Source organism: Budorcas taxicolor, chromosome 19 (genome assembly GCF_023091745.1).
Source record: "Budorcas taxicolor isolate Tak-1 chromosome 19, Takin1.1, whole genome shotgun sequence".
NCBI classification, from domain to species: Eukaryota; Metazoa; Chordata; class Mammalia; order Artiodactyla; family Bovidae; genus Budorcas; species Budorcas taxicolor.
In genome coordinates this window covers 54,233,121-54,375,546 of record NC_068928.1, presented here as the reverse complement: position 1 = coordinate 54,375,546, position 142,426 = coordinate 54,233,121, and the positions used below count along the sequence as shown (strand labels likewise).

Genomic DNA, 142,426 nt, shown 5'->3' with positions numbered 1-142,426 from the left:
TGGTAAAAATGACTTGGCAAGGCTCAGCTCTGACTGGAGGGGCCAACCCCACTGAGCTGGCCTAACTGGGAAGGGAACTGGGGGAGGGTGAGCAGGAATAATGCTATTGTCTTCCCTTTCCTGAACAAAGACATATTTTAAAGCACCTTAGAATCCCAGGAATTTACAGGGCCCTCAGTCCCATTCCATTCATTTATAGGGAGCCCTAGAATGACTGGGCTTCCCTGGTGGCTCAGATGGTAAAGAATTCACCTGTAATGCAGGAGATCCATGGTTGATCCCTGGGTGGGAAGATCCCCTAGAGAAGGGATTGGCTACCCACTCCAGTATTCTTGCCTGGAGAATTCCATGGACAGAGGAGACTAGCAGGCTACAATCTACAGGGCTGCAAAGAGTTGGACGTGACCGAGAGACTAACACTTTCACTAGAATGACGACTTTAAAAAATTGTTTATTTGGCTGCACCGGGTCTTAGTTGCGACATGTAGGATCTAGTTCCCTGACCAGGGATCAAACCCACGCTCCCTGCCTTGGAAATGTGGAGTCTTAACCCCTGGGCTGCCAGGGAAGTCCCTACTTCTGCTTCTTTATCTTTTCCTCCTTCTACCATGGTCTATTGCCTTGCTCCCCCTGGCTCTTTTGGGCATGTGGTGTGGTAAATAGTACATGGATTTGGGACAGGACAGACCCTTTGTGATTCTGGCCTCATGACTTGCCAGTGGTCAGACTTCAGTTGTCCCTTCTATAAAGTGGGGACAATATTGCCTACTTTGTGAAACTGTATGAAAATTCAATTATTTACACAAAAAGCCTGGCAGAATTACAGACATGTGAAGTATTAGGCTCCCCCTCCCTTTCCCTACCCCCTAAAACAAAACAAAACAAAACCCCCAACTTAGCTTCTAATATTGAATGCTGATTGTTCATTTGGGCTTATTGTGAAGCAGCATTTCTTTCTTCTTTTTTCCCCTAATTTTTTATGCACCGTGTAGCATATGGGTTCCTAGTTCTCCGACCAGGAATCAAACTTGTGCCCCCTGCAGTGAAAGCATGGTGTCTTAACCACTAGACTGACAGGGAAGTCCCTGAAGGGGCATTTCTTTTGTGTGGAAAGTGAGGGACATGGGAAGGTTACGTGTGTGTGTGTGTGTGTGTGTGTGTGTGTATGTGTGTGTTGGTGAGGCTGGGAGCGTGGCCCTTGAGAAGGAAAGGACAGAGCGCTGCTCTGATTGCATTTCATTCCGGGAATGTCTCCCTGCAAGTGACATGCTAGGGATACAGGACATTGATGAAATCCCCTCCCTGGAAAAGCCCCAAGCAGCTTCCCTGGTCCCTCGTGGGGGCACAGTGCCAAAGGAGCTATAGAGAGTGTTATGGACTGAGAGTTCCTGTCTCCACACTCACAAGCTGAAGCCTCAGAGCCCATGTGATGATAATGGGAGATGGGATCTTTGGGAGGTAATTAGGGTTAGACAAGGTCACGTGGATGGAGTCCCCATGATGTGATCAGTGTTCTTACAAGCAGAGACATCAGAGTTTGCTCCCTGTCTGCACCATGTGAAGACACAGCAAGGAGGAGGCTCTCTATAAGCCAGGAAGGGAGCCCTCACCAGACCCCAAACATGCTGGCACCCTGACCTCGGACTTTCATCCATTAGGTCTGTGAGAAAATAGATTTCTGTTGTTTAAGCCCCCAAGTCTAGGTGTTTTGTTATGGCAACTGAGCAGAGAGCCTTCCAAACGGCCCCTCTGGGAGCTTCTGCCTTGCCCAGTGGCAGCTGCTGTTCAGTACTCTTACACGGTGTCATTTTCTGCTGGAGGCTGGGACCCTTGGATTGACGAGGATGCATCCTTCTTAGGGAGAGGTTGTTGTCCAGCAGAGGTAGGAAGCGAGGAGACACTATTGGGTCATAGTCCCTGACATTTGGTTTGGTTTAGCCACTAAGTCATGTCTGACTCTTGCAATCCCATGGGCTGTGTAGGCCACCAGGTTCCTCTGTCCACGGGATTCTCCAGGCAAGAATACTGGAATGGGTTGCCATTTCCTTCTCCAGGGGATCTTCCCAGACCAGGGATCGAACTCAGGTCCTCGGCATTGCAGGCGATTCTTTACTGACCGAGCCACCAAGTCCTTTGGCGGCCTCCCAGGATTGGGAGACCCACTCCAGTGTTCTTGCCTGGAGAATCCCAGGGACGGGGGAGCCTGGTGGGCTGCTGTCTATGGGGTCGCGCAGAGTCGGACATGACTGAAGCGACTTAGCAGCAGCAGCAGCAGCAGGATTGGGAGAAAGGCACAAAAGTTGATTAAGAGCCAGGGTGAGGTCAGATACAGGATTCTTTGGGCATCGATTGGATTATGTTCTTTCAGTGGCCACCTGCAAGTTTTGTCCCTGTAGCGTCCTAAGGGCCTCTTGGGGGCTCAGTTACAGAGGATGGCCACTCATCTCAAGAAGTCGTCCCAGCCTGGAGGGGCTGCCCTCATTGCTGATCCCTGTAGCTTCAGCAAGGACCCCCAGAGAGTGGTCTCTCTGTCCAGGCTCCAGCCCTGCACCCCAGAGCACTGCCCAGCCCCTGTTATCCTAAGGCCTCCGAGGACCCAGGGGCCAGGGAGCCCCCCAGCCTGCTGAGCCCTGGGGGACGTCAATCCCCACCCTCACACAGACACATCAGCACTGCACCTCCCCCAGAGATGGTCCTTTTGTTGCTAAACTTATTTTTGCCTTGTCTCTGTCCAATTATGCTTATTTTCTTCCACCACTTGCCTCTGTGCAGGGGCGGAGAAGGGAACAAAAAAGGGAAACTGATTTGCTCTCATTGTGTCCACAGAATGCACATTTTCTTTGTGAGACTGAAACGTCTGGGAGTCTGAGCTTTGAAAGCTCATCTTAAACGGTCTAATTGTCTGATCTCAGTCCTGCTTTGGCGTCTTGCGTTTGGCATTTTGTGGATTTGAGTTGGGAGAGACAGAGGAGAGGGTGCTGGGGGATTGCCTAACCGGTGGATATTTTTAGCAAATCGAAGTTTGTTTTTCTGGGTCAATTCTTTCCTCTCTCATCACCACCTCCCAACCTGTGGCATCCGGTCTTGTCACTTCCCATTGCGTCTAGGACCTGGGGGGAGGCCACCCGGTGCTGCTCAGTTAGTTAGAGGATGGATGGCACAAGCCTGACAGTGTCCCTGGAGAACCCAAACCAGGGGCTCCGCCCAGCCCTGTGCCCAGGGAAGAGGATGCATGTTTATTGAGTCCCTGTTTGTGCCAGAGACTAGGGGCCAGGGCCTTCATGTAAGTCAGCAATTCTCTAAGTGGGGTCCTCATGAAGCCTGTGAGTTTGTCTTTTTCCTTCTTTTATGTTGATTTGTTTATTTATTTTTATTTTTGTCTTCCCCGGGTGTTCGTTGCTGCGTGCGGACTTTCTCGAGTTGCGGCGAGCAGGGGCTATTCTTTGCTGACTCGTGCGGGCTTCTCATTGCAGCGGCTTCTCTTGTTGCAGAGCGCAGGCTCCAGGCACTTGGGCTTCAGTAGTTGCAGCGTGTGGGCTCTGGACTTGTGGTTCCCGGGCTCTAGGGGACAGGCTCGACAGTTGTGGTGCACGGGCTTAGTTGCCCTGTAGCATGTGGGATCTTATTCCCCAAACCAGGGATTGAACCTGCAACCCCTCCATTGGCAGGCAGATTCTTCACCACTGGACCACCAGGGAAGTCCTGGAGCTGGAATTCTTGAGCAGGAGAATTTGGCCTGTCACACTGAAGTCAGGAATTGCTGCTCTTGCTTTGGCCTCAGTGAGCAGGTGGGCCCTCTCTGCTCCCTTATTGACGGGGCCCCACCCCGCCGGGAGCATCCTTGGGAATACTTCCTGTTGGACCCAGATGAGTGCCTGGATGGGTCCTTTGGTACCTTTGGGTTTCAAACCAATGCAAATGAAGGAAGCAAATGAAATTGCTCCTGGGGAGAGGGGCTGAGAGCCCTCATGGGTAGGAGCTGGCAGCCAGCTGGCCCCTGTTAAGAGGGTGGCGGGGAGATTTGGGGTGAGCTCCGACCAGGGTGCAGCGGGGCCTTCAGGATGGTCTCACCTTGATTCTTGTCCAGTGACTCAGTGGTAAAGAATCCATCCGCAATGCAAAGACTCAGCATACACGGGTTCTATCCCTGGGTCGGGAAGATCCCTTGGAGGAGGGCATGGCAACCCACTCCAATATCCTTGCCTGGAAAATCCTGTGGACAGAGGAACCTGGTGGGCTACAAGTCCATGAGGTCGCAAAGAGTCGGACCTGACTGAAGCGACTGAACATGCACTCACACCTTGACTCGGGTCTGTCCTGAGCTAAATGTGGGGACCTGGGCTGCTGTCGGCCCACTTCGCTGCCCCCTCCCCTTATCACAGAGCAGCAGCAGCAGCAGCAAACCCACCTCCCTGGGAGCCTCAGCACAGAACCACCCTAATTACGAGGTGAGAGAGCCTCAGCCCTGCCTCTAATATCTCTAATTATAGCTGAGGCTCCAAGGAGCACTCGCGCTAATCTGCTCAATGTATACACACTCCCCACCCCTCCCCCACCTCAGTGTCTAACTTTAACCCCTTTGCTTCTGGAGGGGGGTGCAGTTTTCTGAGGGGGCACCTGTTGGGGACTGAGTTGTGCCCCCCTCCCTGGGTTTACATGTTGAACCGTAGCCTCCAGCACCTCAGGATGGGGGTACTGGGAGACTGATCTTTACAGTGATTATATTAAATATTATATTAGATATTATATTAAAATGAAGCCCTGGGGACCCTGATGAGCCAGCGGTTAGGGCTCCTGTAGTCCACTCCAGAGGGCATGGTTTCCATCCCTGGCCGGGGAACTAAGGTTCTGCATGCTGTGTGGTGCAGCCAAAAAAGTAAATAAAAATTTAAAAATAATAAAATAAGATGAGGTCATTAGGGTGGGCCCTAACCCACTATGACTGGCATCCTTTATAAGAAGAGGAACTGAGAACATAGGTGGACACAGAGGGAAGACCCCGCGAGGGTCCTGCTAGCCAAGGAGAGAGGCCTCAGAAGAAATCAGCTCTGCCCACACCTTGATTTCAAACTTCTAGCCTCCTGAATTGTGAAAAAATAAATGTTGGTTAACACCCCACCCCTGGCTTCCCAGGTGGCTCTGTGGGTACAGAATCTGCCTGCGGTGCGGGAGACACAGGAGATGCAGGTTCGATGCCTGGATTGGGACGATCCCCTGGAGGAGGGCACGGCAACCTACTCCTGTATTCTTGCCTGGAGAATCTCGTGGACAGAGGAGCCTGGTGGGCTGTGGCTGTCCATAGAGTCGTGAAGAGTTGGACATGCCCGAAGCGACTGAGCACGCATAGCACCCCACACCACCCCTGCGGCCTTTTGTTTTATAGCAGCCCTGGGAGCCTGATCAAGCCCCTTGGAGGGGAGACAACCTTGCTGCCAGAGAAGCAGGAAGGGCGTTCCTTCTGTCTGAGGAGGCTCCCCAGGGAGGTCAGGCTCCAGGTCCCGCCTGTGGTCAGCTGGTCACATAGAGCTGGGCCTTCTCCTCTGGCCTGGCCTCCCAGTGTAGGCGCATCCAGTGACATCAGAGGGAGGGGCTCAGTTATGTATCTCGGTCGGTCTACGCTTGCAGGTGTAACGTGCACATGAGGACGCGTTCCATATACCTGTTCCTCCCTGGTGGCTCAGAGGGTAAAGCGTCTGCCTGCAATGGGTTCGATCCCTGGGTCAGGAAGATCCCCTGGAGAAGGAAATGGCAACCCACTCCAGTACTCTTGCCTGGAAAATCCCATGGACAGAGAAACCTGGTAGACTACAGTCCGGGATTGCAAGAAGTCGGACACGACTGAGCGAATTCACTTTCACTTTCTACGTATCTGGTGTTGGGTGTGTACAGATAGGAAAGATGGATCAAGTGTCAAGACTGAGTGTCAAGACTGAATCCCCCTCGTTCCCATGAAGCATGCAATGTACCCTTGCTTTCTTCTTCTTTTTTTAAAATCAACTTTATTGAAGTATCACTCGCAGAATTCAAATGCATGTTTTAAGTATATCAACAACATACTAACCTTGTCATCAACACTATAATCAAGATACAGAGACTTTCCCCCCAGCCTTATAGAGGTGTAATTGTTGAATAAAATTTTGATACTTTTAAAGTGTGTGCATGCTAAGTTGCTTTAGTTGTGTCCAACTCTGTGCAACCCTATGGACTGTAGGCCGCCAGGCTCCTCTGTCCATGGGATTCTCCAGGTAAGAATACTGGAGTGGGGAGCCATGCCCTCCTGCATGGGATCTTCCAGATCCTGGGACTCTTGTTGTGTCTCCTGCACTGGCAATAGTTCTTTACCACTAGCACCACCTGGGAAGCCCTTTTATATGGTACTCCATGGTGATTTGATGTACGTATGTGGCTCAGCTGGTAAAGAATCTGCCTTCAATGAGGGAGACCTGGGTTTGATCCCTGGGTTGGGAAGATCCCCTGGAGAAGGGAAAGGCTACCCACTCCAGTATTCTGGCTGGAGAATTCCATGGACTATACAGTCCATGGAATTGCGAAGAGTCAGACACGACTGAGTGACTTTCACTTCACTTCACATTGTGGAAGGCTTCCCACCATCAAATTAATTAGTGCATCCATCCCCTTACATATTTATTGTTGTGTGGGTGTGAGAACACTTGAGTTCTACTTTCTTAGCAGATTTTAACTATACAACACAGTATTATCAGTTATTGTTGCTGTTTACATGCTAAGTGTGTCCAGCTCTTTTGGGACCCCATGGACTGTAGCCTGCCAGACGCCTCTGTCCGTGGGATTTTCCAGGCAAGAATACTGGAGTGGGTTGCCATTTCCTTCTCCAGGGGATCTTCCCAATCCAGGGATCAAATCCATGCCTCCTGCATTGGCAGGCGGATTCTTTACTCCTGATTATCAGCTATAATCACAGTGTATTGTGAGATGCTCAGAATTACTGGCCTTATTCATCTTGTAACTGGAAGTCTGTAGTGTTTTTGCCACCCTCTTCCTGTTTTCCCCACCTGTCAGCCCCAGCAGCCACTCTTCCACTCTATTTTTATGAGTTCCTTTTTTAAAGGTTCTACATATGAGTGATACTAGGCAGTATTTGTTGTTTTCTTTCTTTCTTTCTTTTTTAAAGAAATATTTAATTATTTGGCTGGACTGCCTTGGTTGTGGCACCTGAACTCTTAGTTGTGGCATATGGGATCTAGTTCCCCAACCAGGGATCAAACTCCAGCCCCCTGTTTTGGGAGCACAGAGTTTTAGCCACTGGACCACCAGGGAAGTCCCTTTGTGGTTTTCTGTCTGATGTCTTTCACTTAGCACAATGCCCTCCAGGTTCATCCATGTTGTTACAAATGGCAGGATTGTTTTTTGGCCATACCGAGTGGCATGTGGGATCTTAATTCACCGACAAGGGATAGAACCCAAGTCCTCGACGGTGAAAGCATAGAGTCCTAACCTATGGACCATCAGGAATTCCCAGGATTTCTTTCTTTTTAAAGGCTGAATGATATTCCATTACATATGTATTATTTTCTTTATCCTTCATCTGTCAGTGGACACTGAGATTGTCTTCCTGCCCTTGGTTATTATAGCAAATAAGGCTGCAATGGACATGGCAGTACAGATAATTCCTCCAGATAGTGATTTCATTTCCTTCATGTATATCTCCAGAAGCAGAATTGCTGGATCCCATGGAAATTTTTAATTTTTCAAGGAACCTCCGTGCTGTTTCCCATGTGACTGCACCAGTTTACTTGCCCACCAACAGTGCACAGAAGCTCTTTCTCCACATCCTCACCAGCACTTAGCTCTTGCCTTTTCTTTATTGCTTTCTTTATTTTTTTTTTTTGGCTGCACTGGGTCCTCATTGCTGTGTGTGGGCTTTCTCTAGTTGCAGTGAGCGGGGGCTACTCTTCACTGTGGTGCGTGGGCATCTCGTCACGGTGGCCTCTCTTGTTGCAGAGCATGGGCTCTAGGGCACGTGGGCTTCAGAGGTTGTGGCTCATGGGCTTAGTTCCTCCGAGGCATGTAGAATCTTCCCAGACCAGGGATCGAGCCTGGGTATCCAGCTTTGGCAAGTGGGTTCTTAGCCACCGTACCCCAGGGAAGTCTGGCTCTTTATTTTTGATGTTAGCCATTCTAACAGGTTTCAGGTGATATCTCACAGTGGTTTTGCTTGGCATTTCCCTGATGGTTAGTGATGTTGAGCTTCTTTTTGTGTACCTGTTATCCATTGGTATGTCTTCTTTGGGAAATTGTCTATTTAGGTCCTTTGCCCATTGTTATTTTATTTCTTATTTTTATTTTTGGCTGAGCCATGGGGCACGTGGGATCTTAGTTCCCTGACCAGGGATGGAACCCATGCCTTTTGCAGTGGAAGCGTGGAGTTTAACTGCCGGACTGCGGGGAAGTCCCCCTTTGCCCATTTTAAAATTGGATTATTAGATCTTAATTATGTTGAATTGGCTCATAGTGTATTTCAGGTCTGCTATAGCCTTCTAATTCTCTGTATTTTCGTTCTATTAATTTTTGAGAGCTTGATACTGAAATTCCAACTGAAAAATCTTAATTTATCTACTTGAAAAAATTGTAATATATGGTGGAACTATATGTAACCTTGTTCTGTATTTTCCAAGTCTCCTGTAAATGTGTTATCATATTTTCACAATTTAAAAAATAAAAGAAAAAAATATATATATTTTTGCTATTGAGTTGTATGAGTTCCTTGTTGTTTTTTTGGTTTTTAACTCCTTAGTGGATACATGGTTTGCAAATATATTCTCCTATCTCAGAGGGTGCCTTTTCATGTTGTTGCTGATTTCCTTGGCTGTCTAGAAGCTGTTCTTTTTTTGTAGAAGCTTTTCAGATTGACATTGCCCCACTTGTTTATTTTCTCTTCTGTCCCTTTTGCTTTTGCAGCATACTGCTTCTAGGAGGATGTCAGAATATCAATCCGTGTCGGGTCAGGCAGGGCAGGAGCCGCCGTGCTTGGCTCGTGTTTCCTTGAGCTTGGCTGTCCCGGGTCATCTGTTCTGTGATGTCAGAGACGGGGGCAGAATGGTGTGGAGCCGCTGGACGGCTTCCAGCACCCACTGGTCTCTAGGCCTCTGAGTCATGCTGTTGCCACCCTTCCCCATGTCCCAGTCATGCCCGCCGGCCACGCTCATCATTAGAGACCTTCCGAAGGTCACTGCCAAGTCGTGATGCCCTAGGTACATTGTAGGTCAAGATGAGAAGCAAGGTGAGCCTTCCCCTTGGGTGGGGCACAGCCCAGGGAAGCCACCCTCAGGAGGAGCCATGGGCGCTGGCCTGTATCATCGGGAGGAGAGATGGGGGCTGGATGTGGGCTTGTGCTGTGCTGTGCTTAAATGCTCAGCTATGTCTGACTCTTTGTGACCCCAGGGACTGTAACCTACCAGGCTCCTCTGTCCATGGGCTTCTCCAATACTGGAATGGGTTGCCATACCCTCCTCCAGGGGGTCTTCCCCATCCGGGGACTGAACCCAAATCGCAGACAGAGTCTTTACCATTGAGCCACCAGAGAAGCTGGGATGTGGAGATAAGTCACCAGAAAGACCTCCTTTGGGACAGATTGGAATATGCAGGCCTGGAAAAGGGAAGGCCTGGAGACAGTGGCTGTGGTCAGGCCCCCAGGGCCTGGCGTGCCCACTTTACTATGGGTGGGGAGCAGGATTTCTGCTCTGGGCTGCCCCCATCGTAACCATCCTGGGTAGATTATGCAGACTATTTAGTCCATGCCTGACTCCTGGGATGCTGGACAGTTCTCTGAGGGTTTGGCTGCCTACAATGCCTCTCTGGGCATTGACCCATCTGGCCACTGCAACCTTCACCCAAGCCAGCCCCATGACCATTTTGCCAGAGGGGTTCTAAGTTTTTAGACAATTTGTTGCCAAGGGAACCCACCAATATTGCATAAACTGATTTCTGTTTTGGATGGAGACAGTTTTTATTGGATTTCCACTTAATCCCCATCTTCTTGGTTCCCCTGTGTCCGAGGTTCCAGAGATTGCCCCCACATTTAGTGATTCACTAGAAGGACTCACAGGTCTTAACACAGAGTTGTACCCATGACTAAGGCTTACTACAGCAAAAGGACACACAATTGAATCAGCCAGGAGAAAAGACGCAGGAGGAGTCTGGAGAAATCTATGCATGGGCATGAAAGTGATTCAGTTACACACACATATATAGCATACATAGAGTTATGAAAGTGAAAAGTGGAAGAGTTAGTCACTCAGTCCGACTCTTTGTGACCCCATGGACTGCCTGCCAGGCTCCTCCATCCATGGGATTTCCCAGGCAAGAATACTGGAGTGGGTTGCCATTTCCTTCTCCAGAGGATCTTCCCAACCCAGGGAATGAACCTGAGTCTCCTTCTTATCAGGCAGATTCGTTACCCTTGAGCCTCCTGGGAAGCCCCCGTCCCTGACGTAAGGATAAGGCTAAGACTAAACAGGTCACACCTGTGGGACAGGTGCCGACAGGTGGGGCTAAGTGCAGCTCAGGAGCAGGGCGGGATTCTCTGTGATGGCTCAACGTGTTCCTGGAAAGTCTCACAAAATGTCTCTGACTTCCATGATGTGAGGGAGAGGGACCAGGAGGGGGCGCATTTCCATGCCCACCCACCCCAGGGCAGCTGCAAGAAGGAACGAGCCGAGGGGATGGGGCCCCAAGGACAGGTGGGGGACCGGGCCTCACAGGGGGTGGGGGCACATGTGTGCCCTCCAGGGTCCTGTGAGAGACTTCATGCAGAGGTGACAAGCCCCTCTTTCCTCAGTGTCAGCTCACTGGGCCACCGCTTTCTCGAGTATTCCGAACAAGACCCAATTCATTATCATCTTAAACATTGATTTGTACATATTAAAAAAAAGGGCCCTCAGCTCAGAGAATTGCTGGGCTCTGGGATGACTGATGGCTTTATTAGCTTGCTTCAATTTTATATTTATCAAATTAAACCAGCAGCCAAGGGGCACTGGATTAAGATTCTCAGCAGTTGGAGAAGAGAAGATGGGGGAAGAGACAAGGCTTGTGACCCATATTCTAAGAGGAAAGTTTTAAGTACCTACAATAACAGGCTAGAGGCCCTCACGGGGGCTTGGTGGGTCACAGGTCTGGGTCAAGGGCTGTCTTCACGCTGGGAATCCTGGGGCTCGGTCCCCATCCCCCACTTCTTCAGTGTTTGCCAATCAGAGCAGCATTTGTTTGGTGTCTGGTCCACAGCTCGCTCTGTGCTGTGTCTACAAACATAAAGAGCCCAGAGGAATCAGGCGCCCAGGCTCAGAGATGAAATCTGGGTTCAAATCTTACTAGCTGTGTAGTTGGGAGCAAGCCGTTTATTTCATTTTTTAAAAATCGAGGTATAATTTATGTCAAAATCACCCCTTTTGAGTATACAATCCAGAGGGTTTCAGTATATCCGTTAAGACTGCACAACTATGACCACTATCGGGTCTTAGATATTTTTATCACCCTGCAAAGAAACCTCCTGCTCATCAGCAGCCACTCCCATTCTCCTTCCGACAAGCCAACAGTAAGCACTAATCTGTGGCATGTGGGATCTTAGTTCCCTGACCAGAAATCAAACCCGAGCTCCCTGCACGGGAAGCCTGAAGTCTTAGCCACTGGATCTCCAGGGAGGTCCTTAATCTACTTTCTGTCTCTAGATTTCTCTTATGTGACTGGTTTATTTTAACTTAGCATCATGTCCTCAAGGTCCAACTCCACTGTAGTGTGTGCCAGAACTTCCCTTTTAAGGCCAAATAATATTCCATGGTATGTATAGACCACATTTTGTTTATCCATTCATCCTTGATGGATATTTGGGCTGCTTCTATCTTTTAGCAATTGTGAATAACACTAGTCTTTGAGATTCTACTTTCAATTCCTTGGGGTATATACCCAGAGATGGAATTTCTGGATCCTATGGTGATTCTCTTTTAATCTTTTGAGGATCATTCCTTCTTAAGGCTGAATAATTAGCATTCCATCATATGGATATCCCACAGTGTATCCATTCATCCATCAATAAGCAAGCTTGGGCTGACTCCCCTCCTTGGCTATTCTGAATTGCATTGCTATGAATGTTTGCGTACTGGCTTGTGTGTGTGGCTGTGTGCTCTTGTTGCTCTTGGGAATAGCCCTAGGAATGAAATTACTTCATCCTTTGAGTCTCAGTTGGTTTGTTCCTGAAATCGTAGTTGTGACTTTGCAGGCTTCATATAAATGGATGAGATATATACCTGGTGCAAGGTGGGTGCCCAAGAAATGGAAAATATTCATAAGACAGACAAGAGATCAGCACTTCCTGTGTATCAGGGCCCGTGAGAAGTTCTCAGGTGTAACCTTCACTTTATTTGTTGAACCATTTTAAAAATTGAAGTGTAGTTAACTTACAATGGTGTGATAGTTCCAAGTGTAAAACAAAGTGACTTAGTTATATAGACATACGCATGTATGTATATACCAGTGAACCAGTGAAGTTGCTCAGTCATGTCTGACTCTTTGCATCCCCATGGACTGTAGCCTACCAGGCTCCTCCATTCATGGAATTTTCCAGGCAAGAGTACTGGAGTGGGTTGCCATTTCCTTCTCCAGGGGATCTTCCCGACTCAGGGATTGAACCCAGGTCTCCAGCATTATAGGCGGATGCTTCACCGTCTGAGCCACCAGGGAAGCCTGTATATATACATATACATATATATATATTCTTTTTCAGATTCTTTTTCATTATAGATTATTATAAGATATTGAATACAGTTCCTTGTATTATATAGTATGTGCAATTTTTTTTTTAACTTTTAACTTTTGGGCTGTGCTGGGTCTTCATTGCTGGGAGGGCTTTTTCTCTAGTTGCAGGGTGGGGGCTGCTATTCGTTGTGATGCTCAGGCTTCTCTTGTTGCAGAGAACAGACTCCAGAGGGCAGGCTTCAGTAGGTGCAGCTCTAGAGCACGGGCTCAATAGTTGTGGTGCACAGGCAACTGCTCCTTGGCTTGTGGGACCCTCCCGGACCAGGGATCAAACCCATGTCTCCTGCATTGGCAGGCAGATTCTTTACCACTGAACCACCAGGGAAGCCCAATAGGTGCAATTCTTACTGTAGAGATGAGGAAACTGAAGCTGAGAGTATCTTGCCCAGGATCACAGTTGGGCTGTGGATACAGACTTGGAGCACAGGCCCCTCTGACTCCAGACTCACACTGTGAACGAGGCGGCAACTCGCGGGATCTTAGTTCCACGACCAGGGACTGAACCTGGACTATGGCAGTGAAAGCGCCAAGTCCTCACGACTGGATAGGACCGCCAAGGAATTCCCAGAATGAGGCAGCTGCGATCTGGGGCTGAGAAGACCACCGCCCCGATCCTGCACACACTGCCGCCCTTCAGGTGCTCAGGTGAGCAGACTCACTGCTTCCCGGAGCTGCCTGTCCCCTTGCAGGCCGGAGCTGGGCCAGGCCCCTGCTACGCGCCTCAGCTCAGGTCAGTCCAGTCACTCAGTCGTGTCCGACTCTTTGCGACTCCATGAATCGCAGCACGCCAGGCCTCCCTGTCCATCACCAACTCCCAGAGTTCACTCAGACTCAAGTCCATTGAGTCAGTAATGCCATCCAGCTATCTCTTCCTCTGTCATCCCCTTCTCCTCCTGCCCCCAGTCCCTCCCAGCATCAGGGTCTTTTCCAATGAGTCAACTCTTCACATGAGGTGGCCATACTGGAGTTTCAGCCTCAGCATCAATCCTTCTGATGAACACTCAGGACTGGTCTCCTTTAGGATGGACTGGTTGGATCTCCTTGCGGTCCAAGGGACCCTCAAGAGTCTTCTCCAACACCACAGTTCAAAAGCATCAGTTCTTTGGCACTCACTTTCTTCACAGTCCAACTCTCACATCCATAGATGACCACAGGAAAAACCATAGCCTTGACTAGATGGACCTTTGTTGGCAAAGCAATCTCTCTGCTTTTTAATATGCTATCTAGGTTGGTCATAACTTTCCTTTCAAGGAGTAAGCATCTTTTAATTTCATGGCTGCAATCACCATCTGCAGTGATTTTGGAGCCCCGCAAAATAAAGTCTGATACTGTTTCCACTGTTTCCCCATCTATTTCCCATGAAGTGGTGGGACCGGATGCCATGATCTTCGTTTTCTGAATGTTGAGCTTTAAGCCAACTTTTTCACTCTCCTCTTTCACTTTCATCAAGAAGCTTTTTAGTTCCTTTTCACTTTCTGCCATAAGGGTGGTGTCATCTGCATATCTGAGGTTATTGATATTTCTCCTGGCAATCTTGATTCCAGATTGTGCTTCTTCCAGCCCAGCGTTTCTCGTGATGCACTCTGCATATAAGTGTGCATAACACCCCTCAAAAGCCAGGAAGAGCACAAGGAGAGGGCTGCTCTGGTGAAGAATTTGCTTACAGTGCAGGAAACGCAGGGGTGGAGGGTTCGATCCCTGGGTCGGGAAGATCCCCTGGAGGAGGGCATGGCTACCCACTCCAGTATTCTTGCCAGGAAAATCCCATGGACAGAGGAGCCTGGTGGGCTAGAGTCCATGCGGTCTCAGAGGGTCGGACACAAGTACGCATGCCACTGAGTGTGCACGCAGCACAGGGAGGCTGACCTTGAGAGAGATACTCAGAGTGAGAGGGGGCTTGCACAGGGAGACCAGATTTGGTGACAGTGGAAGCTAGCTAGATTTGGGGCAGGAACTCTTCGGATGGCATGGGAGTGATTGTTTCATGAAGGGAAGGGGGCCTGTAAAGGAAAAGTGAGGTGCAGAAGGCAAAATGAGAGATGGCTCCAGCTGACCGCATGTCAGGGTGGGCTTAGAAACTGCCCTGTCCCTGTACATATTCACTCATTCAAAATTTCTCTTCTGGATGTAGGGACTTTCTTGGCAGGCCAGTGAGTGGTTATGACTCTGCATTTCCAACACGGGGGACTTTGGTTAGATCTCTGGTCAGCGAACTAAGATCCCACTTGCTCCACTTGGCCAAAATAAAAAACCCTTCTCTACCGGATGTAACTTGTATTAGATACTGTCCAGGACATTTGGGGCACATTGGTGAAACAAAGAGATAAAAAATCCTTCTGCTGGTTGGGAGGAGTGCATCGTTACCCTCCCGCATCTGTGCCCTCAAACCTCTCACGGATCTAGAAAGGGTCACCGCTCTCCCACCACAAGCTGCAGCGTGGAGGCAGAAGCAGAGAGGACTGATGAAGTAGGGAGGGAGTCACAGAGGGGGTGTGTACCCCCTCGCTGCACTCCCAGGTGTTGAGAGGTCATTGACTCTCAAGGGGATGATCTCACATGGGGTTGGATGCTAGGAGATCTTGCTAAACGGGGACAGATTCCAAGCTGGTCTGAGACAGAACTTGAAATCCTCTGAGATATGAAATCCTGGATCAGCCTTGCCTGAGCAGAAACCAGAGAGAGGAGCCTTTGGGCAGCTGTTCTTTTGAGATGATCCAGGGGTGTTTGGGGAGCAGAAGGGGAAAACTGAGGCAACTGGGTGGTTTTCTGTGTCAACAAGCAGCTCTCAGAGGTGGGGAGCTTTATTCCTGGGGGCTACATTCTCTGAAGGATGCCTGCTCAAGTTAGGCTCCCAGGACCCCTGGACCAGGGTTTTGAAAGCAATGAGTGACCTGGGCTCTGAGGTCTGCCAGGCTTGAATTTGGAAGCTGAATCTGCAGTGAACCCTCGAGCAAGATACTTCATGTCTCTGAACTTCGGTTTCCCCATCAGTGAAGTGGAGACATGAGCTTATGCATGGCGAGCGTCAAGCTTTGCAGCATCTGGCAGTGGTGGCCCTTTTTAGACAGTATGTGGTTATAACAAATAGCCACACATGTAGTGACTGAAAGCTACGCAGATGTATCATTTTGCTCTTCTGGAGACTGAGCGTCCAAAATGCATCTCATGGGGCTAAAGTCCAGGTGACAGCAGGGCTGTCTTCTTTCTGGAGGCTCCGGGGAGAATCCATTTCTTTGCCCTTTTCAGCTTCCGCAGGCCACCTGCATTCTGTGGCTTGTGGCCTCTTTCTCCATCTTCAGAGTCAGCAGTGTCTGGTCGAGTCTTTTTCATGCTGCCTCCTTCTAACATATTTAAGGACCCTTGTGATGACATTAGGCCTACCAGCTAATCCAGGATGATCTCCTTATTTTAAGGACCCCTGATTTACAACCTTAATTCCACTTGCAACCTTGATCTCTTTTTGCCATGTAGCATAACACATTCACAGGTTCCTGGGATCTGGACATGGTCATCCTCAGAGACCATGATTCTACTCACCCCAGATAACTGCTCCCATATTCCTACAGTGACCTGTGATACATCTGGGGAACCCATCCAGAAAGCAAAGGGGTCTTTTTTTTTTTTGGCTATGTCCCGTGGCATGCAGGATCTTAGTTCTCTGACCAGGGATTGAACTTGTGCCCCCTGCAGTGGAATCTGAGAGTCTTAACCACTAAATTGCCGAAGAAATCCCTTTAAAAATTTTTTTAAAGGGGCCTTTTTAAAAAAATTGCCCTACTAAAGGAGATTTAAATAAAATAGCCATGTAGCCATGGTAACAGGCTTCCCTGGTGACTCAGATGGTAAAGAATCTGTCTGCAATGCAGGAGCCCTGGGTTCGATCCCTGGGTCAGGAGAAGGAAATGGCAGCCCACTTCAGTATTCTTGCCTGGAGAATCCCATGGACAAAGGAGCCTGGTGGGCTAGAGTCCATGGGGTTGCAAGGTGTTGGAAATGAATGACTAACATTTTCAATTTAACTTTCAGCTGTGGTAACAAGATTTAGAATCCCTGAATCATTTCTAGGCACATAGTAGGTGCTCAATAAATGGAATCTCACAATCAAGTTAAATGACGAGCTCGCCTTTGTCTCCATTGCTGGGATGGGGTCCATTTGGGAGGGTCCCCTGTTTAGTCCATCCCAGGCTTCCTTGCCTGTCCATGCACACACACACACACACGCACACGCATGCACAGACATAGACATAGCCGTGAACTTCCCTGCGGAATAAGAAAATAAAATAGCTATGCTCCCGGCTCCCACAAGCTGTGTGGCAGAATGGCCTTCCGGCATAAATAAAAATAAACCCCAGACGCTGCTTTTCAATTGGAGGATTAGCCTAAATGTTGTGAAACAGAAAGCATGAAATATGCATTGGAGCAACAGCTCTCCCCGCGCTTCGGCCGCCCTGGCCGGCTCGCGGCTGCTTGTTCCCACCCGGCGAGGCAGCTGATGATTTGTGCAGAGTGTCGGTAAACGTGTTATGAAATTATTAATGCTCTGCTCCCCGGCAAAGGACAATGGCCTATTGCCTCTTAATGTGCTATCTGCAGCGCCAGTTGGAGCACATTAAATGGGGATTTCAGACACTACAAACCTTGCATTTCTTTCTCTCCTCTTTCCGCCCCAGGCCTCTGTGAGCTCCCAGAAGCCACCTGGAAGCCTTGAGCAGGTGGGTATGTGGTCAAAGCTGTGATGACCCTGGAGGTTCCAGGGGAGTCCATGATGGGCCAGGGAAGCCCCCAGGGAGCCCCTAGAGCCACTAAGACTTTTGTCCTTCCTTGGGCAGAACTGTGTCTTTGCTGGGGCTAAGGGGGCCTGACCTCAGGGAAGCTGGACTTGAGGGGTGGGCAGGGCTGGCAGGCTCCCTGCTCTGCCCTCAGGTGACATCTGCAGGGGGATGCTGACACCAGACCTCCAATGGATCCTATCATTTTTGCACAATGTTCTAAAAAGGTTGGGCTTCCCTTGTGGCTCAGCTAGTAAAGAATCTGCCTGCAATGCGGGAGACCTGGGTTTGATCCCTGGGATGGGACAATCCCCTGGAGAAGGGCAAGGCTACCCACTCCAGTATTCTGGCCTGGAGAATTCCACAGACTGAATAGTCCTTTGGGCTCGCAAAGAGTTGGACATGACTGAGCGACTTTCACTTTCATTTTCACCTAAAATATTGAGGAACTTCTCTGGTGGTCCAACGGTTGACTTAGCACTTCCAAGACGGAGGCTGGGGTTTGACCCCTGGTTGGGGAACTAAGATCCTGCATACCTCTTAGTGTGGCCAAAAAACCAAAACAAAACCAAAACCTAAAAATATTGATCTACATTTGTAAGTGATGTGACTACACCAAAGAAGCCCAGGTTTCTGACATCCTTGAAATATCTGGGCCCACAGTCACACAAAGTGATGGTGGCATGTCCCCTTTAGGGACATCTGTTTTTCCAATCACTCCAGCCCCTTTCTACTAGGTCCCTAAAGTAGGCTGAACAGTACCCCCATACCCAGCCCCTATTCATGTTCATCTGGAACCTGAGAAAATAGCCTTATTTGGAAATAAATTCTTTTCAGATGTAATTAGTTAAGATGGGATCATTCGGGATTACTGTGAACCTGAATCCAATGACTGGGGACCTTCTGATAAGAGGAGAGGACAGAGACACAGAGACAAGGCCAGGCAGTTGCTATTGTCCGACTCGTTGTGACCCCATGGACTGCAGCACACCAGGCTTCCCTGTCCATCACCATCTCCCAGAGTTTGCTCAAATTCACGTCCACTGAGTCAGTGATGCCATCCAACCATCTCATCCTCTGTCATCCCCTTCAATCTTTCCCAGCATCAGAGTCTTTTCCAATGAGTCAGCTCTTTGCCTCAGGTGGCCAAATATTGGAGCTTCAGCTTCAGCATCAGTCCTTCCCATGAATATTCAGGACTGATCTCCTTTAGAATTGACTGGTTTGATCTCCTTGCTAGCCAAGGGACTCTCAAGAGTCTTCCCCAGCTTCACAGTTCAAAAGCATCAATTCTTCAGCTCTCAGTCTTCTTTAAGGTCCAACTTATATCCGTATATGACTCCTGGAAAAACCGTAGCTTTGACTAGATGGACCTTTGCCAGCAAAGTGATGTCTCTGCTCTTTAATGTGCTGTCTAGGTTTGTCAGAGATTTTCTTTCAAGGAGACAGACAAAGGCAGAGGCTGGAGAGATGCAGTTATAGGCCAAGGATGCCAAGGACTCCTGGGTCCTGCCAGAAGCCAGCAGAGGGGCACGTGACAGTCTCTCTCAGGGCTTCTAGAAGGAACTGACTCTGCCAACACCTGATTTAGGACTTCTGGCTTCCAGAACTGTAAAAGAATACATTTCTTTCTTTCTTTGGCCATACTGAACACCATTCAGGATCTTAGTTCCCTGACCAGGAATTGAACTTGGGCCTCTTGCAATGGAAGTGCCAAGTCCTAAACCAGGGGACCACAGGGGATTCCTGAGAATAAATATACATGCTCTGAAGCCCCTCAGTCTGTGGTAGCCTGTTACAGTATCCCTAGGGGACTATGCAGCTTCCTTCCCTTCTTTGCACGGCCCTTGTTGCTGTTCAGTCGCTAAGTCGTGTCTGACTTTTTGTGACCCCATGGACTGCAGCACACCAGGCTTCCCTGTCCTTCACTATCTCCTAGAGTTTGCTCAAACTCATGTCTATTGAGTTGGTGATGCTATGCCTCCTTCTCCTTTTGCCTTCTGTCTTTCCCAGCATCAGGGTCTTTTCCAAAGAGCTGACTTTTTGCATCAGGTGGCCAGTGTATTGGAGCTTCAGCTTCAGCGTCAGTCTTTCCAATGAATATCCAGGGTTGATTTCCTTTAGGATGGACTGGTTGGATCTCCTTGCTGTCCAAGGGACTCTCAAGAGTCTTCTCCAGCACCACAGTGCATGGCCCACCATCTAGGTACTTTGAGTTCAACCCTCTTTAACAGTGGTACATCACCCATATTCCCCAAATCCCTTACCTGGAGTCCTGCTCCCCCTTTTGGACAGAGGTCCTCTGCCCCGCCACTGCCTGGCCAGGGCCTCCTGCTGGCTCTGGGCTTCTCCTGACCCTTCTAAACAAACCATCAGGTCATGGGGGAAGGCAGTTGGGGAGAAGCCAGAAGGTGTCACGTTCAGAGCTCTCAGGCCAATACAGGATCTACACCCAACCCCCTACACCGGGCTCACTTGTGATTCTGTTTATAGCCTCCAAAGAGAAAAACTGTAGAAAGGAGAGGGCTTGGGAGTCTGATGTGACCTGGCCTCCTGAGTCCGTAGATGTGCCCCCCAGCTGGAGTGTCCCCTCTCCTCCTCTTGTTTGTTTAGGGGCCCTCTGCTTCTTTCTCTGAAGGTGGTGGGTATTTTTCCAGAACATGAGTACTTCTCCGATGGTTCTCCACCTGGCCAGCCCTGTGGGCATAACCTGCAGCATTAAAAACAGATGTGTCCAGGGCTCAGCTCCATGCTCGTGTGCTCAGTCCTGTCCGGCTCTTTGCAACCGCATGGACTATAGCCCGCCAGGCTCCTCTGTCCATGAATTTTCCAGGCAACAATGCTGGGGTGGGTTGCCATTTCCTCCTCCAGTGGATCTTCCTGACCCAGGGACTGAACTCGAGTCTCTTGCGTCTCCTGCATTGGCAGGAGCATTCTTTACCACTGAACCACTTGGGAAGTGCTTTATTCACCTTAGGAACTGAGTCAAAATAATGACTCTCTGTTTTGTTATGTTCTTGCAGATGCTTCTGCTGTGGGTCAGGGTTGAAACCCACTGGCCTACAGGACAGGGTCTTGGTTTGGGTTCCCCAGAAGTAGATTCTTCTTCTTCTTCTTCTTCTTTTTTTTTTTTTTAACTTTTTGGTCACACCACGTGGCTTGTGGGATCATAGTTCCCTGATCAGGGAACCTGTGCTCCCTGCAGTGGAAGCGTGGTGTCTTAACCACTGGACTGCCAGAGAAGGAGTCACACATTTATTTAGGAAGTGACCCCAGGAACAAGGAGTGGGGGATGAGGCAGGGGAGGAAGGAAGCCACCAGGGGATGCATGAGAGAGCGGGTTACCACTGCGGGCAGCTGGAACTCAGGGAACCAACGTGGATCTTACCTGAGAGGGGGGAGGTGGGCATCTATTCCTTGAAGGCTGCTTCTGCGGCAGGAATTCCCTGACACTTCCACCTGGCCCATGTTCAGGCATATTCCCACAGCCAGGAAGAAAGCCTCAGGCAGCGCTGCATGTATTCTCAGTGATGTGCCTGCCAGCATGTAGAGGTGAACGCCCAGGGAACAGGCCGAGGTACCAGCAATGGCGGCTTCAGGTGGACAATAACAAGAAAAGTCATAGCCAACCGGCTGGGATGGCTCCGAGGTGCCGGGTGACCCCTGAGTGAGGACTCACAAGTTTTCTCCAAAGGTCTGCAGCACGGTGGACAGTAAGCTGAGCCACGTACACTGAGCTACGCTGCAGAGGCTGACAAAGGGCACACAGACTCCGAAAGGAAGAGGCAGCCGGGTGGTCTGGCTCAGTGTCCTTCACTGTCTGCCCCAAGCCTCCCTGCCTGGCTTGAGCCTGTAAAGGCAGCGGGTGCTCTCTCCCAGCCCATCTCGAAGTCATGTCCAAGAGGGCAAGACCCAGGGTGGGAGGGTACCCTCTGTCACCTTCAGAAATCTGGCTTCTGGTTGAGAGAAGGCCACTTCCTCCCATGAGCCACACCAGGCATGACTGTGCCTTTGGGGAGACCCCCATCTTCTCCTCTCCCCTGTGGCCTAAAATGCCAACCAAGTGCCAGTGTGACCCCTGGAGCTTGCGCACAATCTGCAGGACATTTCACGCCTGAGTGTGGCTGTGGCTTCTGCCCTGACATTCAAGGTTTTGGTTATTGCCTGAGCGTACAGCAGACGTAAGGGTCCAGGAACAAAATGATTTAGATCCCTGCCCTCAGAGATCTCCTTGGCCAGCCTGCCGTGATGCCCAAATTTCCTGCCACCATTTGTCACTCTTCCGCACCAAGGCCCGGACAGCATGTCCTTGTTCAATGCAAATTTGTCACCTAGCTGGAGTTAACACATTAATCCGCCAACACCAATTCATCAACGACTTTCACTTTAGTGGTGAGCAAGGCGATGAGGTAATGGAACACTGGACAGGTGAATTTTGATGAGGAAGGAGCAGGAAGGGCAGACTGTGAGTCACAGCTGGTGAGAAATGGCCCTGATCGGGGCTGGGGGGTGGGCTAGGTGAGCAGCAAAGGGGTGGGGGTGGAAGCGGGGAGGCTGGGGCCTGGTTGGACCAGACAAGGACTGGATGAACCAATATAGAGGTTTCCTCTTCTGGAAAGGCCCTCGGGGTCATCCATGTCCTTCTTCACATGGCCTGAGGCCTTGGGCTCTTCCCAGCCTGGGCCTTCCCTGGCTATGGCTGGCCAAGCTGGTCTGGCAAGTGCCCTTCCTGCTTGAGCAGCATCCTCAGATCCAGGGTTGGTTCTTGCTCGGGGTGCTCACAGGGGCCACTGACCTCTCTCTGCAAAGGCAAACACCTCTCCAGGGTCAAGAAGTGGAAGCAGGGTAGGTGGGGGTGAAGGGAGGCCACGCATGCTTTCTGGAGTTGGAAGGAGCCTTAGTGAACCTCACGTGTGCCTGCCAAGTCGCTTCAGTCGTGTCAGACTCTTTGCGACCCTATGGATTGTAGCCTGGCTAGGCTCCTCTGACCATGGGATTCTCCAGGCAAAAATACTGGAGTGGGTTGCCATTTCCTCCTCCAGGGGAATCTTCCTGACCCAGGGATCGAACCCGTGTCTCCTGCGGCTCCTGCATTGCTGGTAGATTCTTTACCGCTGAGCCATGGGGTGGGGTGGGGCAGGGTGAGGGAAACCGAGGAGTCCCCTTGACTTTCAGGTATCACCCGCTGGTTAACGGAAGGTCTGAGACTAGAACCCAACCCACCTGCCCCTGTTTCTGGGCTCAGAGGAAAAGCCTCAGTGTCACAGGCCGTGTTCAAACAAAGGAAGCAAAGGAGAGCTGCTGCAGTCTGTCCAGAGAGGGCCAAAGGATGGGTGAAGGTTGCAAAGCGAAATCGTGGGTGTGAAGGGGCCGATGCAGAAGCCCTGTGGCTGCAGAGGCAGGAGCAGCGACCCGAGGGAGGGCCCTGGCACCGGGCATAAGGGGGCAACCTCCTCCTAGCGCTGACCTCCTCTGTGCTCTGCAGGAGCCCGAAGCAGCCCTCGGCCCTCAGAGCTGGTGGCACCCGGCATGCTTCCGAAAGCGGGGCCTGGGGAAGTTGCAGGGCTGGAAGGAGGCTCGGGGACGCCCGCTCGCCCGCCCGCCTTCCCACCCCGGCGCCCCGCCTCGGGCCAGGAGAGCGCGCCGCTGGGCCGCGGCCACGAGGTGGCGCCGGCGCGCCGAGGAAGCGTGGCGGCCGCTCCCGGGCCGCCCCAGCCGCTACTCGGCCGCCTCCTCCGAGGAAACAATGCGGCGCCTCCGGGCGTAACGCAGCGCGGGGCTGGACACCCGACACCCGAGCGCGGGCAGCGGAGAGAGCGGGCGGCAGCGCGGGCGCCGGGCGCCCTCGCCGGGGGCCATGGGCGCGGCGCGGTACGCGGCCGGGAAGCGGCGCGGCGCGGAGGCGCGGGGGGCCGGGGCGCGGGGCCGGGGCCGCCGCTAGCCGGCACCGAGGGCGCGGGCCCGGGCGGGGATGAGGGCGCCCGCGGCGGGGAGCCCGTCTGCGCGTCGCGGCGCCGTCCCGCCCTGCGAGAGAGCCCGAGCAGGCAGACGCGCGGCCGGCGGTCTGGGGGCGCGCCGCCTCCCGGCCTCCAGAATGTGAAGCGGGAGGGCGGAGACGCAGAGACGGCCCGGCCAGGCGCCCTCGCCGGCCTCCGGCAGCCGCGCCGCTCCCCGGCCCCTGCCCGCCGAGCCCCCGCCGACCCCGCGGGCCGCGAAGCCGCCGGGCCCCCGCGCCCCCTCCTCGCCTCGCTCGGGCCCGGCTTCGGCCCGCAGAGGGTTCGCTGCCAGGAGGTGGCCAGAGCCGAGCTCGGGACCGTCCGGCCGGCCTCGCCCTCGGCTTCTCGCCCGGACAAGTTTGAACAATGATCACAGTCAACCCCGATGGGAAGATAATGGTCAGAAGATGCCTGGTCACCCTGAGACCCTTTCGGTAAAGTTCTTTCCCGTTGGCGCGGGGAGGGCTTTTTCTCCAAGGGGGCGCGGGGTAGGTGGGCGAGGTCAGTCTCTGCGAGGGTGCCTGTCCCTAGGGTGTCCCAGTAGCAGAGCGGGGCGGTTTGTGCTTCCACCCTTGATGGTGGCCAGCGGGGCTGGGAAAGGCATGGAGCTGGGGTCCCGGTTCGGGTGGGGAGGGTGTGTGATTCTGGGCCGTGTGGACCGAGTTTGGTCTAGATTCGGAGAGGACTGGGGTGCGAAGGTGGGAAAGGGGGCAGAAATCACCCATGTTGTGGTCCTGGGCCGGGGAAGTTGCCCCAGCCAGGGCGCCCCTTCCCTGCCTCTCCGGTCCTTCCCCACCTCGAGATCGGCCCCATCCCCGCGGCAAAGTTAGCGCTCGGAGCGGGGTGGCATCCCCACCCGGCCTGGCCCGCCCACCCCCTCCGCCCGAGCCACCCTCTTTGACCCCGCCTCCTTCTTGCACTCCTTTTCTCTCGGCGGGGTGCGGGCTTCTGTCCCACGAGAGGGCCCCGAGATTGTGGCAAAGACCCCCCACCCTCTTCTACTGGGAATTAGATCCCGGATCGCGGGCCTTGGAGAGATTGGGGAAGGGGCGGCACTGTGGGGAGGAGGGGTGGCCAGAGCGTGGAGGCAGGATGGAAGACAAGACCGACCTCCTACTCCCACCTGGGCAGTCCAGGTCAGGCAGGGCTATGGACTCTGGGGCGCTGGCTGGGCTCTGCGGGTCCCACCCCAGGGACCCCCAGAGCCTGGCGGTTCCGGGGCAGCTACGGCTCCTCCCAGGTGCTGTCGGAGCCGGGCCTGCAGCCAGGGTTGGGGGGCTAAGCGATGAGCGCCTAGCAGAATTAGGGTGTCATCTCATCCAGAGGCTGGACGGCGGAGGTCTCGACGGAGAGAGCTGCGGGACCCGGGGCGGAGAAGGGGGTGGCCTGACTCCAGATGTGGTCACAAGTGGGATTTGAGTGCAGGAGGGAGCCTGTGAGGGTGGGAACTGTACAGGCAGATATGCCTGAAGTTTAGGGTGCAGGAGGGGCCGGATTGGAGCCCCTCCACTCTAGACCTGAGGCGGAGATGGGGGACCCCTCCTATGCTCCCCACTCCAGATGGGGAGACCGTGGTTCCCACCTCCGGGGTTGCCTCCACCCCTTGCTCCCACCCCCCAACCCTGGCCTATTGTGCAGAGTTGAGGAGACAACCTTTAGGGCAACAAGGATCAAGCTGGATCATGCAAAAAGACTACAGAACCGGGGTCCCCAGGGTAGAGCCTTGGGCAGGTGATTGGGCATGTCAAAAGCCCCCACTCCCCTAAAGTTCCCCTGCAAAGCAGGGTGGGAAGCTCTCATCTCTGGAAAGGACTTTGTTCCTTCAGGGAAATCCTCAAATCCCTAGCCAGCTGGACAGTCCTCAGCCCTGTCTCTCCCACCCAGTGCTGGCCTATCCCTCCAGGCCTTGGGAAGCCCAGCCGCTGACTCCAGCTTGGCTGGACATTTCGCAGCACGGTTGAAGGTGGTGGCTGACCACAGCACCATGGACAGCACCAGCTCGCTTAAGCTCCTTCCCTCTGGAGTCCTGCCTCTGTGGCTCTTTCCTAGAAACAGGATTCAGAGGTGGGATTGCCTAGGTTCCCCTTCCCTCCCCCTCGGGTTATGTAATTTCACCTCAGGGTAATCCTAGGCTGCCCAGAGGCCCACAGCCACCAGTGAAGTCTTCAAATCCGTTTCACATGGTTGAGGGTGGTGGTGTTGCGTTTACAGCTTCCAACCATATCACCTCTGTTTGTTCATCCTGCAGGGCAGACTGCTCCTGTTGGTTTTCCCAGAGTCTCTGGCAGGGTCCTTACTCCCTAGTTGCTTCTGGAATGTTGCTTGAATAGATACAAAGGTGGACAAAATCATCTTAATTTGAATCTACTGTAAATGGCCCCAGGATTGGGGTCTGGCAGAGAGAGATGCAGCTGAGGTATTGGGGCTTGAGGTTCTGTGCTAAAGGCCTAGGTACCTTCTCATAGCAGGATTTTGGACCCTGGCAGTCCAGTTCTAAATATGAATACCCCATAGCTGGGGAAGGGGAGGGGGGAGTGGGGAACAAGAAACTTGGAGAGACCCATCTTTGTCCTCAGGCTGTGGGGACAAACTGCTTTTCTCCAGGATCTTCTTGAATGTCTGACCACCCTCCCCCTACAAGGTCCCTCTGACTGCTAGCCTGAGACCAGCCTGGCTTCATCTTGGGGATCCAAGGGCCAGAGCGCCACCCCCACGCTTGGTGGAATTCAGTGAGGGGTCTCTGGGAGGTGAGGGAGCTGGGGGAAGCTCCCTTTTCCATTTCTGCTTTGGGGTTTGTTCTGCTCCCCTCTCTGATTTAATCTCTAACGGCTTCCTTTAAATATGGGTTGGGAATTTTGTTGTGCTTTTATTTTCTTCCACAATTATGTGTTTTCTTTAATGGACCAAATTTTAATTAAATACTGCTCTGCCAGTTTCAGATAATGAAGATTAAAATGCATAAAGCAAGTCTTGCACAGAGATACAAACAAATGTGGGGTTGAGGATGGGGGTGGAGGTGGGGGATGGAGGTCTCTGGCGTGACTTGTGGGGTTCCCCATGGTGAGGCTGGCTCCACCAGAAGTGGGGTTCTTCACCCTGACCTGGAGGGAGGCTGCTCCCCTTTCAGCTCTGCCAGCTCGGCAAGTCCTCAAATAGAGTCAAGGTGCCAGAACAGCTTCCACCTCTGCTGCCCTAAGGCCGGATTGGCCCAGAATGTAGCATAGGAGCAGCAGGAGCCTGGGGCCAGATGTGACAGTGGTTTCCCTGCTGGGTGTCCCCCGGAGATTCCCTAGTGCCACTTGGCATATAATCAAGTGCTACGTGTTGAAGTATAAACAGTTGTGTTTTGATCAACTCCCCGGAACACTGTGACAGCACACACTTGTGTGACACTCTTTACACAGGGGTTGACTTACTCTGACCAGTCCGTGGTGCAAGCTCCCATGTGCCTGCCTGGTGAAGCTGTGGGTTAGGGAGAGTCTGGACACAGAGGGCGGCCACATGACGCTGCCCTTCTAGACGTTACCATCTGGTAGTAACGGGCGCCTCCCCTCCACCCCTACCCCCACCCTGAACATGACAAGGCAGTGTTCAAGCGAGCTCATGACTGGTTGCAGCAGCAAGGCCTGTGTGCACAGGAGCTGACCGTGTTCCAGGTGACTGATGGGATCCAGGTGGGTTTTGTCTGGACCAATTACTTGCCCTCTAACTGGCACTGGGTTCTGCTGTCTTCAGCTATAGCAGTGGTCCTCAAACTTGAGTGTGTATCTGGATGATCAGGAGAACCTGTTCATCACCCGGTCACACCCCGTGCCACGTGAGCTCATCCAATCTGACCCCTGAAAAGAGTCACGCCTCTCCTTCTGTTTATCCCCCTCCCAAAGTGTGTGATTCCCTAAGCTGGGGACTGGGGCCCAAGAATGAGCATTTCTAATGAGTCCAAGCTGATGCTGATGCTGCTGGCCTGGGGACCACACTGTGAGGCCCTCTGCTGTCAAGGGCCCAGCTTCTGTCTGCAGGCCAGGAGCTGCCCGACCTCACACCTTGTGTGCCTCAGTGTCCTTCGTGGTTTTTTGTGTGTGGCTCATGGTCACTTCTCTTAGTCCAGCTCTCTTTATCCTGTGTGATGGGAGACCTACTGGCCCGGGAGCTCAGCCCCCTGATCTTTTACTCCTCCGTTTATCCATCCCTTCCTCACTCATTCATTCGTAGGAAGCCCTTACGGCATCAGAGTGCGTGTGCTGACCCGCCCTATTGCTCTCCGCAGGCTTTTTGTCCTGGGCATCGGCTTCTTCTCTCTCTGCTTCCTGATGACGTCTCTGGGAGGCCAGTTCTCTGCCCGGCGCCCGGGGGACTCCCCCTTCACCATCCGCACAGAAGGTATCTTGGTGGGAAAAGAGGTGTAGGGGTTTGGGGTCCTTTGAGCCTCACCCTGCAGGAGTCTTTCTGGGGCTCTCTCTTGGGGGTTTGGCCACCTTGGTGGATGTGTGAGTGGTCGGGACTTTAGCTCTTGACCTGGCTATACTCATCAGCCTCCTTCTGGCCCAGGTTCTCAGGTCAGGAAGGGCCTTTGAGCCAGGAGCTCCCCAGCATCACAAGGGGCTGCCTGTGTTGCTCCACTAGTGGGGCAGTTTGGGGTCTCTGGATATGACCCTGGTCTCTCTGAGACACATGCCGTCTGCCCCTTTGGCCCAGGCTGCGGCCACAGCACAGGCAAGACTGGCCGTGGGCTCATGTGTCTTATCTCCAAGCTCTGTGGTTCTTCGTCCCTGCCCACGTGATACTTGTGAGGCAGGGGAATGGAGGTTCAGAGCGTGGGCTCTGGGGACCAGATGGGCTTGGTTTGTACCTGGTTCATCACCTACCAGCTTTGTGCCGTTGGCCAGGTCACTTAACTCACTTGCGGAGAAGGAGAGGCGTGACTGTTTTCAGGGGTCAGATTGGATGAGCTCACATGGCACGGCGTGTGACCGGGTGATGGTCTGGGAGACCTCCTCCTGAAGGTGGGTCCTGCCCCTCTCCATCCTGCTCAAGGAAGAATGGAGAGCGGTTCAGAAAGTCCTGCTTGGTGTGTCATGGGGGCTCTCCCAATAACTGTGGGAAGGAGGGACATATTGGGGAAACTGAGGCAAGGGGGGGGTTTCTGGAGCTGTTCAGGGGGCTGCTCTGTGGACTCTCCCCTTCCCCCCACTCCCCGGGAAGTCTTTGTTTGACATCCACCTTCTCAAATCCCCAGGCCTCATCTTTCTGACTCCCCTCTTCCCAGTGATGGATAAACCCTCCAGCAGGAGGGGTTGTTGTCTGGGGTGGGTGCTCTAAGGGGCACTTACTCTGCCATCTGGTGTCTCCTGTTTAGATTCATCCCTTCAGTTTAACATGCACTTCTCTAAACTTGCAAAAATCTCCCAGCAGGAATTTCACATTTATTAGTCATTCAAACCTGAATGTAAATGAATCTGCCCCTTCTCTGATTCATGGAGGTCCCTCGGTCTCTTTGAGCCTCCATCTTCTCCTCTGGTAAATGGGGCTAACAATGCCCACCTCCCCATGATTGCATGAGGGGGCATGAAGATAACATAGATGAAGGGTCTTGAGCAGCTTCTGGCAGAGAGTGTGAGCTCCGCAAACATTTACGGGATGTACTGAGTCTGAGACGCAGGAGAGGATGTTTAGGGAAGAGGACTAAGGAGGTGCTAGGACTTGGAAGCTCTGCGTGGGAGACTCCTGAGGATTGAGATTTGAGGAGGGGGTGAGGCAGTTGTGCAGGTGCCCATGAGGAGTAGCTTGGGGACGGGTAGGGGGAGGTTGAGAGTCGGGGGTGGGGTATAAGGAGCGATGTTCAGGCTACCTGGGGGCCACCCCAGGCAAGGGGGTGTGTCTGTTTGGGTGGGCTGCCACCGGGCCTTGGGCAAACTGACCTCTGAAAGGTCAGGGATCCAGGAGGTGGGAATCAGGGGCTGGAGGAGGGGCGTATGGGTGTGCTCATTGCCCTGATGGTGGCCCCATCCTGGCAGCGCTCAGAGGACCAGGGCTTGGGGGGTCTTGCTCTGCTCTGTACTATGCACTTTTGCCCGGCATGGGGAGAAGGGGCCCAGCTCCAACCTAGATCTTGTGTCTAAGGGGAGAGCAGAGCTACCAAGGGGAGAGGACTTGCCCAGGGTCCCTCAGTTAGACTAGAGGCGTGTGCATGTGTGTGTGTGTGTGTGTGTGTGTGTGTTGCACATGTTTAAACTTTCCATCAGAGTATGTGCTGAGTGTGTGCTTAGTCGCTTCAGTCGTGTCTGACTCTCTGCGGCCCATGGACTGTAGCCTGCCAGGCTCCTCTGTCCATGGGGAGTCTCCAGGCAAGGATACGGAGTGGGTTGCCATGCCCTCCTCCTGGGAATCTTCCAGACCCAGGAATCGAACCTAGATTTCCCACACTGCAGGTGGATTTTTTACCATCTGAGCCACCAGGGAAGCCCTTTTCTATCAGAGTATAGTATTCAGAAACTGAACCTGTCTAGGCACTCAGCAACCTAGATCCAGAGACAGAGCATCATCTGTCCCCAGAAGCACCCTCAGGCTTCCTTCCACTTTCCACTTCCCCGCGGACGCCGGGACCTGACATCTAATAACACAGAGGAGCGTCGCCTTCGGACTTTATGAGGATGGCACCCTCTGGCAGGTGTTCGGTTGCCTGCGCCTTTTTTCTCTCCATATTGCATTTGTAAGATTCTCCCCTCTCCTGGCGAGTGGTTGCCGACACTGCGCAGCATCCATTGTGTGACTATGACACAATGTATTTATCCATTCTGCCCCGGGGCGGACCCTGGGCTGTTTCCAGCTTGGGACGTTCCTGAATTGCGCTGCTATGAGCGTTCCAGCACGTGTCTGTGGTGGATACACATGGGCATTTCTGTCGGGTCCACTGGGGCTGGAGCTGCAGGCCTTCTCTGTGTTGTGACACCAGTTCTCAGACCCAAGTGTATCCAAGTCTTTTCACACCTCCCAGGCCCCCTGGGCTGGGAAATTCCTGCCTGGAATGTGGAAGGAAAGGCTGGGAGGGGAGCTGGACCAGGACGGGGGCCTCTGGGAACCCCAGGGAGGTGATCCTGACCCAGTTCACATCCCAGGTCCCATTGTCCCCTCAGTGTCTTTCACGCCCTTGGTTTGAGCTGATTTGCCTGGGGAGACCCATAGCAGGGACTCAGAAGAGTCCCAAGTTTGCGTTGGGGGTTTAGAATCCTGATTCTGTAAAACATGTCGCCTCAAAGGAGACCCTGGGCTTAGAGAGGCCCCGCAGACAACCTAAGAGGTGCCAGCCAGTCTATCCAGGAGCTGCCCGGGGAAGGATGGGTTGGAAATAGGGGACGGTTGGAAGGGGTCTGGGGAGCGAAGTCATGGTGGGGGCTGGGGGTTAGATAGTGTTTTTTCTGAGGATCTGTGCAGGCCCAAGGCAGAACTAGAAGAAGGAAGCCCACTCGGGGTTAGAAAAAAAAATAGAAAAAATAACTTAGAAAAGCCCTCCTCTGGTCAATAACACCATCTGAGCACAAATAGGGAGGTGACCTGTCTTCTCGCCTGTCAAGCCTGTGAGGGGAGTGCGTCCCCACGAGGACATGACTGGGGGAGGGGCAGGGTGCAGGGTTTTCCCTAAAGGCAAGGGAGCCTTCCACTGCCTCTCCCTGGGGAGGCTCTGGGTTCCCCTGGGGGCCAGTTCCTATTCTGTGACGAAGTTCTCCAGTTTGGGGAGAGAAGTGTGAAGGACATCTCATTCTCTATTCTGCACACTCATCCTCACATGCAGGGAAGCAGGAGGCTGAGCAGAAGAGACTTGGACCCAGGAGGAGGGCTAACCTAATTCCCTCTTGCTGTGGTTGGGCCCCACTTGGTGGGAGGATTTTTTTTTTTTTTTTCAATGCTCCCTCTCTAGTCCTCAGGGTGTCCCTGGTGGCTCAGCTGGTAAAGAATCTGCCTGCAGTGCAGGAGACCTGGATTTGATCCCTGGGTTGGGAAGACCCCTTGGAGAAGGGAAGGGCTACCCACTCCAGTATTCTGGCCTGGAGAATTCCATAGACTGTATAGTCCATGGCGTCGCAAAGAGTCGGACACAACTGAGCGGCTTTCACTTCTCCAGTCCTCACTTCACACCCCAATTCCTCTTTGTCGCCTCCTTTTGTCTTAAGAGGAACTTGCTTCCCTTCTCATGACAGAGGACTTGAACTTGTGTCTGAGGCCTCTCGCCCAAGGTCTCTGCAGATTCCCTCGGGGTCCATGTGGCTGTTCCTGGCTCGCCATCTCATCTGGAAGTAGAGGTCAGAGGCCATCTCCGGGGACAGGGCTGCAGGCTGGAAGTGCTTGATTCAGCTGCTTGTGTGTGCCCGGAGATCTCCCAGTGGACTGGCCCCAGCCAGGATTTGAACCTGGGGAATATCAGAGGCTTCCCTGGTGGCTCAGACGGTAAAGTGTCTGCCTGCCTGCAATGCAGGAGACCAGGGTTCGATCCCTGAGTCAGGAAGATCCTCTGGAGAAGGAGATGGCAACTCACTCCAGTATTCTTGCCTGGAAAATCTTATGGATGGAGCCTGGTAGGCTATAGTCCATGGGGTCGCAGAGTTGGACACGACTGAGCGACTTCACTTCAATATCAGAGTCATAGTGCCTTGCTCTGTAGCTGTCTCTGGCCCAGGGTCTCGGTGCTAACGGAGCTTCTCTTCTCAGAGGCTGGCGATGGGTGGGTGTGCCAGGGCCTGCCCTTGTCCCTCACACTGCCTGGAGCTCCCGTGGCCCCAGCTGGTTTCCTCGGTGGCTGTGTGCAGAGAGATAAATGTGTGCCCTTCTCCAGCTGCACAAGCACCAAGTCACGGCTCCCATGTCAAGTGCTTGGGAGGTCTCTTCCATCTAGCGAGGTGGGGGCTCCTTCAGTTTTCAGGAACCAGTGGCAAAGGGTGGGGGTGGGGAGGAGAAAGGGGACAAGGGCGGACAGGAAGGAGAAAGATAGAGCACACATCGGGGAGGGATGGGGCCTCGGTGGGTAATGAAGCACACTCGTCGGTAAATGTGAGGCCCCTTTGCATCTCTCAGCATCTCGGCTTTCCTTATTGATGTGGAAATATGGAGGGAACACGTGTGACTTCTGAGATGTGTCGCCAGGGACCTCACATTAAATACATTTCAATTTGACGGATGCTGAGAGGAGGCAGGTGACCCGGGGCAAGGCGCGTCGGGAGCCTGCTCTGCCTGCAGTCCCGGCTGGCGGCATCCAGGGAGCATGTCGCATGGCAGGGCCTGCCGGCCTGACTGACTGTTTGCTTGGCCTGTTTCCCTCCTGGGACCTGCCCCTGCCTCCTGCAGGGCAGAAGACGTGCTTAGTGCCCTGGAGCTCCTCGGAAGCGATGGGTGGGGATCTAGATGCTCAGAGTAGGTGCTCGAGCCCCAGGTGCTGGGAGGGTATCTTGTGGTCTTCATCCAGTCTGCTGGAGGTGGCCTTCAGACTCATCCGAGAGGGGACTCTGTCTCCTTAGAGCCAGTTTAAAAGCCCTCTGGTCTTCTGGAGTCACTCTGTTGACATTTTTTTTGTTTTTGTGGCCATGCCGCGTGGCATGCTGAATCTTAGTTGCCCGACCAGGGATCAAACCCGTGTCCCCTGCAGTGGAAGCACAGAGTCCTAACCACTGGATCACCAAGGAGGTCCCTCTGTTGACAATTTTAAAGAAGGATGTCTTCGTCCTTCATATGAAGGGCAATCCAGAACCCTCAGGTATCTCCAAGGACTCTAGGGGGCTTATGTCTGTCTCCTTGGACACCTCTTGCTCTGATCTGCTTCTACTGAATTATCCTCCTGGGTGTCTCCCACACTGACCTATTGGGAAGGACACCCCTTACCCCTAAACTCTCACACACGGGTTGGGGGGATTTTGGGGTGGGGCTCGGACCACTGCTCAACACAGTGAGCAGATGACAATTCTCTCTTGGACCCCTGCCTTTTACAGCCCCCTGAAACCCTTCTCCATGGGTCATCCCTTTGGCAATGGAGCATCCCCGTCCTGTCCAGCCCCTCTGAGCCATTGTCCTGCCTTCTGCCCATGTCCCCAGGCCTTGTCCTCTCTCCTGGTCTCCCAGGCTGGGCTGGGAAACTCCAGTCTTCCTAGTTCAATATGCAGAGTCATTTCTCTTTCTCTCTGTCTCATTGCTCTGGGCATCAAGATGATGCTCTGGCCCACCCAGGGATTTAGCAAAACAAAGCAGAGCTCTCTCCCTAAGGAGATTCTGCAGGCTTTTATAGGAACCGTCTTTTCTTTCCCATTACCTCCATTTCTCTGGAGGCAGCTAGGGGAAGAGATGGAATAGGAGTCTTAGCCTCTAGACTCAGACCCTCTCATTTTACTAGAGGGGACACTGAGGCCCGGAGAAGGCAAGTGACCTGTCCCCTCCCCCCACCATCTGGGGGGACAAGCAGGTCTGGATGACTCCAGGCCTTTCCTGGGACCTGGTGCTGCCCCCCAGGCTTGGTCCAGCTCCGTCTGACTCTTTCAACCCTTGCAGTTATTGGCTCCATCAGCTGTTTCGCAGCTTTTGTAATGGGGTGGGGGCGGGGTAGGCATTGTCAGTGAGCTGTTGGGAGGGGTGCAGACAGTGAGCTCCGAGGGGAAAAGGACACTTGGGATGAGCCTGGAGAGAGGGCAGCAGTGTGACAGGGCAGGTGGCAGGCCCGAGGCGTTCCAGGGAACGCCACACGGCCCCAGGAGCTGTGACGTGGCTCAGTATTGCTGGAGTGCTGTGTCTGCAGGTTCCAGCTGCCGCCCAAGCTCTGTGGTCCAGATGGGCCGGAGTGCACGGCCTCAGATAACAGGCTCTAGCTTGAGAGTGTTCCCAGCCGTGGTCTCACTTTCCAGTTTTCATCTGACTCTTTTGGGGAAGGGGCCACTCAGCCCCTGCTCTGAGCAGTCAGGGCAGCCCAGGAAGGCCAGCCAGGTTGTGCACTGCGCAAGTCCAGGACATCCGTCGGGTAACCCTGAACATGGGTGGCTCCCATGGGCCTGTGCAAAGCAGCTCCAGGTTCAGTCATCTGATGGGTGACTAGCTGAAATGATGGAAACTCCCCTCTTGTTTTACTCTGTGCTCCAAGCACTGGTTGAAAGTGAGGTATTGCATTTGGATGACAGGCTTGGGTGGGAGGTCTCTGGATGAGAGTACTTTCAAAGAGTCAAATGTCCCCAACTCTGTGGAGTTGAAAGAGAGAAGGAGCTATTTATATCTTGCTCGCTGAGGGACTAACTGATTGAGGCCATGAGTAAGCGGGGAGGGGCTGAGTGGTGGGAGAGACCTCACTTTGCTTCATCAAACATTACAGTGAAATTTCCTGATCCCAGTGGAAAAATCCACCCAGTTTTCTGAGAGGGGAAGGTGGGGAGACCATCAGCTCTTTCAGCTACTTAGGTGGGGAGGAGTGGAGACTGTCTTCTTCCTTCTTTCTGATGCTGTTTTTCCAGCACCCAACCCCTCTTCATGTCTCTCCTCTGCTCCCCAGTCCTTCCCCCATCATTCATGCTCGCTCTTTATTTGGAGCCAGGGACTGAGGCTCTCTGAGTAACCTGCAGGCCCCAGCCCCCAAAGGCCTCCCTCTAGGCTCATGCTGGCTCAGCAAGCAGGGGCACCCAGCCAGAAGGTGACTTGGTATGAGAAGGTGGCCGCAGCCACTGGAATGGGCCTGGCACCAGGGGATACAGGGACAGGCACAGTGGAAATGTCACAAGTAGCCTGGGTGACAGCTAGCCTCTCTAGGTCCCCCTTTGGCTCAGTCCCAAGCATGGAGCAGAGGAGACTGGCCCCTTCCTGACCCCCTCCCCACTCGACTTCTTGTCTCTGCCTCTGGTTCCCTGTGGCTGGCTGTGATCCCTCTTGCCTGCATCCTGGCACCTTGAACTTGGGTTGCAGATGAAACCTAACGTTTATTGCCTTGAACTGGGGACACTGAGGCTGAGAATATTACGATGATGCCCTTGGCTGCATAGCCCCAGGTTGCTGTCAGAGGCAGGTGAGAGCCCAGGTGTCCACTCCAGCCCCTCTGAGTCCACCGGGCCCTGACCCTGGCTTTCTTGAGAAGCGGATGCTAATGGTGCTCAGCCCTCAGAGAATCCCGTCACATTCTGGAGCCGACACTACCACCCCATGGAAAGTACCAGATCATGGCTGTCTTGGGGAGCAGCCCTCAAGCAGTGACTGGCGGGAGGTGGTGTATACATGCTTGGCCCCCTTGCCCCCGCAGGGAGAGAACTGTGAGGCTGCTTCTGCACCACCTGGTTTCCCCAGGGTAATGACATGCCCTCTCTGGTCTGTCTCCCCTTCCCTGGCTCACTTCTCCATAATGCCCTGCCCTCAAACCTTTATCTGGGGGGTCTGATTCTGGGGATCCCCACCCAAGGTGCCCCCTGACAACCTGCCCTCCACCAACAGCCTAGGGAATCCCCGGGAGCATCTGGGTCTCTATGGACCCAGGTCAGTTGGTAACAGAGATTCAGAGCCTGGCCGCTAAGGTTTGCAGGCAGCCTTGATGGGGGCTGTCATGCCTGGAACCGAGTACCGATAGATGGTTTGGAGGGGCCATTTAAAACCTTCACAAAATTTAATTAAAATGGAAGGTGAGGGCTGCTGTCCCATGCTGACAGGTGTGGTGCTAATGATCAGGAATGATTAGATGGGAAATTGTGGAAAGTCTCAGGCTGGTTAACGAGATCTTGGTTGAAGCACTTCATTTTCATTTAATTTTATTCTTCACGAGGTCTCCTGGCCCCTCAACCCTGGAGTTGATCTCTGGGAACCCAAGGGCTGGCTTGAGAGGACACGTTCATGCTGGTTTTCTAGAGTAGGGTCTGGGGGAGTGGATGGGGAAAAGAGGTGGCCAGGGCCCCCACCTCTTTGAACACAGGCTCGCAGCCTCTCTTGTGCATCTGAATCACGTGAGGAGTAAGCAGAATCAGAGTCTGGGGCCCCAGCCCCTACAGATCTGGATCAGCAGATCTACACGAGGGCCCAGGAGTCTAGACTTCACCTGGCCAGGAGGTTCAGCTGTGGCTGGGTGGTTGACCGTACTTTTAGAAACCCTGATCCTCGAGTTCTGTTTGGAACTTGTTGTTGAGGGTCTTTGGGGTTCCTGTCCCACTACTGGGCCTTCCCTGTCATCTCACAGGCCTGAGAGTATGTCTAAAGTTCGATTTTGTAGAAGATGAAAACCGAGGCTCAGAGAGGTTAAAAGATTACCCCAGTGTCACACAGCTGGTAGGGAGCAGGGTGGGCCCAGGGCTCTCTGGATCCCTATCCTGCAGGGGTGGGGGTGGGGCAGGCTCACTCTCCTGGCTCCTTCTCTTTCCTTTTTTTAAAAAAAATTATTTATTTATTTTAATTGGAGGATAATTACTTTACAATATTGTGATGGTTTTTGCCATACATCCCTCCTCTTTCTGAAAAGAAGGAAGTGGGGCTGGGGTCTGAGCCACCCCCGACCAGACACCATGTGGTCTCAGGTAGCCTCGGGGCTGCCTGGGCCATGCCTGACTGTGCACCCCCTCTGCCTGCAGTGATGGGTGGGCCGGAGTCCCGTGGTGTCCTCCGCAAGATGAGTGACCTGCTGGAGCTGATGGTGAAGCGCATGGACACGCTGGCCAGGCTGGAGAACAGCAGTGAGCTACATCGGGCTGCCGCTGAGGGGCGTTTTGCCCTGGACAGGTGAGGGGGACCCAGAAGTTGGAGGGGCTCCTGGAGTGAGGGAGGGGCACCTGGAATCGGGGAGGAGTGGTACCCACTATACCAGGGATGGGGCCGGGGATACCACCTCAGAATGCATTTTATACACACACACACACACACACACACAGAGTAAATGCAAAGTGTGTGGTTTTTGCAAATCTTCCCTAAATGGCTTCCTGTTGTACGTTATCTGTGACAATTTTGAGCTCTGTCCATGTTGACCAGCATGTGTGACTGACGTGGGATGCAATGGCCTCAGTGGTCATCTGTCTTCCTCCCATGGACCTGAGCCATCTTTGCAAGAAGAATTGCCTGGTTTATGCATTCTAAATATTCCTCTGCTGAGGCCACAATATGCAGAGTTCCCTTAGGGTTTGTGCGGCAGCCCCATGTGCTCTGCCTGTCCCTGGGAACCGAGGTGGTGGTCTGAGGTGTGAGGTTCTCCTGATCCCCTGAGAATGAGGGGGCATGAAGCCAGGGCTGGCCCAGCTGGGAGTCCTGGCCCCCAGACTCAGATGTGGAGGAGACGAGGCTGCGACCCCACCAATCCCAGGGGACAAGCTGCACTTGACCTTTTATTAATAGATACTGGGCTCTTGATGAGCTGGAGCTGCTCATTGTGTTCTGAAAGTGAAACTGTTAGTCACTAAGTCGTGTCCGACCCTTGTGACCCCCTGGACTGTAGCCCACCAGGCTTCTCTGTCCATGGGATTCTCCAGGCAAGAATATTGGAGTGGGTTGCCGTTCCCATCTCTACCGGACCTTCCCAACCCAGGGGTTGAACCCAGGTCTCCTGCATTGCAGGCAGATTCTTCAGCATCTAAGCCACCAGGGAAGCCCCAATATGTTCTAACTGCTAAAAAATTAGTTTGAAACCCACACTTTTACACAATTTGGGAGAAGCTATACCTCAGCCAATGTGATTTGCTAAAAGTGTTCTGCTGCTGAAAAATGTGTTTGAAATCCACACTTATGGACAATTTGTGGGAAAAGCTATACCTCAGCCAATGTGTGGTATGTGAAAGCCGAAGCCATTTCTGAAGTTTGGGATTGGGTAAGATCAGAGGTGAGTGCTAGTCCCTGAGGGGTCCCAGCCTGGGGAGCCTGAAGCACAGCCCACTCCTTCGGTCTGGTGGGGGATCCTCGGCCCCATAGGCTGCCTGGGCTGGACAGCTGGCCCTGGGTCCCTACTTCAGCAGACTTCTGTGACTGCATGTTCTGGGTGACCAGTCAGGCCGGCCAGTATCATCATCCCTGTCCTCATGAAGGTTTCCCTGGTGACTCAGATGGTAAAGAATCCGCCTGCAATGTGGGAAACTTGGGTTTGGTCCCTGGGTTGGGAAGATCCCCTGGAGGAGGGCATGGCAACAAGCCCCATGGACAGAGGGGCCTGGCAGGCTACAGTCCATGGAGTTGCGAAGAGCTGGACACGACTGACTGACTAAGCACAGCCCAGTCCTCTTAATGCGTGACATTTACTCACAGCTCACCGTATCGTGTTGCTGCCGAGAGCTCGTCAATCCCACAGTGCCTTACGGGGGCTTTAATCCTGTAGAGGAGGAAACGGAGGCACAGCGGTGTTTAGGAGCTTGCTCACAGTGGCACAACTGCTGGGGAGCTGGGCCTGGCTCCGGGCTCAGGTCCGCTGGCCCCACCGGAAGCCCATCTCTAAATACCGAGCTCTTGGTGGCCGTTCATTAAATATGCATTTTCTGGGGGGTCTGTGTTTATCCCTTTGCAAGAATTTTCATATCAATTAGTAATAATTCGCGGTTCAGGAGACACAAATCCTTCGTGAGAACTTTGCTCTGATTTTTTTGTTTTGGGAAATGTAGGCGCTAAAATTACATTACTGGATGTAGAGAACAGAGAGGGGCACCGGGGGTCGGGGGGCGGGTGGGTAGGGAGGGGGATGAATTGGGAGACTGGGATCGACATATATACACTATTGATTCTGTGTATAAAATAGATAACTAATGAGAACCTACTGTAAAGTGCTGGGAGCTCTAGTCAATGTCCTAAGTGATCTAAACGGGAAGGAAATCCAAAGAAGAGAAGGTATAACTGGTTGACCTTGTTGTACAGCAGAAACTGACACAACACTGTAAAGCAACTATGCTCTAATAAAAATTAATTAATTAATAAATAAAATTACAGTTCTAGAGCCTGGGATTAAACGCAGTGGTGGGTATGAGGAGCTCGGCAGAATGCCCGGCTCCTGGTGGGAGCTCTTCCCCCTTGGGAAGTCGGGGTCCCTGGTTACGTGCTGTGGCTCTCCAGAGACTGAGCTTCTGATAGAAGAAACTAGAGATCTCTCTGCTCCTGAAATACGTCTTGGCACCATTGAAGCGCCAGGCACTGCTCCCGATGCTGGGGACACAGCAATGAGCCTTGTCCCCATTCCTGTGGGGAAGACAGACAGTAACTGAGAAAAAGAACGAAATGAGATGATGTAGCAATCCTAAGCCAAGCTCTAAGCATGAGAAAGCAGATGACTGGGAAAGAGGCTATTCAAACAGGGTGGTCTGTTAAGGCCCATGGGAGTGGGTGATATGTGAGCTCAATTCTGAATGAGCGGGAAGAGCCAACTATGTGAGGAGCTGGGGGTAGAGAATTTGAGGCAGAGAGAACAGCAAGTGCAAAGGGCCTGGGGAAGGAGCAGGTTTGGTATCTTTTAAAAAATATTTATTTGTTTGGCCACTCCAGGTCTTAGTTGCCGCATTTGGGACCTTTAGTTGCAGCATATGGGATCCAGTTCCCTGACCAGGGGTTGAACCCCAGGCCCCTGCATTGGGAGTGTGGAGTCTTAGTCACTGGACCATCAGGGAAGTCCCAAGCTTGATGTCTTGAAGGAAAGAAACCAGTGTGAAGGTCCACCTGGCCGAGTGGTGGGGGCTGGGAGAGGGCAGTGGGCAGGTGGCCTAGAGCTTTGTCAGTGATGGCAGGTGGCGTTGGGACCCTATTCTTAGAGCTGAGGGGTGTCTCTGGATGAGGGGGGTGTGAGAGGGGAAGAGAGGGGCTGGGGCAGAGACAGGTGGTGATGGTTTAGTCACTAAGTCATTTCCGACTCTTTGCGACCCCATGGACTGTAGCCTGCCAGGCTCCTCTGTCCATGGATTCTCCAGGCAAGAATACTAGAGTGGGTTGGCATGCCCTCCTCCAGGGGGCAGAGACGGGAGATGGAGGCAAAGGTGCTGGGCACCCCTGGACTCCCCCTGGGGTCTGAGGCTGCTTCTTCTCTGTGTGCACAGGGTGACCCTCTCTGCTGCTGCTGTGTCCGCTCTGATTTAGCCCCTCGCCCCACCTCTCATCCTTTCCACTTTCCCAGCTGTGCTCCCCCCTGCCCAGGCTGCAGATCCAGCAGCCTCTGTCCACACTGGTCTGTTCACCAGGGTGAGAGCAGAGGGCCAAGTGCTCCTGGGCTGCTGGGCCTGCCTCCTGGGCTGGGAGCGCTACCGCCAGCACACTCAGTGTCTCTCCCATTTCTTCCCGTCCCAGCCCGCCCTCCCTCCCCTGCTCTGCCCTTCATCTCCACCCGCTCCAGCTTCATCCCAGGAAATAGCAACAATCCATCATGACCAGCAGAGCCCATCAAACCCCACAGGCAGAGCCATAAATTTCAGGGACACTGTTGCTTCTGGCTTCAGGGAGCGAAGCGGTGGGTGTGTCTAGGGCACGCGGAGGCTGCCTGCTCACCCTTCCCATGGGCATGAACACTGCAGTCCTCTCCCCACCCTGACCCCACTCTGGATTGTCCAGCATGGAGCTGGCAGGTGAGAACCCTGTTGCCGCTGTGTTTCCAGCAAACTCTCAGTTATCTGCACTTGGATTTCTCATTTTGCAATTATCTGTGGCTTCAAAAAGAACAACCTCCACTGCCCCTCTTCTGCCCTTTGGAAGCTTCTCGGCTGTGCCTCCCACTCATGGCTGGTATATCCTTAGGAAAAGCAAATTCACTTTATTCAGCCTAGGAAAACACAATTCAGGTTTATTTGCCGATTTATTGCAAATGGCATCGTATTATGTATCCTAAAACCAAATAGTGATCTCTGAATTTTCTACAAGGCCTCTCTGCAGTGGCAAAGACAGCTGAGATTTCAGGCTCTCTGCGTTCGAGCCAGTCTGTATTTGTCGAGTGCCTACCGGGTGCAGGCTCTGGGCTGGGGTGTCGGGAATGGATGGAGGAAACCCAGAAGGCGGAAGTCAGCGTTCTTGTCCTCAAAGAGTGTCAGAACTCCTTAGGAGGAGGGAGCCAGCAACCCCTCCCTGTGGAGAAGGGACAGCAGGAAGGAAGATCCATCAGAATTATCATCTGTGAGTAAGGAGTTGAAGTTTTATTTTTTTCCCCCCAATTTTTTTAAAGCTTTATTTAACAACTCAAAAATGCTCCTGAGGGCTTCCCTGGCCATCCAGGGGCTAAGCCTCTGGGTTCCTGAAGCAGGGAGCCCAGGTTCCATCCCTGGTCAGAGAGCTAGATCCCACACGCCACTAAAGGTCCCGCACACCTCGGTGAAGACCAAGATCAAAGATCCCGTACGCCACCACCAAGGCCCGGTGCAGCCAAATAAAGAAGTAAATTAATGATAAGAATACGAAGCCTCTAGACATTCTCGGCCATCGCTGTGCTGGAGGGGCCAAGTGCCAGGAGTGTAGCTTCTGTGTGTGGGGGCGGGGTGTAGGACAGGGGACACGCGACCAGTTAAGATGACTTGGGGCGCAGTTTTAAAGGACATGCCCCACTTCTCATAGGCCCTGTGCTGGGTCCAGCCTCTGGATTAGCCCCTTCCTAACACGACAGATCTGGGAGTGTGGCCTCTGGGCTGGGGGAAGCTGGACTGATATGGGGGTGGGGGGAGATGTTGGTGACTGGTTGAGAGAGTCACTCCAGGGCAGACATCTGTCAAATGTGACATAAATGTGAAGGGTTAAACATCCCTAACAGGGACAAAGGTTCTCAGCATCCCACTGTATGCCATTTGTAAGACAGGCCTCCAAACCAGTGACTCAGAAATTAAAAATAAAAGGAAATGTATCCAGGACACACAAACGGAAAGAAAGTGAACACGGCAATATTTATACCAAACAAAGCAGAATTTGAGGCAAAAGAACATGTAACAGAACAAATAATTCTCCTTCATTATTGATAACAATCCCACGCTTAAGGAACTATTTAACTTATCAAACTGGGAAATATGTTTTAATTATAAGATTTTTATCACTAAGGATGCAGCCAAATAGACACATGTACTTTTAAGATTCTTCAGAGTCCTACTATTGGGATTTCCCTGGTGGTTCAGTGGTTAAGAGTCCGAGAGCTCCCAATGCAGGGGAGCCGGGGTTTGATCCCTGGTCGGGGAAACTAGACCCTACAGGCTGCAGCTAAAGATCCTGCCTGCTGCAATTAAGACCTGGCCCAGCCAAATTAATATAAGAAATAAAAGTAAATATTAAAAAAGAAATCAGTGGGGAAAAGGTCAATACGGTATGGACACACATGATGGAATAAAATGTAACCACTAAAATTACATTTAAAATATTTAATGGCTGGCAATGTTTTTACTCATCACACAGTCTAAGTAAAAGAGACAAGAAGCAAGGCATGTATAGTGGGATATCAGTGTGTCTGAAATAAACACGAGTGTGTATTGAGTCGCTTCAGTCCTGTCTGACTCTTGCGACCCCGTGGACTGTAGCCCGCCAGGCTCCTCTGTCCATGGGATTCTCCAGGCAAGAATTCTGAAGTAGGTTGCCATGCCCTCCTCTAAGGGGTCTTCCCAATCCAGGGATCGAACCTGTGTCTCACATCTCCTGCACTGGCAGGCGGGTTCTTTACCACTAGTGCCAGCTTGGGAAGCCCTAAGTAAGACATGTGAGATGTTAGAAAAGAAAATCCTCCAGGGGAACACTGGGCTCTGGGGTGGGGATAGGGGCTGTGTTCCCACAGTCTGGCTTTGCCCCACCAATGGGGTACCAGTCCCTTCCCCAAGTGATGAAACAACAGCCCAACTCCAGCTCTGTCCCTATCAACATTGGGAAGACTCTCTATCTGTCTATCTATCATCTAGCTATCCTGTCTTTCTGATACATACATGTGCATGTATGTGTGTATGTATTTCTCAGGGCAGGAGAGAAGGCGTCCTCTCTGCCGTTAACCAGGGAGGGGCAGGCGGGTCCTTGATCACGTGCTGGGAGCACTCTGATGGCATCAGACCTCTGATGGGAGTGAAGAGGGGTGAGCAGAGGAGGAGAGCAGTAAAAAAATGCAGGGAAGACTGGACATCAGGGCTGGGGGTTTCCTGCGTTCCGTGTGGTGTGTGTGAGAGGTAGACAGAGAGACAGGCCTGGAGAGAACCCGTCTCCTGTTCGTGGCGCTCGCGTTTCTGCTGCAGCGTTTGTATTTTGGTACATGTGTCTTCAGGCACCTGTGAACGCGGGTCTCTCTGTTTTAAAAGGAAAGCAATCAGTTTTATAATAAAATAACAACTCCCAGCAAGCACGCTGGCCAGCTGCTCAGAAATCAATATCTCATTAATTGAATGCAACCCTCATAAATCATGGGTGGAACTCAAGATTAAACCTCCTTCCTGCGGCTTCCTGGAGCGCTTGTGCTGAGGCCAGGGGACTGAGAACTGGAATCAGTAATGGCCTCATGAGGCTGGGAGGAGGGGCTGAGACTCAAGGGGGCCTTCTGGGGACCTGGCCTGATGGGAGGTGATGCCTGGAGCCGGTGTCCTGGGGGGAAGTGGCTGCCGGCTGGAGCCAGAGTTCCCTGCTCCGTTCTGGCCTCTGGCTCCTGGCTCTGAGTGGTGGAGGGGCAGAGGGTCCTGAGATCGGTAGGTGGCCTGTGGTGTTGGTTGCTTCTTCAGGGGACCCTGGGCCAGTGCTCAGAGGTTGGCAGCACCAGGGTCAGCCTTGGAGGGCGGCTGGCTCCAGGAAGCCACTTATGCCTGAGCATATTTAACCAATAGCAAAATTATATTTTATGACTGCATTGGCATAAATATGCTTATAGTAACATTACATATTAAAATCTTTTCCTGACCTACAATTTTTTCCTGATGTTTAGGGGAATGGAAACATTTTTGTGGACCCCTAAAAGCACTGTGGGCCCTGACAGTGCACCACCCTGGCCTGATGGAGAAGCCAGCCCTGCCACCACCCCAATCCCACGGTGACAACACTGTCAGCGGTGGGCAGCTGTACACCTTGTCCCCAATCCACCCCCCCCCTTTTCTTTTCCACAGAAGCATTTCCCAGGTCACAGATGTGCTGTGGTTTGAAGTCTCACAACATCTACTTTTGTTGTCATTAAAAAAAAAAACTTCCCAGGGAAAGAAGCCTAATCCTATATTATTTGAAAATAGAAAGTGCTGTGCAAATGCTAAGTCCAGTATAATAATAGCGACGCCAAGTAATTCTGTTTTGAACAAGTTGAACTTGTTAAATCAGACAGATGCCATCTGCGCTGTTTTAAAGCCCAGGCTGGTGATATGTTTTATGCAAAAAAAAAAAAATGCTTATCGTATGAAAATTGCTGAATCTCCCCAAAAGTGAAGTCCTTTGCTCTGTAGTTAAACTTATGAGACTTCCTCTCAAGGATGGGGTGACTCCTGGAGGTAGGGAGTGGGAGCGTCTCAAGCATTTATTGAGCACTTACTGTATACTGAGCCCTTGACAGTCAACTTCATGTCTAATCCTTGCAGTTCATCACTCTGTGAGGGAGCTAAAATTATTCAGACTTTATATGAGCTAACCCTGGGGCTCAGAGAGGTTAGGTTACTTGCCCAAAGTCACACAGCTCTCCAGTGGAACCAGGATTTGAATCCAGGACCTCTGACTCTGAGATCCTTTCTCAGTCCGATGCCTGCATGCTAAGTCACTTCAGTTGTGTTTGATTCTTTGTGACCCCATGAACTGTAGCTTGCCAGGCTCCTCTGTCCATGGGATTCTCCAGGCAAAGAATACTGGACTGGGTTGCCATGCCCTCCTCCAGAGGATCTTCCTGATCCAGGGATTGAACCCATGTCTCTTATGTCTCCTGCATTGGCAGGAGGGTTCTTTACCACTGATGCCACCTGGGAAGCCCTCCAATAAGTCTCCAAATAATGTGGACCCAGAAGCACGAGGAGTCAAAGGCTCCCCACTCCCCCATCTGCTCTTCATCTTCCATGAAAGAAGCAGCAGGATAAAGGCTGGGCCTGTGGATATGGTACCTATGAATATGATCTTGTTCAGAAATAGGGTTTTGGTAGATGCAGTCAAATTAAGATGAGGTCATACTGGATCAGGGTGGGCCCTAATCCAGTGCCTGGTGTTCCTTTAAGAAGAGGAACTCTGGACGCACACAGAAGGAGGCAGAGGACAGACAGAGACAGACCACCGCTGGCACCCCAGAAGCTAGGGCAGGTGTTCCCCCAGAGCCTCCAGGGGGAAGCAAACCTGCTGACACCTTGACTGCAGACTTCTGGTGCCCGGGGTGTGAGAGAAGACGTCTGTACTGCGCTAAGCCCCCAGTCTGTGCTCATTCGTTACAGCAGCCACCGGAAGTGAATGAAAGGCTATGCCATTTTCCAGGAGGGTTTGGAGAGCGTGGACTGGGCTGCCTGTGTACATATGTGCACACGGTGTACATGTGTGTGCACAGGTGTGTGTGGAGGGCTTGTCTCCCCCGCTTCCTGCCGCCTCTGCCTTTTGTCCCCACGCCCTTCCTCTCCTTAAAGTGGAGCAGGGAGGACTTCCCTGGTGACCCGGTGGTTAAGAATCCACCTTCTAGGGCTTCCCTGGTGATCCAGTGGTTAAGAATCCGCCTCCCAGGGCTTCCCTGGTGATCCACTGCTTAAGAATCCGCCTGCCAATACAGGAGGCACAGGTTGTATCCCTGGTCCGGGAAGATCCCACGAGCCGCAGAGCAACTAAGCCCGAGCACCACGACTACTGAGCCTGTGCTCTGGAGCCCAGGAACCACACCTGCTGAACCCCGCACGCCCTTGAGCCCGTGCCCCGCAAGAAGAGAAGCCGCCGTAGTGAGAAGTCCAAGCGCACGAACTAGAGAATAGCCCCACTTGCGGCAACTAGAGAAAAGCCATGTAGCAGTGAAGACCCCAACACAGCCTCCCCCCCAGAAAAAGAGTCCACTTTCCAGTGCAGGGGACATGGGTTTGACCCCTGGCTGGGGAACTAAGATTCCACATGTCAAGGGGCAACTAAGCACACACACCACAACCGAAGAAGCCTGAGCACCGCAACTCCTGAGCCTGCGCTTCGCAGTGAGGACCCAGCACAGCCAACGTTTTAGAAAAGGAACACGGTGGGGGGAGGGTGGCCTAAGGGGGCGGGTAGGAGGGGCAGCACTGTGCCTTTTCCGGTGGAAGGTGGGGTTTGAAGATCCCAGAGGAGCCCAGCTTGGGAAAATCCTCCTTCCTGTAGTTCTTATTATGTGCGGCAAGGAAGACCCAGTCCTTGTAAAGGGATAAACGGAGCTTAAACTTGGCCTGCAAAGCCAGAGGAAGTGGTGAAAATCAAAGGGAATGGAATTACTGTCTTCAGAAAAAAGGAAGCGGCCTTCTGGAGGGGGGCCCCCAGAGCCCTCCTTGCTGTGAGCCCCACGTGCCAGCCGAGTGGAATCTGTCTCAATAGAAGTTTTTGCTGTGAAATAAATACTGCATCTGATATCTAATAAACTCCTCTAGAGAGGAGTGGTGATCAACACCAGGGAATAAATTCTCCAAAAATTAAGGCAGTGCCAGTGTTGATGGTGAGTCGGAGGCCTGTGATGTTGTGGCAGTGAACTCGTTTAGGGTCCTGGGAGAATTCATTCTTGGGAATCCAGCAATAATTTTACTAGAGGTTTTAATAGTTGGTAAGTCCCCAGGCTACTTTGTGTGGAATTTATTTTGGCAAGATACAGCCCTCCCCCTGGGAGAAAAATAGAGAAAAAGACTCAAGGCGGCCGGCTGAGCCCAGGAAAAGGGCCTCCATCACCTGGGGGTCCCCAAACACATCCTGTCCAGGCTCTTGAAGGAAATTCCTCTCCCCATGTCAGCCCGAGCGCTGACCTTGGCCTGGCACCTGCAGGTGTGGGTTTTCCCAGAGGTGTGCCAGGTGGGCATGTTGATGGTTAGTTAGCGAGCTCTATCGACCCAGGCTGAGACAGCAGCGGCCCCATTTCCTGGCCTGACTATCGGTTGCTGCATTTCCGTTCAGCGCAGGTTGGCGTTTGGGTGCTGGGGGCCCTGCAGTCCTTTGTAGGAAGGCTGGGCCCTCCTCCCCCTGCCCCCTGGGATGGCATCTCCACAGGCTCACCCTGGCTTCTCCCTCTTAGGCTCCCTGCCGGGACTGGCCTCATGGAGCGGATCCAGGCCATCGCTCAGAACGTCTCGGACATTGCTGTGAAGGTGGACCAGATCCTGCGCCACAGCCTGCTCCTGCACAGCAAGGGTGGGGGCCGGGGGCGCCTTGAGACCTCCAGGACAGAGTACAGGGTGGTGGGAGTCTGGGGTGGGGTCTGATTTCTCCCTGCAGCAGCTCCTCTGACTCCTGGGGGTCCTGCCTTGGGCTCTCAGTGGGGTGACCCCACCATCCCTGGGTGGCCCCTCCATTCCTCTGATGTGGGGGCTTCGTCAGGCTGGGAAGCCCCTCTCAAGAAGTCGGGAGTACATTCAGATGTGTACCTGAGGTCTGCCCCTCCAGAGAACTGGTCTTTAAGCATTCAGGCCAGCTCCTCATTAGCCTGAATGCCTAAGGAGGGTGGGCACGGTGGCAGAGGGGGCAATTCAGGCCCAGGCCACCCCTGGCAGGTGGCCTTTCAGGGAAGAAAACTCAGGTCAAGGGCAGTGTGTGTGCCCACGCTTCCCCTTCCCACCCGCCTTGTGGTTTCTCTGCCGGGCTCCTTTCCGGACCCAGGTCCTCAGCAAGCTGGCCTTCTCTCCCTGCAGTGTCTGAAGGCCGGCGGGACCAGTGTGAGGCGCCCAGTGACCCCAAGTTCCCTGACTGCTCAGGGAAGGTGGAGGTGAGGCCTGGGGCTGAGGGTTGGGGTGGGGTGACCAGGAGAAGCAGGCCCCTCCGCGGGGGCTATGGCCAAGATTAGCTCTGGGGCTCTGCTAGCAGCAATATCCACCACCGAGGGGCTCTCTGCCCAGGCTCCGGACCCTCACACTGCCACTAGCTAGCAGAGGCCAGCCACAGAGGAACTGCTTCTCTGCCTGGCGCACCAACTGAATTTCCCAGAACGGGTCATGTTTTGGGGTTTTCGGTACTGTCTTACAGCAGACAAGCTATTAAATATACATATGCCACCCCCAGCAGTCCGATTCCCAACAATTTCACACAAGGAGTGGACCTCATTCTCTCTCCCCATCCTTTCTAGCCCAGCTGGACTGAGAGAATCCATCCCCCCTGCCCAGAGCAACACCCCCCTCCGGCACCACCCCCGGTTGCATGGAGTCTGTCTGGGGAGCCAGTTCACAGGCATAAAAGCCAGCCCCTCACTGGTGCTGAAATCCCTGAGTGGGGCGCAGTGGCACTGCAGACCCCTTCTTGGGGACCACGTGGGGGCCACTGTGGATGAGTCCTGGCCTGGCCGCAGCCCTGCCCCCTGACCTTGGCATCAGCCGAACCTGACTCTTGGTTGTGGATGGAGAACAAATGATGGGGGCCCGCCAGGCCTGCAGCTGCTGCACCTCCACTGTTTGACCGCATGTGTCCTGACCTGGCCTCATTCCTGCTGGGTCCTTCTCTTTCTGGGCCTGGGGGGTGGTGGTCCAGTCTGGCCTTCCCTGAGTTTCTCAGCGGCCGAGACACAGGGCTAGGTCCTAGGACCCTGGTCCATCCAGTCTCTCTTTGCTTCTGGCCTTGCTGCACCTTTAGGATGGGCTCCAGGGACCCTCTCCTGGGGGACCTCGGGGTCCCCAAGGACATGCACACAAGGGGGTCCCGAGGGCACACGAGGGACTGTGCTGGCCCCCTGGTGCAGGCTGGCCCTCTCCACAGTGGATGCGCGCCCGCTGGACCTCTGACCCTTGCTACGCCTTCTTCGGGGTGGATGGGACCGAGTGCTCCTTCCTCATCTACCTCAGTGAGGTCGAGTGGTTCTGCCCCCCGCTGCCCTGGAGGAACCAGACGGCCACCCGGAGGGCTCCCAAGCCCCTCCCCAAGGTCCAGGTAGGCGTGGGAGGTGGCTGGGTTATGCTTGGGGGACAGCAGGGGACACTTTGCCCCTGGGTAAGATAAGGCCAGCTGGCCCTGCCTGGTGGGTGGGCTGGTCCCGGCCTGCCAGCCTGCGGGTGCCCGTCCCAACTCCTGCGGAATGCTGCAAAGCTGAAACTACTTGAGGGGCAGGCTGGGGCCCTGGAGGCACCTCCCTTAATGGACTGGAATAATAGTAATAATAGCTGTCACTCATTGAAGGCTTCCTGTGTGCCAGACACTTTATTTGTACTTAAATCTCGCAGCAGTCCTTACACAGTCTTATTTAACAGATGACAGATCTGAGGTCTGGAGAGCTGAGTTAACTTCGTTAAGGCATACAGATACTCTGGCTCCGCTGAAAGGCAGCCTGGCTTCTCTGCCCTTGGAGCCCCGGCTCTGACCTCGACCTCACTGCCTCCTTGTCAGAGCTGGGATCCTGGGAACAGGTCACAGCTGACCCCCTCCTGAAGGGCCCAGGACCGGTGGCTGACTGGAGCTGGGCTGAGACAGACTGACGCAGCTGGGGAGTGAATGTTGGGGGGATGAGAGCGGGGCTCATGACTCTTAGAAAAGTGGGAGGAGCTAGAACAGACCCAACCTCACAGGGAAGATGCCCTGGGTGGCGGGTGATGGTGGTGGTGTAGCTGCTGGCCGGAAGTTAGAGAACTGAGGTCTGGACCGCCCCCTCCAGGCAGTTTTCCGGAGCAATCTGTCCCACCTCCTGGAGCTGATGGGCAGCGGGAAGGAATCGCTAATCTTCATGAAGAAACGCACCAAGCGGTTCACGGCCCAGTGGGTACTGGCCGCCCAGCGCCTGGCGCAGAAACTGGGGGGTGTCCGGAGGGACCAGAAGCAGGTACCTCATCCTCCCAGTGCATTCAAGGAGCTGAGCTTAGTGAGCTGAGGCCTCAGGCTGCCAAGGGGACCCTGGGTCTACCCTTAAAAGACTTGTATTGTGTTTATTTGAATTTGAGCTGGGGTGGTGCAGCGGCAGAGTCAGGATAGATGCGTGTGTTGGCCGACCCTTTTCAAGTTTGGGGCAGAGTGACACCCTCTCCCCTTTAGGAGTCCTACATTCTGTGGGCATCTTGTCCTTGTCAGGCAGAAAAGTCATGTCATTTGCCTGGAATGTTGGGGATAATGTTGCCTGTTTGGGGGAGTTCCTCAGCTCGTTTCTTCCTCCATCTGTCTGTCCATCCATCCATCCATGCAATAAATACTTACCTGACTTTCTCATTCACCCTATTTATTTCTTTCAGAGCCCTTGTCATTTCATGAATTATCTCTTTTCTGTGTTTACTGTTGTCTGCCTCTTTCATCTGGAACATAAGCGCCTTGAGGGCAGGATGTGACCGTCCTGTTTACCTATGTCTCCAGCGAGGTCACCCTGCCGCTTGGTCCCTCCACTGTGCCCTGGCGCCAGAAAGCACAGCCGGGAGGGAGCCCATGTCTTCCGCTGGCTGGGTCTCCCTGGGGGTGGCCGGGCCAGGGGCTGCTGCTCCTCCAAGCTGACCCTCTGTGTCCCCCCACCCCCGACCCCACCAGATCCTCGTCCACATCGGCTTCCTGACGGAGGAGTCTGGGGACGTGTTCAGCCCGCGGGTGCTGAAGGGCGGGCCTCTGGGGGAGATGGTGCAGTGGGCAGACATCCTGGCTGCTCTCTATGTCCTGGGCCACGGCCTCCGGATCACAGTGTCCCTGAAGGAGCTGCAGAGGTGAGTGCGGGAGAAGTGACGAAGGGGAGCCTGTCCCCAAGAGCCCAGCTACTGCCAGATGGCGACATTCCCCATAGCTTTCTCCGCCTGCTCAGTCTGCCTCCCGCCTTCACGTCTCAGCGCTGACCCCCCGTCATTCTGGGGGACACACCAGAGAGCGTATTTGCTCAGTGCTGTTCAAACAGGGTCCTATTCTCCATCTCAGACCTAAGGGGAGCCCTGTGATATGTGCTTAGGGGCTGACAGATACTGGTTTGTGGAACCGAGCCACGTCATCAGATAGGGTCCCCGCTGCTCCCATCCTGGGTGACTTTTTGCAGCCTCAGGGGTCCTCTTCTGGGGCTGGGCTTCTTCATGGGGGCCAGGAAGACCTGGGGACCGGGGGAGGTGGGCCAGTGATGCCTAGCCCTTCCAGTGCTTGCCTTTCCAGGGCCCCTCTGATGCTGCTTGAGGTGGGAGATTGATGGTTAGAGGGGATAGGATTGTGTGTGTGTGTGTGTGTGTGTGATTAGGCTCAGTTTTAACCACTGTATTTGTGGGGTATAGAAATATGTAAGATATTTCTTATTTTATCTACCAATATCTATTATATGCTATTTGATACGTGCAAAAATATACGTACCATATGTCACAAAGCATAAGAATGAAGTGATCTATGCTTCTGCCACCCAGCTGCAGAATGAGAACATTACCAGGACTCTTGTGTTCACCTGGGGGTTTCTCTCACCCATCCCTCTCCCCTCAACCCTACCCAGCCCTGGAGGAAACCTGGAACTTGGATTTTGTGTTTATCATTCTTTTGCTTTAAGAAATAAATGTGTTCCTTTGTTGTTGTTGTTGTTTTACAAATTCATGTATCAATAAACAATATATGATTTAGGTTTTATTTTGGTTTAATTTGAGGTTTGTAAAAATTCTCCCTACTGATTGTAGCCTCCAAGGTTTGTTTTCTTCTCTCATCATTAGATTTCCAAGATTCCTCCATGTTGCTGCCTGTAGCTCTATGCCATTTGTGTTTGCTGCTGTATAATATTCCATTGTGTGAATATACCACAATTATTTATCAATTTTTCCCATCTGTAGACATTTCACCATGTTTTTACAAGTTATTTTGAATGATACTATCTGTGGTGGACATTTTTGTACATGTCACCTGGTATCCCTGGGTCAGAGTTTCTCTTGGGTATAGACTGAGTTTTTTCTTTGGTATAGACTTAGGTGCACAATTGCTGGGACTTAGGGTGTCTAAAAATTCAGTCTGACAAGAAAATGCCAGTTGTTTTCCTACGTGACTGCACCAGTCAAGTCCTTCCATGTGTAGGTTTCCAGGGGGCTGCATTCTTCCTCACACTTGGTGTTATTGGGCTTTCTCACTGGGGGTGTGGAGTGGTATTGTGGGATCTTGTTACGGTCTTAACTTTCATTCCTTGACAACTGACAAGGCTGAGCAATTAGTCATATGCTTGGCTGTCCTTATTTCCTCTTGATGAGACACCCATTCATGTCATTGGTCACTTTTCTGCTTTCCTGTTTATCTTTTCCTTATTGAGTTGTAGGAGTTCTTTATATATTATAGGTATAAATCCTGTGTAAGTTATATGTGTTTTAAAATCTCCCAATCTAATTTGTGGCTTGTCTTTGTTAATTTCTTTATGTCTTTTTTTTAAGGAACGAAAGGTCTCAATTTTAATATATTCAAAGTTATCAAAACATTTTCTCTATGGCTTGAGATTTTGTGCTTGGTGAATTTCTATTCCTTTCACTGGCATTGAAATGAGACTGTCCTAATTTGTCCCAGAGTCTAACTAAGGAGACTTCTCAGGTGGCTCACTGGTTAAGAATCTACCTGGCAATGCAGGAGACACAAGAGATGCGGGTTCAATCCCTGGGTTGGGAAGATCCCCTGGAGGAGGAAATGGCAACCTGCTCCAGTATTCTTGCCTGAAAAATCCCATGGACAGAGGAACCTGAAGGGCTGCTGTCCATGGGGTCACAAAGAGTTGGACACAGCTGAATGACTAAGCACATAACTAAGGAAGGCCCCCAAACTGTTTGCCTGCAAACTGAATTTTCTTCATCAGCCCATGAACTTACTCACAGGTGGTTTAAAAATGTAATTCCTGTCTAGAGCCTGACCACCACCTGGATGGTCTGTTAGTTCTGGATGTCTCTCTCTCTTTTCTTTTTTTAATGGGCATTTTTGTCCTGGCCACAAATGCTGATGCTTTGTAGCAGAGAAGCGGTGGAGAGAGGAGGATGCTGGCGGGGACCAAGCCATCGACAATACTTGGTTGACAGGGCCCAGGGAGCACTGGCCTTGGGTGACTCAGAGTCTGCCAGTGACTCAGGTTGTCAGAGAGGGTCAGGGGAGAAGGAGGCTGAGACTGGGGTGTGCTGTGAGGCTACCAAATGACCTAGTAGTTTGAAGGTTTTCATCACCATGGCTTGAAATTCATCCCTCTAGTGGCTTGAAATTCATCCCTCTAGAATCATCCTTTTTTAAGTTGATGTGCTTGTCTCCAGTAGGCTTAGGAAAGATGGAAAGTGTCTTCAGAGAGGAACAGCATGTGTAAGTGTGGATGTGGAAGATGGTCTGCTCTGTAGGGGGAGAAGGTGACAGGGCCTGACAAAGGGGCTGCATGGTTGTGGCAGCATTTGGAAACACATCCCAGGTCAGGAGCAGCGAGTTCTGGGGGAGGAGGTGCTACTTGGAAACAGCAGCTCCGCCCCGCCTGGTTGAATCACCTGAGTGGGAATGAGCTAGGTTGGGAGCTGTCCCGGAGGCTGGTGCTGAACTGTCAAGCGGGAACCAGCCGCACGTCCCCCATGCTGGCTCTCACCCTGTGGCATCTTGTTGTCAGACAAGCTGTTCCCATTGTGCGGGCCACTTCAGAGCTGGGTGTGCCCTCTTGCTGCCCGCCAGCACACACTGCTGCTCACCGTGCTGTGCCCGCCCCTGTTCCCTCTGAACAGAGAGCTGGGGAGACACGTCTACGCTGTGGAGCAGAACACTGCAGAAGCAGCTGACATTTGCAAGTAGTGAAAAGAGGCATCTCTTCCTGGCCTCAAAGCTTCCTACGGGAAACTCAGATGGGACGAGGGAAGAGGAAGAGGAAAGAGAAAAGGGACCCAAGGTGCAGGAAGTCAGAGAAATCTCAGACAACTTAGGATGGCACAGCCAGTGCTGTGGGAAGCCAGACCTGCCTCAGGCAGAGCAGTAAACAAGGGTTTGGGGACCCTTGTCCCCAGGTCACCAGAAACCCCAAGATGCAGTGGGAAGAATCCTGGGGTTGGGGACTGTCCAGAGCCTGCATCTCAGGCTCTGCCACACACAAGTCCCCTGCAAGTGTGGAGCATCCTTCTATCAACACCACCAGCACCTGGCTCCACCTCTAGGTTAGATGAATTCATGTTTATCAGCATTAGCTGGACTCCTCCCTTCTGACTGTGCATCTTCTGGGGCCAGGGAAGTGAGAACTTCCTTTCCTAACTGCTCCCTCGGGGAATGGGAAGGCTCCCTGCATGGTGACAGCCCAACATCACACTTAGAGAGCCATCTTTGCGTGAGAGAGCAGCTGTTTGACAAGTCTCCCTAAGAAGCAGAAATTTAAAAAACATTTTATTCATTTGTTTTATTATTTAGTTTTGGCTGTGCTGGGTCTTCGTTGCTGCATGTGGGCTTTCTCTAGTTGCAGCGAGCAGGGGCTACTCTCTCGTATTTAGTTTGGCTGTGCTGGGTCTTCGTTGCTGCACGTGGGCTTTCTCTAGTTGCAGCGAGCAGGGGCTACTCTCTCATTGCAATGCATGGGCTTATCGTGGTAGTTTTTCTTGTTGCAGAGCATGGGCTCTAGGGTGCCCAGGCTTCAATCACTGTGGCATGTGGGCTCAGTGGTTGTGACACACAGGCTCTAGAGCACAGGCTCAATAGTCCTGGCTCATGGGCTTAGTTGCTCTGTGGTATGTGGGTTCTTCCCAGGCCAGGGATTGAGCACATGTCTCCTGCACTGGCATGCGGCTTCTTTACCACTGAGCCACCAGGGAAGCCCAAGAGGCAGGGCTTTTAACCCGGTTGTTCTGTTCAGCCCCTGCTGGGATGTCTCCTCTTCCAGCCTCGACCCTGAGTCCTTACCTTCCCAGAGTACTTCCTCTTCCTCTGGCCACTCACTGGGGCCCGCTAAGCCTGTGATCAGTGAGGTTGCTGATGTCCATCACAGGGCCAGAGCAGTGAAGATGGGGGTCACTGCACTTGGGCAGTCCCAAAAGTGAGGCTCTTGTGAAATACACCTGAAGTAGACCCCTGCTGCCATTTCTTTCACTGCACATGTGCATCTTCACGCATGCACGCATGCCCCTGTGCACAACCACATAGGTACACCCTTGTATGTATGCGCACCCCTGTGTGAAGATGCATGCCTCCACACACTTGCAAACACACACCCTTGCACATGGACATACACATACCCCTACGTATGATATTCAGCCCATGGCACACTTGTGCATATCCATGCACACAAGTACACCCCCATGCACACAACCCCCACAGAGGATCCATATTTTCCACATCCACCAGTGTGACACCCATGCAGATCTGAAACTCCCTGGAGCAGGAGCTCTAGAGAGAGGTCACCCCATCTCCACTTTGCAGTTTGTTAAGCTGGCAGGCCCAAGGCAATGCCCAGACACCTCTGCCCTGGGCACCCTGTGGGGTGTACCTGCCACAAAGGCTCTTGCTCAGATGGGGCAGAATTGTGTAAACAGCTTGGCCACCCGAGGGAACAGTCTCAGGAAGGTTTTTTCTAAATCTGATACCAGGTACAATTTAAGATAACTGAAAGAATAAAAATTAAAAAAAATTAAGAAAAATTAAGAAAACCTCCTTCCCCAGGAGACATAGTACAGTTATGTCTATAAAATTAACAGCCTCTGCTGTGTTGAAATTCATTTCAGGTAGGAATTCTTAACCCTGGCTGTAGTGGAACTGCCTTGGAAACTTACCGGCCTTCGGGTGTTTTGGTGTCTCTGATTTAATTGGTCTGGGTGGAGCCGAGTATCAGGGTTTCAAAGCTTCCTCGGGTGATCTATGATCTAATGAGCAGTGATGGTTGGGAATTAGAAAAGTTGAGGTTGTGGTTTTTGACATCGCATCCCCCACCTCCCAGTCTGTTTAGCAGGATAGCTATGCGGTTAAGATACTGCAGTGTGTGAATGGTTACTGAGGAACAGGCCTGGGGTAGGGGCTCAGTGCCTTAGAGGATTTGTGAAAAGATGTGTGAATTCCTCCTGAGCCTGCCTTTGCATACTTGAAAGCACCCATGTTATCCCTTGGCTGCAGGGCAGGGGCCGAGTGGAGGAGGCAGCCCAAGGAGGTAACCCCCAGAGGTGGCCCAGGTAGTAGCGCCTCTTGTACCCTTCGTGGGACATTGTGCAAACCTGCTGACTTGGAATGTATTGGGTTGGCCAAACAGTTCCTTGGTGGTTTTCCGTAACATTGTATGAAAAATCCTGAATCAACTTTTTGGCCAGCCCAGTACTTCATGCCACACCCTCTCTTGGATGTTCTTTTTCATGGTGACAGTTGCTGGTTGGGCCTAGCCTATGAGCTCCCCAAACTCATTCTCTGCCGGAACCACCCGAATGCTGCATACATGCAGGCCTTTCCTTGGGTGGACGTTAACATACAGAGGTGATTTAGTTTGCTAGAGTTGCTGTAATGAACTACCCACAGGTTGGGAGGTTTAAACAACTGAAGCGGGTGTTCTCCCGCTTCCGGATGCTGGCAGTCCGAGATCATGGTGTTGGTAGGGTTGGTTGGTTCGGAGGCTTTGAGCTTCTGTTGGTTGTCGGTGACCTTTGGTGTTCGCTGGCTTGTGGAAACATCAGCTGCATCGTTGCCTTCTTCTGCATGTGGCATGCTCTCTGTGCATGTGTCTGGGTTCAGTGTCCAGATTCGTATAAGGACACCAGTCATGTGCGATCAGGACCTATACTAATGACCTCATTTCAACTTGGTCACCTTTGTAAGAATCCTACCTCCAACTAAGGTCCCATTCTGAGGTTCTGGGGTTAGGACTCCAACATATGTTTGGTGAGGGGACAACAAGGCAACCTGTAGCAAGATGGTGACCGTTTGAGCCTAGAAAGGGGTCACAGGCGGAGAGGTCACTGAATGCAGGCATGGTGCTGCCGTGGGTTCTGCAGGAGGTGGGATCATCCGGGGGTCTCATCTCCCAGCCTGGCAGAGCCATCCTACACAAGAGGCACCAGGGTCTTGTGAAAATAGGTCAGCAGGATGTGCAGATAATCCGAATTCTGAGAGTCACGGCTCGGCTCCTGCCGTAGAAACGTCTCCCTGGGCCAGCGAAATGCCCCGCGTGGGGAAGGCAGCAGGATGAGGACGCTGCCCATACATTTGTTGTAGTTTATTCACAGATGTTCGCAGCAGATGTCTTGGTCACTGACTCGACAACGAGGCTGGACAGACGAGCCCGTTTTCTCTGCTCCTTGTGTTTTGGTGTTTTAATTAACTGACGCGCTGGCGTGATGTTTGGGGCAGTGCACGGCATCCACATCTGGTTTCGCTTCCGCAAGATGTTTCCAGGGTGATAGTGGTGGCGGCGGCACTGCGTGGGGACAGTGGGCTCTGATCAGACTGCAGCTCGGAGATGTCAGGCAGTCCTGCCCGTGCCTTGCACATGTGGCAGCAGGAGACACGAAGCCAGAGCCCCTGTTGGCTGCATCTGAGACATCCCCAGGGATGTCTGGGTCCATGGTGGGCATTTTAAAATGAAGCCTTTCCCCTTCCCGCCTGCCCAGGATCAGCTGTGCTCATCCATTTTATTTGCATAATTTCAAGCATCATTAATAGTACATGGCATGAGGAAAAATGACTGAGCTCTTCCTCCCTCCATGAGTGAAATTGGGTTTAGTAGAAAATTAGTTGACTTAACTGGCAAATGATGAAAGCTTGAGAGGAGAATGTTTAAATAAGGAGGGTGAGGAGGGGAGACTCTTAGCTGTCAAGAACCGGCCCTGGTGGAAATTGATCTCTTGGCCTTTCTGTTTGCTCAATGTTTGTTCAAGGGAAATACTGGGGAGGGTCCCTGGAGAATGACGAAGGCAGGGACCACATCCTGTCCTTTGTACTCAGCCCAGCTTGACCAAGCTGAAGCCAGTAAACCCTCTAAGCTGCCAGTCCCGGCAGGCCTCAGGGTTGTTTTTTGATTTTTGTTTTTTAATATTTACTTATTTGGCTGCACTGGATCTTGGTTGCGGCATGCTAACTTGGTTGTAGCGTGTGGGATCTAGTTCCCCGACCAGGAATTGAACCCAGGCACCCTGCATTGGGAGCTCAGAGTCTTAGCCACTGGACCACCAGGGAAGTCCCTGTCAGTTCAGTTCAGTTGCTCAGTCGTGTCGTGACTCCATGGACTGCAGCACGCCAGGCTTCCCTGTCCATCACCAACTCCCAGAGCTTACTCACACTCATGTCCATCGAGTCAGTGATGCCATCCAACCATCTCATCTTCTGTCGTCCCCTTCTCCTGCCTTCAATCTTTCCTAGCATCAGGGTCTTTTCCAAGGAGTCAGTTCTTTGCATCAGGTGGCCAAAGTATTGGCATTTCAGCTTCAACATCAGTCCTTCCAGTGAATATTCAGGCCTGATTTGCTTTAGGAAGCCCCTGTGAGCATGTTTAAATGCTGGTGTGAAGGAGCCAGAAAAGGGAGTGGTTGAAGCTCCAGGAGGAAAGATATTATCATGAACCGTGGCCCAGAGGGTGGCCCCCAGGAGGAAGGGGAAGAGGGCAGGATGTAGTGGGGCTGCCAATGGGGTTACAGGGATGGGGCCTTCCCACTGATGCTTTTTATTTTATCTTTTAGAACATTCTCTTGTTCCGGATGCTCTGGGTCTTCGTGGCTGCGTGTGGGCTTTCCATAGTTGCAACCAGCGGGGGCTGCTCTCTAGTTGCGGAGCCTGGGCTTCTCATTTCAGTGGCTTCTCTTGATGCACAGCGTGGGTTCTAGTATGCGCGGGCTTCCGTAGTTGCAGCCTGTGGGCTCAGTAGCTGCAGGGCGCAGGCTTCAGTAGTTGTGGCTCACTGGCCTAGTTAGTCCGCAGGCTACTGGAATCTTCCCAGACTAGGGATTGAACCCATGTCCCCTGCACAGGCAAATGGATTCTTACCTCTGTGTCACAAGCAACTCCTTATATTATCTTTGATATAGGAGGAATGAGCATCTTCTGGGAGTGAGGTGGAGGGGGCAGGAGGTGTAAGGAGAGTAAATGAGACTGGAACACCCTGAAGGCTGCCCTGGACTTCTAATGTGTTAACCCTTCCCCAAAACCCTTGAGCCAAATATGGCAGAAATCTGATGACTTGACGAGGCTGGGAAGTGTCAGTGCAGATATTCATCATGTCATCGTACTTTGTTCTATAACTTTCTGGATGCTTGAAATATTTGATTGTTCAATTAGAACAGGGGAGGAAGAGCCATGTCCGGCTTCTGCTTGGCACTTAGCAGACCCTGTACACAGTGGTTCTTCCTCCCCCACCTCTTCCTAGAGGAGGCATGAGAGGCAAATGGCTAATTTACAATAAAATACTCCTTCCCCTCTCCCTTCTGTTTGTTTTTGGCCACACCACGTGGCTTGTGGGATCTTAGCTCCCAGACCAGGGATCAAACTGTGCCTCCTGCACTGGAAGTTAGGAGTCCTAACCACTGGATCCCCAGAGAATTCCTGCTTCTTCCTTCTTTTGCTTTCCTTCTCCTTGTCCAAGGAGGCCTTTTAATCTGTGTAGTGGGATCATGTTCAGCACAGCTGGATACCACAGAAGGTGGGAGACCTCTGCTGCTGGGGGCCCAGAGCTTCCCTGGTCCCCAGCCTTCATCCTTCCTGGGGATCCAGGAGAGATGATTCCCTGCTCCTCCCACTCCATGCTGCTCCAAGCCTCAAAGACTGGGAGTTTGTTTCTTGCTAATCAAAGCCCCGAAGTCTTGACCTCAAGGATGTAGTGGCCAAGGCACCTTTTCCAGCTTTGGTCTGGTCCACACTGGGGCTGGGAGGTTGCAAGGGAAGAGTGATTTAAAAGAAATCACAGGCTCTTAGGAAAGGTTCATGCAACCCAGTGGGTTGGGGAGAACTTGGGGGGAGTCAGAGAAGAAAGGAAGAGGAGGGCTGGCTTCTGCAGGCTTTTGAAGGAAGAGTAAGGAGGTGGGGTTTGTTCTGGGGGAGGGGAGGAACGCATCAGTACACCTTCAAACCTCAGGAGCCATGGGCTCTCATAAAGGAAAGGGGGTAGCCTGAGCAGAAGGTCTTGTCCCATGGCAGCAGGAGAGGAGGGAGGCAGATGGTGGGATGAACTTCCTGGAGACTGACATGCCCCCCACGGGAGGGATAAAACCCTGCTGCTCCCAGCTCAGGTCTGGGTCAGGGTTGGCCTGGGGCTTTTCTATTCCTGGTGAAGCTCGCAGAAGACAGAATGGTATGAATAACCTCTAGCGCTCCTTCTAACCTCCCCAAAATCGTCAAAGGGCTCTGGTAAAGAGACGACTTTTCTTGGAACCAGACTGTTGTTTCCTGGGCTGTTCTGGAATGGACTCAGATCCCCGCACAGTGGCTGGCACCCCAGGGCTGTGTCTTTAACCCACACCCCCCACAAGGCTTGTTCCAATGTGGCTGAGAGCAGGGTCTCACCTTATCTTTGTTTCCGCTATGGGTTGTTTCTCCACAAAGGTCTGTGGGCTCCCCAGGTAGCACTGATGGTAAAGAACCTCCCTGCCAAGACAGGAGATGCAGGTTCAATCCCTGGGTCGGGAACATCCCCTGGAGGAGGGCATGGCAACCCACTCCAGTATTCTTGCCTGGAGAATCCCGTGGACAGAGGAGCCTGGTTGGCTACAGTCCATAGAGTTGCAAAGAGTCGGACACAACTGAGGCGACTTAGCCACGCAGCACACATAGAACAGAAAAAGCACCTAGGATGTGAGAATCCCCAGAAAAACTGAAAATCAACATCCCAATGGCAGGCCCCACCCGAGAGCAAAGAGGAGGCCCCTCTGGGACCAGCCTGGCCATCAGGAGCCAGAATAGACCTCCGTGATCCAAACCTGCACCTGGGCCCAAGCCTGGCTTGGCGAGAGGAGCCTGGATTCCTGATCAGCACTCACGCGCATGGTTACATAAATGGGAAGGAGGCAGGGGACAGCCAGAGGGATGCGTTCCTGGCACCGGAGCACCGGGAGCTGGAGGAATGAGTCTGTGGTTTCAGCCACCTCTCCTGGGAGTGGCAGCCCTATTCTTGGCCCTGAGTTTGCTTACTAGGAAGGAACGCTGGGAAAGAAAGTGTTGGCTTTGGACCATAGGCCCGATGCAGGCCACCCAGTTCCCTTTCAGCATCCTCCCGCCTGTACTTCCTTTGGGCTTTGGCTAAAGCGTGGCTGGAGTCAGCTCTGATCTGCTTTTCCTTTCCTGCTTCCTCTGAGCCCTGACTCCACTGGGGACCTGGCCATTCTCTTTAGCTGTGATCCCTGACCCTCCGAGGGCACTGTCTTGTCAGCAGACAGAAGCTGTGGGTGGACCCATCATGAGGGCATCATAAGGCTGCTTTTGTCGGGCTCAGGAAGGTCAGCCCATGCCGGGCAAGAGAGGAAAACCTGCCAGGAGAATGTAATTCCTTCCTCGTTAGTGATGCTAACCTGCCTTCCACAGCAGCTCCTTAGATGCCCAGTTGACTTTCTGCGTTTGCTTCTTTGTATTCTTTCTGTTCTGGGGAAGGGGCGACAGGCGCTTTAACAATGGACCTTGGGAGAGCGACAAGGTCGATGCCGTAGTGCTCGGGGGATGGGCACCGGATGGCATCAGAGGGCTAGTGGACCCTGGAGGAGACAGAGGCCCAGGGTTGCCCAGCCAGGTGCTCCCAGTAATGAGATGGATCCAGGGAAGCTGAAGTTACCCTGTTCTCTTAGCTCTTGAAGGCAGAGATCTTTGAGCACTTTGTAAGGATGCTTTTTAATTAGGTCCTTCCCACACAAAGACAGACAGGGAGAGAGAATAGTCTGTTCCAGAATTTGAGCGCTACCTGGAGAGCTCATTTCCAGCCACAGACCAAGTACAGGGAGACATAAACCCGAAGAATTTTTAGCCTTGGAGGGACCGTGGAGATTTGTCCGTGTATCACAGAATGGGAGTGGAGGTGCACACCGGAGCACCTCTGTGTCTCTGCAAGGCAACCCAGCAAATTCGTGCTGGAGCTCATGCCCAGGGATCCTCGTCACTGTTAGAACTTGGCACTTTTTTCTTTTTTTGGTACATGGGAAGAAACAACATAAATTCAAAACTTACAGATAAGGGTTAGCGCTATCACTCATCTCTTTTAAAAATTTATGCATAGAACTCGGCCTTTTGATTCCTAACTGGGAGTTATTACTTTTTTTCTTCTTTTGGGCATGGGTTGTATTTTTTCTTCTCTACCTTGTTGCATCCTACCTTTTGATCTTTTTTCTTTTTAAAAATATGTATTTATTTGACTGCACGGGGTCTTAGTTTTGACAGTTGGACTGTCTGATCTTCGTTGCGGCATGTGGGTTCCAGTCCCCTGACCAGGGACTAAGCCCTGTCCCCTGCATTGGGAGCGTGAAGTCTTAACCGCTGGACCACCAGGGAAGTCCCACCATCTTTTGATCTTTTGGCCAAGAGTGGCTAATACATCCTGCTCCGCCTGTTTGCTGACCCTCTCCGTTGTTGGGGGAGCTTTCCAGGTGGCTCAGTTGGTAAAGAATCTACCTGCAATGCAGGAGACACGAGTTGGATTCCTGGCTCAGGAAGATCCCCTGGAAAAGGAAATGACAACCCACTCCAGTATTCTTGCCTGGGAAATCCCATGGACAGAGGAGCCTGGCGGGCTATAGTCCATGCGGATGCCAAGAGTCGAAAACAACTAAGCGACTAACACTTCCTTCCATCTTGGGCGGCCCCGTAGAAGATGGGGCAGGCGTGCCCCTGGGAGAGAGAGTGCTGGGCGTGTGTTTGTGGGGCTGTACATGGACACTGTGAGTGTGGATAATCTCGTTTTGGGTTTTTAGAAAACTTTTAGTAAAATACATATAAAGTTTACCCATCTTAACCACGTGCAGTTCAGTGACATTAGATACAGCCACACAGTTGTACAACCATCACCACCATCCACCTCCAGAGCTCTTTCATCTTCCCAGACTGAAACTGTCCTCACGAAACCCTGACTCCCCATCACCCCTCCCCCCGAGGCTGGCTTTCATGGATGGATTAGTCTGGGTTGGGAACATGGACCAGATGACCGGGTGACCGGTACAAGGACCATGTCCCTAGATCACCTCTCCCCCATCCCCTTCGACTGCATTGAGACTCCCACTCAGGTGGCCTGGGAACATTTGGAAATTCATTGCAACTGCCGGGTTTGGCAATTCCACGGAAACTTCCCAAGCGCTGGGGGTGGCCGTGAGCAGGCGGATGGGGGCTGCTAGGTGGGTGTGTCTGAAGTCCCTTCATGCTGAGATGCTGCTTGATCCCGTCTCAGCAGTGCCGTGGGGGTGGGGAGGCTTCCCGAGCCCCTCCCGATGCAGCTCTGGGTAAGAGTTGGAAGAGAAATGAACTTGACATTGGAATCATGGGACTGTCTGGACAGGGGCCTTTTGGGGAGTCAGTGCATAAGATGGAATTGTACAACTGAGCTTCCCTGGGCACCTTTGGCGAAGGTTGTCAGGAGAGTGTTTTACAATTCATGTTGCTGCTCCAACCAACCATTTAGCTTAAAATTGCCCATAAAAGTGAACTTAAATTACAAGTAATAGAACCATAGCCCCCTCTCCCCTTGACTGACCCTCTCAGCTCTTCTCTGGACGAGCTCAGATTCCTCCTGACGAGAGTAATGAGGAAACTGCAGAGGCACCTCCAGTGCAGTCGCTGTAAATTGAAAATCTTTGTTTTCTGTGGCTGCGGGGATGGTGGGGCTCCTCGTTAACTCCCCCTGGGAAGGGGGCCTGCTGTCTCTGGGCTGATTTGTCTCTCCTCCTCTTCTTCCTGCCATGATGTCCTTTGGGGACCCATGGGGCCACTTGTGTCCAGTACAGACCAGGAGGTCTTGATAAACCTCAGAGATGCCCACATGAGCCCTGGGCTCCTCTCGCTCACCCATCCCTTCTCTCCTAACATGCTTTTCTTGATATTTTCAACCTTTAAAACAGTTCTTTCTGGGGGAGGGGGGCATTCACCGGGTTCGTTGCTTTGTTAATTCATTCATGAACCTGATACTTATTGGGTCAGATCCTGTCCCAGCTCTGTGCTTTCAAAGGTAATCTAGCCCTACACTGGGTGGGGGGGCCCAAGTTGTGAGGAGGTGACTCAGGGCAGTGCAGAGGGATGGTAGAGAGGGCAGTGGGATGCTGGGGCAGGGGTATCAAAGGAGGAGGGCTTCCCACTCTGTCCAGAGGTCCAAGGAAGGCTTCCTGGAGGAGGAAAGTGAAAGTCACTCAGTCCTGTCCGACTCTTTGTAACCCCATGGACTATACAGTCCATGGAATTCTCCAGGCCAGAGTACTGGAGTGGCCAGCCTTTCCCTTCTCCAGGGGATCTTCCCAACCCAGGAATCAAACCAGGGTCTCCTGCACTGCAGGCAGATTCTTTACCAGCTGAGCTACCAGGGAAGCCCTCCTGGAGGAGGAGGCAAGCTTTGAGTCAAGGAGCAGGAGGCGAGAAGGCTGTGAAAAGGCTCAGCTGCAACCAGGGGTGACTGACCATGCTGGTACTGTGGAAAGATCTCTGCGTCAAAGAGTCAGGCAAGGCTAGAGGGAGGCAGAAGAGAAATGAAATGATTTCAAGATTCTAGCTGAAACACGACTGGGGCCTTAGATGAGGGGTGTGTGTGTGTGTTGGGGTGGGAGTCAGGAGTTTCCAGACTTGGCAGTTCAGAAGGTGAAACTGATGACTGAGGTCATAATAATCAGTGGAACTTTCACTCTCCTTGCCTCCCTCGATCTTATCAGGAACCGGGTGAGGTAGGCATTTTTTTGTCTTTTGCTGATGAAAAAAATGAAATTCCTAGAGACTATGATTCCTCCAAGGTTAGCAACAAAACTGGGACTGGGGCCAATCTCTGCCGGTAGCCTGCGGCTCCAATTTCAGGATGTCACTGTGGACTGACGACACACCGCTGTGCTGTCTGATGCCCAGTGAGCCTGGGGAGAAAGGAGAGCGCGGCTGGTGGGAGTGTGGGTGCTGGCACCTACTGCCTGGGTTCCAACCCCAGCTCTCCTCCTCCCTGGCTCTGTGCTCCTGGGTAAATTACTAAACCTGTTTCTTAATCTGTAAAGAGGGGAGCAGGTTAGAAATGGGTCTGATCTCATAGGGTAGTTGTCCAGATGAAAGGGATTGATGAGTTGATGAGTTGATGAGTTGAAAGCATATAGAATGGTGCCTATGTTCAGAATGGTAGCCACAAAGGTGAGGGGGATGAGGACAGAGGCTCTGGAACATCAGTGTGGCATCATCTTCCCAGGAGAGGACCCTGACTTGTCCATCGGGCCTCCCAGTGGCCCTGGTGTCTGGGGCTGGGGCCAGGGTTGAGACAACCAAAGGGAGCCCCCCGTGACTTTGTGGTACCATTCATGGCTACAGAGGGACATGTTGCCTGGTAACCAGCCAGAAAGGCAGCGTGGGGAAATCATGTGACTGGTGCAGGTAGCAGCAACTAGACCCACCTACGGTTTATATTTTCAGAATCGTCTTCATTTTTCCCAGACCCAGATTCCATGAGGGAGAAGCAGCCACCCCCTTCCTCAGTTCTGCAAAAGGCGTCATCACTGTCTTTCTATTTGAGGTTCTCAATTGAGTGAAGGCAGTGGGGAGGGGGACCAGGGTCTGTCCTCAACCCAGAGCTTCTATAACCCAGGACAACAATGATGCTCCATCTGACTGGAGGAGTTTGGGGGTGTGTGTGTGTGAGAGACAGCCATCCTTGAGAGAAAACAGGATCCCACAGAGTAGAATATAAAACCTGCCTGACACTTTAAAAATACCGCCAGATATTTCATAAAGTCTCCAGGTTATGGGAGCTGCTTCCTGTGATAGCGCCAGACCTCTGAGGTCTAGACTTTCTGAGTACTTCAACAAAAAAGCTGAAGAGGCAGGCCCTGCCTTAGAAGTCCTGGCTTTGAGAATCCTGCCTATGGCCGTCTGGTTGGATAGAGGGATCACTGGAGATTGGATGGGTGGGGAGTAGGGGAGCTTGGCCAGTTTTAAGTTTAAAGATAAGGAACTGCTTTGAAAAATAGTTGAGCATTATCTATTAAATTTAACAATTACTCCTGGATAAATACCTGAGAGCTTCAGAATTTTTATTTCTGATTCTATACCCCCCAAAATTCTTGCGCCTTTACATCAAGAGGTGTATGTATAAGGATATTTATATTGACAGTGGGCAACAGGAGCAAAAATCAGGAAACAATCCATCTGCCTTTCCACTGAATGAATAAACTATGGCATAGTCACACACACACAAGAGAAATGAGGAGAAAACGGTTATAAAATTTTTGCACTCCCCTCTCCCCACTTAGCAGCAAAAGTTCTCACAGTTGGGGCACTAGTGTGGGGAGGCTGAGTGAGGTTGGGGTGTACTGGCTGGTGGGGAGCAGTACAGAGACACCCCCCTTCTGTCTTGCTACCCTTCTCTGCTGGCACAGGCCAACCCCTGATGCCTTGATCCTCGTCTCCCAAAGCTTCCCTTGACATCATTCCATCATGGCTTGTCATCAGATTGTCATAAGCATCGCTGAAAAGGCTGCGTTAGGGCAGTTTGCTCTGGGGGGCGGTGCATCCAGAGCCTCTGTTGGTGTGTTGCTGAGTGTGAGCAGGAGAGTGCAGAGGCATCCAGGTGCTGCTTTTCCGCCTGCTTGAATTGTCTCAAGGAGCCCAAGACATGACCCAGGGAACAGATGATAATCGTGGCCCCTGTGCTGGGTGGATCCCTGCAGGGACTCACTGGGAGGGAGGTCTCACGGATGCCTTCCAGCATCTGGACCACGAATCCAAGGGAGGCAGGAATCAGGGGGAGGTGAGAGGTTGCTGGGGGCCCCCCCCAAAAGGAGGGCTTCCCTGGGGGCTGACACTACTCCCTGCCAGGCTCAGCCACTCAGTACAGACTTACTGAGTCACTGATCTAAAAACCCCATCATCCTTGGAGGGGGTGTGTAGGCAGGTTTAGCAGGGGCTCCTGGAAGGTGGGCAGGGGTGAGAAGGACAAAGTTCATGCTGGCACTGTGGGGGCCAGGCAGAGGCCACTAAGCCTGACTCCAGGGAGGTGAACCTGGGAGAAGGGGGGCCATGTCCTCCAGGCTCCAGTGTGATGACCCAGAGACTCCGAACTGGATCACCAGAGGCAGCCCTGTCTCAGAGGAAAACGTGCTAGTAAGTGGCCCAGCAGGCAGGTTCCCCTGTGGGCCAGGGCTGGGCTTCTCTGTGGCCAGGAGCCAGTCAGCAGAGCAGGATTATATCTTCTTGGACTTGGGGTTGGGGCCCTTTAGCTCCAAATAAATGCTGAAGCTGTGCTGAGGACCTTTACTGGTGTACATGGCACTTTGTGAATGTCCACATCCTCTCTGGGTGGACACAGCTCTGTGGGGATCAGGTTTGTGCAAATTAACAGAAGGTTCTCTTCCTTCTGGCAGGTAGCCTAGGCCAGGTGCAGGCTTGGCAAGGTAGCCTAGGCCGGATTTCAGTCCCATTTGCCCCTCGTTGGAGGCTCTTGTGCAGTGAGAAACCTATGCAACTGTACATGGAGGCCCAGCTGGCTTCCTCTTCAAGAGTCTGCCAGGATTCATGCACTGACCTCACTTTCCTATACAGTGTCCCCGCCTCCCCATTTTATTCTGGGCTGTAGGAACCAAGGCGAGGTCCAGATCCCCCAAACACAAGGCTGGATGAGAAAGTGGGTCTGTGGGTCCTTCTTAGGCTCAGACTCTGAAGGGTTCTTCTCTCAGTAACTTAGGGGTGCCGCCAGGCCGGGGGAACTGCCCGCTCACCATGCCCCTGCCGTTCGACCTCATCTACACCGACTACCACGGCCTGCAGCAGATGCGGCAGCACATGGGACTCTCCTTCGGGAAGCACCGGTGAGAGGGCAGCGGGAGGGTGGCGCCTGCCCACTGGTCCCCAAGGCGGGGGTTGCACTGCCCGGGTTCCAGGGTGGAGCGAAGGCTCACCTCCCACCCACCCCCTACACCCGCCACCTTCCTTCCCAAACAGCTCTGCCTCCTGGCTTCGGCTGACTCGGATGACAATTAATAAACCACAGCCAGGCGCTCCAGGGCCTCTCTGCTGCTGGGCAGGCTGGGGGTGCGGAGGGGATGAGGTCAGAGCTGACCCCGTTGGAGAGGGCGGAGGAACAGCAGGGAGTGGTGGGGGAACATGGCACAGGGCCGGGCATGAGCCCTGTGTGTGCGGACCCAGCAGCCCCCTCCCCACCCCCTCCTCCGTCCGGCCCCTTCTTGGGTGGGAGGAAGGCCAATGCCATCGCTCCGTCTCTCTGCAGCCAGCAGGATATGGGGTTTAATTTAGCACAGAGAGCCCTGCTATTTATTACGTGTGCTCCAGTCTCATTGACTATCCCACATGATTTTATTAGGAAAAAAAGTGACAGGCAGCGTTATTGCTTTTATTATTAATGCGTGTTCTCCGTGCACTCGGGGCCTCCTCCTCCCAACCCCGCCCCTTCTCTGGGGTGGGGAGGAGTGCTGACCTCAGCAGTCCGGACACTTCTGGGTCGCCTGGAAGGACTCTGGGTGGGGGAGTGCCTTGGAGGGGCGTCTGAGACTCAGCAGTTTTCTTTAGGTGCCCATTCCCAGGGTGGCCGAGATGCAGGGAGAGGTTCTGGGCTCTGGCCTCAGGGTGGGACAGGGCCCCCACCAGCTGGAAGGCCCACCAGCAGTGGCCATTCTTGCAGAGGAGACTTTGAGGCACGCGGTAGCTGGTTCCCGGGGCCCTTCTCTTCGGCATCTCAGTCCAGAGAGGCCAGACACTTCCTGGGGGCGGCAGGCTCCTGGGCAGGGGGCCTGTGGACTCCCTGCTCACGGAAGTGCAGTTGTGCAGGTGAATCCTGGGCAATGGGGAGGGGCCGCATTCCAGGAAGGGCCTCCCTTTCTAGGCTCCCTTGGGGCAGCTGTAGTTAGTGGTCCATGGTTCATGTAAGACTCTGAGATGGTTCGGCGGTTGTTATCCCCCTTTGCTCGATGGGAAAGCTGACCCAGAGAGGTTAAGGCACTTGCCTGTGGTCATGCAGCCAGCTAGTGTCTGAGCCCAAGCCCTGACCACACATCACACTACCATGACCAGCCACCTTAGGGTTCCAGAGCCCACGGCTGGGGCCACCCCAGCCCAGGGAGACACCGGGAGATTGGTGACCCGGGTTCCTGGGGTGCGGGGTGGGGGCAGGTGCCGCATCCGGGTCATCGACACCTTTGGGACCGAACCTGCGTACAACCACGAAGAATACGCCACGCTGCATGGCTACCGGACCAACTGGGGCTACTGGAACCTCAACCCCAAGCAGTTCATGACCATGTTCCGTGAGTGTCCAGCCACCCCATGGAGTGGGGCGGGATGGGTGGGGCCTCTCCCAGGGGTGGGGAGGAGGCAGGCCCGTTCTGTCCTCTCCTTTCTTCCTTTTGGGGTCTGTGTGAGGATAGAGATGCATCCAACCATCGGCCTTGGCTAAGAAAGCCTCGATCCCCTCTCAGCAAAGGTGTGAACCACAAAGGAAGCCTCTGGTGGTGTGGGGGGGGAGGGGCGGCCTGGGGTGGGGGTGGGGCGGCGTGGTGGTCTTTTCAACACGTGGAGGATGCAGCCTTTGTCCTCCTGGAGCACGGTTGCTCTCAGAGAGCAGCTGAGCACAGGGTTTCCAGACCAAACAAGATTCTCTGGCCTTCCAGAGACATTCCAAAGTGATGGAGACCTAATGAGTGGTGAGGGGCAGCGCAGCGAGGCTTTCTAAGCAGAGGAAGCAGATGTAGTGAAGATGGACATGGAAAGGACGGAAGGTTCTGGAAATGCAAGTGTTCCAGGAGGCTCCAAAACTGAGGATGATGAGAAGTCAGGCTGTGGGTGGGAGCTGGAGCCGCTTCAGGCAAGGGAGGCCATTTGAGCTGAGCTTTCGAGATTTTTTAATGAGACTTTAAAACGTGTACGCACTGACCTCCCCTCTTCCATGCAGCATGCTGAAAATAATTTAACCTTTTCTTGACAACTCAGGGTCAACGCTCTATCTCTCTGGCGTGAAGCCTGCCCTGTGGGGCTGGCAGAGGCGTGCAGAGCCGTGTCCCCTGCCAAGTGGCCCCTTGTCCTGTTGCTGTGTGATGTGGCGCTTTTTCTCCTAGTTGGGAGGCTGTCAGCTGTCACTTTTAATCATTGTTAGGCTGTCTGCCTCCCACAGCATCTTGCATGTCTAATTGGCGGCTCTTTGAAGGCTGTGGGTCAGAAAGTCAGACAAGCATCCTCATCAGGATTGTCTCTAAGTTAAGAGTGACTTTGATTCCAAGTAGGGTCCCGAGGAATTTGCTTATAAGTAAAGTAGCTGATCTTTACTCAGCCCGTCAAGTGACTGCATCCCTTCTGGGTGTTTAGTGACTTCTTTTATGTTACTCTTTAGGTTCTAGGCTGCATTAGAGGTAGATGAGATTTTTGAATAATACACAAGCTTGATTTGGAGAAGGAAATGGCAACCCACTCCATCCAGTATTCTTGCCTGGGAAAGCCCATGGTTAAAGGAGTCTGGCAGGCTGCAGTCCATGAGGTCACAAGAGGCGGACATGACTGAGCGACCAGACCACCCCCAATGGCTTGACTGGGAAGGTGGGACGTTTCCTTGGAACCCAGATGAGGAAACTGAGGCCCAGAGAGGTGGAATGTCCTGTCTGAAGTCACATGGTTTTGTGGGTGCCAGACTCCCTCCCAGAGCCCATCTCAGGGTTGTATGAGGCTTCTCCATGAGAAGAGTGACTGTCCTAACAGGTCATCGGGTGGCAATGTGCTCCCAGCCGAGAGATTGGAGTGGGCTGGGTGGGTAGTGGTGGTGATGCTCTGGACTATAGCAATAGCCTATGTGACAGCAGAGAGGAAAAACATGAAAAACACAGGATCTGAAGCAGAGCGGTGGGTCTTTAGCAAAGATTCCTAAGTTTATACTGGATATGGTAATTTGAGAGTCACTGTAGGTTCCTGAGCTAGGGAATGTCATGAAGACTTTTTGTTGTTGTTGTTGTCATGCCATGTAGCTTGTGCTTTGCTTGCGGGATCTTAGTTCCCCAACCAGGGCAAACTCCTACTCATCCTCCAAAACCCCATGTAAAATGTCTCTTCTACTAATCACTTTCACTAATCACCTTATCTATTCCAGGCAGAATGTGTTTATAACTCTTAAACCTAATTCTGTTAAAGTATATATTGAAATATGAGTTGTTTGCTTATACATTTATTTTCACTGATAGATTAGGAAACACTCAAAAAGGAGCCACTAACTGATTTAGCTCTATTTCCCTGGAGCCTATCGAGGTCTTCAGAAAATGTTAATTGATTGAATAAATTAAAGAAAGAGAACAAAACACAAACTTGCCTGTCTTAATGATATCCTAAGTCCAGGAAGGAATTCATGAGCAGACCTCTTTCCACATCTAGCTGACTGATTTACCCAAAGAGCAGCTGGGAGGCTGGCTGCCTCTCCCCCCCTTGCCCCACCCCCAGGAGCTCTTTTTCATGGTCCCTGTTATTTTAATTGGTTGCAGTACTTCCCTGTCCCATGTCTACTAGTTTAGCTAATTTTTCTAAACCTGTCACTTCTCGTGGAGTTGGCGGAATGAGATTTTCTTGAAAATGGGAGAAAATGGCGAGCAGGAGAGAGGCCTGGTTGCAGCCCCAGCTGGAGCCAGAGAATAGGTACAGAGGCAGGGGTGGGGCTAGGTAGGGAAACTGAGTCAGGGAGAAGAGTCTGTCTGCCCTCCTGGGGCTTCTCCCCCGCCTGGGCAGAGCCTCCTGAGACAGGAGAGCTTCCTGAGCTCTGAGCATCACAGAAACAACTCCTGGCCTCCAGCCCCTTCCTATCCCTCCTCCCCCCACCGCCAGTCCCAAGCCTCTGAAACCCTCGTGTGTGCTTAGCCACTCAGTCGAACCTGACTCTTTGCGACCCCATGGACAACGGAGACTGGCGGGCTACACTCCGTGGGGATTCTCCAGCCAAGAATACTGGAGAGAGCTGCCATGCCCTCTTCCAGGGGATCTTCCCCAACCCAGGGATTGAACCCAGGTCTCCTGCATTGTAGGTGGATTCTTTACCATCTGAGCCACCAGGGAAGCCCAAGAATATTGGAGTGGGTAGCCTATCCTTTCTCCAGGGGATCTTCCCAACCCAGGGATCCAACCAGGGTCTCCTGCATTGCAAGTGGATTCTTTACCAGCTGAGCCACCAGGGAAGGCCAGAGGGGAGATCTTTTTTTTTGCAGCCAGCAAAGACTTGTCCTTACAATGGTCAGATTTTCACACTCTAGAGTCCATGAGCTTTCTGGATAGAAAACCACAGCCTCTTCTAAGATGCACCAGATATTAAGAATTTTGTGGGTATTGAGGGCGTTGGGTAGACATACTATGTCAAATCTACACATTTGATTAAAGTATACATCCCAGGACTCCCCTGGGAGTCCAGCGGTTAAGACTCCGTGCTTCCGCCGCAAGGTGCGCGGCTTCGATCCGTGGTGGAGGAACCAAGATCACACAGGCCGGGTGGCACGGCCAAAAGGAAAAAAAAAAAAGTATATCCCAATTACAGAAATGCTAAGATGTGAAAAACGTGCATCTGAAATGAAGAAAGGGGGTGTTTGGCCTCAGGGTTGTTCTGGGAAATCAAGGCCATATGGCTGCTGCCAACCTATTTCCCACATGCAGCCTCTCCCACAGGGAAGGTAGAGTAGATGTAATTGGGTTCCATAGGCATTCTGCTCGAGGTCCTTTGCATGGAAAGGAGACACCATGGTCCTTGCAGATGGATGGCACCTGTGCCCACTCCTTTAGCCGGCCGCAGCTGCTAAGTCGCTTCAGTCGTGTCCGACTGTGCGACCCCATAGACAGCAGCCCACTAGGCTCCCCCATCCCTGGGATTCTCCAGGCAAGAATACTGGAGTAGGTTGCCATTTCCTTCTCCAATGCATGAAAGTGAAAAGTGAAAGTGAAGTCACTCAGTCGTGTCCAACTCTTAGCAACCCCATGGACTGCGGCCCACCAGGCTCTTCCGTCCATGGGATTTTCCAGGCAAGAGTACTGGAGTGGGGTGCCATTGCCTTCTCCAGCCGGCCGCGGCAGACAGAGCTAATTAGTGACATGCCTGGAGCCTGGTCGGGGAACTGGAGACGCAGCTGAAGGGCACATCCTGACCCTGGTGCTCTGGGTTCTGGGAAGCGAGTCAGGGTGCGAATCCGCATTTTGCCGGAGACCTAAGCACGGCAGACAGGCCCTCAAAGGGAGGGCACTCAGACCCCAGAGAAGGCTCTTGGGAGGAGAGGAGGTGACGTGCGAGTGGGGCCCTGGAGCGGAATACTCTCATCATGGAAAAGGGCGGTGGGCGCTTAAGCGAAGGGCAGGGGCAGAAGCTTGCAGGTGTGAACGCGAAGATGGGTCCGCGCATGCGTGAACCAGCCGGGCCAGGTGCTCCCAGGGGCCGGGGACACAGACAGCTCCGGCCCTCTTAGATTCTGACAGTAACACACGAACAAATCAGTATGCACTGTCGTGTCTGATCAGTGAGTTCTGGGGCAAAAGGTAAGGCAGGGAAAGGAGACGGAGAGGGGCTGGGGTCAGGAAAGACCTCTTAGCAGGGCCCTGTGAGCACAGACCTGCATGGAGAGAGACTGGGGAGGTGGTGGGAGATGCCGCGGAAGGGGGCCAGGGCCCTGATGGATGGATGCTCTCCCCACCGCCCAACCCAAACCGCACCCCTTACCTCCTGCCCCCTTCCACTTCCCTGCCAAACGGGTGTCCCCTCCAATGGGGCCAGTCCCGGGTAGACCAGAGCATGCCCCTTCCTGACCTCGTGGTCTGGCTGCAGCTCACACCCCGGACAACTCCTTCATGGGCTTCGTGTCCGAGGAGCTCAATGAGACAGAAAAGCAGCTCATCAAAGATGGCAAGGCCAGCAACATGGCGGTGGTGTACGGCAAGGAGGCGAGTATCTGGAAGGTGAGACCCGCCGGCCCCCAGATCCCATCACCAACCCTCGGCCCCCAGGAAGTTCCCACCCCCCAGCCCTGGACGGTGGAAACGGCCCCCACTAGTGGTCAAAAAAGAACTGCCGTTGGAAATACCGGCCTGGGACTCCTGCCTCACTCCCCTTCCTGCCCCGACTCTGCAACAAATTCAAACGGCTTCATCCCCCACCCTCGCTCGGGTAGATACACAAACACTCTAACCCACCAAAGGGGTTTAGGCTATATGTGGGGATTCTGGGGGGTGGGAGGCAGGGGGGAAATAAGAGAGGACCAGGGATTGGAACCCCAGCTTCAAGACAAAGCCCCTCCGAGAAGCACCGTCTGTGTGGGACGTTACCGCTCACCTGGCCGCTGACCTGTTCTCTCTCCTCTTTTCTCTCTGCCCGGCTGGCAACGAAGCAGCTCCAGGTATGGTGACTGTTTGCCGCATGTTCCTTCCACCTCCTGCCGCTCCCTGCTCTCCACAGGGTCTCCCCTGCGGATGCTCTCAAGTTGGGCTTTCTGGGCTTGGTAGCACCTGTGGATGGACCAGACCAAGGTGGGAGGAGGGTGATGGGGACATCGGGGTCTCAGGTGGGCTCTTTCTGGGGCCTGGAGGTCAGGGTCCAGCTCGGTGTGGAACAGAGCAGCTCCTAGGATGGACAGTTGACCTAAGACAGGTGACATGAGGTTAAAGGTTAATAATAAAGATGCCCATCGTGGGGACCATCGGGCAGCCCCCATACCCCGTGTCAAGCTGTCACATGACCATCTTGGTTAAAGATTCTCACGCTGTATGGATTAGGTCCAGCTGTCAAAGAAAAGCCCTGACTAACCGTGATTGAGACAAGAGGGAAGTGTGTCCTCCTTCCTGTTGACCAGCCCTGGAGCTGTCAGTGTTGGGTTGACCCCTGGGGCTCTTCTCCCCTGGTTGACTCGCTGCATTTAGTTCCCATCTGCAGTCTTGCTTCATGGTTTAAGATGACCACGGAGTGCAGTTATTACATCTGCCCTTCAGCAGGTGGTGCAGGATTGGGGGCTTTGGAGGAGGAGGAGGAGGAAGGCCAGGTTTGGCATATCTCCTGAAGGTTACACACAGCTCTGCACCATATGGCCCTGTGGCTAGGTCTCAGTCCCGTGGCCACAGCCAGAGTTAGGGGGCATTGGAAGTAGGTGTGTTCTAGCCATGTGTGCCCAGCTTAGCCCTGGAGTTCTGTGACTGAGGAAGGGGGAGAATTAAGGGACGTCTCATGATCTGTGCCAAGACAACCCTCTGAGGTCGCAGCCATGGTTAATACTCATCCAGCCAGAGCTTACTGTTGCCAGGTACTCACATATATTTTCTCATTTGACCATCAACTGTGAGGTTAGTGTGACCAACTAGTTAAGTGGGCAGGGCTGGGATTAGCACCCACATCTAACTCTAGGACCAGGACTCTTAATATCCTCCTTGGTTATGACACCTTGGATGGTGGCAAAGAGAAGCTCTGGAGGCTGGACTAAGGCTCCAAGCCCTGGCTGAGACATCAGTGCCCACCATGGAGTGCGGGGACAGAACCAAGGGGCCATTTTCATATGATGCCAGACAAGCTGGCGGCCAGGATGCCTGGGGCGCTGGGTAAGGGAGTGAGCACAGACAGTGTCTGCTTGTGCCAGAGAACACTGTTCAGAGACTGCCCCAAGAGAATGAGAGGTCATGAGCTCTGGGAAGAGAACCGTTTTATCTTGGGTGCAGGAGCTTCTGGGATAGCCAGGAGCAATGCTGTACAGCAAGAGACCTCAAAGAAGCTGCTTCCAAAAAAAGATATCTTTGCTCTGGTCTTTGTGACCAAAGGCAGGCAGAGGCGGCCGGGTGAAGAAAGGAAGGGCAGCAGCATCCTGGGACAGATGCCATCCGGAGTTCAGGGGACCAGGTGGCAGAGGGGCGGAGAAGGAAGGAGAAGGTGTGGTTGCCACATTCTTAGGGGAGCGGCAGCTGGGATCAGGGCGAGGGTCTGAGGACTTTTGTGTCGAGGAGGTTTGTCTTATCCTGGGTCCCCAGAGCTGGAGGCTAAGGCTTAGATACTGCTATTTTATGAGAGTCTGTCCCAGGGACCGAGAGTGAGAGGATGGGAAAAAGACTGCTTATCCAGGTGCAGCCTTGCTGCTGGAGGAATCATTCCGGACATTCAGAAGTGCCACGTGGGGGGCTTAAGCTCGGCTTTTCAAACTGCGACTTGGCTTTGTTGTTTTGTTTTGTTTTTCCTCCTTAGGTTCACTGAGGTATAATTGACAAAGAGAAATTGTATGTATTTAAGGTGTACAACATGATGGCTTGGTATACATATACAATTGTGAAAGGAGTACCACCATCAAGCTACTTTACACATCCATCACCTTGAATTACTTTGTGTCTGTGTGGTGAGAACATTTAAGGTTGACTCTCTGGGAAAATTTCAAGTGTACAGTACAGGCTGAGTAACTGTAGTCACCATGCTGGCCGTTAAATCCCTGGATTTATTCATCTTGTAGCTGAAAGTTTGTCGCTTTGACGCCCATGGTCCCGTTTCCCCCACCCCCAGCCCCTGACACTCACCATTCTACTGTCTCTATGAGACTGACTCTTTTCAATTCAAGAGATTAGTGAGATCGGACAGTTTTTCCTTTTCTGAGTCTTAATTAGCCTTTCTAAATGAAGTAGAATAGCATAGAAGCAATAGAATAAAAGGATATCGGAGGACTTCATATGTATTAAGGGTAACTATTGTTTTGTAAAACTTTACATTTACACACAGAAATACTCACGTATGTATATGATTGGGTGAAAAAAAGTTGAACAGTGCCTGTGACATGAACCCCTTTGTGCATGTGTGTGTGCAGTTTTAAGAAAATGTACATCTGCTTATCATGCATAAAAGATCTGAGGAAGGCATAGGAGACACTATTAACAACAGCTGCTCTGGTCACGGGGTCAGAAAGTTGAATAGGGGCCTTGGAGACATTTTCTTCACACGTGACATCCTTGGATTTGATATTTTTCTGGGGGCACGAGTCAATTTATAATAAGTAATCCTTTTTACATTTGGTGTGATGACTGATATTATTTGACCCTGAATCTACTATTTTATTAGTTGGTTTCTTTTTTCTTTTCTGTTTTAAAAAAATTTATGTATGTATTTATTTATTTTTGGCTGTGTCTTTGTTGCTTCGCAAGGGCTTTCTCTAGTTGCAGGAGGCAGGCGTGGTTGCCCTGGGGCATGTGGAATTTTCCCGGACCCGGGATCGAACCCGTGTCTCCTGCTTTGGCAGGCGTATTCTTAACCACTGAACCACCAGGGAAGTCCTCTTTTTCTTTTTCTCAGCCATTCCATGTTTTCCCCCCCTCAGTTCTTATCTTCTTTTACATTGATATACTTTTTAAAATCCAGCTTCCTTTAGCTAATTATGTTCTCATATTCTTTTGGTTCTGATTTCCTTAATATTTTTGTATTCTTTACGCTACTGTAAAGGTTATAACATACATCCTTGACTTATCAAAGCCTAATATAAATCAGTACTTTAAAGCTTTTATGGGGTTGTAAAAGAATCTTTAAAGGTTTTATTTCTATTCTCCCCAGCTGATATGCTGTTATGGTATTTTAATACTGTCCAAATATTTTCTACCACACAATATATTAGTATTCCTGTGGTTTTATAAAGTCAGTGTTTATTTACATTTACTCACATCTGTCCTTTTTATTGATTTGTGTTCCTTCCTACATCACTGAGATTCCGTTTAGGATCATTGTCCTTCTCGAGAAGGAAACACCCTAGTCTGGGTTTGCTCTGTTTTTGATTTTTCTAAAAATGTCTTAGTGGTTTATGGTCATCATGGACAAATTCTAGCTTGTCCTCTGCCCTCCATCATTTCTGCTGACAAGTCAGTGTGGGTCTTATTGTTCCTTTAAAGGTAATTTGTGTGTGTGTGTTTTCCTTTGCCTGCTTTTCAGGCTTCTATTTATTTGGTTTTCAGTAGTTTCACTAAAATAAGCCTCAGTGGTTTTCATTGTTGTTTGTTTTGTTTTTTATCCTACATGGAGTTTGTAGGTCTTCTTGGCTCTGTAGTTTGAACTTTCACTAATTTAAGAAAATTCTCAGCTACCATTTCTTTAAATATTGCTTCTGCCCCAACGTCTCTCCTTTTTAAAAAATTTGGCCAAGCTGCACAGCTTGTGGGATGTTAGTTCCCTGACCAAGGATTGAACCCCACTCCCTGCATTAGAAGTCAGAGTCTTAACCGCTGGACAACCAGGGAAGTCCCTGTGATCCATTTTGAATTAACTTTTATATATGATATGAAGTATGGATTGAAGTACTTTTTCCCCTTTCCTTTAAAAACTTTTTTTTTAATTTGTATTTTCTTCCCCTTTCCTTTCCTTTTTTTTTTTTTTTTGCATATGGTTATCGAGTGATCCGTGACCATTTGTTGAAAAGACAGTCCCTTCCTCCACTGAAATGTCTTTGCATCTTTGTCAGAAATCAATTGACCCCATGTGTGTGGGTCTATTTTTGGACTCTCTCTTCTGTTCTATTGATCTATCTGTCTAACTAGATGCCAGCATCACAGTCTTGATTACTGTAGCTTTGTAATAAGTCTCGAGATAAATCTGCTCACTTTCTTTGTCTTTTTCAAAGTTATTTTGTCTGTTCTAGGTCCTTGCATTTCCAACATTTCCAAATGAGTTTTAGAATTAGTTTGTCAATTTCTATAAAAATGCCTGCTGGGATTTTGATTGGGATTTCATTGGTTCCTTTTTTTTCTTTTTTCTTTTTGAGTTAGGGGTGGTTCTAGAAAGTGAATATGAAAAATCATATGGATAATTTGAGGTCAAGAATAATGTTCTCTTCCTCCAGAGAGGATTTTCTTTTATTGTTGGCTTAGAACAGAGCCCCTTGCAATCCCAGATTGCCTTTTTTTAAAAAAATTTTTTTGGCCATGCTTTGGTTTTTCCTGTAGTCATGTATGGATGTGAGAGTTGGACTGTGAAGAAGGCTGAGCACCGAAGAATTGATGCTTTTGAACTGTGGTGTTGGAGAAGACTCTTGAGAGTCCCTTGGACTGCAAGGAGATCCAACCAGTCCATTCTGAAGGAGATCAACCCTGGGATTTCTTTGGAAGGAATGATGCTAAAGCTGAAGCTCCAGTACTTTGGCCACCTCATGCAACGAGTTGACTCATTAGAAAAGACTCTGATGCTGGGAGGGATTAGGGGCAAGAGGAGAAGGGGACGACAGAGGATGAGATGGCTGGATGGCATCACAGACTCGATGGATGTGAGTCTGAGTGAACTCCAGGAGATGGTGATGGACAGGGAGGCCTGGCATGCTGCGATTCATGGGCTCGCAAAGAGTCGGACATGACTGAGCAACTGAACTGAATGGCATATAGGATCTTAGTTCCCCAATCAAGGATTGAACCTACATCCCCTGCACTGGAAGAGTGGATTCTTAACCACTGGACCACCAGGGAAGTCCCGTAGATCACCTTAATCAGTGATAGTGATTGAGACCATTTTAAAAGAATTTAGCCTCTGTTACTCTTGCCTGGAAAATCCCATGGACGGAGGAGCCTGGTGGGCTATAGTCCAGGGGGTCGCTAGGAGTTGGACACTACTGAGCAACTTCACTTTCACTTTTCACTTTTATGCACTGGAGAAGGAAATAGCAACCAACTCCAGTGTTGTTGCCTGGAGAATCCCAGGGTATGGGGTCGCACAGAGTCAGACATGACTGAAGCGACTTAGCAGCAGCAGCAGCAGCAGCAGCAAGAGTGTTTCTAGTTCTGGTCTACCCTTTCATCTGTGATGTAATTCCTCAGAATTCCAACATAAAGTGTAGTTTCCATCAACGGTTCCCATCTTTAGCAGGCCTTGAACTTAGACTTTCATCTCCCAGGTCTGCTCAGCTGCCTAGATCCTGCCCTTGGAATCAGTGGGTGGGCCCCCCAGGAGGAAAACCAAACCCAACACTGGCCTCAACAATCTCTTTTCCTCTTTCTCCCAGGTCTTGGCCTCATAATTTTTCATTCTTTGTTAGATTTTAAGGGCCATCTTAGGTGTTTTCCCTGTCTTTCCTGATCGTTCTCAGAGACAGGGCTGATCTGCATTACCCAAAGCGGAAGGCCTCTTTGTGAAAAACTTATGCACTTTGAGTTTCAAAATGTGAATTGTTAATTATTTTAATATTTGTTGATAACATTCTTCAAGAGCTGTGGTTTATAAACTAAACCTGGGCTGGAGCTTCTGGTGGTCTGACTTCATGCTGGCTGGTAGGACAGGGGGAACCATGGGTTCTTTTCCTCTGACCCATTGATCTGCTGGGAACCAACTATCCCTGAAAAGAACTCCAAGCCCCACCCTGATTCATGATCTTGTAGCTACTTTCCCTTCAACTTATCCCTTCCCTTCTTCTGTAAGCCTCAAAAAAACTCTAAAAAATAGAACCCAGCAGCCAATCCCATGCTTATTCCTACTGAGGTCCTACACTGACTGCAGCTCCCAGCTCAGAACCTGGGCCATACGGTCAGATGGGTGCCCAGGCGCTGAGGTGTGATCTACTCGCCCATGCTGCACACCTCTGCAGAGGTCCTCAGAGGTCATCAGGGTTCAGAGGAGGCCAAGTACCTCCATTTGCTGTTCAGTCACTAAGAGTGTCCGACTCTTTGTGACCCCATGAACTGCAGCACGCCAGGCTCCCCTGTCCTTACTGTCTCCTGCTCAAACTCATGTCCATTGAGTTGATGGTGCCATTCAACCATCTCATCCTCTGTTGTCCCCTTCTCCTCCTGCCCTCAATCTTTCCCATCATCAGTGTCTTTTCCAGTGAATCAGCTCTTCTCATCAGATGGCCAAAGTATTGGAGCTTCAGCTTCAGCATCAGTCCTTCCAGTGAATATTCAACATTGATTTCCTTTTGGATCGACTAGTTTGATCTCCTTGCTGTCCCAGGGCTCTCAAGGGTCTTCTCCAGCACTATAATTCAAAAGCATCAGTTTTTCGGTGCTTAGCCTTCTTTATGGTCCAAATCTCACATCCATACATGACTACTGGAAAAGCCATAGCTTTGACTATACAAACTTTTGGATGCAATTGGATGTTGGTTTCTATGGGAGACATGGAAGACAACAGGTCCATGGCTAAACAGGCCTAGGGCCCCTGGTCTAGTCCAACCTCTGCAACTCACAGATAAAGAAATTGAGGTCCAGAGAGGAGAGGAGGTGTCTTCAAGGTCACACAGCTGATTAGGGACCAACCTGACACTGGGCCCATGTTTTCTGACTTCCCGACCAGTGATGTATCTTCAGTGGGCTCTGCCATCTCTGGTCAGAGCAAGGCCCCCATCTCTTCCTCCTCCTCTTCCAGGGGAAGGAGAAGTTCTTGAGCATTCTGAACAAGTACATGGAGATCCACGGCACCGTGTACTACGAGAGCCAGCGGCCCCCCGAAGTCCCGGCCTTTGTGAAGAACCACGGCCTCTTGCCACAGCCTGAGTTCCAGCAGCTGCTGCGCAAGGCCAAAGTGAGCCCCACCCCCTCCTCCATCCTCACCCCCGGCCCGGCCATAGACGCCCAGGAGGCTGCCCGTACATGCTTGCCACATCTGGCACTGTCACTCATGCCCCTTTCTACATGCGGACATGCCCCAGCACACTCTGCTGCCCTGAACCTTGTGTCCAGGCCTCCTAGGTGCTGGTTGGAGCCAGGATTAGAGATAGGGATACCCATCAGGGAAAGAGAGCTGAATGGGGTTCAGTGATGGGAAAAAAGAGTTGGGCTTCCCGCCTGCTGCCCCTTAACACCAGTCCAGCCGACTTCTGGGTCAGGCGTGGATTTCAGAACCACTGAGTGGGTAGAAAGACAGGCCAGGGGCAAAAGGAGGGGGAGCAGCCAGGCTAGAGTTCCATCTGACTGCTATTGGAAGTCCCTGAACTGTGTCCTTGGAGCATGATCCTGCTGTGGGCTCTTGAAGTGTCAGCTGAACCTGGAGGGACTCTTTCCAGCTGCTAGGTCCTTTCCTAATCTGACCATAGCTCCTTTCCTTAGGCATCTTGGGTATGTGTGGTGTGTATATGTTGGGGTGGAAAGAGGATACCTTTTTGCAGTGAACAACCCAAACAACCTTACATGGCAACCCCAGATTCAGAATCACTTATATCATCTTCCAGGGGCCAACCCTATGAGCACCCCTCCTAGTGCAAGTCAGGTGCTGAATGTCTTTTGGGTGAGTGAGTAAAGCTATCCTTTGAGGTCAACTGTAGGAGTGGCCTGAAGCCTTGTAAGCTTGGGAACCCTTGTTCTTCTCTTTTTCTCACCAAATCATAGTCTTTGGAGCAGGAAGAAGCCATTGATATTACCTAATTAGAACTCCTCATTTCACAGGGGCAAAGGCACACAGCTGGCCTGTGCTCTCTACTGCCCCAGTTGCCTCCTGTGAATGTCCTGACCCCAGCCTCACCCTCAACTTCTTGGGGCTCCTGGGCTGTGATACCCAACCTTCCCTGATCACCATGCCTCCTTGGTTCTGCAGCTCTTCATAGGGTTTGGCTTTCCCTATGAGGGCCCTGCCCCCTTGGAGGCCATCGCCAATGGCTGTGTCTTCCTGCAGTCCCGGTTCAGCCCGCCCCACAGCTCCCTCAACCATGAGTTCTTCCGGGGCAAGCCCACCTCCAGAGAGGTGAGTGGGAAGGGCTTGAGCCCACATCCAGGGGCTCTGAGATGGGACCCCGAAGTTCCTGGAAGGGGAAGACTGAAGCCTGGGGTGAAGGAGAGATGGCCCAGATGGGTGGGGGCACCTCCCCTTCGCCCAGCCCAGCTTGGAAGCACAGGGAGGAGCCGCCTGTCTCTGTGCCCTGGGTAGGTATTCTCCCAGCATCCCTATGCAGAGAACTTCATTGGCAAGCCCCACGTGTGGACCGTCGACTACAACAACTCAGAGGAGTTTGAAGCAGCCATCCAGGCCATCATGACAACCCAGGTGAGGCTCGGATCCAGTCAGGACCGCCAATATCCTATACTTTGGGTCTTTGCTATAATTGGAAAAAGATGCTCCTCTTGGTGAATTCAGACTTGCAGGCCTGGATTGGCAAATTTGTGCAGGGGCCCCACTCGCCAACTTGGATGTGTGCATGTGTGTCGAGGAAGTGGAGGCGGAAATCTGCTTTTGTGCAGTGGGCAGCCTGCACAACCTTACATGGCAGCCCTGGATCCAGAATCACTAATTGAATGTCTTAGGAGGCCAGGCCCTGTTAGCACAAGTTAGGTGCAGAGTGGTTTCCAGGATGAATGCGTGAAGGTTTTTTGGACTCTTGGTGTCTCTGTGGCCTTGGGCAGCACATCTCAGTGCACCCAGATCACCTGGGATCTTATTAAAGCACAGGTTGATTTAGCAGGTTGGGTGGGGCTGAAGCCCTGCCTTTCAAACCAGATCTGTGGTGGCATTGGTGGCGCCACCTTTGGGTAGCAAGTGGGTGGAGCATTTGTGTTTCCTCCATCAAGTAAGTGTTGGTGTGTATGGGGTGCGGGGGGGATGCACTTGTGTATGGGAGGGGGCAGGGAGGGGCTTGTGCAGCTCACCTCCTCTGCTGGCACCTTTGGCATCTGAGAGCTCCCTGTGTGCTCTCATGATCCCTGTATATAGAGAAGAGGTCAGACTGTGTGAACGGGTTGGGGGTGGGGGGTTTCTGCTTGCCACAGTCCCTCTGGACCCACTTCTTAGGGTAGCTCAGACCCCAAGCTGAGCCAAAGCAACCACTCCTGCTGGGTCCTCTTCCCTGCCCAATACCACGTTGTTCGTTCATTGAGTGTCCCCTCCCTGGGGGGATGTGCAGCTCAGGGTGGGCTTGTGGTAGAGTCAGAGAGCATGTGGAGCAGGGGCTCTACAAGGGAGAGCCATGCCCAGGAGGATGCCCAGCTGCCTGGGGAGCTGGGGGCCCTGCTAGCCTCGGGGCAGAGGCCAACAGGCATAGATCCCGCTATGGTCTTAAATGCTTAGCTCTGGGTCCAGAGTTCTGCCTGGTTGTCCTGACTACAGGCCGGTTTGTGTTTGTTTCTTTGTTTTTTCTTTTTCTGCGGCGGGGGGCCACACCATGTGGCTTGTGGGATCTTAGTTCCCTGAACAAGGATTGAATCCCATGTCCTAACCATTGGACTGCCAGGTTGGCATTTTTTTAACATCCTCCTGCCTCCCATGGATCAGTCCCTCCCACTCAGCCCTCTCCCCACTTAGCCCACCCTCTCAGCAAATGACCCCAGAGAGTCCCTGCCTCCCGCACCCACTCCCTGCCTCTACCCACTATACCCTCGTCCTTCCCTCCTGAGCGGGTGTGATTGTTTCTTTAGAGAAAGTGCCAAGGAAACTGCCATGTTACTGCCTAGGCACACCTCCAGTTGTAGCGGACATGGCCAGGTTGACCTGTGAAGTGAACTTCAGGACCCTCCATCAGTGGTGCGGGGAGAGCCCTCCGCCCCCTTCTGAAGCATCCACTTAAGCAAATCCTCCTCTGTTGGGAGTTCCTCCAGGTCACAGACTGAGACTGGGTTCTTCCAGGAGCTGACCCCAGACAGGGGTTTGACTACAAGTAGTTTATTTGGGGGGGGGGGGGTTATCCCAAGAAGGAAGGTTCTAGAGTGACAGTGAGTCAGGGTGTGTTATGGAGGTTACCCCTGCCTGCAGTCACCTGGTGCCCAATGCTAGCGGGGACCTCTGAGAGGCGGGGTACTCAGATCCCAAATTGTCCTGAGAAATGAGGAAACCGAGGTGTTCCTCCCCCAGCTCCATCCATCGCTGGATGGGTGGGGGGTGCAGGAGGGAGTCAGCTCTCAACACTGGTCTGAACAGGCACCTCCACGGAAGGTATGGGGATGGGTGCTATCCTGGAGGAAACCCCCCACCTTCTTCCTGTTCCCTCTGCCCACCCCTTGCCAAAGCAATCATCCGATGCTTCCACCCAGAGGTGGGGGCAGAGGCGGGGGTGAGAGAGGGACCTCTGAAGGCTTTTGTCCACCTCCAGGCCGAAGGCCTGGCCCCACCTCCAGGATCTCTCCCTTGAGAGAAACTCAGTGAGTGAGATCCCAGCCCTGTGGACGTGGTGTTCCCAGCTGCAGACCTAAAAATGGGGGGTGGGGGTAGTCTGTGCATGTGAGCCCGTTCATCTATTCAAACGTTATTTCTGGTTGGACACACAAGAAACTGATAACGTGGCTGCCCCCGGGAAGGGTCTGGGCATCTGGGGTCAGAGGAAAACTTCCTTTGCCTTGTTTTCTCTTGATTTTTAAAAAACATGAACATCTGTTTAATTGTGTTAATTAGTTAATTAAAAATCACAGGAACATAAGGGTCCAGGAACTAAGGTATTGCAGATTCACCAGGCTGACTCTCGCAGCTGGACTCCAAACTAGCCCGAGGCCCCTCTGCCTTTAACCACCCCCACTCCTACCCCACCTCCCAGTTAATGCAATGCCTAGAAGGGGTTTAAAAGGCAGACTCTTGGGCCTGTCCCTGGCTTCAGATTTCAAAGGACTAGTGTGGCTTGGAGTCTGTGTTTTACTTTTTTTTTTTAATTTGTTTATTTTAATTGGAGGCTAATTACTTTACAATATTGTGGTGGTTTTTGCCATACATTGACATGAATCAGCCACGGGTGTACATGTGTCCCCCATCCTGACCCCCATCCTCCTACCTCCCTCCCCATCCCATCCCTCTGGGTTGTCCCAGATCACCGGCTTTGGGTGCCCTGTTTCATGCATCGAACTTGGACTGGAGTCTGCATTCTAAACAAGCCCCCTGGGTAAATCTGATCATCCTAGTTTAGAAAACAGAGACAGCTGGCAGAAGCTCAGAGAGCGAATGAGGGCCGCCATCAGGGGACACAGCTTCTTCTGCGAGTGGTGGGGCCTTTTGCAGGGAGAGGGAGGGGAAGGGGCCGAGAGGGACCTGAGGCATCAGCCTGGCAGCCCCCACCCTTTGCCTGCCACTGCCCCCCCAACAGGCAGCGAGGAGGCTCCAAGTGGGGGCTCTTTTCAGGTCTTTCAGCCTCCGTGGGTTTGCCCTTCAAGCATCTCTCTGTCCAGGGTGAGGCCATTCGAGGTGAGGGGAGGGAAAGGAGGGCCAGGGAGGTAGGGGGAGGGACGCCTGCTTTCTCCCTGCCTGCCGTTCTCATTATCACAGGCCGGTAATTCCAGCAGGACCAGCACCTGCCATCCTGTGAGACGGATCGCTGTGCACACCTGTAATTAGACCTAATGGGGGTAATTTCCAGGCAGGCTGGCTCGTCCGGTGGGAGATTCGCGGCAGGTGGGACGTGGCTGCTCTGAAAGGTCCCCTCATTCAGGGGGGGCTGCAGCTTTGAATCACCGCGTGATGGGCTTCAAACCACGAGGGGGATAACTCGGCGGCTGCTGCTAGAGCAGGCAGTGACATTTGGAGGGGAAGTCTCTTCTCCGGGGGGTTTATTTAAAACCAGGACTTGAAGCCTCGTAGCCGAGGCGACTGGGGAACTGCTAGGGCAGCAGCTGGCGACGGGGGCCTCAGCGGCCAGCAGCTCAGGCTGGGACTGACTGTGCAGAGCTCAGGGCTGAAAAGCTGTGCTGGTCGATGGGCTGTGAAGGACGTGGCTGGGTGTGGACCCGGGGGATTCTCTGGGACCCCGGAACTACCCCTGGATTAAGGACTCCAGCTCACAGTGCAGGTGACGTGAGGACTGGGGCAAGGTCAGATGGGAGGGGTCTTGTCCCGAGACTCGGTCCTGGTGGCAGCTGCCGCTTCCCAAGACCCTCCTCAGCTTGATGTCAGGCATGTCCTGGCCAGAGGGCTCAGGATGGGCCTGCAGCCCCTCGAGGTGGGGTCTCCTGGAGGCAGGATTGGGCTCTGACTCCACCCACCTCTGATGATGAGGAAGGGCAGGTGCGGGGGGAGTGTGGCCTTGAGCAGACCTGCAAGATTTCACTACCAGGGCTGAAGCTACCTGATTTCTGGCGCTGCTGGCTGGGAAATGGCATTAACAGGAGGTGGGCTGGCTGGGTGTGGTGCCCCCCACACACGCGTGGGGAGTGGGGCATGCGTGTTGAAGGCTAAAACAGATCTTTCTCTGAGTCTGAGATGGACCATCTCCCAGGTCAGCCTGCTGTTGCCTCCTGCCCACCTGGCCGATCTTCCCTCCAAGCCGGCTGTGTGCTGGGCCACTGGGGGCTGGTGTAAACAGGGCAGGGCTGGCCAGGCGAGAAGAGTGGAGGAGGGGCGGGGGTCCCCACTCCCGGGAGGCAGGTGCCTCATCACTTCCTCTCTCTGTTCCCTTCACTTCTCGGGCCCCAGCTGCCAAATCCATCTGCTCCCATCAGCCCCAGTGTGCGCTGCTCTGTAACTTTGATATTTAGATGGACGGTGTGTGGCCTCCATTTGGGGCACCTAGTTCATGGAGCTCCCAGGTGCCTGATCTGGGCAGGAAGCTTCACAGATGTGATCTCATTCCATCAGGCTGAGAGATGCTTTGGGTTTCTTTGCATGAACCTTCCACATCTTGGGCAGGACACAGGCAGAGCTGGGATGCTCTTCCGTCCTATGACTACTTCCCCAGTGAGGACTGTATTCCGGGCAGTGGGTGAGGCATCAGGGATTCGATGGTGAACAAGTCATGGTCCCAGAGTGCATGGGGCTTCTAACCTGAGGCAGACAAGGGACACATCAGAAATGATGACACAGGAGCCAGTTCTACACTGGGGAAGCCTCGGGTGGGGGCCAAGGAAAGTGGTCTTTTAACAGGAGTTAAACAGGAGGTGGTACTCTGGGTCTGCTTCCTGGAGGAGGTGACATCTAAGCTATGCTGTGCTTCGTCACTGTCGTGTCTGACTCTTGGTGACCCCGTGGCCTGTAGCCCACCAGGCTTCTCTGTCCATGGGGATTCTCCAGGCAAGAAGACTGAAGTGGGTTGCCATGCCCTCCTTCAGGGCACCTTCCCAACCCAGGGATCGAACCCAGATCTCCCGCATTGTGGGCAGATTTCTTTACTGAGCCAGCAGGGAAGCCCAAGAATACTGGAGTGGGTAGCCTATCCCGTCTCCGGAGGAACTTTTCGACCCAAGAATCAAACCAGGGTCTCCTGTGTTGCAGGCAGATTCTATACCAGCTGAGCTGAGCCACCAGGGAAGCAAAGAATACTAGCGAAAGTTGTCATTTCCTCCTCCAGATGAACTTCCTGACCCAGGGATCGAACTCATGTCTCCTGCCAGTGGATTCTTTACCACTGAGCCACCTGGGAAGGAGAGGATGAATCCAGGGGTTGGCTCGGAAAGAGCAGACATCACAGCCCAAGTGGAGATGGAACAATGAGCTTTAGGGAAAGAGGAAAAACTTGGTGTAGCAGGAAAGGAACCAAGGAGAGATGAGCTGTCCTGAGCCCCTGGGGGCCACTGCGGGGTGCACTGGGGAGCAGGGCATTTGAGTGGATGGAGTGGTCGGCTCGCTGGGTGCAGGATGCCTGAGCCCCCAGATCTCTGCTCCCAGAGCTGAGCGGCCAGGTCTGGGGAGCCCCAGGGTTTCTCCTGACCCATGTGTCTGCCTGTCTCTCCCACAGGTGGACCCCTACCTGCCCTACGAGTACACGTGTGAGGGGATGCTGGAGCGAATCCATGCCTACATCCAGCACCAGGTGCGTGGGTCCCCCACTCTCTGTCTCTGGGGTGGGACGGCTCCAGAGTCTGAGGACCCACCTCTGCCTGGGGTGCAGGGTGCTTTAAACCCCCAGTCTTTCTCCAGCCTGTTTCCTTCCCTGTGGAGGGTGGAGCTGGACTGTTGGGGGGCCAACAGTACTACTCAGCGACCAGGCCTGGAGCGCCCCTCTCCTGGACCCCCAGCTCTAGCGTCCCAGCCTCCATATCATAGCATGGAAATGCAAAGACTTTTATTTTTCATTTTATTATAAAGCTGTTTAAAAGTTTGGTAGCAAGTGAGGGGGAAGTAGGGAGTAGGTTGAGTCGGCGGGAGAGAGGCACCCCTATTTTCCTCCTAACTCTGCTTTCCTCCCGGCAGGACTTTTGTGTAGACCCGGCTCCTGCCCCACCTGGGGCCCGAGCCCCGCAAAGCCCCTTCATCCTGGCTCCCAATGCCACCCATCTCGAATGGGCCCGCAACACCAGCTTAGCCCCGGGGGCCTGGCCCCCAGCGCACTCTCTCCGGGCCTGGCTGGCTGCCACGGGGAGGGCCTGCACGGACGCCTGCCTGGACCACGGGCTGATCTGCGAGCCCTCGTTTTTCCCCTTCCTCAACAGCCAGGACGCCTTCCAGAAGTGAGTGAGCCCCCTGCCTGACCTGGCCCAGCTGACCTCACCTGTAGCCCCTCACTCCCTTGACCGCCTTGCCCCCTGGCCTGCCAGCAAGGGTGAGGGGGACTCAGTGCTTCCCAGAGAGGAAGGATCTGGAAGGGACCTTCCAGGCAGGTTTCCACATTGCAGCTCTACACCCTCGGCAAAGCCTCAGACCCCTGCCCAGCCTGTCTGGGCATCTTCTAGGTCCAAGCCGCAGAAACTGCCTGATTCCTCCTGATGCGTCAGCCTGTGGCCCTGCCCTTCTGCCCACTGTCAGGAGCTGCCCACCCAGCATTTCTCCCAGCGCCTCCTAGAAACATCCCTGGGTCTGGAATGGGTGGGCTGGGGCAGGGGGAATGGGCAGTGTCCACTGAGTGACTGCCTCCGGTGGTGCCCACCCAGGCTGCAGGTGCCCTGCGATGGCATTGAGTCAGAGATGAACCACCTGTACCCGGCCTTCGCCCAGCCCGGCCAGGAGTGCTTCCTGCAGAAGGAACCTCTGCTCTTCAGCTGCGCCGGCGCCAGCACGAAATATCGGCGGCTCTGCCCCTGCCGAGACTTCCGCAAGGGCCAGGTGGCCTTGTGCCAGGACTGTCTGTGAGGGTGACCACCCGGCTGGCCCTCCCTACTGCAGGAGAAAGCACCAGCAGATTCCGAGCTCCAGTGACCCTCCCTCCCCTCAACGCCCCCGAACTGAAGCCTTCTTCCTTGACCGGGACGTGGGCAGGGCAGATTGGTGCGTAGGTCTAGGGAGGGGGGAGACTCTGCCAAGCACCTGGTGCCCACCCTCGGCAGGCTCCTCGTGCTCCTCCCAGGGACACATGGCAGCCCAGTGGCCAAGCAGCTGGGGGTTGGTGCAAGCGTCCCACTGAATGACCCAGGAGCAGGTGGTCAGAGGCCCCTTGCTCTGTGCAAGACCAGATCTGAACCAGATGGAGAGAGGGCTCTTGTCCTTCTTGGGACCAGGAGGGGCCCTCTGGGTATACAACAGAGGAAGCGGGGTGATGCTTGCTCGATGGCCCATTGAACGGTCCACAGAGTGGGGAGTGATGTGTGAGGGGTCAACGTTGTCCCTCTGGAGCTGTTTGCAATGTGGGCAGAAAGGGTGTGGGGCCTAAGGGAAGGCCAGGCTGGGAGACCCTGTTTATGCCTCCTATTAGCTTTCCCAAATTCCTTCTCCCCTCCACATTTGGGGACTACAGTCAGAGGCTGCAGGGACCACCTGGACCCTGGGTTGAATTGTCTCCCTCTTGCTTGTTCCAACTCTCTTCACTTTGGGCATTTCCTGAAACCTCCCCCAGCATGACTGCAACTCCAGACCGTGGACTTGCTTCCAAAGCCTCAGGCCCTGCCCCATCCCCCAAGCATCTTTCGTAGGCTTGGGATGGACCTTCAGCCCCACAGCACACCTGGCCTATTTCCTGGCTCCCCAGGCCTGCTACCCCGTTGTGCCCTCCCACCCCATCAATGCTGCATCTGCGTCCCTACCTCCAGCTTCCTCCAGCCTCAGACCTCCTCTGGATCCAGCTGTCCATCCATCTTTGTGTGGCATGCCTTCCCCTTCACCCTGAGCCCAGAGCCCTGCTTGAGGAAAAAGACCAGGACTTCAGAAACACTGCCACCCCACCCCAGTTGATTTTTAATCCCACTCCCTTTCTGGCAACCTGCCCCACCCACCTAGGCCTGCCCCTCCACCCTTTTGCGGAGGCAGCCACAGGGCGCTGAGTCCAGAGAGGGGGGACTAGCTCTGCTGTGGGCCTGAGGGTGGACACCTCCCATCAGAGAGTCCTCTCGGCCTGGGTGGCCCCTGTGGCCACAGAAACTCAGTAGCCACCAAGGACCTGACCTGTCGGGGGAAAGCAATAGAGACACTCTTTTCTCTCTCTTTTTTTAAAGATTTATTTCTTGAAATAATAAATATTTTATTGGGATGTGAGGTGCAGAGGAGGAGTTGTGCTATTTCTCATCCTTTTCCTGGGATGCCCGGGCCTGGAGGAGGAGTGGAGTGTGAACACCCAGGGTAGGGGGCAGATATCTGGGGCCCGTGGGCCCCTCCTGCACATTGTCACTCCATCTACAAGGTTGATGCTGTGTCAGGCTGCTCAGATGAAATCCCTACAGGTGTCAGAAGTCCATGGGCCACTCTAACCACCCCAGCACTGTGACTTTAGGGACTCTGCTTGACCAGCAGGCTGTACCCAGTTCTGTCCGCCTGGGTCTGGCCTCTGCTGGCTGTGGTTGCTGTGAGGTCAGAGAATAGAAATGCATTTTGATGAGAATCTCTGAGCTGGATCGTGATAAGATGACTGACTAGGGGAGGGAGGTCAAGACAGCAGGGGAAAAAGATGAGTTCATCTCAACGAACACATCAAAAATACATGTACACGTGGAACAATTCTCACAGAAAACCAGCTGAAAGCTGACAGAAGATCCTTCACAACCAAAGCTGCAAGAAAGATCCCCATGTAACTGGGTAGGACAGGGGGAAAAAAAACCAGGATGGAATCTGGACCCCTGGGAGGGAGCTGTGAAAAAGGAACGGGTCCCTCATCCTGGAAACCTCCTTTGCCATTTGGAGGCCTACTGGGCAGACAAGGAGCTGGAATGGCTTGGTCTTTGCTCAAGAGGACTGTGCAGGTACTGCCTTGCTGCCAGGCAGGGCAGAAAGAGACCAGCACTGACAGCTGTCACATCGCTGTACTTCCCAACCTGAAACACACTCCTGCCAGTATGTGCAGGGTGTGCAGTAGATGGGGTTTCAGCTGATGGACCCAGGGAGAAGGCTCGATTGAGCTGTGCAGAAACAGCCCAAATGTCGTCTAGGCCACCATTGTTAATACATATAAGATGGGCCCTGAGTCTGCCATAGGACCCTCCACTGTCAGTTTGCTCAGACAGAGCATGGCTACAGTGGCCGTGGGCTTTGTGAGAGGGGCAGGGCTGACATCTGAGCCAGTTATCAGTGTTCCCTCGGCAGAGGCGAGTCCAGGACGGGTCCAGCAGCAACAGACTTCGTTGGTATGCACATCAGGTAGTGGGCAGCATCTCTGAATTTCCTGTCCCCTGTGGACAGCCCCTGAGGAGGAGTACACAAGGGTTTCTTCCCAGTAGGAGCACTTCACTTCTACCTACCTCACATTGCAGCTTAAAGCCAGATCTGGGGTTTATTATTCCAATGACCGGGGAACAGACCCTGCCCCCAACAGGGCTGTGACAACCACAGAGCAAAGAGGCTGCCCCACCCAACATCCAGTGTAGGCTCTGGTCTCCCCAACACCAAACATACTCCCCATCAAGAGGACAATGGCCAGCCCACCCCGAGGAAAGACGTAGCAGGCACCCACATCAAAAACAGCCCTCACACCGAAAATATTGGATTCACACAGTCTACGCAGGGTTACCAGAGAGCAAAAACATACAAAAGAATCACAAAAAAACTAGAAAGAAAGAACTCAAGCCCAATACAAGAGAAAACCATCAGGACACTAAAGCAAAAGAATAAAGAAGAACTATGAAGTCAACTAGAAAACAAGGTTTGAAATGGCAATAAATACACACTTGTCAATAACTATTTTCAACGTCAATGGACTAAATGCTCTCAAAAGACATAATATGGGGACCTTCCTGGTGGTCCAGTGGTTAAGAATCTGCCTGCCAGTGCAGGGAACATGGGTTTGATCCCTGATATAGGAAGATCCCACATGCTGCAAGGCAGCTAAGCCTGTGTGGGAACTACTGAGGCCATGCATCAAAACAACTCAAGCCCATGTGCCCTAGAGCCTGTGTTCTGCAAGAAGAGAAGCCACCGCAGAGAAGAACAGGCCCTGCAAGCAGCAACAAAGACCCAGCACAGCCATAAATAAATCATTTCTTTCCTTTTCCAGTGCTCATGGAATATTCTCTAGGATAGGCCACAAGGTATAATACAAAATAAGCCTCAACAAATTTAAGAGAATAGGAATTATTTCAAGCATCTTTTCTGACCACAATCGTATGAAACTAGAAATCAACCACTGAAAGAAAAATGAGAGAAAAAGAGATTACATGGAGACTAAGCGACATGCTACTAAAAAATAATGGGCTGACAATGAAATCAAACAGGAAACCAGAAAATACTTCGAGACAAATGACAATGAAAACAAAAACCTATGGGATGCAACTAAAGCAGTTGTAAGAGGGACGTTCATAGAGATACAGGCCTTCCTCAAGAAACAAGAAAAATCTCAAATAACCTAATCTACCACCTAAAAGAACTTAGAAAAAGAAGAACAAAAGCCCCAAAGTGAGCAGAATGAAGGAAATAATAAAGATTAGAGAGTAAATAAATGAAATAGAGATTTTAAAAAAAGCAAACAGAAGATCAGTTCAGTTCAGTTGCTCAGTTGTGTCCAACTCTTTGCGACCCCATGAACTGCAGCACACCAGGCCTCCCTGTCCATCACCAACTCCCGGAGTCCACCCAAACCCATGTCCACTGAGTCGGTGATGTCATCCAACCATCTCATCCTCTGTCGTCCCCTTCTCCTGCCCCCAATCTTTCCCAGCATCAGGGTCTTTTCAAATGAGTCAGTTCTTTGCATCAGGTGGCCAAAGTATTGGAGTTTCAGCTTCAACATCAAACCTTCCAATGAACACCCAGGACTGATCTCCTTTAGAATGGACTGGTTGGATCTCCTTGCAGTTCAAGGGACTCTCAAGAGTCTTCTCCAACACCACAGTTCAAAAGCATCAATTCTTCGGTGCTCAGCTTTCTTTGTAGTTCAAGTCTCACATCAAAACCATAGTCTTGACTAGATGGACAGAAGATCAATAAGGTTTTTATGGAAGGATAAAAAAAATTGATGACCTTCTAGCCAGGTTCAGCAACAAGAAAACAGAGAGAACTCAAATAAACAGAATGAGAAATGAAAGAGGAGAAATGACGACTGATCTTGCAGAAATAAAATCATAAGAAAACACTATAAACATTTATATGTCAACAAATTGGACAACCTAGAAGAAACGGGCAAGTTTCTAAAAACATACAGCCTGACAAAATTAAGTCAAGAAGAAACAGATAATTTGAACAGACTGACTTCTAGAAGTGAGATAGAATTTGTAATTTAATAAAACAAAAAACTCCCTGTAAACAAAAGTCCAGGACCGGATGGTTTCACTGGAGAATTCTAAAAAAACATACAAAGAATTTACACCAATCCTCATACTATTCCAAAAGACTGAAGAGGGGGAAACACTCCCAAAGTCATTCTATGAAACCACAGTCACCCTAATGCCAAAACCAGACAAAAACACCAGAAAAGAAATTTATAGGCCAATATCTTTGATGAATATAGGTATAAAACTCCTCAACAAAATATTAGCAAATGAACCCAGCGATATATAAAAAGGATCATAGGCCATGATCAAGTTGGCTTCATTCCAGAGTTGCAAGGATGATTCAACATACACAAATGTGATACACCACATCAACAAGATACAAAATCCACACATACATCCCATTAGACGTGGTGTATATGATGTCACTTACATGTATTTAAAAATAATAAAAATGAATTTGTTTACAAAATTGAAAGAGACAAAGAAACTTGTGGTTACCAACAGGGAAAGGATAGAGGAGAGAGAAATTAGGAGTATGAAGTTAACAGATACACACTGCTACCCAGATGGCGCTAGTGGTAAAGAATCGCCTCCCCATAAAGGGGACAGAGGTTTGATCCCTGGGTTGGGAAGATCCCCTGGAGGAGGGCATGGCAACCCACTCCAGTATTCTTGCTTAGAGACTCCCATAGACAGAAGAGCTATGACCCTATGGTTCATAGGGTCACAAGAGCAGACATGACTAAAGCAACTTAGCCTGCACACACATAACATAAATAGATAATAAGGATTTACTGTACAGTACAGAGAATAACAACATCTTGTAATAATCTGTAATAGAAAATCTTAAATATATATATATATAACTGAATCCTTTTGCCGTACACTTGAAACAAATATAGTATTGTAAATGAGCTAGACTTCAATTTAGGAAAAAAAAGACCAGTATTTCCTGGCTATTTATTGTGCTTCAGACACCATGCTGAGAGTTTGGTACACAATTTGTCATTTTATGTCCTTGGCCATCCTATTCGGTAGGCACTAGTTATCCCCCAGCTGACGCTCCTGAATACTTTGGCCCCCTGATGCAAAGAGCTGACTTAATGGAAAAGACCCGGATGCTGGGAAAGATTGAAGTCAGGAAGAGAAGAGGACAACAGAGGATGAGATGGTTGGATGACATCACTGACTCAATGGACATGGTTTGAGCAAGCTCTGGGAGCTGGTGATGGACAGAGAAGCCTGGCATGCTGCAGTCCATGGGGTTGCAAAGAGTTGGACATGACTGAGCGACTGAAGTGAACTGAGTTATCCCTCATTTGACAGTTGAGAAAACAGAGGCAACAGAGAGTTTAAGTAACTTGCTCAAGGTCACACAGCTTGTAAGCAGTGAGATGGACACAATTTGCCTTAAAGTGAGGATCAAATGACCCAATAGAGGGATAGCCCAGCATGGTGCCCAAGTCACAGGATGTATTCATGGTTTTGCATAGTTCTGTGTTTGAGATGCTCCCCTAGTTCTCAACAGGGACAATGAGCTCCCCAGACGCCAACTGGCCCTGTCTGGAGATGTTTGACAGTCACACCCAGGCTGGGGGAGTGGCCTGCTACCGGAAATCAGTGGGTAGAGGACAGGGACGTGCGTCAGCCTCTTGCAGTGCACAGGACGGGCCCCAGCAACGCGAACCATCCGGCCTGGAACGTCGGCAGAACCAAGGTAAGAAGCCCTGTTCTAGGCCAGTGGTTCTCAAACTCTGGCAGCACCAGAGCCATCTGACTTGGAGCTTATTAAAGCCCAGGCTGCTCTCACCCCACCGAGTTTCTGATTCAGTCTGTCTAGGGTGGGGCTTGGGAACTTGACCAAGATAATGGCCACATGTTGCAAACCACTGGTCTAGACCAACTGGGTTGCTGTTTAGTCGCTCAGTTGTGTCCCACTCTTTGTGACCCCATGGACTGTGAGACCGCCAGGCTCCTCTGTCTGTGGGATTTCCCAGCCAAGAATACTGGAGTAGGGAAGGTGTTTTACTCATTATTAATAGGGTCTTAGTTGCAATCCCCTGATAACATAGGATGTGGAGCATCTTTTCATATGCTTACTGGCCATCGGTATATATCTTCTTGGCGAGGTGTCTGATCAGGTCTCTTGCCCATTTCTAAACTCCGGTTGCTTTCTTATTGTTAAGTTTTGTAAGTTTTGAGAGTTTTTTGTATGGGAGCCGACATTTGAATTCTCTTAAAATCTTAATGTGAGGTGGCAGGTGAAGCTAGAAGGGCAGGTGAGCGGCAGGAGAAAGAAGCCAGGCCCTGGGAAGAAACCGCAACCCCAATATAAGGCCAAATGCTAGTTTTAAGGGGGCCCTTCCTCCCTAAAACCGAAGCTGGCCACCCTTTGCTTCACCCCACCCCTGCTGAAACAGGCACAGAGTGGCCACAGGCGTGGGGGGGGTCCCAGTCCTCCGTGGGGAGTGTTAGCCATCCTCACAGGCAGGATGCACTCAGACTAATTAAACCAAAATCTCTGGGTGATGCGCAGGCCTGAGAACCTCCTTTGGTGTTTCTAATATGCATCCAACGTGAATCACGGCCCTCCCCATCATGCCTGGATGGCTCCGCTCTGCTCCCTCAAGCTTCAGCTCTGTTCTCAGAATCTGGGCTAGGTTGAGGGTGCTGGAGGAGGCCTCATTTAAAGGCTTACACCCCCTCCACCCCCACCCCCTGCAGTCTCCACACCCAGAGCCGCTCCTTCCTACAGCCCAGGGCTCTGGAGGCTGCCAAGCCTGGGAGTGAGGAGGGAAGAGACTGGGTCCAGCCCGGGCTTGGGGCCAAGAGCGCACACAGGCCTCAGCTGGCTCCCAGACCGAACCCTGAGTTCAAGGGCAGGAGGGAGAGTCAGGGAGACTACTGACCAGCGCGCTTGCCAAGAACCGGGGAGGCAGGAGGGCTGCCGAGGGGTCGGGGTCTCCTCTGGTCTCTGCAGAGGGCTGGGAGGCACTCCTGCCTCCCGTTCCTCCTCCTGGTCATCAGGGACCCTCTAACCTGGGGCTGGGGCTGGCGAATTTGCCTCCCCCATGTCCTGGCACCACAGGCACACCCCCTTTCTTTGGCTGACTCAAAGTCCCCCCACCCCAGAACCCCACACGTTCCTCCTGTCATGTCTGGGGAGATGAGCCCAGGGAACGGTAAAGTCTCAGGAGAAAAAGGCCCACATTTCAACTTCTTTCTGCCCTGCGGTCACACTGGTTCCTCTAGCATCTTGTCTAGTTACCTTTAAAGTGGTCACAACATCCCCTTAAGTGGAGGTGGGGGGGGGGGGTCGTGTCAGGACTGTGCTAGGGAGAGGCCCCTCCTGCTCTCCCCCAGGCTCCACCTGTACAGCCCCCTGTCCCCCAGCTTGGAAGGGAAGACGGAGGTGAAAGCCCCCGTTCCAGCTCTTACAAGAGCCGAGACAGGCCCGGGCTGGCTTCCGGACACCCAACCTGCCACCACGGGGCTCACCTTATTCTCCTTCTGTGTCCTCCTGGGTAATCCGAGGAAAATGATCCCAGCACACAGGGGAGTTGAGGATGAAAGGAGGTGAGGCAGGTACGACCCGGGATGCAGTGAGTGCGATGAGGTGGGTGTTGAGTAAATGGGCTGTGAAGGCTGAGGTCTGCCTCCAGATACCTGGCCGGTGAGATCAGTTAGGCTCCTGAGAGCGGCACCCAGCCCGCAGCTGAACCACATATTCGACCTCCGCCTGGAGGGCCTTCTCTTCGCCACGGTTGCTGGAGAGGGGGGTGGGGGGTGATGCTGTCCTTGGGTAGAAGGAGGTGGATGGTGTCACAGTTGAACTGTATGCTCCTCCCCACCCCAGATGTATCAAAGTCCAACCCTGGTGCCTGTGAATGTTATCAGGAAAGGCTTCATAGATGTAATTAAGATGAGGTCATATCGAATTAGGATGGGCCCAGAGTCCTTAGGAAAGAGGGAAGTCTGGACACAGACACACACAGGGGAGAAAGCCACACAGAGACAGAGCAGAGATTAGAGCAATGTAGCTACAAAGCACGGAACACCAAGCATGCGTGCAACACAGGAAGCTGGAAGAGGCAGGGGAAGTATTTTTCCTAGAGCCTTTGGAGGGAGCTTGGCCCTGCCAACACCTTCTTCAGCTCAGCCTTCTAACCTCCAGAACTGTGAGGGAAAAATTTTCTGCTGTTTTAAGCCGTGCAGTTTGTGATAATTGATTACAGCAACCGCAGGAAACTAATACACAAGGGGTCAGATTGCTGCTGCTTTTAAAGATAATAACAGGAGCGAGAGGTTACCGGCCCAGAGGCCGGAGCCAGATGCCCTCGGTCACAAGCAGGATGGCTCCCTGGCCAGGCTGTCGGCCCCAGAACACAGCCCAGTCCATCTTTTCTCATAAAACTGTGGTGCTGACTCGGTAAAAGCTCTCAAAGGAGAAACAACGCTGGTGCCCAGGCATGCAGACAGGCTGTGGATCATGCTGGTTCTCCCCCGACAAACCCCCAAACGCCGGCTCTCAGGGCACCTGGCAGCGTCATCCAGTGGGAGGGGTGCTGTCGCTCGAGCCCGACTTCCAGGTCAGCTCTGCTCGATTCAGCCTTAGATCGTCTCTGACTCTGCTAAATATAGCCCAGGCTCAACTTCTGTGCTTATTTGAATATGGGGCTCTGGAGACGGGTGATTCTGGAGAAAACTGCAGCTGGGGGGCTGGGCCGTGTGGGGGCTCCTTGGACCCAGGCGAGACACCCCAGGATGCTTGATACCCTTGCCCTAGCCCCTGCCTCGGACCTCCGGAAGCCCTCTCTTAGGCACCAGTTCTGGGGTCCTTAGAAGGTGGGGATGGAGGGGTGGGTAGAGACTGTGAATTCCGCGTCTTGTCTAAAGTTGGCATTCTCGTTTTCTATCTTGTTCCCTGTCACTCATTCATTCAACAAACTTTTGCAACCAACCTAAGTGCTTGGTGCGGCGTTTGACCCAAGAGATACATGTTCTCCTATCTAGTGCCCATGTCTTGGGCACAGGCACCCAAGGCCTGGGGAATGGGACTCACCGGGCTTCTTGCCTTTGATGATGTTTTCTGGAAAGTGCTTGGCCGGCATCTCCTCGTATTTCACGAGGCCTCTTCCAGGAAAACAGACCAGCCTCTTCCTCATCTCCTTGCCCTGGGACAGGTAATTTGTTTTGAAGCTATGGGCCTTAAGAGGTTGCTTTCCCCCCGACCTCAAACCACAGGCCACGCCTTCAGCTTCCAGGGAGGGGTCGATATCCAAGCCTCTTGGTGCAGGGCTTGGAAACGCCCCTTGGCCTCATAGACTTAAAGTCTGCATGCTTCCACTGACCACCTGGGAGTCTTCATATCCAGCTTCATTTGGGCCACCCCACCCTGTAGAGGGGGCAGGTTCCATCCTCGCAAGCTCAGCTGTGCCTTCACCTGGACATTGACTTTTGTGGTGGTTTATTTTCTGTAAAGAAAACTTTCCAGTTACTTAAGCTGAAGTAGAACTAAGTTGTATAAATACCCCAAGGGCATTTATATTTCAAGAGTGGCTTTTCTCATGAGACAGAACAAAGAACTTGGGCTTTGGAATCAGACACCCCCGGGCTCAAACCCCTTTGATGCTCATCACTATGGCAACCTGGACAGCCCGCTTCTCTGAGCTTTAGGAGCATCTTTTAGTTAACTGTGGACAAAACATACTGGGATTAGTTTCCCACGGCTGCTGTAACAGATGACCACAAACTTAGTGGCATAAAACACCACCAATGTATCAGTTTACAACTCTGGAGGTCAAAGTTGGAGATGGGTCTCATGGCTAAAATCAAGGTGTCAGCAAGGCTGCGTCCCTTCTAGAGATTCTGGGAAAGAATCTGTTCCTGCCTTTTCCTCCTCCTGGAGGTTGCCTGCATTCCTTGGTTTGTGACCCCTCTACATCCTCAAAGCTGTCAATGGCTGGTCAAGTTCTTGTCACATCTCATCACTTGGACACTGACCCTCCTGCCCCTCTTGTGGTTCCATTGTGCCCTTGTGGATTATCCAGGACAATCTCGCTGACTTTGACTCCTGATTAGCAACCTTAATTCCATCTGCAACTGTAATTCTCCCGTCTTCTCCCTTGCCATGCATATTTGAGTTCTCCAGAGAGGCAGGTGTGTATGTGTGTATATATGCAGGGTAGGTACATATAGCAAAAGAGATTTAAGACATTGGCTCGTATGATTATGGAGACTGGATGGTATGAAGTCTGAGGTGGACCACCTGTCTGGAGACCCAGGGAAGAGCTGATGTTGCAGTTCAAGCCTGAAGGCAGAATTTTCTCCTAGGGGAGCTCAGTCTTTTGTACTATTCAGGCTTTCAACGGGTTAGGTAATGCCTACCCATTTTAGGGAGGGCAATCTGCTTTATTCAAAGTCCATCTGCTTAAATGTTAATCTCATCCCAAAACCCTCACAGAAACATCCAGAATATGTTTAACCACATATCTGCGCACTGTGGCCCTGTGAAGTTGACACATAAAATTAATCAACACATGACGAAACATGTTCTGGGGATTAGAACATGGACATCTTTGGTGGGGTGGGGGCATTATTCTGGTAACCACAATTACCTCTGTATTAATTAGGTTTCTCCAGAGAAGCAGAGCCAATAGGAGATTTCTATCTATTTATAAAATGAAGGCTGGCAGCACTCCTGATGTCCAGCCAGCAAGCTGGAGACTCAGGAGGGCTGATAGTGTAATGCAAGTGTGAGTCCAAAAGCCTAAAGAATCAGGTGAACCAATAATGTAAGTTCCAGTTCAGAAATCATCAGGCTTAAGACCCAGAAGAACCAGTGTTTCGGTTTCAGTACAAAAGTGAGAAATGGTCAATATCCCAGCTCAAGACAGTCAGGCTTTATTCATGGAACGGTCAGCCTTTTTGTCCTATTTGGGTCCTCAACTGATTAGACAAGGCCCACTGACATTGGGGAGGGCAATCTGCTTACTCGGCCTACTCACTCAAATGCTAATCTCATCCACAAACACCCTCAGAGACACACCAAGGATAACATTTGACTAAATATCTGGGCACACGTGGTATAGTCAAGCTGACACATGAAATTAACTAACCATCATGCCTCCTTGCAGAGAAGTTTTGAATCCTATCATATATACTGGGGGGCTGGGGGGGCTGATTCCTACTGGCTCGCAGAAATGGTTTTTTAATTTTTAGCACTTTTACAAGCCAAGTATCACATAGTTGGTGTCTTGAAACTGGCTGTGGTGGGAGTGTTTACGCCTTGGAAATTGGCACATGCTACAAATTAGGGCTTTTTATGTTTTATCTGCATTTCATTTATGAAAAATGTGTTTTTGCCACATGTAAGGTGCCTCAGTCACTGTTCAGTAAGTGATAATTCTCTTCTCTTTCCCTCTGTGCTAAAGTCCTGATTATCCATGGAGGGGCTCCCCGGAAGGATGTCTCATGGGGTGGAAGGGGTGTCTTGGCCAGTGCGGCCCTCTCCCCTCCCCCTGCTTTCTTTCCTCCCGAAGTCTGCACGTCACGGCTCTGGCTCCATTCAGACTACTCCCGCTCCCCCTGGGCCCAGGCAGGCAGCTGCCCAGAGCCCCACTCATCCCAGGGTTTGAGAGCTGACTTATGGTGGACTGAGCAGGGCCCTGCCTCCTGCCTTGCCACTGCTTAAGAAAATAATAATAACTAATGAGGAAACTGTGTACTGAGAGCTGATTACCACAAAAAGCCTCAGGGTACATTGTGCTCAAGCACAGTTAAAAGTGGCATCTTTTAAACTTTGATTTGCCATGGAGAGCTGGCTCAGATGCCCCATTCCTCTCTCTGATCCCAACTTTGCAGATGGGGCCTGGAAAGGTGCGAGTGAGGGGCCTGCCTGGTCATGGGGATAAAGGTGCAGCCAGAAAGCATGGGAGGGGGCCCAGGGAGGGAGGGGGGACCCAGGGAGGAAGGGAGGGGAGACCCCAGAGATCAGAGTGGGCCCTCAAGTCTGAGAGAGCTGGTGCAGCTGTGGCCACCAGGGTGGAGGGAAGCAGATGGCCTAGAAGCAGGTGGCTGCCCTCCAGGAAGGGGTAAGACACAGCCACTGGTGCCAGTTCTGGGCCATGTGGTCTCTGTGCCAACTGAGCCCAAAGTTGAGATTTCTACTTCTTAGACCCAACACCCTGCTTTCCTTCCCCTGCCAGCAATTGTGATTTGCTCATTCATTCAGGAAGTGTTTATTGAAAAACTATTATGTACTGAATCCTATGTAGGGAATCTGTCCACAAAAGTGCTTGTTCCCATTGAGCTTATACTGCAGCTGGTGGAAGATAGACAATAAGCAAAACTAAGAAAATTACAGCAAGGAGAGGGAGTGTGAAGGTGGCTACTGATTTATAAGAAGGTACTTACAGAGATGGCATTTGGCCAGGAAGCTGGAGGAAGTGAGCCAAAAGGAACAGCATCCCAGGCAGAGGGAACAGGCTGTGCAATGGCCCCGAGGCAGGAAGGGGCAAGGTTGGGGTGGGGCGGGGAGAGGGGCAGGTATGGGGACAGTGGTGATCAGACTCCTTTCTACACTGAGTCCTAAACTCCAGTTCTATACCTGAGCTAGACCCTCGAGGTACTGTGGTCAACCCCAAAATGGAGAGGCATTTAGATTACAGGGAAAATGTAGCAGCAGAACCGTAAGCTACCAGGGCTTGTGATGGTCAGCTAGGTGAGGCCTGAACAAGCCAAACTTGAACTAGGACAGGTGGTGGAGCCTAGAGAACCCTCCCCTCTGCATCTCCCACCTCTCCAGGGGCCTCCAAGGTGGACCCAGGAGGTAGCTTCTCCCGGGAACTGCCTCACACTCAGCTTTCCATCTCTCTCCAACTGGGTCCTCTCCTGGCTTCCCTGGATGTATCAGCCTTATTCTTTTCCTGTTGAGACCCCCTTGGGAAAACCCCCTCCAGGAGCCTGTGAGTCACTGCTGACTCTGGATAATAATTGTGTCCTTCCCCTTCTCCTGGGGAAAGAATGGTATTAACGGGACGCATCGGGGTGCCAGGCCTCCTCCCAGAGATCAGCGGTCACGTGAACGTGACCATCTGCGTTTGCCCTGCTCACTTGCTCTTTATGTTTCTCTAAAATCCGAGATGTTCATCCCTCTGTATCCCAACTAAGGCTAAAGGGAACCGCATTGAGGTGACACTGAGGACCCCTAATTCCTGCCCGGAGTGGGAGAAGTAGTAGTAAAAGGGATAAGAAGGGCGTCCCCGCCTGCTAGAGTTGTCACATGGCTGTCCCCAAAGGGGATCGCACTGAGGACTGGAGACCAAAGCTCTCTGCTTTCTGCTTCCCCATCGTCACTAAACATGCTCCAGGGCCCAGGATGGTGCCCATGCTTTAAGAATTCTACCTTTGGGAGAAGGCTGGAGGCAGGTCACATCGAGTTGTGAGGTGGGCTGGCATCAGATAGGAAAGAAGGAAAAGCAACACTTTTTCAGGCCAGGTCCTCAGCCCCTTGGTGTTCTGCAATTTCCATTTCATTTTCTGATGAAAGAAACAAAATTGGTTCCAGCCCAGAAAGTAAGGAGAATCATCCCTAATTTTGGAAGCTTCTATACAGCTGGCTTGATCTTTGGGGTCCTTGTTTCCTTCCATCCATCCGTTAATTAAAAAAAGACGTCCGGGTGCGCTGCCTGAGCCCGGCGCTGTGTTTTAAGCCCTCCAGACAGAGCTTTGTTCCCTCTGTCCCTGGAGAAGGAGGACTTGCTCGAATGTTTCCGACTCCAGAGGAATTACAATTATAAACAGCACACACACACCAATTCAGGCTTAGGTTGAAAGTATTAATCTTCTGATTTCAATTATTCAACAGAAATTAATGAAAATGCAAAAGGCATCTCAAAGGAGCTGCTCTCACCAGCACGGGGGTGTGTGTGGGCAGAGGAAAGTGGCATAAAGTGGAGCCAAGGCAAGTGCAGTGAACTCAAAGGCCAAGGACTCCAGCACTTACTCCCAACCCCATCGGCCTTGGAGCTTCCCCAAGGTGGGGTGCCTCCTGCACCAACCCAAGACTTGGAGTTGGCACCTTCAAGGACTGATGCTGAATCTCCAGTACTTTGGCCCCCTGATGCAAAGAGCTGACTCATTAGAAAAGGCCCTGATGCTGGGAAAGACTGAGGGCAGGAAGAGAAGGGGGCGACAGGATGAGATGGTTGGATGGCATCACCGACTCAATAGACATGAGTTTGAGCAAACTCTGGGAGACAGTGAAGGACAGGGAAGCCTGGTGTGCTGCAGTCCATGAGACTGCAGAGTCGGACAGGACTTAGCAACTGAACAACAATAGTGGGGAATACGTTGGCTCCATCTGTGCCAGATGTTGGAGAGACAAATAGGACAGAACCTGATCTCAGGGAGCTCACAGCCCATCAGTGAGACGGACTGGTGACTCCCCCATCCCATCACTGTGGCATCAGAGTGGCAGCCACAATGTTATGGCAACACAGGGGGCGGGGGTAGCTCAGTTGGCTGGGGACAGTTGGGAGATGGGGAAAGAAAAAGCTCCCTGGAGGCAGTGACTCCTGGCAGAATTCCAGAACTCAGAAAACCCGGCTTTGAACAAAGGCACCATTCTGGACTCTTGGTGACCATTTGCGACAGGTTAATTTCCCTTGTGGCATGTCTAATTTGTCCTCCCTGTAAAAGAACCCAACTTCAGAGAGCTCTTTTTTCTTCCCCACCCTCAATAGAACAAGGTGGGGTGGGCTTGAGTCCAGACAACTGAATTACTGGGGCTTTCAGAATGGGGACACTAGCTACCCTGGGATGCAGCTTCCCCAGGAAGGAAGTAGATCAGAGCTTCGAGGGTGGATGATTCTGATGGTGGGGAAACCTGTGTCCCAGATCCATGATGACCCCTACCAGGTGACAGGTCTTCAGAAGGGGTGGTGCACAGATAGAGAGATGGATCTAAAGAGCTCTGGCCTCGGGAACCCTGGCAAAGAATCCCAATCCCATACTCACTCCAGGGACCATCAGTATCTCGGAAGAGAAGCATCTCCATGCGGATCACACAGGGATGAAGATGGGGCCTTCCCCATTCCTGTGGGATCCCTGAGAGGGTGGAGAGGGGCATAAATTTCTTGCCTCTTTCAGAAGCAGGATTTTGGAGTAGATTTAATTGAACTTAGCCAAGTGTGATCTATTTCAAGAGAATGAGAAGACAAGTCACAGACTAGGAGAAAATATTTAGCAAAGGACACATCTGATAAACGAGTGTGATCAAAATATGCAAAGAACTCTTAAAATTCAACAAGAAGAAAATGAACAACCCCAGAAAGTCTGCTCACTCTCCTTGCTCTGTTAGTTCGTCTCTCATAGACCCTTGGATTTCAAGATTTCCATTTAAAGTTTTCCTGTGTTTACTGACAGGTGACCTCCAGGAGCTTGTCTGCTGCTGGGGAAGGAGCCAACACACACGGTGATTAGTGATGTGAATGGACTTTTAAGGGTGTTCAAGCAGAGAAGGGCCCAAATTTAAAGGACAGCAAGGACTCCGTGTGCTGTGCTGGGATGGGCAGGTGGGAGCTCCGAAGTACCTAAGTGTCAGGGAGCACCAGGATTACCTACTCAACAAGGCAAGAGGACATAGTGGGAAAGAGTCTGGGCTTCGAAGAGAGCAGACTTTGAATCTGCTTGAATCCCACAAATTACTGACCTCCTGTGTGCCTCATTGTCCCCACTTGGAAACATGGATTTTCCATGGCACCCATATCCTGGGGTGGTTGAGTGGATGTTGGTGTTTTTCTGGAGGTGCAGTAACTGAGCATTGCTCTTGTGGTGTCAAAACCCCGGTTTCCTTGGGAGAAAAGCCACTTCTCTCCTTCGGTGGCGTATGACCCAAGGCAGATCAACAGAGACGCCCATCCTCCCCCAGGACCAAGAGTGACACAGAGCTGACACAGGTGTTGTCAGGCATGAGGCTGGAGCCACTCTGGTTCCCATCCTCCCCGGCCTGGCTCTCCAGCCTCCTGACGGCTTCTGAGATCCCAAGGCAGTAAGTTCCTGATTCTGCTTAAACCAGTCAGGATTAGCTATCGTGTGTAATCAGTGAGTATCAGCTGATGGTAATTACCACTGATGGAGGGTCCAAGGCATCAGGCACTGTGGTTACTGAGAGACTCAATATCCAAACGCTATGGCCAGATTGTATATAAAAATAGAACTCTGACTCACAGCCTGCAGCAACCAGCCCAGGAAACCAACCCACTATTTACAGTAACCAGTCCAGAAAGATGGCCTGATGGGTTGTAAGTCAGATTTGGAGGAAGTCAGACCCTGTCTCTAGCAAACATCCTGGAAGCCTAACAACCACCCCTGGAACAATTGGCCCCAAACAGCCAGGACTTGATACATCACCAATAGCAACCCTAATTTTTGACCCCACCTCCAACTTAGGACCAATCAGAGAGTACCAGATATGCACCTCTAACCAATCACGTGGGGTGACCTGCTGCTAGTGGACCACACCCTGACCAGCTTGCCCAGGCTGTCGGCTCCCAGGGCACACGTGGGGCCCCTGGAAAGCCTTCCCACTCCTCTGCCTGATTTTGTTTCTTCTGGAAGAAAAGTGATGGGGGCTATAGGAACCTTGAATAAATGGTTGTTGCCTGTTCTCACTTGGTCGACCTTCATTTATGTATTTCCACATTATTTTTTTTTACAAAAACCTGTATAGCACTCACTCTATTCCAAGCTCTGTGTATATGCTGAAAGACCCTGACATAGACAAAAATCCCACACCTCTTACTGTGTGTCCTGCCTCACACACCTTTGGGGTTATCTCCACTTTGTGTCATCTTGGAGCTATCTTACAATTCTAAGTTGTAAAACGCTGATAGTAAGGCACACAATTTTTGTCCATAGGAGGGCGTAGGCGCTGAGTCTGATGGAACGCAATTGACTGTCGCAGGCTTGCCCCTGTTTGTTAATTCATTTCAGCATTCCCAACTATCTGCAAGTGCGTGTTCTTTGAATTCTCCTTTGTACTGGCTGTGGTTCCCTCAGGAATTAACGAGTCCAAGAAAATCCTTGTCATTTTCTGTTTGAGCCACGATTTTGCATGTAGAAATTATACTTTACTGACGTCTCCTAGCCCTTGACATGGGTAACGCTGTAATCCTTCATGCTAGAGGAAGACCATGGGACAGAGAGAGGTAAAGGAGTTTGTGCAAGGTCACACAGACACGTGGGCCTGGGATTTGGACCTGGGACTCTGGCTCTCGAGTCTGTGTGCCTCTCAGAGTCCTCGAGCTCTTTTATCTGAGTTAACTCCCCTCGTTGACCCCGCAAAATAAGTACATTATTTGTGGCATGAGAGCAGGAAAGCACAGAGAGGTTAGGTAACTCACTGAAGCTCCTGCTCTTCCAGTTGAATGGCTGGTGCTACAGTCTGGCAGCTGTCCACAGTAGAGGTGGTCTGATGTTGGTGCTGATAGAATATTGACATAAATCCTGGCTAACATTTATGAAATGCTTTATAAGTGCCTGATACTGTGCCAAGGGCTGTGCCCAGACCATCTCATTTACTACTCCCGATGGCTGTACAGGGCAGATAATCATATTAACGCATTTTACAGATAGGGAAACTCCAGGTGCCCAGAGAGTGAATAACGGATCTTTCCTTCATCTCTTGGTTTATCTGGGGCTGAGCTCTGCAAGCTGAGGTCCCTCCGCCAAGGCCCCACTGGGGGCTCCTTAAGATCTGGCGTGTGTGCTTGGTGACCTGCTCAGGAGATCTCTCAGCTGGGCCTGGCTTTGGGGCACCAACATTGTAAATCCACTAGTTACAGCTGAGGGCGGGAGTCCCAGTCCCCTGGGCTTCAGTGAGGGCAGGTGGTCAGGGATGGAAGATGCTGCCCCTACTTACGGGGGACTTGTCAAGCTAATTGAAATGTGCCAGCTACCTGCTCGAGAACCAGGCAAGCCGAGCAGCCCCGGGCTCCTGGGTCGACTGCTGAGTTGATGAGGTTTAAAAGAGGAAAAGATGCATGAGCAGTGGCTTCATTTGCAAGGGAAATGACTTGACAGGGGCCCTTCATTTGCAGTCTTTGCCCGGAGGTTTTGATTAACTGCGAAGGAAAAGGTTCCTCCTGTTTTATGTATGAGGAGCCTCGCCTGGGAATGCAGGAGACCCCAGTGGCCAGTAACTGCCCCCCCCAACCCTTTCCTTCTCTGCCTCCCAGATGAGGAAGGAAAATGGGGGTTCAGGGCAAGGGTGCCCAGAGGGCAGGGTCGATTGACTGTCAGCCCTTGGCGGTGAGAATGGAAATTTCCCAAGGCTCGGCTTCCCCCTCCTCATCTGAAGACTGAGACTTGTCCTGAGGCTTGAGGTGGTGGGAGGGAGTGGGGGGAGGGCGTTGTTGCGGGCGCCTGGCACGGAGCCTGGCACGAAGCAGGAGCTTCTTCCAGTCCCCACTACCCCACCCCCACCCCTCCTGAGTGCCCTCCCCACCCAGCGAGCTGCTGGCCCCCAGCCTCCGCCACTCCCTCCAGCCCCTCAGTGTCTACGCTGAACCAAGACACCCCCTAACCCCCGCCCCGGGCCCTGGTACACACTCTGCTGGGAAAGCTGGCAGGGGGTGGGGGTGGGAAGTGGGGAGGGCACTGGACAGGTGTTTTTCCAAAGTTCTTCCCAATTACCAATTTTGGGGACAGTTCTCCTTTAAAAGTCAAATTTCTCTTCCTCTTCCTAATCCTTTCCAGCGCACCACACCCCCTTCTCCACTTGCCTCCGTGGGTTTTTTCCACCGTCTGTCAGGGCTGCCTCTCCCGCTCTGCACAGGTGAGGAAATGCTGAATTGATCTGTGCAGGGGTTGACAGGGCTGCGTGGTCTTGGGCTGCAGAGGACTGACCCAGCATGTAGACCAACAACGTGTGGTTTTTTCCTCTGAGACCTTGGGGAGAGCGGTGCCCAGGTTTCACCCTCCAGAATTCCCCAGGATCCCAACCCAGTGGCCTTGAGAGTGTCCAGGCCTGGGGCCTCTTGTGCTCAGCCTCTGGGGCTTAGCTGCCTCCCTGGGCCGTGCCAGGCTGTGGCAGGGGTGGGAGTCCTGTCACTGTGTATGGGACACACAGATGTGAGCGCCTTTCAGACACCAGCAGGTTAATGTCGATGCCACTTACCAGCAGCTGGTCTCTGACAAGTTTCTTAGCCTCTGAGACTCAGCTTCCTCATCAGAAGAATGGGGGTGGTCGTTCCCTGCCTGAAAGGGTCATTGGAAAATCAGAGACGGTGTCCCTGATGCTAGTGACTTTGGTAGGCCTTCAATGTTGCTGTCATTTAGTTGCTCATTCGTGCCCGACTCTTTGCAACCCCATGGACTGTAGCCTGCCAGGCTCCTCTGTCCATGGGATTTCCCAGGCAAGAGTACTGGAGTGGGTTGCCATTTCCTTCTCCAGGGGATTTTCCTGACCCAGGGATCCAATCCGTATCTCCTGAATTGGCAGGTGGATTCTTTATCACTGAGCAACCAGGGAAGCCCAGACCTTCAATACATTTCGGTTTCTCTGAAGCTCTGCAGGTGGTGTTACCTGCAGATCAGGTGGGGGATTATGGAGAGTTCAGTTCAGTTCAGTTGCTCAGTCGTATCCGACTCTTTGCAACCCTGCGGACTGCAGCATGCCAGGCTTCCCTGTCCATCACCAAGACTCATGTCCATCGAGTCGGTGATGCCATCCAACCAAGTCATTCTCTGTCGTCCCCTTCTCCTCCCGCCTTCAATCTTTCCCAGCATCAGAGTCTTTTCCAATAAGTCAGCTCTTCACATCAGGTGGCCAAAGTATTGGAGCTTCAGCATTAGTCCTTCCAATGAATATTCAGAACTGATTTCCTTTTGGATTGACTGGTTTGATCTCCCTGCAGTCCAAGGGACTCTCAAGAGTCTCTTCTCTGACACCAAAATTCAAAAGCAACAGTTCTTCAGCACTCAGCTTTCTTCATGGTCCAACCCTCACACCCATACATGAGTACTGGAAAAATCATTGCTTTGACTATATGGATGTTTGTTGGCAAAGTAATATCTCTGCTTTTTAATAGGCTGTCTAGGTTGGTCATAGCTTTTCTTCCTAGGAGCAAGCATCTTTTAATTTCATGGCTGCAGTAACCATCTGCAGTGATTTTGGAGCCCAAGAAAATAGTCTGTCACTGTTTCCATTGTTTCCCCATTTGCCATGAAATGGTGGGACCGGATGACATGATCTCAGGAATCCCCACCAGGCATCTCATCTTCTTCCTCCTACAACTGCCATCAGAGCAGGAGGTGGCCCCAGGTGAGGCTCTAATTGGGGTGCATTCATAACCTGGAGGAGAGAAAGATGCCGCAAAGGGTAGCAGGGCCCTGGAGAAAGCTAGTGTTGGCAGTTTTCTTGGAACACAGATATGGGTGAGGACTCAGGATGCAGGGGTCTGGGTGGGCAGGAACACTGCCCCCACCCACACCCCATTGCTTAGTGAGGACTCTGCTGATTCCTGAAGGCTGGAGCTGTATTGCCTGTGGACAATGGTCCTGCAGGGCCCCAGGGAGGCTGCAGAGTCACCTGGACCTTCATGTCAAACATGCTGGGGTTGGAATTCTGGTTTCCTTCAATTTGGAGTGAGATTATTTTTCTGGTTCAGTTTTAAACTGTAAAATGGGGAAAGAATAACAACAAGAAATAAATGAGGGACTTCCCTGGTGGTCCAGTAGTAAAGAACCCACCTTGCAATGCAGGGGGATATCGGTTTTATCCCTGTTGGAAAACTAAGACACCCCCACATGCTGTGGTGCAACTAAACCCATGTACCCCAACTAAGACCCGATGCAACCAAACAAATCTTAAAAAAAATAATAAATGAGAAAAGCATGTGAAGCCTTGCGCCTGGGGTGTTACAAGTGTGGATCAATGTCCAATTTCATTCATGTTGTGAGAGCTTCTATTTCCTGCCGAGCCCCAATTCCATCTTGGGGTGAGGCTTCCATTTGGAGAACTGTGCACACGAACATCAAGTCCCCACCGAAAGGCAAGGGTCCAGGCAGGAGAGGAAGAGCCACAACAGCAAACATAGCCCTGGGAAGGGGGCTCCCTGGTCCCTGGAAGAGACAGTGATAGGAGGGTTTTGTGGGGCTACCCCGGTAGAGCATGTTTCAGCCCAGAATAGGCTATGACAGCTGCGGAGAGATGGATCAGGGACTGGTCACAGGACCCTCCCGAGACTCAGGGCTCAGGTCAAGAGACACTGAAGAACCCAAGAGCAAAGAGGGGTTGCTGAGGACAGAGGAGTCACCGAGGGTCTGTTTATAAGACAATAGCACATAGCATCAGGGACAGCTCACCCTTCCCCGTCCCTGGGCTTCTCACCCAACCAAACCCCAGCTAGAGATGTTAAAACAATTGTTAGGGAACACTAAGGCCGCCAAGCAGGATCGTGGCACGTAGGAGGGTACTGTACAGCCCTACCCATTGGCACTGGGAGGTATTGGGGGAGCTGGAGGAGCTCTCTCTAAAATAAACATGACCTTACGAGGCTTCTGTTGAATTCTCACACCGGAGGGGATCCTAGTGACACAGTAGCAGAGGATACAGAGCAACGGAAACTTTCGTATACTGCCCGTGGGAATGAAAAATGGGATGGCTGCTCTGTCTGGCAGCTCCTTACAAAATTAAGCAAACCTGGCGTCCCACTGCTAGTGTAATCAAGCAGGACCCTGGGGTCTTCCCAGGACAGACCATCTTTCTCGTGTCTTCTGCCAGCCTCTTGTTTGCAGAATACCTGTAGTCTCCCAGGCCTTCTCTGAGACACAAAATCCTGACTCAAGAATGATTGAAAGGGTGTGAACAGGTAGTGAGAAATGTAACAGCTGGGTCAGGAGAACTGGTAACAATTTAACAATCAGCCTTTTGGTGGCCACAGAATCTTTAGTTCCTCCCTGAAGCACATGGATGGCAGTATCTGATGTACATCCCTGAGTTGTTTTACAGGTGCTAAAACCCCCACCAGATGGAAGAGGTTGACTACATCGCAGCGGTGAGCATGTAGCCTCCAGATCAACTGGAGTCTGAGGATTGATGAGGTTAACCCGTGTGACACGTCCCTGCCCCCTCACCATTCACCACTCGGAATTGTGCAAGAGCTGATCACATAACCCTGCGACTCCCCCTCACCTTGCCTTTACAAATGCTTCCCTGACACTCATCAGGGAGTTGAGTTTTTTGAGCATTAGCCACCCTAGACTCCTTGGCTGGTGCTTGCAATAAGTTCTGCACTTTCCTTCACCACAACCCAGTGTCATTAGACTGTCATTACTTACACCAGTGTCAAGCCATTACCCACATTTGGTTTGGTAACACTAAGTTCCCACATCCAAGAAAAGTTAAAAAAATATGATCACTCAGAAACTCACATGAGGACGTCTACAGCATCTCTGGCTCATAACCACAACAGACTGGAAACAACCCAGTACTCCTCAATGGGTGAACAGATAAACTGTGGTGCGTTCGTACAATGCAACAGTTCTCAGCTGTAAAGAGGAATGTGCCATGTCACGACACAATCACACAGATGACACTTGAAAGTGTTACGCTTTGCACCTTGGTTATTATGGTCATGATTAGGTGACTGCATACTTTTGTCAAAACGTATATATACAAACTATAAATTTAACTGTATTTAACTATACTTCAATAAACCATAGGGGAAAAGCCATTATATACTCAGTCCACAGTCAGGGAAATTCAGATCTCAGAGGTTGTGGTCTTAAACCCTGTACACTGTTCTATTATCTCTAGAATATTGTGTTCTCTTCTGGGCATTCTTTTCCCCTGTTTAAATTTTTGTTAACTTGCTTGTTGAAATATATATGTGAATAATACAAAACGCAAAAAGTAAAAGATTTTGCCGTAAAAAGTGTCTCTCCTTCTTACCTCCCTTTTTCCAATTCATCTATTCTCTCCAGAGCTTAATAGTTACAAGTGTCTTACGTAGATTTCCAGAGATGCACTTAAAAAAATGTGTGTGTGTGTGTGTGTGTGTCTGTAGATATAGGTTAAGAGATATACAGAAATCTATCTATCAATCCATCTGGAGAGAGAAGGGGAGGGTATTCACCTCTTTTATCCAAATGAGCTCATGTCATACTCAACCTTGCTATTTTAAAATTTAACATTAAATCTCAGAGATTTTTCCATATAAATGCAATTGCCTCATCCTTTGTAAGAGCTTCACAATATGCCTTTTGTCTATGCACCATAATTAATTTAGCCTGTTCCTTCCTGATTGACATTCATTCCTAATACTTCTCTTTCAAGCAATAATGCCACAAACGCTTTTATGTGTATATGTGCTAGGGGGTCAAAGTTTTATTTTCAAAAAGTGAAAAAGCATGATTCCTGTTCCACTATAAAGTGACTGTGTGTCAAAGACCTTGAACTCATTAGAGGAGAAAGCAGCAGGACGACAAAACTGGTTCAAAGAGAATTTGAGAGACTGGGTACATATAGGCACTGAAAGAAACCTGGAATAAGGCAGCTGGGTTATATAGAAAACTGGTTAATATATAAACTCCAGGGTATTAAGACTGTACCCTTTGGGATTAGCATTTCTACCGGACAGAAATTATTTGCATCTCTGCCAGACAAAATTCATCTGAATTGTTCTTAGACGAGAATCATTTGCGTAGCTAACAGTTTTCTGCAAGCTGACATCTGCCCTTCAGCATTGTGAAATTTCCTAACCCATACTGAAAAGTAGGTCAAACCAAGGTGCATACGTCCATATAAATTAGACGATCCTTGTGTGAGCCTAGTCACCAATGCCCCCCTGCAGGACACTGACAAGCAACCTCCAGTTTGGGACTATGTTTCTTAATGTGGGACAGCTGTGGGATACATTGCCAGTAGACTTGCTGGCTTCAGGGGTATATGCATTTGTAATGCCATGGATATGGCCTTGGAGGCCCCAAGGAGTGGTACCAATATGGCGGCCTCCGAACTTACTGCTCATTGATCGTTGCGTTCACTGAGATGCTGACGGTTAAGTGCTGCCACGTGGCTTCTGTTGCTTCTGCAGGGAGTGGAGTGGTGGGGTCCTATCCCTGCCATTTGGTAGGACAGTGGTACCGCCTACCATCCGCCTGGGCTTACAGAGGAGTCGCCAAGGCACCCCCTAGAGTTGCTGCTGCCCTCTCTCCAGCACATTCCACACCCCTTGGTAAATGGTGTGTCCTCTGGGCCTTCCCATGGGGCCTGCTCATCTGGTGGTTTTCTGGCTTTTGCTGGTATATCTCCTCAACCACACCCACTTGTCTGGCTTTTTGACCCCGTGGGATTCTGGCATTTCTACTTCTCAGTCTGGATCATCACCTTCCTACCCTGCTGGGAACCATTCCAATAGAGTGCTCAAATCACATCCAGGGTTCCCTCCCCAGCAGAGTGCCCCCTCCCTGGCCCCAGGTTCCACCTACCTGGTCAAGCACCTCCAGCACCGGTTCCATACAGACTTGTCTGCCTCCTGCAGGGATTGGCTGGCTGTTTCCCAAGCTCCTTTGTGGTCTGGTCTTCCTCTTTCATTAGGCCCAGAGTGCCCTCAGCTGAGCTATGTTGCGACCTTGCCCCACTTGTTGGTAGCCAGGGAGCAGTTTCTGGAAAGGATGCGTGTTGTTTTGCAGGCGAGATGCCTCCACATTGTTGTCAAATGTGGCCCTTTACATGTGGTCATGAACCTCTCTGCAGGCTCACAAAGTTTGGGAAAATCTTGGGATTCAAGATTTGGGGAATATAAACCCATTTGTTCTTATCCCATGTATCAGGTTCCTATTCATTCCAACCAGGGCTCTGATCTCGGCAATGGCAGATCTTCCTGGATTAGGAGTTTAACCTTCTACAGAGTTCTGCTATTTTTAGGGCCACTTCTTGGGACAAAACTGAAGTCTCATCCCAAGAGATCAGAGTCTCTTATGTTTTTCCAAGAGGGCCCTCCATCTTTCACACTTGGCTTTTGAAAAAAATTTATTTATTTGGCTGTGCCAGGTCTTTCTTCACTGTGGCATGTGGGATCTTGTTCCCCAACCAGAGATCAAACCTGGGCCTCCTGTATTGGAAGCACGGAGCCTTAGTCACTGGACTACCAGGGAAGTCCCAACAATTGGCTTTTAACTGCGCATTAATCCCTCTCAGCTTTATATTATCTCTTCCCATAGATAGCATCGTTCATCTTCAGGGGTTTCCTCAGTGTTTATCAAATGCCAGATATACCACACCAGCTGGGGCTTCCCTGGTGGCTCAGATGCTAAAGAATCTGCCTTCAGTGCAGGAGATCCAGGTTCAATCCTGGGTTGGGAAGATCCCCTGCAGAAAGGAATGGCAACCGACTCCAGTGTTCTTGCTTAGAGAAGTCCATGGACAAAAAAGCCTGGTGGGCTACAGTCCACGGAGTCACAGAGTCGAACACGACTGAGTGACTAACACACACACCACACCAGCTGGTGTGTTCTCCTTCCGGACCACACCAGGTCATCAGGGGGAAATTTCTCACAATGTTTGCTTTCTACACCACGATCTACAGTTCCCCCCACCACAGCTGGGGTCCTCGTTGCCAGCCAGATGGTAGATGACCCAGCTCCAAAGTCCAATTCCACTTGGGTATTTGTGGACCCTTCAAGCACCCGAGGCTGGATTCTCCAGGGGGCAGACTCTGAGTCAGAGATTAGCATCACAAGGTGGATAGGGTGCTCTTGGGATCACACCTCTGGAGGGGAAGGAAGGAAGCAGATTGAGCCAAGGGGGAAGCTGGGGTGTGATGTGGTCACAACAGAATCCCCAGGGGACCCCACAGGGTGTTCCGAAGACGGGCGACCCACAGAGCCATCCCGAGGTGGGAGGAGAGGCCCGGACTTTATTTATACCCTTATGTCAATCAGTCCTTCGACATGGGTCGCTCTGCGAAGGGAATGTCATCCATGCAAGGCAGCTGTCTTCAGCTGAAGTAAACCTCCCCAGGAGGGGCTGCCAGCTGTGGGCTGGGTGTCAGTGACCCAGGCCCCCAGTCCTTCCTTACTGGGTAGGAATCTGGGCAACTCCAGCACCCACCACATAGGCGCTCAATAAATACTTGTCAGGCGAGCAAAACACAGAAGGGGCCTGGAGAGAGGATGACAGTGACAGCTGCCACACCCACACTGGACAGCCTGTACCCGTTGTCTCGTTGGATCCTTTGAGATACAGTAGATTTTCTCATCTGGCCCATTTTACAGATGCAGACACAATGGTTCAGAGAGGTTAAGTAACCTGCCTGAGGTGGCCCAGCTAGGAGGTACCTATGTGGCGACACCCCTGGGGAACTGGGTAGCAGCCCCCCTTTAGAGGGGTCACGTGCTCTCCAGTTTTCCACAGCCTGTGGCATCCCCCACCCAGCTGCATCCCCCATACCCCCGCTGTCTGTGAAGTCAGACCTGGTGGTTTCCTGAGGCCTTTCTGGTAGGGACTAATACACTCTATGGCTAATCACGTCACTTGGGAGGGATTGAAAGACAGACCTATGAGACTAGTACTACTCACATTTCTAAAAATACCGTGGCCGGCTTACTCCTGAGGTCTGTACCCCTATGGGTGCAGAGTCTGCCCACTGGAAACGTGGACTCCCCACCCCTCGAGCCACCCCTCCGAGCTGGGGTGGAAACAAATGCTGCATGGATTCCAGCCTGCTGTCCCCTGGGAAAGGCAAGATGCCATCTAGGAAACACGCCGGCAGAGAGCTGGGTGCCTTGACTAACCCCCGTGTGCGTTTTCTCCAGCTGGAAGCAGGCCCTGGAGAAGCGCAACCCTGGACAGGTCTGCTGTGACGGGAGCAGTGAAAGCATCAAGTGTCTCTTGGGAACTGAGCTGCCGGGCATGAGGTGGGACAAGAAAGGGTCTTTGAGTGAAGGCTTTACAAGCTGGGAGACTGGGATGGGATTAGAAAGAGTCAGGACATGTTGGGAACTGTTCCCAACCAACACCCTTCCCGCCAGCTCTGAGCCCTTGACCCTGAGTGGTGCCTCCCAGACGCCAGGGCTCTTGGTGACCAAGGGCCCTCTCTACTGACTCCTGCTACATGCGAGGCCCGTGCTGGGCACCTCACATCTGCTAAGCCAGAGGCGTTTTTAGGGATGTGGGCACTGAGGGTCAGAGAAGTTAAGAAGGTGACACATTTACAAGAAGCATCCAGATGTATTGATGCCTCCGTGGTTTCCACTTCATGATGAGGTCCCATTCCAAGTGCCCCACCCATGCCCAATTCATACATCCCTCCCCAGGAGGGCAGGAGGCATCCCTCTTTGTACCAAGCCCTTCAGCATCAAATCCTTGATCTTGTTGCCATAGAAACAGCTTTAGACCTCGCCAGTGTCTCCTGGGCTGACTAGGGAGGTACTAGAGGGAATCCTCTACCATTTGCTAGCAAATTCAGGGAATTGAGGATCATTTCAGGCAGAAAGGCAGTGGTGGGGAGGAGCAGGAGAGGGAATTTGGTGTAATTTCAGCCTCTGTGTATGGGGTGGTGAGCTCCTCCCACCCCTTAGAGACCCCACCAATTCAAGGACTCCCTGCTGGGGAAGCTGGGCATCAGGAAGGAGAGGCCCCGAGGCTGACCCCCAGGAGCCTGGCCTCCTGGGATCATCCTTACTCAAGCAATATTCATTCTGGTGTTCCTCTGTGCCAGGTGCACTCCCAGAGATGCGGGGATGGATGCATGTGACAAAGATTCCTGCCCTGGAGGCGCTTACATCCTCGCGGGGGAACTGGACAAGGTACCGTAGACACAACACGTGCATAACAAATAGTGCTGGAAGATGTGGAAAAAAGAAACAGTAGCGCTGGGGACTGGCAACTGGGAGAAACAGAGGTTTGCTTTGAAGTAATAAGGCAACTCCATCTTGAAAGGGGGATATCAAGGTGCCCATAAACAGAGCCTATTTCTGGGTTCACATGGGACTCAGAAAGGTGCTTGTTTTATGCAAAGACAAGAATTACAGGAGTCCAGAGGAGTTATAGAGTCCAAGGGGGAAAGCTGGTATCCGCTCATCCCAGCTCCAAATTTCACAGCCCAGAATTCCGAGGTTTGGACATTAAAGGCTTTCTTTGTTGAAACTCCTCCTATTATCACCTGGATGTTGGGAGGTTCTGCTCAGAGAGCACACTGCGGGGTGGTTAGTGGCTCCCTGGAAGCAGGCAGAGACCCTGGGTCGGGCAAGGACAAAGTTGCTTGGAAATGAGCTGTGCAGCTCATCACCTCCCTCGCCAGAGCCAGGCCCACCAGGACGGAGGGAGGGTAGGACAGAGCAGAAAAGCAGAAGGTGAGTCGGAGTTTTAAAACCAAGGCTTCTGATTGGCAAGAACCTGGGATCTAGGATTTTGAAAGTCAGCTTTGAAGGATTCAGGATATAGAGTTGATGGACTGGTGTGTGAAAAGATGAAGAGCTGGCCACCATGTCCCACCCACTCCCAACCCAAAATGTATAAAATACTCTTACTATGAGAGAAGAAGACAAATGATACATTTTTTTTAATGGACAATAGATTTGAACACACACATGTCACAGAAGAAGATGTGCAGCTAGCAAGCAGCTCATGAAGAGATGTTCACCATCATTAGCCAGCAGGGAAATATGTGTAAATTAAAACCATCCCGAGATAACCCCACACACCTCTCAAGATGACTATTGGAGTGGATATTAAGGGACTGGAAAGCTCAGATGTTGCTGGTGGGAATGAAGAAATGCACAACCTCTTCAGAAAACAGCTGGTTTGTTTCCTAAGAAGTTAAACATCCTTCTGCCAGATGACCCATCACTCCGCTCCCAAATGAAATGAAAATGTATTTACTCAAGAGAAAAGAAAACGTATGTATTCAAAGACTCCTACAGAAACAGTCAGGGCAGCTTCATCTGTGATAGCCCTGACAGGGAAGATAGAGATGGGGATTCTAAGGGGAGCAGGCGAGAACCAAGGCTCTGCTAAACCGTCCACAGAGTAGCCAGCTGCTTCCCTTGACCTGAAGCTTTAGGGCTCAGAGTCCTCGTAGCTCCTTCCCTGGAAACGTGCAAACAGGGTCAAGTTCTCCTTGTGTCCATCCCCTACAAACTGCCCATTGCCTTAGAACATTCAGCTGGACCATTACCATCAAGCTTCTGTAGCTGCCCATCCTTTCCCTCATGGACACTCTTCCCAGATCTAAACACAAGAGTCAAAAATCAGTTTTACCAGGACTTCCCTGGTGTTCCAGTGCTTAAGAATTTGCCTTCCAACGCAGGGGACACAGGTTCAATATCTAGCCGGGAAACCAAGATCCCACGTGCCAAAGGGTTACTGAGTCCACAAGCCACAGCTGGACAGAAGCCCCCCTGCCACCACAGAGAGCCCTCGTGCGCTGCAACCAAGACTCAACACAGCGAAATAAATATTTTTTAAAAAATCAACTTTACCATAAAAAGAATAGAGAAGGCTATTGGGCATTATAATATATATATTTTTTACCATGCCTAAAGTTTCCTTTTTTAAAAACAAATATTCTTTGGCTCTGCCAGGTCTTCATTGCAGCACTTGGGATCTTCATTGCCACGTGTGAGATCTTTAATTGCAGCAAGCGGGATCTAGTTCCCTGACCAGGGATCAAACCCAGGCCCCTTGCATGAGAGAGAGGAGTCTTAGCTGCTGGGCAACCAGGGAAGTCCCTAAAATTTCCCTTTTAAATAGCAATCACCCCCTGGGGCTCTGGAAAGAGAATTCAACTCACAAAATTCTGACTCCCCCCCTGGGTTTCAGGAACCCCCAACTGCTGCCCTCGGTGAAGTGGATCTGGAGTCCAAAGATGACTTGGAGGGAGCGGGGTGACGGTGAAGATGTTTGCGTCTTACCCATGAGAGCGCCCTGGGACAGAATCCCCAAGATGACAGACGCCCTTCTTTCCTTTGCAATTCCATATTTCTGCAGGTTTTTCAATTTCTGCTCATGAGATTTTTATCCTTTTCATAAAGGAGAGTTGTTCAATGAATAACAGAATGGGACTTAACGTTTATGGCTGTTTTGGCGATGCTCCAGATTCACTGTGGTTACCTGGAGTCAAGGGGTTGCTGGAAGGAGTGATGTGCGGAGGAATCAGAAATAGCTGACCCCACCCTCCACCCCCACCCCTGGGTTGGAGAGAGCTGGACCGGGCTGCCCATGGGGAACAGACCTGGCTCCTCTTATCTTTTTGATTTAAACACATTCTCGAGGTGAAGGCGGAGGGGACCCAGGCAAAATTTTTGGCTCAGAAAATATATGAGTTTTTTGGTTTGTTTTTTCCTGCCTTCCTGAGATGGACTTCTGTTGCCTTCTCTTTACAGCTGCCCCAGCAGGGATCAAATGGGTCCTGCCCTTCTGGGACCCGAAGTGCTATTGCTCCGGAGGGTTCTGTTCTCCCTTCATTACTGGGTCACTGCAGTGCGTGCCCTGTTTCCAGGGCTCCTCAGGAAGGTCTTTGCTGTTTGTAAAAGCTTGCCTGCTGCTTCTTTATTTTATTATCCTTTTATTAAAAAAAAAAATTCGCCTGGCCGCTCCAGGTCTTAATTGTAGCATGCCAATTAGTTTCAACGCGTGGGACCTAGTCCAGGGGTTTGACCAGGGATCAAACCTAGGCCCCCCGTATTGGGAGCCACGAGCTGTAGCCACTGGACCACCAGGGAAGTCCCTGCCTGGCGCTTCTTTAACATGACTGTCCAGAAAGAAAAAAAAAAAAACCTTTATGACCACTTGGCTTACATGCCCAAGGGCTCTTGCCTCCCAGACCCAGGTTAAGAAGCATCCTCTGAAGGAGGTCTGGCCTCCATGACTGTCCTCTGAGCAGTGACTCCTCTCTCAGCTTGCGCTGGGGTCTCCCCAGTGGATATGGGCGGGGGTTTGCCCAGGCGCCGCACTCCCCTCCCCACCCGGTCTTGTGCGCATGTGAACAGCCTCCCTGCGCTCCTGGGGCACACACCAGTGTATGCCTTGTGACACGTGTTCTGGGGACCCAGACAGTCTGTCTGGTGAGCTCTCTGTGAGTTGTGACAGACTGGTGAGTCTGTCCTCTGTGAGCTCTCAGGCAGCCTCTGCATGTCTGGGATTCTTTGCAAAGGATGGAGGCCAAATCCTCCTCCCTGGAACCTTCGCTCATTTCATCCGCCTCCATCCTGAGAGTCACCGCCCCCCCGCCCCCACCCCACCCCCCACTCCTGTGGGCTGATGCTGTCTCTATAACCCATTACTGTAGACTGAGGGGGTTATCAACAGCAGACGTCCGTTTCTTACAGCGCTAGAGGCTGGAAGTCTCCCTTCCACCCTCCTACAAACTATGGCTTGGTTCTCTCTGTGTCTTATTTCTGTCTTTTCTTTTGGAGTAGAAATTTATTTATTTAAAATCTTTATAGTCTTGTTTTTCAGTCTGCCATTTTATGTTTATTTTCTAGGGAATGTATTTTATTGTGTTTTAAGATTACAAGTAATATAATTCGCCCTGGAAATGCCAGGAAATATGAAGCCAAAAATAAATAAATAAATAAAAAAGTAGAAGGGAAAGCTATATAAACATTTAAAAATTCTACTTGATGTTTTAGGCTTTTTATAAATTCTCATTCTTTCTAGACTGAAAAAAAATTGGGGGGGAGAGTATAGTTGCTTTACGATGTTATGTTAGTTTCTGCTGTATAGCAAAGTGAGTCAGCTGTGCATATACATACCTCCCCTCTTTTTCTTTGGATTCCTTTTCCATTTATCCCATCACAGAGCATCTGTAGCTGAGGGGAGGGGCATCCTCAGTTACCTTGTCAGCATAAACTCAGGTGAGATCAAAAGGGTCTTCTTATGGGGGGGATAAATTAGGAATTTGTATTAACAGATACACATTTCTATGTATAAAATGGATAACCAACAAGGACCTGCTGGAAACTATATTCAAGATCTGGTAATAACTTAGAAAAGAATCTGTAAAAGAATATCTGAATCAGCTTTCTGTACACCTAAAACATTGTAAATCAACTATACATCAATTTTTTTAAGAAGTTGGGGTCTCCTTATGAATGATAGAGGATACTCTTAACACTTAGGAGAGGTTGAGGGTCTTTGGAGCTCTGGGCCTGTGCCCGGGACAAAGATGAAATATATAAGGTAATATATTCCCAAGCTCCTGAGATCAGCGTGTGAACATCTCCGGAGGCCTTTGTTCTGCTGAGGACACCTTGTGACTGGCTCCCTTGACTTTCCTGAGTTGAAAGTGAAATTTGATTCAAATTTTGTGGTCTCTGGATGGAGTGCATGCCTGTGCACCCCAGTTCTGCTGGTAGCCTGAACCCTGAGCCCCAGAGCCTGGGATATGGAGGGCTAAAGATCGCAGAGGGGAAAGTGAAGGTCCTTTGGGCACGATGACCACAGTCTTGCGTCAGGACCAGCAGAGATGGGTTCTTCCCAGCCTTCACCTCTGGTTTCCCTTTTTTGCTTTGCCTCCTCCTCAGCTAAAAGCAAAACCCACACAAGTTCTGCCTGACTGTGAAGGCAGCTAATGGTACCAGGAAGTCTCTCCCATCCATCCTGTCCTCCTCCCAGCCCTGGCCTTGGGAAGCTGTCTGCTCCCAATCTGGTTTTGGGGGATGGTGGATAGTTATAAGTTTAAATGCACAGGCTACACTTGTGCACCCTGCTCCAGTATTCCTTCCTGGGAAATCCCATGGACAGAGGGCCTGGCAGGCTACAGTCCGTGGGGTCACAAAAAGTTGGACATGACTTAGCAACTAAACAACAACAACATTTGCGCACCGTCTCCCAGGAGAGTTGGATAGAGATGTGTTCTGCAAACACATTTGGAAAGAACCGGAAGCAGAAATGTCACCATCCAGGGCCCCCAGAGGTCTTGGGCAATTTTTCTTATCCTGCCCTTGATCCAACCTTGTGGGTTCATTTCTCTCTCACCCAGAGATGATGGGGGAGACAATGGCCGTTTCAACTTAAGGCTTCCTTTTTTTTTTTTTCAACTTAAGGTTTCCTGCTAAGGGTCAGAGACTTCCTCATTGTTCCTCTGCAAATTAAGAGGGTGGCCCACCCCCATCACTATAGCAACCGCCTCCCCTCCAGGGGTTTTGTCACTGAGAAATGGAATTCATTGGACACGCCATTCATTGAACTCTTCTCCAGACAATGAGGTGGAGGAAAGAAATTACTGGAAGCACAGCACCTCCGAACGGGTCTTTGTTTCCAGGAGAACAGTTCAATTGGCTGATGAGAGACCCAGAAACCACAGCAGAAAAGGACAGCTATTAATTAAGGAGTGTTCCAGAAGTTGCCCTGGCCACCATGGACGACTACGGATCCCCCTCACAGCTTCTGGCACCGCAATTAACCCAGAGGCTGCCTGAAATATCAGAGACAATGAGGTTTTATTTTTCTACCGCTATCCCACTGTTCTCGAGTCTGACTTCCATAGCGCCACTTCATAGAGCCTTAACTGGGTTCCCACCTCTGTGAGAGAGGCCCCATGCAGAACAAATGCAGCTCAAAAGCAGAAAATCCCAGCACCCCAAACCACTGGCCACCTTGAGGGGTTCATGGAGACTCCTGCAAGGAGGCAGGATGGTAAAAGAAAAACGCTCCTGGATCTGACTGCAAAGAAAAGCTTCCCCTCCTAGCTTCCCTGGATTGCTTAAATGTTCCTGTTGCCAAAATATTGGCCCTCCATGAACTGATGCTGAATAGAAACATAGAGGCAGAGTTTTGGAGGAAAGAGAAAGAGTAGCTTTACTTGCCCGACTCTGGGGGTACCTGTGACCCCTGGTGTGCTCGTGTCAAATTCTGAATGGCCCCATGTGACGCCTTCCTCTGGCTGGACATCCATCAGGAGTTCGTGCAGCATCCTACGGTGTACCACCCACAACCCCATCAGAGGGTCCCATTGGACAGGTCTGTGTGTGGTCCTTGGCAGATTCTCTCTCTGGTCCACAAAGACTATCCCACCTCCCTGCTTGGACTAACAAACCTGGATCTGTGGGCTGTCCTCCCATGCCCCAGCCCTCTCCTGGCACTGCCATAGGACAGCCAAAGCCCATTTCCCTGCCGTCATATCTCTGGGGGTACAGACCCCCATCCCTCTTCATGCAAGCTTCTTCAGGCTGGGCTGGGTATCTGGCTTCTCTCAACTGTAGCAGACACATTTCATGGCTCTCTTAGGGGCTGTGACAGAGACCATGAAGCCCACATTCTAAAATATTTACCATGTGTGTGCTGAGTCACGCAGTGGTGTCTGACTCTTTGCGACCCTATGGACTATATAGCCCACCAGGCTCCTCCATCCATGGGGATTCTCCAGGCAAGAATACTAGAGTATGTTGCCATGCCCTCCTCCAGGGGATCTTCGCAACCCAGGGATTGAACCCAGGTCTTCCACACTGTGGGTAGATTCTTTACCATCTGAGCCACCAGGGAAGATCATGAATACTAGAGGGGGTAGCCTGTCCTTTCTTCAGGGGATCTTCCTGTTCCAGGAATCAAACTGGGGTCTCCTGCATTGCAGACAGATTCTTCACCAGCTGAGCTACCAGAGAAGCCCCAAAATATTTACCATGTGGCTCTTTAAAGAAGTTTGCCAACCTCTGCAGTGGAGGATTAGATTCCCCTGCTTTTTGGACTCAGGAGTGTCCTGGTGAGCAATGAAATATGAGCAAAGTGACTGGATCACTTTTAGGTGGAAGCTTTGAGGACCAGCTCATACTGTGTGCCTTGATTTCTTTTCTTTTTTAATGTAATTTTACTTTTGGGTCTTTGTTGCTAAGTAAGCTTTTCTCCAGTTGTGGCGAGAGGGGGCAACTCTCTAATTGTGGTGCACAGGCTTCTCTCGTTGCAGAGCATGGGCTCGAGGGCACATGGGATTCTGTAGCTGGGGTATGTGGGCTCAGTAGTTGCCGTTTCTGGGCTCTAGGGCACAGTCTCAATAGTTGTGGAGCGTGGGCTTAGTTGCTCTGTGCATATGGGATCTTCCCAGATCAGGAATCGAACCCGTATCTCCAGCATTGGCAGACAGATTCTTTTCCACTGAGCCACCAGGGAAGCCCTGTGCCTTGCTTTCTCTTTCTTCCAGAAAACCTCCAGTGGTCTGGGTAGAGGCTGCTTGGTCAGCCTGGGTCGCAGAGTAAAGATGCACCTTTGTATCAGTTTCCTGAAGTTGCTGTAATCAAGTACCATGAACCTGAAACAACAGAAAAGGATTCTCTAGGATTCTGGAGGCTAGAGGTCAGAGGTCAGGGGTGTCACAGGACTGTGCTCCAAACCCACCAGGGGAGAATTCATCCTTGCCCCTTCCGCCTCCTGGTGGCCCCAAGTGTTCCTGGATTTCCTGGCTATATCACTCCAGCCTCTGCCTCTGTCATCCTCTGGAGGCAGAGCCACAGGTGACCCACAATGGACACTATTCGCAAGGAGCCCCTGAGACTCAGGACTTGTTTGCCTTTGCACCTCTTAACCTGGCAACACCAGGGCAAGGTGGCTATGAGCCTTGAAGCATGGAAGGCAGGCAGGGCCAGTCACCAGGCCGACCTGGACAGTGACAGAAGGCATACCCTAGGGAGTGCCATGCCTCTAGAAAGATTCGCCTTATAACATCTAGACCTGTTTACTCTTCTTCCACCTGCATTCTTCCATTTTTTTTTCAAGTACGTTCATGACAGCGTTAAGCATTGAAAGTACGCTATCTGCTGGGGCTCCCTGGGACAAAGCAGAATTTTTGGCATGGTTTTGGGACATGGATTCCCCTCCCCCAGTCCCCGCCCAAACAGAAACCCCTCATCCTGGCAGTTCCAGCTCTTACCTGCAATCTGCCGCCAGCCTGTCTTATCTTCACTTGCTACCTGGCTGGAGACCAAAAGTGTTGCACAGGAAAGACTGCAAAGTACCTGAATTTACATATAGATTTCCCTGGGCAGGTAGAGTCCAGCTTTTTCTTGAAGAGAAGAGGGTGTTCTCCATTTTCTGATTACCCAGAGCTCGGGGGTGGCGGTGCAGGCTTTTGTGCAAAGGTTTTAGGGGTGGCACAGAGTAGGAATTTAACAGTGAAAGTTGGTGATCTTGGAAGTAGGGGTGGGTAGCTGGTCAGATGCACTGATTGGAGATTCATTTTGGAAGTCTGTGCGCAGAGTCTAAACATTGCTTGCAAGGAGCAGGGAAGAAAACAAACCTCCAACTCCTTCCTCTCCCTTCCCTTCCCTTTCCTGTTGCTGAACCACTGCCTGGAAGACAAGCTTCCTCTACGCCACTCCTCCCCACTGTCTTTCTCCCATCCTCTGGCTAATTTTGCATCCCTCTTCCAAGGCTGGGCTGGTCCGCTTAATGAACCTCACTGATTTGCCCCCAGATGAATGCCGTACCATTAGCTTTCTGTTTAACAAGCGTATTTCTTCCTCCCAATGAGGGCTCAGAATGTCTCCCATGAAATATGGCTTGAAGAGCCCCATCCCAGACTTGAAGTTCCAAGCCATTATGCAGCCGTGATTCTGGAGCTGTGACAGCTTGATGACAGCTGCCCCTTCTGTCTCTGCCTGATTGGAGATCAGAAGCGAAGGCTTCTCTTTTATGAGATTGATGCCTCCTCCCTGGTATTTTTTGGGGGGGGGCGGGGGTCTGTGAAGCTCTCCCTTCAGGGTCCTCTTTCCACCCTGCATTCTAGAGCCACGGGTCTCAGTGCGCTCAGGGGCTGAGTTGGTCTGTAGGCTGGACCTCTGCTAGAGGGAGGTGGCTAACCCGGCTGGACCACTTCGCTGATGGAGGACAACCATGGTATTAATTCCCATGAGGTCATGTTACCGTTGAGAAGATAACAGAGTCAGACATAAGACATCTACTCTTTGGAGGGATCTCTCCAATCACCCCACCCAAGTTGCCTATTTAAGTAGACCTGTCCCTGACCCTAAAATGTGGTCTCCCCAAATCCATCCCTGTAGAGACTAGGCCTGCAGTCCCTTTGGTCAGGTGTCCCTCTATCATTATCTGTCTTCCTCTCCTTTGCTGGTCCGTGTCCATCCTCCTACCTCCGCTATCTGAGGGTCTTTGGAAACACATCTGTGTCTATGCTAAAACCAGGTGGAGAGCAGGTGAATGGAGGAGAGGGGCTTCCAGCAGACAAAGTGGATGGCGGCTTTTCTCTCATCTCTTCTAGCACAGGGATAAGTGAGATTATTATGCCACTACCAAGAGGTTTTTAAACTGAGCATTCACAGTCAAAAGAGAGAAACAAATTCACAGGCTGGAAAATAGACCTTTAAAGACTGGAGCAGGATAGTAGAGGCTGACCCCAACACTCCCAGGTTTGGGGATGGGGCTGAAGTTCTGATGTGTCGACAGAAGGTGATGCTTGGAGCTCACCTGAGGTGACATAGCTGGAATGGAAGGCCTGTTTGAAGCCTAGAGTCTTTCTGAGCTGCTCATCCCTGCCCTGAAGCTGGTTCAAATGGGGCTCGAAAAACTCCACCTATTGGGCCAGTGTCTCTGAGACTCACACAGAAACAAGTCCATCTGTCAGAAATCAAAACCCCAAGCTCTGCCAAAAACAGGAAATGTGTAATTTTATGAAATCCAAGAGATGGGAGGAAATCCAAGTCACAAGAATAACATAAATCTGGTCCAGAACCATTTAAACACCTGTACTCTGGCAGAAGCAAATATGAAACTTCTCTTCAGGGACAATTACACAATCTATAGCGTACTGGACTCCCACAGGGCAGTGGGCACACCCTTAATACGGACCCACAGTTGAAAAAGTACAGAACTTGTGTGTAAACAAACCATTACAAAAAAGAGACATTAGAAATAGCAAGAGGCGAATTATCTCCTTAATAAGTAAAGTTAATAGAACATCTGAACTACATTTAAAGTATATTTTTCTTTTAAAGTGTATTTTAAATGATACAAGAAGTGAGAAGAATCAGAGCCACAATATCTTGAAAAGAGAAAAGGCAGACATGAGAAAAATCAGGCTTAAAAGTAAAAAAAAAATTTTTTTTCATTGAAAGTATAATTAAGTTTATGAGATAAATAGCAATTTTTATAACACGAAAGAAAGAATTAGAGAAGTGGAATGTAAATAAGAAGCAATCATCCAAAAGTGCAATGTGAAATACAAAGAGAACAAAAACGTGAAAACATAAGACATAAATGTGGAATATGGAATGAGTACATTGAAGACACATCTTCAGATGTCCAGAAGAAGGGAATAAGATGGTCTAGAAGGAAAGGATAAAGGCAATGAGGAGAGGCAAATTTAAAGGGAAAAAATTGCAGAGTTTTGCCGTAATTGAAAGAATGCATCAGAGTGAATAGTCACATTATCTAAATAGGACAAATAAAAATAAATAAGCATCTAGACACATTGTGGAGAAACAAGAGCACATCAAAGACACAGAGATCTTAGAAGCAACCAAAGAGATAAGACTCACTACCTGAAGAGAGACGACAGTTCTCAGCATCACTGGGAACAAAGCTGTGTGTGAAGCGGTGAGAGAAAGTGTCTGCTAACCTAGAATTATATGCCCAGCTAAACTACCATCCAAAATTGTAAGATTATTCATGTTTGAGAACACGTGTAAGAATTAAAGATTTTAAAAAATAAATAAATAAATAAATAAATTCTGCCCTAATTCCATTAAAAAAAAAATTGTAAGATTAAAATAGAGACATTTTCAGACAGGGACAAAAAAAAAAAAGAGTTTGCTACTCATGGATCCTCACTGAAAGAACTACCAGATTTGGAGTGAAAGTTAAATCCAGAATGATTTAAATGATAACTAACGAAGTATGCATTGACTACAATTAGCAGTAACAGTAATAATAATGAATCAAGGGGCTTTAAAAAAGACTGAAACTTAAAAGCTAGCTGAGAATACCATACAAGACAAAAGGGAAAAATTAGGGAGGAGACATGATAAAGACAATAACAGGTGTAAATCCCAATATACCCATAATAGGGACTGCCCTGGCGGTCCAGTGGTTAAGACCCCATGCTTCCACTGCAGGGGGCACAGGTTTGATCCTTGGTTGGTGAACTAAGATCTCAGATGCTGTGCAGTGTGGTGAATAAATAAATAAAGAATCATTCATTTAAAGAAAAAAGAATTTTTAAAAAATCCCAAATGTATCTGTAATTACAATAATAGTAAACATATTACACTTGTGTTTTAATTGACATACTAACTGGGTGAAAAAAAAATCCTGACTAAGTGATACGGATGAAAAAAAATCCACCTATACAAGATGTTTTAAGATACAACTGACCCCAAACAACACAGAAAGGTTGAAAACAGATAAGGATTGAACTGGTGTAGCAGGACTGCTGCCAGAAAAGAAGTCATTAAGACAGAGAGCAAGGCTTTACTCAATAATGAAAGAAAGATTCTTCAAGAAAATATGCCAAGCCTGAGCCTCTGTGCCTCTGTTTGTTTTCTGATATAGAAAGCGTGGGCTTCCCAGGTGGTACTAGTGGTAAAGGATCCTCCTGCCAAGCAGAAGACCTGGGTTCCATCCCTGGGCCAGGAAAAACCCCTGGAGGAGGGCATGGCGACCCACTCTAGTATTCTTGCCTGGAGGATCCCATGGACAGAGGGGCCTGGTGGGTTACAGGCCATGGCGTTGCTGAGTCGGGTGTGACCGAAGCGACCTAGCATTCACACACGCACATAGAAAGCAAACTGGGCATTCCTTGGTGGTCCAGTGGTTAGGACTCGACACTTTCACTGCTGTGAAATCCCTGGGTTCAATCCCTGCTTGGGGAATTAAGATCCCATAAGCCAAGCAGTGTGGCCAAAAAAAAAAAAAAAGGGCAAAACTTCAAGAGAAATTAATAATTTAAAATCACAGTGAAAAAATTTAACATTTCCCCGTCAGAAAATCATTAAGGCTACAGAAGATCTGAACTGTGTAATTAGCAAAAGCTTGATCTAGACATATACAGGAACTAAATATTCTTTTCAAACATGCATCTGTTACTTAATATATTTAACCAGATCTTAGGCTACAAAGGAAGTTTCAACAAATACCAGAAAATTGATATCATCTAGATCACTTCCTGACACGAAAGAAATGAGAAATCACAAATGTTTGGAAACTGAAAAGCATACTTCTAAATAATTCAGAGGATAAAGCATAATAAAAAGTATCAAATATTTAGAACTGAATGTCAGTGAAAAAGCTGCATTTCCAAACAGGGGAAATAACTGAAGCAGTAATGAATAACTTGAAAACCTCGTTAACAAGTAATAGTGAAAATTAATTAAGTGTTCACCACAAGAAATTACAATACCAGAGAAATATTTCAAAGAATAGGAAGAAGGAAATAATAAAGATAAGTACAGAAATTAGTGAAACAAAATCTACAAAAGAATTAATTAATCAGTGCAAAGTTGATTCTTCAAGAAGACAAAGTAGATACACTTTTAGAAGTAAAGATCAGGGGGAAAAAAAGGAAATCACAAATGAATGTTATCAGGAATTCAAAGGAAGATATAACTACGCAGTAGAGTTCCTTTTTAAAAAAATTTCTTCTATTGCTATTGTTCACTTGCTAAGTCATGTCCCACTCTTTGCAACCCCATAGATTGCAGCACACCAGGCTCCTCTGTCCTCCACTATCTCCTGGAGTTTCTTCAAATTTATGTCCATCGAATCGGTGATGCTACATAACCGTCTCATCCTCTGCCATCCACTTCTCATTTTGCCTTCGTTTTCCCAGTGAGTCAGCTCTTCACATCAGGTGGCCAAAGTATTGGAGCTTCAGTTTCAGCATCAGTCCCTCCAATGGATATTTAGAGTTGATTCTTCTTTAGCCTCTTTTTTTTTAATGGATTTATTTATTTGTTGTGTGCATCAGGTCTCAGGTATGGCACATGAGATCTTTGCTGCAGCATACGGGCTCCAGGGCACCTGGGCTCAGCAGTTGTGGCACATAGGCATATGGGATTTTAGTTCCCTGACCAGCGATCAAATCTGTGTCTCCTGCATTGGCAGGTGGATTCTTAGCCACTGGACCACCAGTGAAGTCCCCATAGTAGAGTTCTCTAGAAAAATAGAGCAGTTCAGTTCAGTTGCTCAATCGTGTCAGACTCTTTGCGACCCCATGAATCGCAGCACGCCAGGCCTCCCTGTCCATCACCAACTCCCGGAGTTCACCCAGACTCACGTCCACCGAGTCAGTGATGCCATCCAGCCGTCTCATCCTCGGTCGTCCCCTTCTTCTCCTGCCCCCAATCCCTCCCAGCATCAGAGTCTTTTCCAATGAGTCAACGCTTCGCATGAGGTGGCCAAAGTACTGGAGTTTCAGCTTTAGCATCATTCTTTCCAAAGAAATCCCAGGGCTGATCTCCTTTAGAATGGACTGGTTGGATCTCCTTGCAGTCCAAGGGACTCTCAAGAGTCTTCTCCAACACCACAGTTCAAAAGCATCAATTCTTCGGCGCTCAGCCTTCTTCACAGTCCAACTCTCACATTAGGGACACCTTTATGTCAAAATGTTTAAAAACAGATGAAACAGACAAATGCATAGACAGAGTAGAAATGATCAGAACTGTCTCAAAAAGTAATAGAAACCCTGTAAGCATTAAGAACATTAAACCGGCAGTCACAAATCTATTTGCGATAGAAAGCACCAAACTGGACAATATTACCAAGTAAGTCTTGTACCTGTAAGTTTTATACAATAATACCGCAACAAGTTTTACCAAACCTTCAAGGAATACTTAACCCTTATAAAATACAAATTGTTCCATAGAAATTTCCTAGGATAGCGGCAGGAGGAAGGACTTCCCAACTCCCTTTATAAGAGTAGTGGAATTTTAATCCCCAAAGCAGGCAAGAACAGTACCTACAAGAAAAAGAGGAACACAGATGCGCAAATCCTACATCAGAATTAGCAAACCAAATCCAGCAATCTATATATATATATGCTTTATCGTGAGCACAGTCTTAAACTCAGGAATATAAAGACAGCTTAACACTAAAATATCTGCTACAGTCATTCACCGTATTAAAAGGTTAGAGGAGAAAGTCCATATATATAATAATCTTATTATGATGATTATTATTATCAAATGCAGGGAAGGCATTTGACAAAATGTAATATCCAGTTATAACTTTTATATAATTTTATTTATTTAGCTTTTACTGTGCTGGGTCTTCATGGCTGCCAGGCTTTCTCCCTAGTTGTGGTGCACGGGCTTCTCCTGTTGTGGAGCACAGGCTCTAGGTGAGCGGGCTTCAGGAGTTGTAGCTCATGGGCTCAGTAGCTGAGGCTCCCAGGCTCCAGAGCACAGACTCAGGAGTTGTGGCATGCCAAGGCATGTGGGATCTTCCCGAATCAGGGATCGAACCCATGTCTCCTGTATTGGCAGGAGGTTTCTTTACCACTGAGCCACCAGGGAAGCTCCCCTACTCATAATTTTTTAAAGAATAGATGGACGTTTTCTTAAGCTGATAAGAAACATCTACCATAAAAGCATTGTTTCAGTCGCTCAGTCGTGTCCAACTCTGCGACCCCATGAACCGCAGCACACCAGGCCTCACTGACTATCACCAACTCCCGGAGTTCACTCAAACTCATGTCCATTGAGCTGGTGATGCCATCCAACCACCTCATCCTCTGTTGACCCCTTCTCCTCCCGCCTTCAATCTTTCCCAGCATGAGGGTCTTTTCAAATGAGTCAGTTCTTCGCATCAGGTGGCCAGACTATTGGAGTTTCAGCTTCAGCATCAATCCTACCAATGAATATTCAGGACTGATTTCCTTTAGGATGGACTGGTTGGATCTCCTTGCAGTCCAAGAGTCTGAAGAGTCTTCTCCAATACTACAGTTCAAAAGCATCAATTCTTTGGTACTCAGATTTCTTTATAGTCCAACTCTCACATCCATACATGACCACTAGAAAAACCATAGCCTTGACTAGGTGGACCTTTGTTGGCAAAGTAATATTTCTGCTTTGTAATATGCTGTCTAGGTTGGCCATAACCTTTCTTCCAAGGAGCAAGCGTCTTTTAATTTCATGGCTGCAATCACCATCTGCAGTGATTCTGGAGCCCCCCAAAATAAAGTCTCTCACTGTTTCCATTGTTTCCCCCTCTATTTGCCATGAAATGATGGGACCAGATGCCATGATCTTAGTTTTCTGCATGTTGAGCTTTAAGTCAGCTTTTTCACTCTCTTATTTCACTTTCATCAAGAAGCTTAGTTCTTCTTCGCTTTCTGCCATAAGGGTGGTGTCATCTGCATATCTGAGGTTATTGATATTTGTTCCGGCAATCTTGATTCCTGCTTGTGCTTCTTCCAGCCCAGCATTTCTCATGATGTACTCTGCATAGAAGTTAAATAAGCAGGGTGACAATATACAGCCTTGACGTCCTCCTTTTTGAAAGCATCATACTCAATGGTACAACATTGCAACTGTTTTTTCTAAAGCCAAGAATAAGATAAGGTTGCCTGCTCCATCGTCTGAATTCAGTGTTTTACCAAGATCTTCATCTAAGTTAATAAATAAGAAAAATATTATTACCTAAAATAAATATTTGGCTGCATTTCATTGATATCCATGCAAATTAATAGTGACTGAAGAAGAATGAGTATGTCTCCCTCACAAGAGTACCTGGAGGTGATCCAGGGCTGATGTTTGTGGCTCCTGAGGTTGTCCAGCACCCCAGACCCCATCTAGCTTGTTATTTTACCGCTTAGAATGGTGTCTTCATTCCGTGGTCCACCACATCTGCCACCATGTCCCTGTGTAAAAGTCCAACAATTGCCAAGACAATTCTTCAGATGGACAAGAAATTTGTCTTTTCAGATGTAAATACTTACTATAAAGCAACATATAGAAATAAAAGAGTGTGGTTTGGATCTAAGACAAATAAACCAATAAGACGGAATAGGGAAACCAGAGCAGATGATCATTTGCAGAAACTTGGCAAATGACAGAGGTATCAGGACAAGTCAGCGGTGGGAAGATTGCGTCATACGATGAAGGGTACTAGCATCCTGGCTATCTGTGAAGAAAAACATAAAATCTGTGTTCAGCATATTGGTGTTTAGTTGCTAAGTCTTATCTGACTCCTTTGCGACCCATGGACTGTAGCCCACCAGGCCCCTCTGCCCATGGGATTCTGCAGGCAAGCATATTGGAGCGGGTTGCCACTTCCTTTTCCAGGGGATCTTCTCGACCCAGGGATTGAATCTGCATCTCCTGCATTGCATGTGGATTCTTTACCACAGAGTACATGGGTTTATCATATACCATCCACGAAAATCAATTTCAGATGAATTAAAATCTGAGATGTGGGAAAGAAAACCTTTCAATCTTTTAGGAGAAAATATAGTATATCTCCCTTTTTTTAAGATAGAGAAGGGCTTCTTAAGAGCCCCAAAGCAAGAATTATACTGAATAAGATAATTAAGAATTCACTACAGTAAAAGTGAAAGCTCCTAAAAGACAATGTAATAAAGTAAATAGACAAGTTCCACTTTGGCAGGTGTTTTAAAACCACCAAATTACTCAATAGATAATGGACGGATATATGTACAGATGGATGGATGGATGGATGGATGGATGAGTGGGTGAAGAGAGAAACATTTGTTGAATTCTTCTGCCTATCCTGGAAATGGGCAAGAAGCCTGGATGTTTGCAAGAAGCCTGGATGTTTGTTAGTGTTTTAAAATAGAGTGCATGAATAGAAAATTTGAGGTATGGTACAAAAGATCAGGAGATGTCTCCCACCAAAAAGATAGCTAATTACTCATAGTTTCCAAGAGAGGGGGATACATACCATTCCACAGGGGGCCACGTGGGGAAGCATCAGCAGCTGCCGGGGAGGCAGGGGGAGAGGAAGGAGCTGTGAGCAGGAGTTTTATTGTGGTTTCCTTGGAAAGAAAGGGGTGAGGGAGGGTGAGCAGGCCTAGGATTGGCTACTTTGCATAATTTCAGCCAGCTCTGGGGCATAGAGGCTGCCGCTGGGGTGATTAGGTTCAGGAGTGTGCATCTGACAAAGGATGTGGTTGAGAGGTGGACTTGTGGATTGAATTGGAAAAGCGTGGCCCCCAGGGAGGAGGACTCCCTCTGAGTTAGGGGGAGGTGCAGGGTGGAGAGTAAGAAGGGGGCTGGGGTGGAAGCTGGTGATGGAGTAGGAGGCCAAGGCAAGATGCCCCGGGCGTATCATCGAGTTGTCCAGAGCAAGGCAGTTCTGGCATCTGCATGTCAAGCCACTGAGTTAACAGAAGCTAAAACATGGTTAATACAGTTCCACACCACTGGCTGCTCTCGTCACCTAATCTTCTTTATTACGCTGCTTTGAATTTCTTTTCCTGCTAAACAGCTGCTCAGTCTGGAGCTTCGGGAGGCAAGGAGGAAATTAAAGTGCCAAAATTAAGAATTTATTCTTGTGTGTACCTTATTGTCGGCACCTGGCACCTAAGGCCCAGCAGAGCACAGGTTAATTGACTTTACCTCTTTGAAAAGACTACCCCCACCTACCAAAGGAGGGCTCCCACAGCCACCCCCTCCGTTTGGATCAGCTCCATTTCTTGCCCACATGCCCAGCCTAGTTTGCTCCCCAAATGTTTTTCTGCCAAGCTCTCTACATGAGCAAAGACGCATTTCATTTGCAAGCTTAAGGTTCTACCCTAGACTAAACTCTTAGTAGCGATTTTAGGATATTTAAATGCCAACCCAGCTGTTAAGTTCTTCCCCAGGAGTGAGATTCAGAAGCAGAGACTCACTGGCAGTGCATGAAATACAGCCCCACCAGACCAGCTAACAGGTTGTGCCACCTGCCAGCAGCCCCTGAGAGAGGTGCTGGCCAGGAGTCAAAATCGGAGTTCTCCTAGGGACCTGAATCTGGTGAGGGGGGTGAACGCCGGCTTGGAGTCCACGTGACCCGTCTACTGCCCATGCTCTGCTGCTTAGAAACCTCATCCTTCTGACCACCCTGGTAAGTCCATCTAGGAGCCGGCTCTTTCTGGGGACTCATGCATGCGTGCCAAGTGGCTTCAGTTGTGTCTGACTCTTTGCAACCCTGTGGACTGTAACCAATCAGGCTCCTCTGTCCATGGGACTCTCCAGGCAAGAAGACTGCTGTGGGTGGTCATGCCCTCCTCCAGGGAATCTTCCCAACCCAGGGATCGAACCTGCATCTGCTGCACTGGCAGGCAGGAATGCACCACCTGGGAAGCCCCTCAGGTGCCAGTGAAACAGCCCGAGAGGGTCATGTGTCTGTAGTCCAGAAGGGGGGCTTCCCCTGTAGCTCAGCGGTAAAGAATGCACCTGCAATGCGGGAGACCCAGGAGATGCAGCTTCAGTCCCTGGGTCGGGAAGAAACTCTGGAGAAGGAAATGGCAACCCCTACCAGTACTCTTGCCTGGAAAATCCCATGGACAGAGGCGCCTGGTGGGCTACAGTCCATGGGGTCGCCAAGAGTTGGCCACGACTTTCAGACTAAACAACAGCAACAACAGTTCTGAAGTAGAGACAGACAGGAAAGCAGAGAATTCTGATATGGCAGCTACCTCGTTTCTGGCCCCCTGTGCAAAATAAAACTGCAGGGCTGCTCGTTCAAACAATAGGAAGGGTTTCAAGCTGGTGACAGTAGAGCACCCAACCCAGCACAGGGTCCTCCTGTGAAGCTGGCCTGGGAAGGCGACCAGGTTGGGGCTGGACTGATCTGGGTTGAGGGGAGGCCCTGGCCCTGGGAGATTGAACCATCCAGAAGCCAGGGAGCTGATGTTTACATCAAGGGGTCCGTGTCATCAGATTCTCCAGATCTGGTCTTTTCTGGGCTTAGTCGCTCAGTGGTGTCCGACTCTTTACAACCCCATGAACTGTAGCCCACCTGGATCCTCTGTCCATGGAATTCTCCAGGCAAGAATACCAGAGTGGGCTGCAACTTCCTTCTCAAGGAGATCTTCATGACCCAGGGATTGAACCATCATCTCTTGAGTCTCCTACATTGGCAGGCAGGTTCTTTACCACTAGCACCACCTGGGAAGCGCTGGTCTTTTCCAGCAACTGAGTTATCAGGTTGCTAAGAAAACCCCCAGAAAAGACCTTTTCTGACCTTTATACGGTTCCTCCTAGCCCCAGGCTCTCTCTTTGGGGCCACACTTACCTACCCCACCAACAGTGGCATTTAGACACTTTTCTAGGGTCTGTCCTGTCCTAGCCATGGCTTTTACTCCTTGATGTGGGGAGAGGGACCCTCCAGTGCTCCAGTGGCGGAGGGCCCAGAAAGCTCCTTGGTCCCCGTTAATTATGTCCTACCTACCACTGACTGGTCTTCAAGTGCCCAGAGGTAAGCCGATAGGCTGGGGCAGGCTCCATCTGAACAAGCTGAAGTGTCATAGTGCAGAAATAACTGTGAAAATGTGCGCTAATTAATCCAGAGTGCTTTGTGTCATGAAGCCATTGTATGCTGATGTTTGTCTGGAAATCCGATGTGCCATTTCTCATCAAAATTGTTTTCTGGGCACTAACTGGTTAACGCAGACCCAGGCCAGTCTTAGCCTGGGGCGCTTCATGTCCTACTGACATTACGGGTATTCTTCCAGAGTCAATGTTCCAGGCAATGGCCTCAGAAAGGCCTCTGAATAAAAGCATTCCCCCCAAACTTGGGCTACAGCTAAGCAAATTCGGAGATTTTTAGCATTTTGGAAGGAGGCACAGAGATCAAAAACCAAAACATGCAGAGCGAGTCCACAGACAGGAATTTAGATAAAATAACATCAGTTCTGCTTTATTGACGTGCCAGCATATCTACTGATCTCACTAATGTTTAACATATACAAATGCACATCAGTCAAAACTGCAAAATCTGGAGAGCTTTAAAGAGCTCAGTGGTGGCTCAGTGGTAAAGAACCTGCCTGCCAACGCAGGAGACATAAGAGATGCAGGTTCGACCCCTGGGTCGGGAAGCTCCCCTGGCAACGCCCTCCAGTATTCTTGCCTGGAGAATCCCATGGACAGAAGAGCCTGGCAGCTACAGTCCATGTAGTCATAAAGAGTAGGACATGACTGAAGTGACTTAACATGCATGCATGGAGTGCTTTAAATCATGTTGAAATCAGTGCTGATTAAGTTCCTACATCTGTTAATGAAAACACATGGAAAGGGGTACCCAAGGGCAGGAGCGACACAGGCCAAAAAAGATCTGAGACAGCTCTCATTTTTCCTGGATCTCAGAACAGAAATTCTTTCCCCAGGAACGGAGGCCCTCCGGGAGAACAGAGTCCTGTCTTCCACCTGTGTGTAGGTGGCTCCCAGATCTACGGTTCTCACTGAGCCCTCTTTCAGAATCAACAGCCTCATCTCCAATGGGCCCCGAGACTGAACTTAGGCCAGTGGTGTCTGGAGGGCAGAGACTCTGTCCATAGTCAGAGGGAACCAGCCATCTCTGCCAGCACCCAGAGGAGCGCCTCCTGGCCCCACCCCAGTGCATGCCACTCCACTCCACAGACGCCCTGAGCTCCGAGTCTGGTCTGCCCTGGATGGGCTCACTCTTCAGAGCAGAGTGTCCATGGGACACACAGACCCCTCTTCAGCCAACACTGCTGCTGAAAGCTTCATGCCGTGAGGTCCAGCAGGGATATTGTTGCTGTAGCTGCTGCTTAGTGGCTTCAGTCGGGTCTGACTCTGTGTGACCCTATGGACTGTAGCCCGCCAGGCCCCTCTGTTCATGGGATTCTCCAGGCAAGAATACTGGAGTGGGTTGCCATGCCCTCCTCCAGGGAATCTTCCAAACCCAGGGGTCGAACCCTGGTTTCCCACATTCCAGGCAGATTCTTTGCCATCTGAGCCACCAAGGAAGCAGTTCAATAGGGATGAGGAGGCTGTATTCAAGTCCTGGGGCTGCGATACCAGAGCACCATCAGCTGGGGACTTGACACAGCAGAAATCTCTCTCACAGTTCTGGGGACCGGAAGTCTGACATCAAGGCATGAGCAGAGTTGGCTCCTTTGTGGTTGTGGTGGGTGGAGGGGGGAGGGGGGAGTGGGAGGTGGGGAGGGGGCAGGGCGGTGGAGAATCTGTCCTTGTCCTCTCTCCTGGCGTCTGGGGGCTGCCGGCAACCTTTGGCATCCTTGCCTGGTGGCAGCATCACTCTGATTTCTGACTCAGTTGTCACAGGGCCTTCTTCCCCTGCCAGTCTGTATCTCTTGTTATAAAGACGTCAGTCATAAAGGGGAATTCCCTGGTGGTCCAGTGGTTAGAACCCTGCTCTTCCACTGGTGAGGGGGACACAGGTTCAATTCCTGGTCCGAGAACTCATCCCTGGTCCCACAAGCTGCCTGGCACAGCTGGAAGTTGAAATAAGTAGCAAGAATTCTTTTTTTAAAAAGAAAAATAAGTAAACAAAGACATCAGTCATATTGAATTCGGGTCCGCTTTATTCCAGGTGGGCCTTGTCTGAAACTTAATTACATCTGCAAAAATTCTGTTTCCAAGTCAGGTCCCTGTATTAGCTCTGGCTAACATATGATAGTAATAATATTAATCATGTACAGATGTGAGAGCTGGACCATACAGAAGGCTGAGTGCCAAACTGGTGCTTTTGAACTGTGGCGTTGGAGAAGACTCTTGAGAGTCCCTTGGACAGCAAGGAGAGCAAACCAGTCCATTCTGAAGGAGATCAACCCTGAATATTCATCGGAAGAACTGATGATGAAGCTGAAGCTCTGATACTTTGGCCACTTGATGCCAAGAGCTGACTCATTGGAAAAGACTCTGATGCTGGGAAAGATTGAGGGCAGGAAGAGAAGGAGGCAACAGAGGACGAGATAGTTGGATGGAATCACTGACTCAATGGACAAGAGTTTGAGCAAGCTCTGGGAAGGACTATCTGTGAAGGACAGGAGAGCCTGGTGTGCCGCAGTCCATGGGGTCATGAAGAGTTGGACACGATTTGCTGAGTGAAAGACAATAATAACAACAACAGTAAGAGAAAAAGTTATAGCATTGAAAGAATGGGGTCATAAGAGACGAATGAATGAATGGATGGATGGAGGTAATTTAAGAAACATGCAGGGAGAGCTTCCTTTGGGCAGGGCACAGCTTCTAGAAATTTATAATTTTTTGTTTTTTTAGGCTGCATTGCGCAGCATGTGAGATCTTAGTTCCCTGACCAGGGTTCGAACCCACACTGCCTGAACTGGAAGCGTGGAGTCTTAACCATTGGACTGCCAGGGAAGTCCCAGAACTTTGTAATTTTTAATTCATGAAATACTTAACAACCACCTTGTCTCCATTTTACAGATAGGGAAACTCAGGCATGGGGCAGCAGCCAGGACTAGAAGCAGGCTGCTGAATGGTGCGCTCAGGTACCACGTTTCTCTTCCCAGTGAGCCTCAGGACTGCTGCAGCTTCCAGCCCCTGGAGCAGGGGAGGGAGGTAGGGATTGCAGGGAGGTAGGAAATGCAGAGGGAGACGGTGGACAAGGAGGGGCGATGAGGGAAGGGACCCTCACACAGAGGATGGATCCAGTCACAGACCACCCACCCAGGAAGCATAGTCCAAACCCCCAACACTTTTATAATTCTGTACCTGGAATCATGGCCGGCAAGTTTGTAGAAGCGTGAAGACATAATTAAGCCATAGGAACAGCCACTTATCTGGAGAAACTGGTGCTTTGCACAGGGTCTGCAGCTGGGAAGAGGTTGACATCACCCCACATGCTCCCCAGATAATCTCCAAGGAGAGAACAGGGATGGCAGGTGGTCCCCCGGAGGTGGTTGCTGGCTTCCATCTTCCAAAACCCGCTCTAATTTAGACTAACTGGGGTCAAGCCCCGTCTCACTCAGGGAAAAGACTGAATTATAGATTGTTGGACGATTCTTCAAGAACTTTTAGAATACGCACAGCAACATAACAAAATAGAATTTGCCTAGTCAAATTTCTTGCTGAAATGAAAGGGAAGAGACAATTTGCAATCAGCATCTTCATCATGTAGGAGTGAAACACTTAAGGAGGGTGGAAATCTAATGCTGATTCCACGGTGGTACCCTAGGCACCAGCCGAAACCCCGCAGAGGGCTAGCAGGTGAAACAGCCTTGCCATTTCCACCAGGCACCTCCCAGATCCAGATGTCTGTTCCTTTCTCATCCGATCCCTCCACTGGAGGTGTGGTCTCTCTCCTGTGAACTCTCGTAACTCATTTATTTCACCTTTTTGCCGGTGACTTCTTGCTGTCTTGTAGGATTAATAACAACTCCTGTTTATTGAGCACCTGTTAGGTGCCAGGCGCTCTGCACACACTGTCCCTTTTAATCCTCACACCACCTCTGTATGAAGGCTTATGACTCTGATTTTATAAGAGGAGACTAGGAAGGCGAAGTCATTTATTATGAACAGTGCTGCAGGAAACACCTGTCTCGCCTTCTCTTATTCCCTCCAAATTCCAAATGAGAGACATGAATCAAAGAGTGTACGTTTATTTGGGGGAAAGGAAGAGCAGGCTATTCACCTACTGCAGGCTGCATTGTGTTAATTTACTATTCACCCAACTCTGTGCATTTAGAA

General features: G+C 51.1%; 1 protein-coding gene across 1 annotated transcript; it reads left to right on the top strand.

Moving 5' to 3' along the window:
• Window positions 1-23,917: 23,917 nt before the first annotated feature.
• On the top strand, window positions 23,918-90,344 carry MGAT5B (alpha-1,6-mannosylglycoprotein 6-beta-N-acetylglucosaminyltransferase B). The gene is made up of 19 exons (XM_052658242.1): window positions 23,918-23,985; window positions 27,819-27,931; window positions 31,747-31,848; window positions 37,111-37,258; window positions 47,601-47,716; window positions 48,214-48,287; window positions 49,268-49,438; window positions 50,157-50,321; window positions 51,011-51,180; window positions 68,188-68,319; window positions 69,638-69,771; window positions 74,292-74,422; window positions 74,851-74,859; window positions 81,810-81,965; window positions 82,974-83,120; window positions 83,304-83,420; window positions 89,014-89,088; window positions 89,469-89,725; window positions 90,146-90,344. The coding sequence occupies exons 1-19, from the start codon at window positions 23,918-23,920 to the stop codon at window positions 90,342-90,344; spliced, it is 2,484 nt and encodes an 827-aa protein (XP_052514202.1).
• The last annotated feature ends 52,082 nt before the right edge of the window (window positions 90,345-142,426 follow it).

Coding starts and splice junctions, on each gene's coding strand:
- MGAT5B (XM_052658242.1), top strand. CDS start 23,918: ATGATCACAGTCAACCCCGATGGGAAGATAATGGTCAGAAGATGCCTG. Junction 23,986..27,818: donor GTCACCCTGAGACCCTTTCG/GTAAAGTTCTTT, acceptor TGCTCTCCGCAG/GCTTTTTGTCCTGGGCATCG. Junction 31,849..37,110: donor CATCTCATCTGGAAGTAGAG/GTCAGAGGCCAT, acceptor CTCTGCCTGCAG/TGATGGGTGGGCCGGAGTCC.